Source organism: Hydra vulgaris, chromosome 10 (assembly GCF_038396675.1).
Source record: "Hydra vulgaris chromosome 10, alternate assembly HydraT2T_AEP".
NCBI classification, from domain to species: domain Eukaryota; kingdom Metazoa; phylum Cnidaria; class Hydrozoa; order Anthoathecata; family Hydridae; genus Hydra; species Hydra vulgaris.
This window is the reverse complement of record NC_088929.1, coordinates 25,955,085-26,087,500: the sequence shown is the minus strand read 5'-3', so window position 1 is coordinate 26,087,500 and position 132,416 is coordinate 25,955,085. Positions and strand designations below refer to the sequence as shown.

General features: G+C 27.7%; 5 protein-coding genes across 13 annotated transcripts; 1 reads left to right on the top strand and 4 right to left on the bottom strand.

Annotated features, from left to right (window-relative positions):
- The first annotated feature begins 18,137 nt into the window (after nt 1-18,137).
- LOC100209593 (SWI/SNF-related matrix-associated actin-dependent regulator of chromatin subfamily B member 1) lies at nt 18,138-20,922 on the top strand. Of its 2 annotated transcripts, none has more exons than XM_065807634.1 (5): nt 18,138-19,578; nt 19,717-19,844; nt 19,962-20,131; nt 20,224-20,546; nt 20,620-20,922. In XM_065807634.1, exons 1-5 carry the CDS (start codon nt 19,112-19,114, stop codon nt 20,666-20,668), a joined length of 1,137 nt encoding a protein of 378 aa, XP_065663706.1. In that variant the 5' UTR covers nt 18,138-19,111; the 3' UTR covers nt 20,669-20,922. The 2 variants fall into 2 exon arrangements, with proteins under 2 accessions (XP_065663706.1, XP_065663705.1); XM_065807633.1 differs by having other exon boundaries at nt 18,139-18,775.
- Nucleotides 20,923-28,237: 7,315 nt separating this feature from the next.
- On the bottom strand, nt 28,238-74,384 carry LOC101241489 (hemicentin-1). Of its 4 annotated transcripts, XM_065807629.1 has the most exons (20): nt 74,110-74,384; nt 71,783-72,133; nt 63,276-63,563; nt 62,426-62,722; nt 61,977-62,288; nt 61,592-61,876; nt 50,130-50,441; nt 49,623-49,901; nt 49,174-49,425; nt 45,944-46,255; nt 45,252-45,557; nt 42,578-42,886; nt 41,148-41,318; nt 38,743-38,788; nt 38,559-38,662; nt 38,404-38,481; nt 37,866-37,976; nt 37,511-37,615; nt 35,152-35,264; nt 28,238-29,041 (listed from the first exon to the last, which is right to left on the bottom strand). In XM_065807629.1, exons 1-20 carry the CDS (start codon nt 74,159-74,161, stop codon nt 28,895-28,897), a joined length of 4,230 nt encoding a protein of 1,409 aa, XP_065663701.1. In that variant the 5' UTR covers nt 74,162-74,384; the 3' UTR covers nt 28,238-28,894. The 4 variants fall into 4 exon arrangements, with proteins under 4 accessions (XP_065663701.1, XP_065663703.1, XP_065663702.1 ...); XM_065807631.1 differs by lacking the exon at nt 37,866-37,976 and having other exon boundaries at nt 74,110-74,383; XM_065807630.1 differs by lacking the exon at nt 37,511-37,615 and having other exon boundaries at nt 74,110-74,371.
- Nucleotides 74,385-78,447: 4,063 nt separating this feature from the next.
- On the bottom strand, nt 78,448-79,963 carry LOC105844298 (beta-1,3-galactosyltransferase 1). The gene has a single exon (XM_065807628.1). It carries the CDS (start codon nt 79,910-79,912, stop codon nt 78,758-78,760), a length of 1,155 nt encoding a protein of 384 aa, XP_065663700.1. The 5' UTR covers nt 79,913-79,963; the 3' UTR covers nt 78,448-78,757.
- Nucleotides 79,964-85,167: 5,204 nt separating this feature from the next.
- Nucleotides 85,168-97,555, bottom strand: LOC136085869 (uncharacterized). Of its 5 annotated transcripts, none has more exons than XM_065807624.1 (5): nt 97,252-97,554; nt 96,787-96,961; nt 93,285-93,360; nt 92,888-92,930; nt 85,168-85,544 (listed from the first exon to the last, which is right to left on the bottom strand). In XM_065807624.1, exons 2-5 carry the CDS (start codon nt 96,959-96,961, stop codon nt 85,452-85,454), a joined length of 387 nt encoding a protein of 128 aa, XP_065663696.1. In that variant the 5' UTR covers nt 97,252-97,554; the 3' UTR covers nt 85,168-85,451. The 5 variants fall into 5 exon arrangements, with proteins under 5 accessions (XP_065663696.1, XP_065663698.1, XP_065663695.1 ...); XM_065807626.1 differs by having other exon boundaries at nt 85,168-85,565; nt 97,245-97,552; XM_065807623.1 differs by having other exon boundaries at nt 97,245-97,548.
- A 25,374-nt stretch (nt 97,556-122,929) lies between these two features.
- LOC136086231 (zinc finger MYM-type protein 1-like) lies at nt 122,930-124,156 on the bottom strand. The gene has a single exon (XM_065808518.1). It carries the CDS (start codon nt 124,154-124,156, stop codon nt 122,930-122,932), a length of 1,227 nt encoding a protein of 408 aa, XP_065664590.1.
- Nucleotides 124,157-132,416: the final 8,260 nt, after the last annotated feature.

The following is a 132,416-nucleotide window of genomic DNA, read 5'->3' as shown; positions in this document are numbered from 1 at the left end:
ATTGTTAGAGATTGATATTTTTCCCTCTGGACAATATTATTAGTTCGTATAATTCCTCATGGATTGGTTCACAAATAACTCCATTTAGAAATTTTTTTTGAAGGAAAAAATTTCTAAATGGAATTATTTGTGCACGAAGGAATTCTAATTTGTGCACGAAGAAATTCTCGTGTAAACGGTTATAAAAGCCGTAACGGTAAACTTAGATAAAATATTATACGAGAGGGAATAACGACTTCATAGATTTTTGATGCAAGTGTAACATTTAGTATAAATTTAGTTAAAAAACTGATTATTTCGAAATTCATATAAAAGTGGGTAGAACAGCTAAAAAAAAGAAGATGATAGGACAGAATATGATAAAACGGAAAAATACAGAAAGATTGAGGTATATTTACCTATTGAAGTACCCACTGAGGGAGTTACCTCAGAGACAGCTTTCATCTAATGGTGATATTCTTAGATACTATCAATTTATCCTTCGCGAGTCACAAGATAAATACAAACCCACTTCTACTAATGTTGGTTGCAAATTGAAATCGAAATCCAAGGATCTTGTTTGTGAAAATGGTGTTTGTACAGATCCTGATAGTTCTTGCTTGGTATCTAGGATTAAAAAAATTTGGGATAATGCTGGGTTTGGCAAGAAATTTGTGATTTGTGGGTACAATATAAAGACTAAAATCATTTAACTTAATTTAAAATACAAGAAATTGATTAAATTGTCTTCTCTAAACTGGAACAGCAGTCTTGATAAGCAATCAAAGTTAGAGAAAGATTTTCTCACAGAATCCTATCAGCTTTTTGACATCTCGACTAAGAATTTTAAAAAAAGATATTCTTGCTGATAGATTGAGAACAGATGATGCCAAGCTGAAAGATATAAAGTAAGTTCATTTAATAACACTTTTTTTAGTAGTGAGATTTTTTTTCCAATTAAAAGTAACTTAAGTAATAGCATATTATTTCCTTTAAAATATTTACGTTTAACTCTTTACATGGTTTGGTCATCTTCCAAGAAAAACTAGAACAATTATTAATTTATTTATAAATGGCTTAATAGATTTAAGTATTTCTTAGTTTTTAGCATATTATTTCCTTTAAAATATTTACGTTTAACTCTTTACATGGTTTGGTCTTCTTCCAAGAAAAACTAGAACAATTATTAATTTATTTATAAATGGCTTAATAGATTTAAATATTTCTTAGTTTTTAGCATATTATTTCCTTTAAAATATTTACGTTTAACTCTTTACATGGTTTGGTCATCTTCCAAAAAAAACTAGAACAATTATTAATTTATTTATAAATGGCTTAATAGATTTAAATATTTCTTAGTTTTTAGCATATTATTTCCTTTAAAATATTTACGTTTAACTCTTTACATGGTTTGGTCATCTTCCAAGAAAAACTAGAACAATTATTAATTTATTTATAAATGGCTTAATAGATTTAAATATTTCTTAATTTTTATGAAGACCAGAAGTTACATTGGAAAGGATATATGGAAACAAAAGTCGATGAGACTACAGTAGAAGAGTACTGGATACAAACAGGAGAAAGAACAAGCTAGATAAGTTGAGAGAGAAAGAATTAGAGACAGAAAAACTTTAAAGATATCAAAGATGTATTGTTGTCACATGACTCCATGACAGAAGAGATTCAATTCAGCAGTGAGGAAGAAAATTCAAACGAGGACTGTGAAATCAGCGAGGAAGATGATTTCCTGGGTAACGGTCGGAAACGCAGGTATAGTATTATTTTAATAACATAGTTGTAATTTTCACAAGCTAAAGCTGTTTTATTGAAAAGTATATAATTATAAATAGGTAGAAAAATATTATAAAATGATACCTAGGTACAATTCTGGAGATACGATAAATCTAGCAGTGAATGTTGAAAAGCTCATTGAATGTACTGCTGTTCCAGCAACAAGGTTCAATGTTGGTGTACGACCTCATCTGGCAATTTTAAGTGAAGTATTTAAAGCTGGAGGTATAGAAATTAATGATATACCGCTTTCAAGAAGCACACTTCATAGAAAAAAGTTCAAATATGTAGAACTTGAAGGAGACTCGGAGTGGATTTCAATATCTAATCATCTTAAAGGCTGACGGCTTATTCTTCATTTTGATACCAAACTGTTGGAACAAATTACCACTGGGCTTAACATTATCCAAAAAATTGAGCGACTTGCAATCTCAGTGAGAGTTTTTTTGTTTTACTTTTGTTTAATACTTTAATATATACTTTTATACATTACTATTTTTTTGCTTGATGTGCTATATCTAGGATCACAACATTTTGTTGCATTTAGTAAACTAATCAATAGTTATAGTTATACTAGGCTCTTCAGTCACGTGACAAATTCCGTAGACAAAATTTGCGAAGTTTTATAAATATAAAGAAGACTTTTTCAGATTAAATTTAGACCGATTTTTTTAATCTATTACGTCATAGTAAAACGTTTTACGAAAAGTAAAATGTTTAATCTTTCATAAAATATCTGCTAGAATTTTCAATATCAGTTTGTCTGACTGTAGGAGCGGTTTTAATTAAGTTTTTGTAATTATTTTAGCTTAAAGTTATTTTATTTGCGTTCTAGCAACCTTTAAAATAATATTTAACTATTTTTCTTTGTTTCTTTTTGATTTGTTCTTTGGTTTTGTGATGAATAAAGTTGGTCTAAAACATCTTTAAAAAAAGTTTTTGCTAATATTCGGGTATTCAGCTTAATTTTTAAATTTAAGTTAAAACCTGCTAAACCCCGTCCTCTTCTTTCTTTCAGTCCTTCTTAATATTGTTTTCAAAAATTATTTCGGTAACTAATTTGCAAAAACAATATAATTTAATTGTATAGTACAGTATTTGTATAAAATTAGCCTTATCATAATGAATAATAAAGAATTATATGATTGGTATCTATGCTTTAGTGATAAGTTTTTGAAAATGATGTGCTCGAATTTCAGAAGCCGATTCTCCAATTTGTTTTCGGTAACTGAAAATAGTTTGAGCTTGTACAACAAAATTAAAATTGTTGTAGATAAATTTAAATCGTTAAAAAAAAACAATAAAAGAAGAGATATATATAAGCTGATGCTCTTTAAACCGCCTATTTCGGAAACTAGTTGTGAATTATGCATATCAAGTGAAAAAAATAAAACGAAGGGTAAAAAAAGAAAATTGAACCAACAAACCTCGAAAAACTGTTAAAAAAATTGAAACTTGCATCATCTGGTTGTATAAATAAGTTCAAATATGCTAATGTTCGTATTTGTAATATGACAAAAAATTTACATTTAACGACCTTAGAAAAACATATAAACTAATACATGCAAGTAATAAAGCAAAGGTTCATTAATTAAAAAAAGAAACAAAATAATGAAATAAAAGAATTATAAGATTTTTATAACAAAGTCATTAAAAATCTTAATAAAAGAGTTAAACTTTTGTTAGTTAAGCTTGAAAAAAGTGACAATAAAGATGCACTCCTTCATGAGAAAAAAAGAATTACATGCAAAAAATTGTATCATGCAAACAAGAAGTTTAGCATGGTAGCAAATAAACGTGAAAGTTAGTCTTCTAACAGTTTAAATATCCTGAAAAGAATACCGACTCTCCTAACACTAGAGTATTAAGCAAAGAAAATAAAGATTTTCATTTAAGTTCTCTTCTCCATGATCGCAGAATAATAATATTTCAAAGCGGAAGGTTTTCTAATGATATAAGAGAAGTTATTATGGAGTTAGTTTCTTTGAATGTCAGCATGAACAAAGTTAATAAAGTTATCACAAGTGTTTTGAAAAAACTAGCAAAAATAGATATAGTGAAGCTTCCCTTAATTGGTACAAAATCTCGTTTTATGACTGAGGCTTTAGCACTTGCTCAACTTCAAGTTGCAGAAGAAATGATAAACACTGTTGAAATTATTTCGGGCAATTGTCTTCACAGTGACGGTACCACTAAACATCATAGACATTTTCAAAATTTCCAAGTTACTACCACAAGTGGAAGTACTTTATCTTTTGGATTATGTGAAATGGCTGGCAGTGATTCAGATTGTACTATTAATGCGTTAACTAAAACATTAGATGATATATGTAACATTTTTGAAAGTAGCAGCAAGGAAAACGATTTTTCTAACCTTGTATGTTCTTTTAAAACTACCATGTCTGATCTTGGGCCAGTTAATCCACTGTTTAATTTAAAGCTTAAAGATATGAGGAAAAAGTTACTGCCTAAAGTTATAAAGAACTGGGAAGGTTTAAAAAAAGGCGAGCAAGCAGATTTCATTGAAATGTGTAATTTTTTTTGTAAATTGCATTTATTATCTAACTTTGCAACAGAAACTGATAAAACAATTAACTCATTCGAAAAGTTAGTTTTAAGTAGTATTTATGAAAACATTTTTGCATTCAATACTGCTAAATCAGGTGCCACTAGATTAATAAGAACTGAATGTAAAGCTTTTTATGTAAGGGGAAGTGATGAAGCAAGAGTTGCTGGGAATTTTAATGCATTTCTTGCTGGTAAAGGACAAAGTAAGTGTATGCTTGCAACCTTTGTTGCTAACAGATTTAATTTATTATATTATAATGCTGCAGCTTTGTATTTCATTCAAAAGATATTTTAGAGTTTCTTCAAAATTGGCCGAATCAAAATAATTTTTTACTTGCAGTTATTAGCAACAAATTATATTTAGCAGAAGTGCGGGCTCTTGGAATAGTTGATAAAATAATTACAGGTCCACTTTGGCGGATAATTGAATTACAAAAGAGTATTCTTGATATGAATCCATTTTCGTTAACCCTAAAAATGAAACTTTCAGATTTGTGTAAAAATGCATCATCAATTGTGATCTTGAAAACACCTATATTCATTCCAAGTGATGTTAATATTCATAAAGATATTTTGTATGGTTATTTAAAAAGACTAATGACGCTGATTTAAATATTTTAACAGAGCAGACATTAGAAGTAATTTGTCATTCTTTGTTAGATGTTCTGGAAAGACAATCTGCTAATCAACTTCCTGGAGGTAAATATTGGTATCCTCTTGATAATATAAGTAAAGCTGCAGAAAATGTTCCAACAACAAACAAAACGTCAGAAAGTGACTTTGTGGTATTGGATCTTTTAATTCGTACAAAGCCAAATGCCAAAATACAACTTACTAACTATACAAGCTTATACTATGCGGTATAAAAACAAAACACTAGACCTGTTGGATAAAAAGACTTTAGATGAGCGTCACTCATTGCTAAAAAAAGCTTCAACAAACATTAATAAAATTTTAATTTTTTAATTTTTTTTTAAACATATTCGCTTCCAACAAGGCTGCAAGCAGCCACTAATTAAAGTTAGAAGTTACTGAAAGAGAAATTCTTCAAAGGTAACGATTGACGGACGAGTTAAAGGATTGCAAATTATATGAATCAGGAAAGCAAGATGAAGGAAGCGTATTCCAAAGAGCTGATGTTCGAGTAAAAAAACTAGACAAATAAGTGTTTTGGGAGCACTTAAGAACAGTCGCAGAAAAAGGATGAGACTTAATTGAATGACGAGTAACACGAGAATGAATTTTAGTTGATGGCACAAGAGACGCTAGCTCTTTAGAGCAGTGCCCATTATAGTATTTGTAGAAAAGAGAAAGAGAAGCAACATTACGACGATGTGAAAATGGTTGGAGATTGGATACAAGAGCAGATCCAACTATGTTTACAATGCGTTTTTTACCTTGTCTAAAAGAGAAAGGGCATCGTTAAAAGATCCGCCCCAGATATGGCAACAGTATTCCATACAAGGCCGAATTTGAGATTTATAGAGATAGAAAATAGAATCCGAAGTAAGAAAGTGACGAGTTCGATAAAGAGATGCAACCTTTGCAGATGCTAATTTTGCAACTGATTTGATATATGGTTTCCAAGAAAGTTCGGAAGTAAGAGTTAACCCTAGATGATGAAGAGTAGATGACTCATCGAGTGCATTACCGTTCATAAATATAGAAAGATCTAAACTATTGGTTTACGATCGGCTGAAAAAAATTGAGTTTTATCTGTATTGAAGTTCACCAGCCGCTGTGAGCCCCAAGCTGTAGCAGAAGTAAGATCCTTTTCAAGCTCAAATGCCCCCTCCAAGCAATCTGAGAGTGTTGGCTTCTTATCATGACAAGAATAAGTGGTAGTATCATCAGCAAACAATGCCACCTTAGATGTGAGAATATCTGGAAGATGGTTAATGTAAATTAAAAGGAGTAAAGGGCCAAGGATGAAACCCTGAGAAACCCATGAAGTTACAGAATAAGAAGAAGAGTGCTGTCCATCGAGGACAACTTTTATACTACTGATTGGAAAGGAAGAATTCAATAATCTTAAAGATGTTGCCAGATACACCATAAGAAGAAAGCTTATGAAGATGACCAGCATGCCAAACTTTATCAAAAGCTTTTGAAATGTCAAGAGCGATGGCCTTGACCTCTCCACCTTTATCTAATGCACGATAAAACTGTTAGCAAATCAGCTGTAGAACGAGAAGATCGAAATCCATATTATCGGTTAGAAAGTAAGTTATTAGATTCCAGATGAGAAATTAAGTGTTTGTTAATTAAAGATTCAAAAACCTTGATTATGATAGGAAGAAGACTAATGGGACGATAGTTAGACGAACCAGATTGCTCTCCAGAATTTTTGAAAATAGGGATAACAGATGCCGCTTTCCAGCAGGCTGGAAAACAAGACTCTGATAAGCACTTGTTTAATTGTTTTGAGAGTATAGACGACAGCTCCGGAGATCACTTCTGCAAGACAATATCAGATATGTTGTCCGGGCTACAAGCTGTAGAAGAATCTAGGCAGGAAATCACTTTAGATACAGAAGCTGGAGTGATATGAATGTCAAGCAATGGATCAACATCTTTTTTGGCAATATCAGGTAGAACTCAACTAGTGGAATTAGGAGATGATATTGATGAAAAGTTTTTAGCAAACAATTCAGCTTTGTCTTTAGGTGAGGTGACAAAGTCTGAACCATACAAGAGAGGTAGAATTATAGACTTGCCCTTATCATTGATATTATTAAAGATTCTCCAGAAGTCACCTGAGCCTAATTTTTGAGATGAGATACGAGATTTCATGACCTGAGAATAGCGGGCTTTGGCGTTAGACAAAACCTTTTTACAATGGTTTCTAGCAGTAATAAACAGACGTCTGTTTCCTGGAGAATTGTTTTGCTGATAAATATGGAAATAACTGCTTCGATTGGCAATCGCAGCAGCACAGTGTGAGGAAAACCATGGAGGAAAGTGAGGCTTGACCTGGAATCGTCGAAAGAGAACAAAAGATTCCATGCCAGCCTGAATCCACGAAGTTATGTAAGATGCGCATTTGTCGACAGGAAGACAAAAGATTTCTACCCAAGGGCCATCACGAAGAAAATCACGGAAAGAATCCCAATCAGCTTTATTGTAGTTGTAAGAGGTACAATAATAGGGGGATTCAGGTGATGAAGAAGACTGAGATATTAGTTTTAGAGAGATCAAACTGTGATCAGAAGCACCTAAGGGTGAATGTGGAGAAACTGAGCACTGACTAGGATCAGAAACAAGACATAAGTTGAGTAGAGAAGGTAAATGATTCGGGTTGTCAGGAAAGCCAGTTGGAAAGTTGACTATTTGAGTTAGGGATTGTGAAAGACAAAAGTTGTAGGCTTTAATTCCTGCAGAATTGCTGACACTAGAGCCAAACCATTCAGAGTGGTGAGCATTAAAGTCACCGACAACAACTGTAATGGCTGATGGATAAAGAGAGAGGGCTTGGTCAATATGATCTGAAATAGCATCAAAAAGAGTGCAGTCTTGAGATGAAGGAGAGAGATATACAACAAATAGAAAGACAATAGAGTAAAGTGGTGCTAAACGAAAGCACATGAAGGAATAGTTTGTGGATTCAAACCTAGTTTCACGACATATGAGTTAATTCTCACGAATGTAAATGCCCAGGCCAAACATGTGACTATTGGAGTCTTTAGATCACAAGATAAGATAGCTGAACTCAATTTAGTCTCACAAAGAGCAAGTAGGTTTGGTGAACTTTGCATGAGATAAGACACAACAGAAGAAAAGTTACTTCGAAGACCACGAATATTAGTGAATGAGAGGATTAGAAAACTTGGTGATGATGATGGTTTTTTGTATTTTAAAGTTTTTGGTACTTTATTCATTTTAAAGTTAGATTGAAGAACTTGACTAAAAGCATAGATAGTACTCAGAACACCGTTTAATAGCCCAAGCAATTGCCTCATTACTACTAATAAACCCTAAGCCGTAACAAAGGGCTCCAAATGTGGCCTCCGCAATGCACACCAAAAGTACAAACAGGGACACCATCCATGCGCAACATGGCACTGTTAATACTTTGATTTTTTTCAGCTGTTGATGGAATCAGCCTTTCTGAGAGCTACCACAGAGTTTGGGAAACCTGACTACCTACCGGCCTCAGAACCATAAAACTGAGTTTTAGAGCTGTACCCTCATTAGGAGATAATAGAATGAGTTGCCTAGTCATAAAAACAGAGACACAAGTAAAACCCATGTATTGAGTGAAGACAATCCAGCATTCAACATCCTAAACTGGAAACAATGTTTTAAAAATACATCTGCGCCAGCCTAATAGATGAAGAAGGGGTGCGAGGCTGGTCAACAGATAGAATCTGTTTACCCCTTAAGTCTTTAACTAGGAGGCTGATGTTAAATGCATCCGGCTACAAGACAGTAGCTGGATGCATTTAACATCAGCCCAAGATGAGTATTTTTATCGAGACACCGTCTCTAGCCTTTACTCAACCAAGAGCCTCAAGGCAGTGGGTGTTTTAAGTCGGAGTTGGCATCTCCTAGCCTTTGCCTAAAAAGGCGTATCCTACAAGGCAGCAGGACATGAAGCAGATTGTACTGCGTTACATGTTACCAGTAGCAGGATAACCTGGCCTGACCAATGACCTTGCCATATCTGGGGCGGATCCATTTCCTGACCTTGCCATATCTGGGGCGGATCTTCTAATGAAAGGTGTATTTATTTGTCGCATAATGGATTGCAACATTACAGAATGAGTTTTTGATTTTTATTTATCTCTTCAAGGGTTGTTATCAATCTTTCGAAAAGAACAGATGAGTTGATCGAACTGAAAGATAAATACAAACAACAGATGAAGATCAACAGATGAAGATCAACAGATGAGTTGATCGAAATGAAAGATAAATACAAACAACATCATTTAGAATTAAAGTTTGAAATGAGTGAAAGGTTGTCTGAAAAGCATAAAGCTAAAAAAACAGCTGAAGATAAAGCCTTCTTAAAAAAAGCTGAATCGGTTAATGAGTTGTTAAAATTGAGGACGAAGGTGTGGTTGACCTCAAAAGAAGCAGATGATGAATATGTTTTGTTAGTTGACACATTTAAAAGCAAAAAAATATTAAGAGCACAGTTGGATATTTATAGGTATGTTATGGAAGTTAAATGTATACATATATGATATATATCTATACATATATGATATATGATATATATATATATATACATATATATATATATATATATATATATATATATATATATATATATATATATATATATATATATATATATATATATATATATATATATATATATATATATATATATATCATATATGTTTAAATATATATCGATCTATATTATTTATAATATCGTATCTATAATATTTAAGAAAATTTAAAATTGGGCAACTTTGTGTTTTATTTTTTCACAACTTAATGTTGTAATAGAGTTATGACTATATTAATGTGTAATGTGTCTATGACTATATTAATGTGTATATATTTTTCTGCTATATATATTTTTTCTAAAGATTAGTTGTGAACTGAAAGTTGTTTTATTTGTATATTGTTTAATGATCGCAAATAGATTATTGCCTAAAGTCGTTGCGTAAAATTTTTACGCAGTTATGATGGTAAAAAAAAATGGTAAAAAAAAACTTAAATAAAAAACGCATTTTTTTGTCTAAAAAAATGTCAAATTAGGTAGTATAAAAATAGAAATTTCTTGACAACCAGAAGTGCTACAAAATTGGTTAAACCCATTTTAAAACAAGATTAATATTTTGAATGCAATAAAATTAAAATTAACATTTTAGCTTAATTATATTACAAGATCAATTGACTGAAGTGCCTAGTTATACTTCAGTTAAAAAAAAATTTTATTTTTTTGTTTATAGCTAATAAAGTGAAATTATTAATTAATATAATTTATTTTAATTTCCTTAATAAAGAATAAAACGTTAGATGTGCTAATTCTTTTTTTTCCTGCTTTGTATTTTAGTGAGGATATATATATATATATATATATATATATATATATATATATATATATATATATATATATATATATATATATATATATATATATATATATATATATATATATATATATATGTATGTATATATATATAATTAATTAGTAAAAAACACTTATCTAACTTTTATCTTCGACTTGAAGTTTCACCATTGCTGGATCATCAGGAAGAGAACTCTTCCTGATGATCCAGCAATGTATTTGTAAAATACATTGCTGGATCATCAGGAAGAGTTCTCTTCCTGATGATCCAGCAATCTATTTGTAAAATACACTAACATAATTTACATATATATATATATCTACATACATACATACATACATACATTCATACATACATACATACATACATACATACATACATACATACATACATACATACATACATACATACATACGTACATACGTACATACGTACATACGTACATACGTACATACGTACATACGTACATACGTACATACGTACATACGTACATACGTACATACGTACATACGTACATACGTACATACGTACATACGTACATACGTACATACGTACATACGTACATACGTACATACATACATACATACATACATACATACATACATACATACATACATACAAATATTTTTAGTTATCCTTAAAAAAAAATAAGTAAATAAACAATTTATTAATGAAAATTTGTAACAAATACCTTAATCAAATTGCAATATTAAAGACCTATCTTCTATTTTAAATAACAACCGTTTGTATGCTGTGTTTATCGTCTGTTAGTAGTAAAATTGTTTTCATGCCAAAAAATTTTTCTTAACTGTACACAAATTTTAAAGTTGTATGTCTTCAACCTTTTCTATTAACAATAAAATATCATATAGCTGACTATCATATTGATCTATAATGATCTAGCTTGAACTAGCTGGCTATTATGAACTTTATCATTTGAATAGCTGTCTCGCTTAAAATTAAAGTTCTTTCTACCTTGAAGATTGCACGTTTCTCGTGAGATGTAGCAAAACGTTTTACTGAAAATTGGAATATTCAAGTAAGTAGACAATACTTTAGGACTTTTAACCAAAGCAATTTTTGAATAAAGAAGACGAAAATATTACTATTTGCATGTTTGAATGGGTAGCGTTAGCTTTTAAATAAAATTATTATGAATTTTTTGCTTCTCAAAGATATATTAGAAGTTAAAAATGTCAATTTGTTGAAGAAAAATACTTTTAATGTTTTTTTAAGGAAAATATTGACACATGTTCTGCTTGATCATTTTCGTCTTTTATATATAGGACTAAATTTAATTGTTAATATTGTTATTTAATATGAAGTAAACATCTTTTTAATGAGCACAATTATAGGTTTGAACACAAATATAGTTTTGAATACAGCTATTTTTTTCGCAAAATTCAGTGTATTATTAGTATACCATTCATAATAATACTTATTTGATGGCAATAAATAGATGCTTGGTGTCGATTAAATGGTGAATTTTAAATTTAGATGAAGCTTTGAAAAACTTTACATATATTGTCTGCAAAAACTTGATTAACCCATGCTGCAGACGATTTGTAACCTTTACTCTTTTTCAATTTAACTCCATGGTGGTGACAATTGGGTTGTAGGGCAATTGCCACATTAACTAATAAAAAGTAACAGACAAATTGAAATGAGGTTTTCACAACAGAATTTTATGTGAGCTAGGTGTGTCATTAAATGATAGCCTCACTCAATTTATGGGATGACGTAAATCTGGGTCATGTATGGCTGTGGTATTTATATTACATAGATGGTAGTCACATATGACTCACATGTGGTCATAATACTTATATCACTTAAGTATTATAGACACTATAAACATACAAAGCCCAATCTACGCCCAGGTCCTTCTTTAACCATATTCAGCATAGGCAGCCGCTGCAGGGCTAGAACGATTGAAGAGGCCAATGAGCATGGAATCACTTTTTTTTTTAATTAATTAAAAAAACGTTTTTTAAATAAGTTATAAAAATTAAAAAGGTCACAATATACTTATTTTATTCTATTCTTATATATTGAATTTTTTTTGAAATGTTCAGATTTTTATATCTTACAAAAAAAAACACTAATGTTTTTGTAGGCATATTGAAGAAACAAAATTCTGGGCCACTTCATAATGTAACTGAATACGATTTGTTTCTAGCTAAACATACAAACACTTAAGTAAATCAAGGTAAAGGTAAAGCACTTCCTAGATATCAGCTATCATGTGCGAAGAGTTCAGCCAGCTACTTGTCAATTTATTTTTACAAATAATTGGTTATTTATAGTTGGTAATTATATATAGTTATATAATAATTGGTTATATAGCTTATATATTTTATATATAAGCTATTTATTGTTATATAGCTTTTATATTTATAGTTTTATGTTTAATATCCTTTGTAATTGCTATAAAAACGTTTAATAGCCTTTGTAATTGCTATAAAAACGTTTAATATCCTTTGTAATTGCTATAAAAACGTTTAATATCCTTTGTAATTGCTATAAAAACGTTTAATATCCTTTGTAATTGCTATAAAAACGTTTAATATCCTTTTTAATTGCTATAAAAACGTTTAAAATAACATTTTTTTTATTGGTAAATTTTTTATAGTCAGTGAACTTAAAGCTGTGAAATAGTATTCAATCATTGTTTATTCAAGCATCGCACTTAGATCAACTCACTTTTATTGTCTTGAATGTACATCAACTCGATTTTATTGCTTGGTATGTATTTTTTGAAGAAAAACCAGTGGAACTTTTTTCAGCAATTATTATAAAGTCACTTGGTAGCTGATATGCTTAATCTTGTCAAAATGACATTAGAAATGCATGGCATCAACATTTGATTGCTGTGAGCAGTTGTATGATAATGTATCACATATGTCTGGAGTCTAACTAGGTTGCAGGCCCGGTTTAAGTAGCTAAATCTACAAGTTGAATATTTTCCATGAACCGGTTATTGTTTGAGTCTGGTTGATATTGCAGCAGCTGAGTCTCGTGTGACAGGGGCGTTTTTCTTTGGCTTATATCAACAGCTATATAAATTTTTTTCTACTATAACGCATTGCTTGGAAGTCTTGAAATTAAAAATGGAATAAGGTGTAAACGTTAAAAAAAGTCTCTTATAGGCTAGATGATCTGCATGCACAGATGTGTGTTCTGCTTTTAAAAAGTGCAGTTTCAATAATATGACATAATTATTAGAACTATCAAAATTCTTTTTTAAAATTGCAATGCCGGATTCACCCGGACGCACGAGTGCAGGTGCGCCCAGAACAATTCATTGGCATTGTGAGAACTAGAGTCCAAGTAGGAGCCTCCAGTTTTTAAATATGTATGCCACAGCAGTTGTGGGTTTGTTGGGACTTCTATATCATTACTGCAAGGGCTTAAAAATGGATAAAGTGTTCAGCTTTTTAATACCTAAACTAGTATGACTGAGCGGGATAAGATGTTTCGCATGCTGATCTGTTTTTGCAGTTGGCTTTATGTTTCAGATGTAACAGATTATGTAAAAAATTTGTTTTTGTTGTTAAATTTCTGGCATCCAGTTTGTTCTTGTCATATTTATACTTTTACTTTTAACTTTTTATTGTAACATACATTTTTTTTTCAAATCGATAAAAAGACTGCTTATGCTATGAGCATAACTCATAACTCATATTACGTTATAGGTTTAAAATTAAAAACTTTTGCTGCATAAGTAACTTTTTAATAAAAAACTAAAACAAATAACAATTATTTTTTCGATTTAGTTCAGTTTTTCAATAAGTCTATCTAACGCAAAGTTACTGGATTTCTATAAAAAAAAAGAAATTCCGGATCAAAATGTTACAAAATATACTTGTCAAAATGTTAAAAAATATACTCAAGGTACTGTTCGCTGAGCTATTTTTCTTTCAAGTTAAAAAATGGTGAAATTCAAAAGAGGTTTATTTATTCACCATCCTATGAAAAAATATTTTGTTTCTTCTGCTGCATTTGCAAGATTCAGATAATAATTTCAGAACTGAATTCGATGACTGCATTCTATACAGAGGCATTAACAGAGCAAACAGCTCACAGATTCAGTTTAGTGCTGTTTTATAAAAATCACAGCAAAAAAAAAACTTATTGCTTATTAGAAACAGCAGTTGAAAAGATGATAAACGTTACTCAAGGGATGTTGTGAGAAGAGTTGTTGAAGTTTTTGTGCGGTTGAGGTCTCAGAGATGACTCATCAGAAATAGACGCCTACAGTACTGGAAACTTAATCAAGGCTTTCAAGTTTTTTTCAAAACTTAACCCATTCCTTGCTAAACACTAAGAAATCTGGAAACACCAGACCAAATAAAATGTTTCATACATTTTATTGACAATTTATGAGTAAATCGTCTTCTTAACGGCAAAAAATATTATGCAATCCATTGGTAGCGAAGCCTCCTAAGTTAAATACTTTTCACTGATTGTTAGCTCATAACCTGACACTTCACACTTTGACTCACTTGCAATAATTATTGAATATGTGCGTGAGGAAGCTGCTGTGGAAGAAAGATTTATTGGGCTTGAGTCTTCTTGTAGACATAATGGAAAGGCTATGAAAGATGCAGTCAAGAATAGATTAAAAGAGCTGAAACATGAACGGTGCTCGTGGTCCCAGTAAAACGAGCTTAGCTTAAACATTAAAGATACTTGCGGTGAGTCATATGACAATGCATCTAACAGGTCTACAAAATACAACAACCTGCAAGCACAAATGAAAAATGAGAACCCAAACATTGCTCTTATTTCTCTTATTTACATTCTTAAAATTTAGTTAAATGCTGTTGACAGCTGTGAGACAGTATTTGGTTTTCTTAGGTTTCTTCAATGTCTGTATAATTTCTGTACTTCTGTACTTACAGATAGCAGATAATTTGTTTTGGTATTCTAATTGTTGCAGTAAAAGGCAGAAAAGTCACCATCAAAAACCTGAGTCGGAGAAAATGGTCAGCAGGAGTTATTTCTATTCAAATTTTACATTCAAATTAGAGTCATATTCTTGAGACCCTAGATTCAATTGTTCTGGATAAAGATAAAAAACGTCAGACACAAAATAAAGTCACTACACTTTTAAAGAAAATGAAAATTTTGTATATTGCTTTTATAAAGTAGCTTTGGTACAAAATCATGTTACAATTTTAATTAGAATTAAACACTTATTCCCTATCATAAACAAGTTTAAAATGTGCTAAAAACAAAAGTTTTCTACTTTAAGTTTGCAGAGAGAAAGTTTGGTTTTCTAATTAGTTTTCTGACCATGACTGTTTCATTACATAATAAAAATGTCCAGTTTTCCGAGTTCATGGCAAATGAGATGAATAAATCAAATCTTAGGATGTTTACAGAACTCTGTTACAAAATATAAATTTTGAAGATGAAGAAATCTGCTTGCCAGAAACAAAAAAAAAATTTTTTAATAAAAGTCTGGGTTTTAAGAGCTTCGTTTCCACTTTGATTGAAATTGGAACTGGTGAAACCATAAAACCAAGTTATCTGGATTTACTTCTGTTTATTTGATCAAAGAAATTTGAATCCATATTCCCCCAAATCAATGTTGATCTAAGGATGTAAAAATAAAAATTTATTTCACTATTTTGTAAAATTATTCCAAGTTTCACCAGGTAACTCGTTAACACCTTCGATTTTTTAGATTGTTTCTTCGTGATCGATTTTCGAGGTCAATCAATTTATTATTTATATTTTTATTCGTACTTGTATCTTTGATCATTTCAACACGTTTCTGTTCGTAGTGATATTTTATTTTATTTTCTGTTCGTTTTTTTATTTCTGCAATCTTTACCTCATCATCTCTTTTTGGAAGTTTAAACTTTCTTTAAATCCTTTTAAATCTTTCTCGATATTGTATTCTTTTGTTCTGTTTGTGGTTAAGTCATATTCCAATTTATGCAATCTTTCAATTATAATTTATATATTTGCACTTATAATCTTTAAATTTGTTTCCTGCACTTTAAGAAGTCTCTCAGTCTCCTTTAAGATAAGGTTTTCTGTTCATCCAACATTTAAAAAATTATTTCTTCGTTATTTTTATTTATTACATCCATAATAAATTATATATACTTATATTTGAAATTAAAAATACAAAGTCGTTTTACCAAGATAAATAAAATTTTAAAAACTTTTTATTCCTCCCCCCCCTCCTTACTCTTAGAAAATCTCTTCGAGACGGCCCATATTGTACTCATGCTGTACACTCAAAAGTTGACATTGAAAAAAGTTTTACAACACAATGACTTTCTTATAATTTCGGAATAAAATTACGTCTAAAAGCTAGTGATCTTTTATTAAGAAACTTATAATTGCTTTTAAGATAATAATAATAAGATAATTGCTTTTTTAACATTATTATGGTTTATTTTGTACCAGTTTTATTATTAAATTATTTTGCGTCTGAAAACGATCAAGTCTATTTACATCCTGGGGCCGTATTCTCATCTCTCCGTTAAGCTTAAAGGAGCGTTAGTCAAAAAAAATTTTTAAATTACATTTATAAAAAATTTATTTAAAATTATCCTTTTTAAGCATAAATGTTTTATTTTGGTATAAGTTTTATTTTAACAAATTTATATAAATTTTTGTCATTTCTTTACTTAGAAATATTGTAATGAAATTTCAGACAAAAGCTCCGTTAAGCTTAATTGAGAGATGAGAATACGGCCCCTAAATACAACGAAAAAGTATAGAAATTAAGCTACGTTTATTAAGTCATGTTATTAAATTGACGTAAAAAAATATTAATAATAAAAATGTTAAAAAAAAATTAAAAAAAAAAAGTTTATGCATATGTATATACAATGGGTATATACAAGATTATATCTAAATTTGTAACAACGGGATTGGATGATAAGAACTTGTCTTCTGCCTGCTCCATTCGGAATTTTTCAAAACTTTATATTGTTATGTTGTAAAACATTGTAAAGATTATTTCAAAGGAAGAAATAAATAAAATAAATAAAAATAAATTAATAAATAAGGGACCGAATGAAACAGTTTGGGATGACAATAGTTCGATTTTCCGGCGTTCGACTTACCGGGATCTAACTGTAGCTGCGGAATCGAGGTTCTACCATTTTGGGTTGGTTGTCAAAATATTTTGTCAGACATTGTTTGTAACAAATGTAATCGAGCATCAGAGAGAATAAAAAACTTGGCGTTTTACAGTGGCATAACCGAGGTCGAGCTGTTATTGTCCCTCTTTTTACGTAGGAAAGCGCAGTGCAAAATCAATTAAATTTAAGATTTTTACTTTATTCTTCAGTTCAAATCCCGTGAGAGGGGACCCTATAAGTGGTAATAGCTGTCCCCCTTTTATGAGAAATATAAAAAAATTAGAAAAAAGTTTTTGAGAAAAAACGCGTGTTTTTTGTTTGCTTGTAGTTTTTTTTGTTTGTTTGTTTTTTACACGAATGCTTTGATATTCCGCAAATAGATTTTTTAATAGAGTTTTTAATTTTCAAAATAAAGAAAAAAAAAATACAGTAAAAAGAAAAAAAAACCACCCCAAAAAAGGTTACATCTCCTCACCCCAAAGAAAATTGTAACTAACAAGGTTTTTATTTCTGGCTACACGGCTTATACTTTTTTTTAATTTGTCTTTTAAAAGGTTTCTAAAAAGTTGGTATATAGAAATTTTCTTCATTTATTTGTAACGAAATTTCGAATTTTTTCGTTCTTTTTTAAAAAGGAAATATTTAGCGTAATTTTTTTTTTTTAAACGTCTAAATATCATCAAATTCAAAAATGGCTAGAGTTGTATCACATGGTAATAATAGAACTCCAGCTGTTTATCAACTTGAGGAAAATGGAGAACATTGGATGCTTGGATCTGAAGTTGGTTCTGCAATGCAGTTTTACAAAGGAGCCTTATATAAAAGATTTCCTTCGCTATACCGACGTGTTTTAACGTTAGAAGAACGACAAATATTATGCAATTTAAACGTAGATATGCGAACATTGACGAATTTAGGAACTATGGTTGTAAAGGCGTCAGAAGCAAGAAAAGTATTAAGTGGTGATGGAGACATTTATAGACAAAAAAATACTCAAGTTGCAAAAGAAAACAACAAAAATAAGATTGCAATAAACATAGCGTTCTGTCGTCAAAAAACAAATATAAAAGATCAAGAAAATTGTACATATATTCCTACGGCTTGTGGAAAAGAACTCAAAGGTATTACTTCTAAACTTAATATTAAATCAGTGTTCGCAAAAGTAAAAAACAATTGTATAGACTCGACGAATGTAGAAGTGAGATATTTAGAACCCGAATTTGTAAGTGTGACGACTCTTCCGACTTTGTACGAAAAAAAAAAAAGTCGATCAAGAGAATTTTTAAAGCAATCATTTAAAGTCAAGTAAGTATGAAATCTGGATCATTATTTGATATTACTATTTTGAGTTAACTGCTTTTAAGTTAGACTTTCTTTTATTTATCGTTACTTCATTAATATTTTTTACGTGTTGGTCTATATTTTGGCTAATCGAGTCATAAGTTCCGATAAGCGAGTTACTAACAAAAAGAAAGGCCATAATGAAATAATTGTCCAAAATCAATGAATATGTTGTATCAAAAATTTATTTTCATAAAATAATGTTAAATTTAAATTATAAATTTTTCAAAAAAAGTGGATGATTTTTTTTGTAAGCTTGGTATGAAATTATTGTTCTGGTTTTAAACACTGTGAAAAAGAATGCCATTACAAACCTTTGGAGAAAAACCAAAGTCTTTTCAATTAAATGACAATAGTGATGAGTTATTTATGATTGGAAGTGAAGTTGGAAGCTACTTGCATATGATGAGAGGCTCAGTTTACAAGCGTTATCCTTGTTTATGGAAACGGCTTGCAACATCTGATGAGCGTAAAAAAATGTCAAAGTATGCAATGCATCAACTTCCAGCTCATGTAATGATAGTAAAAGCTGCTGAGGTTGAAGAACTTATAGAAGGAAAAGAAAGTAAATACAAAAATGAAGGGGGTTCAACTGTTGCAAAAGATTCTCCGCAATTACTTCCTAAACCACGACAGAGAGGAAAGCCTGATATTTGGGTACCAAATATTTTACCAAATAACTCACATCATTTAGATGCTGTGCCTGCTGGTACTCCAATCAGCAGACATAGGGTTGGTTCTAAAAGAGTCAAGACATTCCCAACTTGGTACCTATATATATTTATGTAGTCTGTTCCTGTTTAAAAATGTCTTTGATGTAAAAAATAGGGATAAGATTTTGTAGACTATATTTTCAAATCCATTCAAATTCCATGAAATAACTATTATTATAAATACTATTTCAGTTATGATGATCATGACATGGCAGCAATTCATGATGCAGCGAATGAAGTTGAAGAGCTTATTCCTATTCGCTTAGATATTGAGCTTGATGGACAAAAACTGAGAGATACTTTTACTTGGAATAAAAATGGTTTCTATTAGTTTAAATTAATTTGTTTTACTTTCTCATTTATTTCATTTCATTTACACACTTGTCCATGCACACCTATTTTTTATTCACATCAATATTACTGTTTTTATTTTTTAGAAAAACTAATTTCACCAGAATCATTTGCAGAAGTGTTATGTGATGATTTGGATCTACCTACATTAGTATTTGTACCAGCTATTGTGCAAGCAATGCATACACAAATTCGGCAATATAATGCACAGCCAGAAATTTTAAGTGAAATGTCGGATCAACGTGTTATAATTAAGGTAGTACAGTACATTATAATGCACACAAAAAAATGATTCTTTATATGTAAATTGTGATTTGTTATTTGTAATTTGATGATATATATGTGTAGTTAAATTTGCATGTGGGCAATGTTTCTCTGCAAGACCAGTTTGAGTGGGACATTTCTGAAAAGCTAAATAATCCAGAACAATTTGCCTTATCTCTTTGCACAGAGTTAGGTCTTGGTGGTGAGTTTGTGACAGCTATTGCTTACAGTATACGTGGTCAGTTAAATTGGAACAGGAAAACTTATGCATTTAGCGAAAATCCACTGCCTGTAGTTGAAAATGCAGTACGCACTGGAATGGATATTGATAAGTGGTGCCCATATTTAGAAACTCTTACAGATGCTGAGATGGAAAAGAAATTAAGAGATCAAGACAGAAATACAAGGTAAAAATAAATATTTTTCGAATTAGTTTTTATGTTGTCTTTTTGTTATTGACCTATTTTAACCTTACTTTAGGCGGATGCGTCGGCTTGCCAATACAATACCTTATTCTATGCAAATTTAATTGGTTAAAAAAGGTGTATCAAAAATGTTGAAGAATGGTCTTGTCTGGGTAGTTTTTTAAAACTGATTCTTAGATTGAGGTATGCCCAAGTAAAAATACATATGCTGTGCACAAACATTGTAAAAAGTATGATGGTTTAAGAATCAAGTCAAGCAGTATTATCGTAATTATTTAGCAATCATGAAAAAACTACATTTAAAGATTGTGTAATCATTAGAAGTTGTTAAAAACTTTAAAAAAAGATTTTTCATTGATTCTACTTTTTTTAAAAGCTTAAGTTTTATTTAATTTCATATATCAATATTCAATATTAAAAATATTATCAATCAGATTCATTTACTATTATCAATGAGATCTATATTATGTGGTGTTGCTTTTTTCATGTCGAGGATTATTATTACTCTATTGCAACATGTAAACTCACTTTTAGTTAGTCAATCAGAGAGGGCTTTTATAAAGTACGTTCTATAACAATTGAGGAGGAGGAAGGGGGAGCGGGGTAGAAGAGTTAACCAAAAGTGTCAAAGTACATAGGGAAAAGACACATACAATTACCTTAATATTTTCAAAAAATACGCTATTTTTAAGTAAAAATCATTAAACATAACAAGTAATAAAAATAACGTGTGGTAATCTTATTTTAAAATCTTTTACTTAAATCTTTTACTAATTCGTAAATATTAAAATTGTTTCAAAATTTAATATTAACTTTTTAAAAACAATTTTCACTGCGAGTGTATAATAATTTAAATACATTAAGTTAACATAAGTAAATTTGAAAAATCGATTAAAGAAGCCTTGTAAATTCAATACCAAAAAGCTGGCCTACAAGATCCATTTGCTGAATAGCTCAATGGAATCCGTCATTACAAAAAAGGACACAAGTGTTAATTTGTCAATTAAAACTTTTCAAGGTCAACTAATGAATTTTTAAAATAAACAACTCTTTGTAACACATACAAGTCCATAGAATATCAGAAGTGTTGGTAAAATTTTTATTTCTTGATATTCATTGTTTTTTGTCGAATTACCGTGATGTGACGTAAGAGAGTCCTAGTTTTCGATATCTCAATTTATAAGAGCGAATTAATACTAATAAATAATGAATTCGAATTCTTGATTTTTGATAATACTGTAGAATAATAAATAAATTTTCAGTTTTACCTTATTTTAGGCGTGAATACTTTCAAAAAAGTCTTAATTTATGCTGTAATGTAGTTCGAGGTGATGACAAAACAAAAATACTATGATTTTGTTTGGAATAAAAGAAAGTCCTAATAAGTAAAAAAGAAAGTCCTAATGTTTAGTATTATATATTTCTTGAATATTAAAATGACTAATACACTAAAGACATTTTTCTGACAGATTTACTAATTCTACACATAATATAAAATTGAAATTCCTTTCCATTATTCTACGTATAATTTTACTAAGTTTTAGACTTTTTAGCTGCTTTCTCTTTGAGATCCCTTTGAATTTCATTTTCTTGTACACTTAACGGAACTTGTAAGATCCAAATTTTCTAGTAAAAAAGGACACAAACCGCAGTATTTAAATCCATTTGGTATTAATGTTGGATTGTCCTGTGTTTTAACAATTGCCTTTTTGGTAGAGCAACTCTAAGGGGTGCATTCTCCATTCAGTGACTATGTCGGTCCAAATATTTTTTGCAACTTCAAAGTAAACTCGGTCCAATGGTGGGGCAAAATGGGTGCAATTAGGTGGCAAACAAATGATGACAATACCATTTTCTCTGCAAAATTGTCCCAAATCTAAGGTCAAATGTGATTTGTGGCCTTCTAAAAAAAGATTTATTAGCAATAGGACATTATTTTTCTTTAAAAATTTAATGAAAGGTCTAGATATATAATCGTAAAATGTTTGGGACATCTGGTAACCTTTGGCTGATTTACCCATAACCCAATTTTTAGGAAAGTTAACTGCAATTTCTGGTGGAATTCACCGTTCATATGGATACAAAACCAATGGTGGCGCAAATAAATTACTAGCATTTACTGTTATCATAATTGAGAAACTTTCTTTATCACTATTTGCAGTGATGTTATACAATCGTTTGTTTTTTTGTCCAATTGCATTTTTAATAGATGGGCACATATTAAAAGATAACTCATCAAGGTTCCAAATTCGATTAGGATCCTTAAACACAGACAACAAATCATTTTTATTCATATACTCTGTTATTTTTTGGAACCACGTTCTAATATCTTGTTTGGAAACTAGTGTTCTGTGTTTTGGAAGTGTCTGAACCTTTCGAATCGAAAGTGTTGAATGTCTCTTGAAAAAATTGCGTGCCCAACGAGTACCAATTACTTTTTGGTCAAGACTCATTTTATGTGCTAAAACAGATGCACCCTTAAGAAGAAATTTCTTTGTGACTGGCATATCAACATTGGCCATACCAATTAGCCAATTTTTAATTAAAAAAAAAAAAGAAAAAAGAAATTCACATCAAATTTTTCGTAAAAATATTGGTTTTTACGTGTAAACCGATCGCTTTAACATGCAAATTCCAATCTTACCACGTTCGTGTGCCATTATTAATCAAAATAGTTTTTTAACAACAAGATTTTTACAATAAAAAATCTAACTCTTCACCATACAATTTTTGACGCAACGTTCAATATGGCACCAGATTATATTGACTATTTACATCTCAGGTCACATCACGGTAGTTAGCTATGCAAAAAACTTCGAATCAAAATTTTGATATTCTATTATTGAATATTGAATATATTTTTCTAGTTTTTTCAAATTTAAAAGCTGGAAATCGTTTTTTGCAAACTCTCATTATTTGACATAAGTATAAACATATAAATATTTGGAGTTAGCTCCATTTCTGGAAGTTAGCTATCTCAAAGATCAAAAAATGCTGGATCCGCCACTGATCAGATGATCTTGTCATCAAGAACCGCTTACAATCGTTACGTGTTAAAACAATTTTATAATGCGTATAAAATAAATAAGGCAGTCAAATAAAGTTTATAAAACGAGAGTTGGAAGTAAAAATTAACGTTTTATATAAATACTTAAAATATAAGACTTGATAGGTATAAAATGTATGAATTAAATTAACATGATACTCAATAACAAAATTAATAAAACAAAATTTAAATATACAAGTATATAGTCAAATAAATATTTTTTATATAAGAATTTGTAAATGCATTATAAATAAATCAAAACAACTAAATTTAAAAATATATAAGTATGTTTTCAATAGAGAGAATGATATTTTTTAATTTCCTTTTAAATGCGATAAAGTTTCAGTCGTCAGAAAAATTAAAATGTTTCAAAACTATATTGTTCCATAAAAACGCTCCTCAAAAAGAAATAGAAAACTTGCCTTAATTGGTTTTGAAAACTGGTTGAAGAAGGAAATTATCATTTCTTAAATTATATATATATATATATATATATATATATATATATATATATATATATATATATATATATATATTTTTTTTTTTTTTTTTTTTTTTTTAAGGAATATAAATTGTGAAAAGAAACCGGAGCTGTACTAGTTTTATATTTAAACATAAAACACACTACATTAAAAATATTTAATTAAAATATGTTTAAAATATTTATTTCAATAAAAAGAGGCTTTGCATGTGAAAAATGGTCTTTAAAATTAATAAGACGTGCAGCATGTTTCTGTTGGCGATGAAGAGGTTCTAATTTACTTTTATTAACACTACCCCAAGCCGCATTCGCATAGTTTATGTGGCAATGAATGTGTGGTATAGTTGAGTTAAAATATGTTTGTTTAACATGCTTTTTGCTTTATATAATATACCTATACTTTTCGAAATGTTGCAGGTAATGTTTTCGATATGTTTTTTCCATGTGAGATTTTCATCAATTGAAACCCCTAAAAAGTTTGTAAATGTTGCTCACTTAATTAGAACGCCATCAATAAGAAGAGGAGGAAGCTCGGTTGGAAGTAGACATTTTTTAAAGTTAGAATGAAAAAGAGACCATTTTGTTTTTTCAATATTCAGAGAAAGTTTGTTTGATTTAAACCATTGAGAAACTTTCATTAATTCATTGTCCATACAAGAAAATAGTGTCGTTATGTCGCTATGAGATTTAAAAAAATAATAAAAAAATTGTATCATCAGCAAACATAATTGTCATCAAATTGGATGCTTCATAGAGGTAAATGAGAAAAAGAAGAGGTCCTAGTACAGATCCTTGAGGAACTCCGCAAGTTATTTCTAATAATTGAGATCGCGATGATTGGTCAAAATGAACAAATTGCTTTCTATTGAGTAAATAACTTTTTATTAGCTTAAGAAAAATTCCTGTGATTCCATAATATTTAAGTTTTTTGAAAAGGATTTTATGGTCAGTTATATCAAACGCTTTTGATAAGTCAACAAAAATGCCTAGAGTAAATTTGGTCTTTTTAAATGAATCTGTAATATATTGAGTTATTTTTAGTATTGCGTGCTCAGTAGAGTTTTTTTTCTTAAACCCATATTGATTTTTATATAATATATTATTTTGAGATAGATGTTGGAAAATTTTGTTATAAAGAATTCTCTCTAAAATTTTAGAAAAAACAGAGAGAACAGAGGTAGGACGGTAATTACTGACATTTAACAACTCTCCTCCTTTAAATATTGGTGTAACTTGCTATTTTCAACTGATCATGAAATATTCCTTGATCAGTTAAACATTTAAATACTTTATATAGAACATTTTTTATGGTTTCATATGAGTTAATTATTAATTTAATATTATTAATTTTTTTTGTTTCGGTTTGAATATTTTTAGCTAAATTTTTTCCAACTGAAATAAAAAATGTGTCCATTTTATCAGCTATCACTCTCGGATCATAAAAAATTTCATCATTAATTTTGATGGCATTTGGTAAAGAGTCTGTTTTAGATTTCTTACTGCCTAATTTCTCTTAAAAGTTCCCATGTGTGTTTTGAATTTTGTTTATGTTTTTCTAATAAATTTATGTAATAATTTTTTTTTAACATTTTTCTTTGGACTTCAAATTTTTTAACTTAAGTCTTGTAAATTTTTCGAATGATTTTGTTTTTAAATATTTGATATACAATTTTTGCTTGTTTTTAGAACATTTTTTGAAATCTTTCGTAATCCATGGCGACGTTATATCTTTCTTTTTTTTTTAATATTTTATATTTCGGAAAATTAATATCATATTCTTCAAAATATGTTTTTAAAAACGAATTATAGAATAAATTAGCGTCATCAGAATCAATAATGTGATTCCAATGAAGTAAAGATAATTGTTGCTTGAATGCGATACACTTTGTTTCTGTAAAAAATCGTTTAACAAGAAGTTTATTTTGATGGAGCGGTTTTAAGTTTTCTACGTTTATAGAAAAAAAAAATTGGAAAGTGATCTGAGACGTCACATTTTATTATGCTTTTTTTATATAAAAAAATAATAATTAAAAGTGACGTCTCAGTTAAACAAAGCTGTAGTAATTATATTGTCTAATAATGAGGCTGATGATGATGTAATTCTAGTAGGTTTGTTTATTAACGGTATTGCTTTATTTTTAAAAATATCATTATAAAATTTTTTAATGTTGTTGTTAGCGTGGTAATCGTAGCAATTTAAATTAAAATCACCAATTATGTAGTTGAATTTCTTTTCATGTATACCTTTTTTAATCATATCATTTTGCAAAAATTCATTAAAATTTTCTATTACGCCAGATGGTGAGCGATAACAACAACTTAAAATTATATTTTTAGAATTTTGGGTTATAATTTCAATAGTCACAGCCTCAAAATTTCAATAGTCAATATATATATATATATATATATATATATATATATATATATATATATATATATATATATATATATATATATATATATATATATATATATATATAATATATGTATAATATATATATAATATATATATATATATATATATATATATATATATATATATATATATATATATATATATATATATATATATATATATATATATATATGCACACACACACACACACAACACACACACACACACACACAAACACACACACAAACACACACACACACACACAAATATATATATATTATTTATTTTTATTATTTATATTGTTTATATATTTTACTGTTACATCCAGTATTAGGAATTAGCTAAATTATTAATATTAATAAATTAAAAAGTATCAGATATACCAGGTTATAATAATATAGGTTATTATAACCAGATATATAAGATATATCAGTTTATATAAAATATATCAGGTTATAATAACCTATATTATAATAACCTGGTATATCTGATACTTTTTAATTTATTAATATTAATAATTTAGCTAATTCCTAATACTGGATGTAACAGTAAAATATATAAACAATATAAATGATACAAATCATAAACAATATATATATATATATATATATATATATATATATATATATATATATATATATATATATATATATTGTTTATGTAATTGTATTATTTATATTGTTTATATATTTTACTGTTACATCCAGTATTAGGAATTAGCTAAATTATTAATATTAATAAATTAAAAAGTATCAGATATACCAGGTTATAATAATATAGGTTATGTTAATCTGATATATAAGATATATCAGGTTATAATAATTTGATTCAAGTTATTCGATTATTATAAACCTTGATGTTTGGGTTAAGGTTATCTAAGTAAAGCCATGATCCAAGGTACTACAAGCGTTGTTATTGCAAAGCTGCTCTGTTGTATGGGTTTATTAAAAAAATTTGTGCTGGCCAATATCAAAAAGAATGTATAATCAACAAATTTTTTGGTGATGATGATATATTCATTTTATTTCTGAAAATCCTTTTGCATTTTAATTATATCTCAATTTAAAAAAAAAAATTTTATTCGTAATATTTAATATATTTTATTAGAAACCTTCTTAATATGCTTTTTATTTATTTTGAATAAATTAAGGTTTAGATGTATAAAATAGTTCTAATGGTGTAAGGTTAAGTTACTATTGGTTTAAATCATTCTATTAGTTTAAGATTAATTATTTAATTTATTAGCTTACGGGTAATTATTTAATCCACACATTTCTAAAGCTAGGATCTCAAAAGCTATGTTGAACAGCCTAGTTTTTACAGCGTGTATAGATTCATGAATTAGAATTTACAAATTGAATGAAACATGTATGATAAATTGATAGGACAGTAGTAATTTTTTGTTTTTTAGGTATTGGCAGGCTGCACTTGACAACTTACCTTCCTGCAATGAGGTTAAAACACCCTCCAACTACAAGCCAATATAAAATATTTTTCATAATAGCATGTTCTAAGAAGAATTTCTTTAAATTATTTTTGGAGAATGTTTAACGCGCTAACTGGCAATCGGGAGATTTTTGAACAAAATTTAACGCTGTGTCCTAAATAGTGGCTATGCAACTCTTTCTGTTATCTCTTAATGAGGGTACAGCTCTAAAACTTAGTTTAACAGTTATGAGACCATTATTCTCATTTGTATTATACACCACTAAAGGTACGTCGGAAACTATTGAACAAAAAAAAGATGCTTATTAAAAAAAACAACCTTTTTTTACAATATAAAAATATGTCTCAATCTACTTGGATAATGTACATTAAACAAAAATATCAAATCACTAAAGTAATAAGAAACGTAACCTACTGAGTATATACTATTTATCACAGTTACATTACTTTTATAAATTAATAAAATAATTTACAAACCGTTATAAATACATTTGTTAATAAAAGCGAGATGCATTAAAAAAAGAAACGCAAGTTTAAATATTTTATTAGTAACTATAATCAGAGAAAACAAGAAAAAACCGAATATAAAAAAAACGAAATCATAAAAAATAGACCCCCCAAAAATATAATATTATTTATGAAACTACAAAGTACACAAGTAAAGAAAATATGAAAACAAATCAAAAACACGCAAAACAAAAATTAAAAATCTGAAGAAAAAAACTTTGACTATTTGAAAGATGAAGCTTCTTGAACTTTCATATTTTTATTTTAGTCTTTTTGTCAACAGAACAAGTAACACACACATAAAGTTAAACACAAAGAATCTGATGCTGCCATTTTGATTGTTTGGTCCAATAAGAATAGGAATATATATTTTTTCATGCTTTATATTAAGGGCCGTATGTAACGACAGAATACAGCTATACTGAAATTCTGAAAACATTTTACATTTTACAACGCTATACTAAATACCCAACATAATTATCTTCAGCTTCGTCAATGTATTCGTTTTCACTATGATATGGCTTTGAACTTGCAATAGAAGACGGAGGAGACGAATGACTACTAGTAACATAGTTAGGTAAAGGTGGAGGTGGTTCGCCATACTTAAATAAAATAAATTAATTAATCAGCTATTTTTGATCGAATAATTAAATTATAGTAATACTTTAAAAAACTTATTGCTGAAAAACAAAAAAATTAAAAGACTAAACGTATTATAAATTGCTTTAATATTTTTATTATTTACTAATATTAAAGCAGAACTTTCAATAACTGGATATTAAACGTAAATAATTATAAAATTACTGAGATTTTAAAAATTTATTGCGTTTAAACTAAAGTTAAAACGCACTAAATTTTTTTGCATTAATATTATTATATTATATTATATTATTAATATTATTATATATTATCTTGGAACCAGTCGACCACTTTTCCGTTTATTTAACAATAGGAACTGAGTCAAAAATTTTTGACTGTTCTCATGGTAATTACGTGCTCATGATTAATTTCATAGATAATCATGTTTTCGTTGCTAATCTCACTTAGGGTATTCACAGATTTGTTAAAACAGCTAAATTTAGGAAACCATATTTATGAAAGCTAAATCAGGAGTCAAAGAGTAACTTATCAAGTCTAGTAGGTTTGTTTTCATTAAACTCACTATTGATGCAAACATTTATATCATTTGGTATCTCTGTTAACACTTCTGATACAAATATGTTCACCCAATAAATTAAAAAAAATTCCATTATTCTCAGATTAATAAACCAAAGATTTTATCTCAGAAGTTATGTTCTAAACACTTTTGGAAAACCTTTAACAGTATCTTTCAGAAAGGCAAGTCCAACATTCCACCTATCAAACATAGTTCTGATATATATATATATATATATATATATATATATATATATATATATATATATATATATATATATATATATATATATATATATATATATATATATATATATATATATTCACATCCCCAAGGCTTCAGAGCTTCATTAGGAGTCAAGAAGGCTATTCATTTTTTGATTTTATAAATTTTTGTTTTATTTCATTTGCAACTCTTTCAACCCTAAAATCCAAAACACAAGCTTTGTTAAACATGATCTTTGTTAGCTAAACACGATCCTTGTTAGTTGAAAATTATCATTGTTAGTTAAACATGATCACTGCACAGAAAAATAGGTTGAGCAAGGTACTTCCAGAGATTTAGGGTGAATTTAAACCACTTGATTGTGAGCCACATGTTCTACAACTAGTCTATTACCGTGTTTTTTATCTCATTACCTCTCTGTAGTGATTTCAATTTGCGTCATTAAATTAGCTTTGCTACTTAATAACAAAGTCACACATTGCATTTTTATTGTTATGCTTTTTATAACGATCATTAATGACATTGATGACACGAGTCACAAGTTGTAATTTTAAATGCAATATATAGTAAACAATTTTTGTAACGAGACAAAATTGTTTATAAGTAATAAACATTAAAAACAAAATAACTTTTAAATGTGTTTAAACAAGCTAACCGGGCGTTTTTATTACCTCTGCAGTATGAAGATGGACAGCCAAAACGATTTATTCAACAGATGACCTCTTTCTTTGTAATAAACAATATAGCTGCATTCCAACACGTGGCTTTCTTGCTTGCTGTTCTGCCATTGAAAACTTACAAGACCATGGAATAATTAACAGCACCAAAAGTTCCAGAAAACACCTTGTACAAAAACTGGTGATAAAATCAAGAACATTAGAAATAAGAAAATCATCATTGATTTCACGATATGGATTTGGTAAAACTTATTGTGGCAATTAAGAACCCATACAAATATTCTCACATCAAGTGATTCAAGCAGTCCAATATTGCAAGTTCTTGCCATCAGAGAAAAAGCTAACTTTGTGAACAATTCATTATTGGAATCAATAATAATGCTACTTTGTGTAGCATTCTTTGGGAAGAAGATGTGTTGAGGTTAGATGACTATGTCAAGGCTGCAAGAAAGACAAGTGATGTTACAACTGTAAATTATTGACTCACTTTGCACATGAATGTACTTCTTCATGTTAAGAACGCTTGCGGAAACATGCTGTGAAAGACTGGTACAAATGTCAACAAAACAAAGAAAATTTAAATGAGACGAGTTTTGCATTTGGTATTTGTCCTGAAATAATATTATCTACTATAAAAGAACTAGTCTATGAAGCAATATTATCTACGATCGACTTGATAAAGGAAGAAAAGCTAAAGCAATTGCAGATAATGGTTGCTCTCAATCAACCATTACCAAAAAGTTACTACCATCTGACTAAAAAGTGATTCCTGTAGTAGATGTTGCAACAAGAAGTGGATTAATTCAGCGTAAAGAAGTAAGTGCTAAAACAAACCACTCAACAAATAGGTGCATATGTTGGTTTTAAGTGTGCATGAAGTAATGAATAGATATGATATGATGGGTTAATAAAGACAGGATAGACTAAAAATTGGAAATAAAGTTTGAGTGAAACATTATGGCACCATGTACACAATGGTGATTGAAAGGAAGTATAGTGGCACTGCATAATGGTCCAAGGACTGTAGTTTAAGTCAAAGGGTTTGTATAAGCTCTTGTTAATCTGGAAAAAATATGGTCAAAATATGGTCAAAAATATTTCAGTTTGCATCATTAATTAGCTTTGCTAATGATTAACCAAATTTCCATGTTGCATTTTTCTTATTGTTAAGTTTTATATAATGATCTGACATATAGTAAACAATTTCTGTAACAAGACAAAATTATAAATATATATAAAAGTAATAAACAAACATTATTAAAAATAAGATGGCTTTTAAATGCGTTGAACAACACTCTCAAGGTGAAAGCAGAATTCTGGAGATTGCTCAGACTTATGTAACTATTGCCCAATAAGTCTACTTATAATATTAAAAAAGACTTTGAATCCTAAATTAAAAAATTTCTAATATCTCTTGATATTAGAAAAACAATTTGTTCTCTAAAAATTTTCGATGCTCTTGTTCTACTGCTGACTTGTTAAGACAGAAAAAAAAAAAAAGCAGAAAAAAGAAAAAACAGAAAGGTCCGATCATGCATTAGATTGAAAAGATATGGCAAGAGTTATAGCTCTTGATATTTCAAAGACTTTTCATAAACTCTGGCATGCTGGTGTGCTCCATAAGCTCACTTCATATGGTGTATTTGGGAAAGTTTTTTGGGAAGGTCTCTAAATTAATTTAGATACTTAACATCTGAATATCTAAATTAATTTTAAATTGAAAGCATTATCTATTTAAATTCTATTTTATTATAGGTGATAAATGGTCTGTATGTGGTCTGGTCAGTAGTCACCCCTCCACCCCCTACTAAGGTGGGGGTGAGGAAGGAGGGGGAGGGGTTTGGGGTAGCAACTATCAAAAGGTGGGGTGGGGGACCAACTTTTAGTAATTTAATTAATTTTTGTTATTGCCCTTTCAAGACCATGACATTTTATATTTGCTGGAAAATCTGGCACACATAGTCAATGTTAGTCACTATCAAAATTCAAATCTTTTCGAATTTTGGTAGTGACTAACATTGTGTGATGATTACTGACCAGTAATTATCACACAATGTTAGTCACTATCAAATTAGTGGGATGATTACTGACCAGACCAAATACAGACCACTTGTCACCTATAAAATACAATTTAAAGAAATAACACTTTCAATTTAAAACTAATTTAGATATTTAGATATTAATTATCTAAATATCTAAATTAATTTAGAGACTTTCATTTGAACCATAATAAAGGTCTCTAAAAAGTTACTTCCCCCTTTATTTGTGTCCCTATCTACTATAAAGACCAGATCAAGGAGCGGGCAACCAACCATATCTTTCTTTTTATTAAGAAATGACATATAATTAGCTGCACTCTTCACATAGGTCAGTAGGCAGCTTAGAAGGGCACTGGTTTCTAGTAACGCATTCAACCGTTGATAATTGAAAAATAGAGTTATTTAAAAATGCTGGCATTTTTGGTGCGAATTTGAAAAGTTTCAAATGTTTGCATTTTCAGATAGTTGGGTCTAATGGTCTTATATGCTGTTAATCTTAGATCGAAACAAAGAAAAATTTACAAGAATCTCAAAATGGCTGAAAATTAGGCGAGTGGACATTTTGCTTTTATATATATTTGAGTTCTAAATTGCAACAAGCTACCTATATTTTACCTATTTATAGTAGACAGCAGTAGCTAATCAGAAAAATGCTACAGTTAGTTTCATTTTAGCATATTTTAGAAATTTTAGGATTTTTTCCAAAGTTGAGGAGGTCATAATTTTTCTCTAATTTAATACAAATTAATAAAAACCACTTTTTTTAAAGAGAGAACTATCCAGAAAATAGTTCTAGAAAAAATGACACTTGTTAAAAGTGAGAAAAAAGTTATACAGTGCTAAAGTAGTCTATTTTGACCATTTGTAAATTGAGGTGGGGTACTGTGTCATGTTTCTAAGGCTGTAATTTCTGAACCACTGTACTTGGAAGTCTAAAATTTCAAATTTAACCCATCTACATAATGCACATAACAATATGTAAAAATCAGGAAAATCAGAGATGGTGACCCACAAAGTTTTCTCAAATTAGTTGAAATATAATGATTTGACTCAGTATTAAAGTTGGCCTTGATGGACAACACTCTCCTTCGTTTCCAGTAATTTTTGGAGTACCTCAAGGTTCCATCCTTGGTCCTGTGTTGTTCCTAATTTATATTAACAGCTTACCAATAATCTCTTTTCTGTGACAGCATGTAATAACTAGTGAATTTTAACTCAAACAAAACTTAACTGCTAATAAATATCACACATTTGTTGATATTTTTATATCGATGAATAGCAACACTGAGTTTTTTCATATCCTCAGATTATCTCTCACTACTCTCTAATGAAAAACAAACATTCCATTGCAAAGTTATTGGAACTGCTAAGCTTGAACCACTATTGTTGTAAGGTTCCATCTCTTTCTCTTTTCCACAAATACTACTTACTAAATTATTTTAATTGTATATTTATAACCTGGATTAACTGTTGCTCATACAAACAATAAGTTATACATGTTACGAGTGAAAGTAACATGAATTTTTATTTTTAGTTATGAATTTCATAAATTTTATTTTAGGCTATGAACTTTTATATTAAGTTATGAAACTTATATACTAAGTTATGAACTTTTATCCTATACTTCTGAACTTTTATCTTGATTGGTTCTTTTTGAAAAATTTTTTCTCTCTAGAAAACAAGACAAGAATTAGAATAGAACTTAAAGAGCACAACTAACACTAAGTTAATAAAAAAATTTTATACATTGTGACCAAGAAGTAAATTGTGGAAACAGACAGCATGGGATATGAAAAATAATCAAAGCAAGCTCAATAGTATGTTTTGAGATGTAGTGGTATGTCTCAATAGTATGTGCTGTTTTGAGATGTAGTGGTAAAGCAGCTTATAGATCATTAAATTTGTATAGCGCTTTGTTAAAAAAAAGTGAAAAGAAGCAGAAAAAAAAAGGAGAAAAGAAAACTAAGAAAAAAGTAGAAGATAGAATGCTTAGATGTGTTTTATTATTAGAGAGTCATGATTGAATCAGAAAAAGAGAGAAAAAGAAAAAGATGATTTATATTTATGGATCTCCTCATTTATCAGCAAAAGGTGTATTATTAAAAGTAACAATTTTTTTTTACAGTTCATGTGCCCAGAGAATTAACAATACAGTTGCAAAATATAGGCAATGTATGGGGATAAAATGCACAGTATGTGAAAGAACAAAGAATTTAAATCAGGCGAGTGCATCTAACATGTAATGCAACATATTCTTTATGCAAAATGTTAATTTTTGATTGTTTTTATTATACAAAATTTGAATCAGCAAAGACAATAATATGTTATCAACATTATAGTAGTTTTAAACAAAAAAGTTAGAACTGCAACAAAATGACATTGAATGACCTTTGTTTTAGGTAATATTAAATATTAGGAAAAAGCAATATATTGTTAATAAAAAAAATGACAGTATCTGTAATTTTTTGTAAGTAAAGCAATGGTAATAACAAGGATGTTAAAAAATAATTAAAATAATCAATAATAATAAAAATAATTAAAATAATTAACAATAAATCAAGAAATTGATAAAAACAATAAACTTTTTAAATTTGAACAACAAATATGAAATGTACCTTTGTATTTCCTGCATTATTTAAACGTTTATCACCAAATGCTCCAGGAACTCGGTTATTCAGTTTTTTATCATCTAAAGAAGGATTTATAGTTGGTGGTTCTGGAAGATCGTCTAAAATGCAAAGTAATAAATATGATAGCAGAGGTGTACACTGGATTTTTAGATGTTTGAATTTTGACATTTACAGACATCGTGCAAGCTCCAAACTTTTGTATGTTTATGCTTATGTCAAATGAGAATGTTTTTGAAAGAATTGCAGGGATTGGAGCTTAGGAACAAAAAAACTCTAATTTTTTAATGTGGGAGCAATGAGTTTATAAAATATTTTCTCTACATCTCTATATTATCAAAATTTATATTCATTAACAAATTTCGAATTTCATGCAATAATCTCTTATTTTTTTGAAAACTATGACCATAGTTTTAACCCCCTCAATTTGAGGGAGCTGTAAACTTTGCAGGGCCATAAAAACTAAACACAAAGAGATTTTTGCATGAAATTTGTTGATGAATATAAATTTAAATAAAAATACTAAAGAGAATATTTTATAAACTTGTTGCTCACACGTTAAGGACTGGGTGGGCCCAAAAATTAGAGTTTTTTTGTCCACAAGCTCCAATCACTGCAATTCTTTGCAAAATATTCTCATTTGACATTACCATACAAAACTTTGGAGTTTGCACAATGCCTGTAAGTGTCAAATCCAAACATCTTAAAAATCCAGTGTACACCTCTGGATAGATTTTTAACAAATTTAAAAAAGTAAAAATTAAAAGTCATATTTTAAAAACAAAAATAGTATTTAAATAAAAGCTAAAGTTATAACTATAATTAGAAACTATTGATTATTATCAATAGTTTCTAATGATGTATAGTAATAATAGTAACTATCATCGTTAATTAATATAATCATTAGTAATTTTAATATTAGTAATAACTATTATCATTAGTAACTATAATCATAAGTAATTATCATTAGTAATTATTATCATTAGTAACTTTAATCATAAGTAATTATCATTAGTAATTATTATCATTAGTAACTTTAATCATAAGTAATTATCATTAGTAATTATTATCATTAGTAACTTTAATCATAAGTAATTATCATTAGTAATTATTATCATTAGTAACTTTAATCATAAGTAATTATCATTAGTAATTATTATCATTAGTAACTTTAATCATAAGTAATTATCATTAGTAATTATTATCATTAGTAACTTTAATCATAAGTAATTATCATTAGTAATTATTATCATTAGTAACTTTAATCATAAGTAATTATCATTAGTAATTATTATCATTAGTAACTTTAATCATAAGTAATTATCATTAGTAATTATTATCATTAGTAACTTTAATCATAAGTAATTATCATTAGTAATTATTATCATTAGTAACTTTAATCATAAGTAATTATCATTAGTAATTATTATTATTAGTAACTTTAATCATAAGTAATTATCATTAGTAATTATTATCATTAGTAACTTTAATCATAAGTAATTATCATTAGTAATTATTATCATTAGTAACTTTAATCATAAGTAATTATCATTAGTAATTATTATCATTAGTAACTTTAATCATAAGTAATTATTTTTATTAGTAACTTTATAACCATTAGGAATTTTTATTATAAGTAAATATTATTGTTAGTTACTATAATCATTGTTAATTATTATCATTAGTAACATTGTTAATTATTATCATTAGTAACTATAGTCATTAACAATTATAATCAGGGCCATTTTAAAGAAGGTGCTGCAGCCCTTGGCCCTTAATTCTCTTTTTTGTTATTAACTCAGGTTTAATGGCTGCATGAGTTCTGTGTCAAACACGCACTTATAAGTAACAACAACAGCGGCAGCATTAAGTTATATTAAAATATTATAACATTTATAATATTTTAATACAACTTAAATATAAATCTATTTTAATATTATAAGATTATAATATAAAGATTATAATCTTTATATTATAATCTTATAATTAACAAAAAAAAAAAAAAACTATAATTATTAGTATCTGTTATCATTAGTATTGTTACTTAATATAACCATTTGTAATTGTTATTATTAGTAATTATTGTGATTAGTAACTATAATCAATGGTAAATGATATTATTAATAATTATTATCATTATTAATATTATTAGTAATTATTATCATTATTAGTTAACATTATTAGTAATTATGATTAGTAACTGTTATCATTTAAATTATGTGCTCAGAAGACAAAATCTCTATAAAATTAAGCACAAGATGATAAAATAATAACAATTTGTTAGTTTAGAAATACAATTACAAAAAACTACTATAAACACTAAAAAACTGGATGAGGGGACATTTACCTGTTAAAGGTGGCCCTCTACTATTTCTTAGGTTTGTTTTCTTTCCAGGTGGGTGGTAACTGTCATCAAGTTCATTTTTAGAGTGACGAAGGAGAGGATCATTCTCTGTGGTGGAGTGAAAAAAATGTAAACATTAAGGAGAAGTATAGCAAGGAGGGATTGGGATATTATAAAAATGAAGAATCACAATTTAAATTATTTAACAAAGTTACAACTTATATTAACTAAATAAAATTTAATATATGCTCATTAATCTCATATTGTAAGATTTTATGGACACATTAAGGTTTTGTCTTCTGTCACAAAAAAACAACAACAGAGTGACTAAAGAACAAAAACGTGTAGTCTTCAATACCATATTTTTCTGGATATTCTTCTAAATTATTCATAGAATATCTTCCACGGATAATCTCAGTAGGACGACCAGGAAGTTGAACCATAGATTTTGATACTGGGTCATATTTGCCTAAGTATAATACAAGTTTTTTCTTCCCTTCATTTATACTACTTTTAAATTAAATGCAATTCCTGCTTAATTATTTTTATAAACTTCATTTTTAAAAAAAATCTTACTGATTAAATTAAAAAATATATTAAATCATTCTATATAAACTCTTACTGATTAAACTAAAAAATATATTAAATCCTTCTATATAAAATCTAACTGATTAAATCTAAAAAAATATTAAATATTTCTATATAAAGTCTTAGTGATTAAATTTAAAAATATATAAATCCTTCTTTAAAAAATCTTAGTGATTAAATTTAAAAATATATTAAATCCTTCTATATTAATTCTTACTGATTAAATTTAAAAATATATCAAATCCTTCTATGAAAAATCTTAGTGATTAAATTTAAAAAAATATTTAACCCTTCTCTATAAAATATACCTGGTTGCTTTACTCCTTTAGGAAGTCTACCAAAAGAAGTATAGCTAGGAGTCACAACTTCAGTTTCAGCATTGTATCCTTAATAATGAATTAATATATAAAAAACAAATTATTATGTAAAATACTTTTAAATAAAGAGTTTCTCAATTACTTACTATCCTGGTAATCAGGTGGAGGTGATTTATCGTCATCAAGAAAAGAACTATCATTAGCAAAAGGATCTTCATCTTCTCTAGCAAAACTTGCACGAACAACATCACTAATTTAATTTTTAAAGTTAACAATAAAAAGAGATCTTTTTTAACATTTATGTAAAATAAAATTAAAAAAAACTCCAACCTTTTTATTGCAGAGGTTGGAAGATCAACTTTAACACGGCCATTATCTAGAATGTTATAAAGTATTTTAGTTTTTATCACATCATATACATATGAATATGTATTTTTTAAGATGATTATTGTGTATTATTTTTAAGAGTTCAAATTTGGAGACAGTATAAAAAATAATGCTATTAAGTTGAACAATAAAAAAAAAAAAAAAAAAAAAAATTTTTTTTTTTACAATATTGCTACATAAAATAGCAATTTCTACAATATCTATTTAAAAATAAGTTATTATACAGACACCAGCTGCATAAAGCACATTATTGGCTTCTAAAAATTGTCACCTGCTAATTAGTTTTCTAAATGGATTTCTAAACAGGTTTAAAAAATGGTACATTTCACCTGCAGTGGTAGTAAAGCTGTGGAGATCCAATACCATGCAACAGGACCATACAAAGCAATGAGTAAAATTTTAGATTAGAATATAAAATTTCAATTTTTAGAAAAAATTAGTATTTAGATATTATATAAACATGTATATTTCTTATATATTCATACAAGATGTCTTAAAAAGCATGGCATGTATAAATATTGTATGCAACAATAATTTGAATTTGTAGGGGAGACTTTCAAAAAAAGTTAAAATTTTATTTCAAAAAATTTGGTTATCTTGACAAAAATTTAGTTATCTTGAAAACAATTGAATTTTTCCTGATTAATCCTTTGAGTATTACTATCTTAATCTTAATATATATAAAGGGCAATGTGTGTGTGTTTGTTTGTTTTTTCTCTATAGAAATCCAAACCGCCGGACCGATCTCGATGAAATTTGGCATGGGGGTAGTCCTCGAGGGGGAGAAGTTTCTTAGCTGGGTTTTGACCCCGTACCCCGACCCCCGGGGTCAGGGGGGCCCAAAAATGGGATCCAGTGTGGCTCTGCAGCCTCAGCCGTGCAATTTGGCAAAACCTAAAAGCTTCCTACCTGTGGAGGAGTGTCAGAACACTTCATTTGACAACAAACATGAGGGTAAAGTTGTCTGGTGATCTGTCAGCCTTTTCCAATCAGCTCCTTGCCTTGGGCAATGGTGAGGCACCAGTTGATGTGCAGACAGGGCTCATTAAATTCCCTGCCAACTTTTGCACACTGGTGGATTCTGCAGAGGAACTCATTGTCAAGGTGTTTCCCAACATCCAGCAGAGTTTCACCAGACATGGATCTGTTAGAGAGCTATTCTGGCTCCCAAAAATGAGTCTGTCACCAAGATCAATATGCAGATCCAGAAAATGCTCCCAGGCAATGAAAAGTTCTACAACTCCATTGACATAGTTATGGACCCCAGTGAAGCTGTCAACTATCCAACAGAATTTCTGAACTCTTTAGAACCATCTGGATGTCCTCCTCACATTCTTCACCTGAAAGTTGGAGCACCAATCATTCTCCTTTGCAACCTCGACAGTCCCAAGCTCTGCAATGGAACTCGACTCATCATCAAAGCTATCCTTTCAAACTTGATTGAAGCAACTATACTGACTGGATGTGGCAAAGGTGAGAATGTCTTCATTCCAAGGATTCCAATGATTCCCAATGACCTCCCATTCAGTTTCAAGCGCCTCCAGTTTCCAGTCAGGCTGGCTTTTGCCATGACCATTAACAAAGCGCAGGGACAGTCACTCAAAGTGGCTGGCATCAATTTGGAACAGCCCTGCTTTTCTCACGGCCAGCTCTATGTTGCATGCTCCAGAGTTGGATCTCCACGAAATCTTTTCATTTTGACTCCAGAAGAAAAAACCAAGAACATTGTCTATCAGAAGGCTCTTTAGTGAAAGAAATCCTCTTTAAAGAAGTTCTATTAAAAGAAAACAATAACAATCCAATGTGAAGAAATTACCCATGATTTAACTTTTGTAACATGTTCAACTTTTTTTTCCAGTGTGAGAGAACAATTTAATTGAAAAATTTGAGTAAATGTTCTTTTGGAAATTCTTAATTTGTTGTTTTTAAGTGGAAAATAAACAAAATGTCTTTTTCTTCCTTAATGTCTTTCAGTTATTTCATAGCTTCAACCAACAGGGTCACATTTTGTGGGATTCTTGTGCAACACTAAAAAATATTGCACAATCTTACTGTGCATAGCCCAAAATTAGTATAACAAAGTTCCAGATGCTCATTTACTTTTAAATATTGGCCCGGGCAACGCCGGGTAACTCCAGCTAGTTGGATAAAAAACAAAGACAGTAGTTGCAAAACAAAAGTCAATTCAATTTAATTCTAAAATTTTTTTATAGTTTTTAGAAATGAAAATAATAAATTTTTTTTTATAGTTTATAATAAAACTATAATATAGTTAAAAACTATAATTTTTTTCAAAACTTCTACTAATACAAAAACAAAAATAATAATAATAATAAAAAAAATCTCACTGTAGCTTGATGTATATGTTATCTTGCTACTTCGTTTTTTGTATATCATAATAAATAATACAATAACTAACACCAACAATATTGTTCCTCCAACACCTACTGCAATTGCAATAATATCATTTTTAGACATAGCTTTTCTTTCTTCTGCTCTCGGACCAGCTTTTGGATAAACTAAAAAAAAAGAGATATTTTATGTTCAAACTAACAAATCAAACAAAAAATTTGTGCTAAATAAAAATTCATCGAAACATTTCCTTTTATAAAACTATTCATTATAATAATATAGAAGATAAAATGCGTTTTGATAAATTGTTACTTTTATTTTGATTGGTAATCAATTTATTAGGTTATATATTTTTTCAGGAAGTTCAAAGATTGTGTAGGAAATTATGCCAGTAATGTTTAAAGTTTACATGACAAAATTCTGTTTTAAATTTATCATGCAATCATGAATTGTATTCAAAATATTTATGACACAATACTATTTTATGTTTAAATTTTACATTATTTAACATTCTTTATATATTTTTAAATTCTTTAATTTGATATGTATAAATTGTAGCTTCCTCTAGAAAATGTTGTAAAAATGTAATTAACACAAAATTCAAATGAAATTGTTATAACAATGTAAAACTTTTATAATACAAACTAAACTTCTATGAATACGCAATTGTTAGAATTTTTGTAAGAATTGATACTACATTGTTTCAATGAATGAAATAATTGAGCAGCTTCACTTAATGTATATTGCACCCTTTTTCTTCTGCACCTTAAATGTACTTATTGCATCCTACATTTACTTATTGCACTCTTCTCTTTTAGTTGAAATAGCTTGCACTAATAACATTTAGTTGCAGACACTAACTTTTTGCAAAGCAGGGAGTTACAACTGCTGATAAGAACTTAATTAGCAATTGTAACTAGACTAGATGGTTACAGTGAGAGTATCCCTGACAAAATAAGGTTAAAAACTTATTTTAATTTGCTAAAAGCTATTATAATATGTAAATTTTACAAATAATTAAATAAAAAGCGTTTTATGTTATTTAAGGTTTATTTAAATTATTTATTTTAAGTGTTATGAACCATTTATATTTGCTTTTAAATCTGCCTTTTGCTCCATAAGTTATTGTTATAAAACTTGTATTTACCCTATCACCCAGTTATGAAGCTTCAAAAATCAATAGTATTATATATAACAAAGTAGGCATAGCAAAGATTTTAAGCCCAGATAGTTCCGCACTTGTGCTAATTTTTTATACCTTTGGACCCATTTGTGTACATAATAGTAAAAATATCTAATTTACTATATGTTGTTTAATCAAAATTAGTAAACCAGTTTACCAAGCGCTTTGTATTTAATAAACCATTAGAAAGCATTAAAATTATTAAAACCACCATTTGAAAAAGAAAACTAAACAAATACTTACGCTTGCCCACATCAACTGGAAGACCAAACTCTCCACTGTTTGTAAACAAAACAAAATGAAACTCATAATACTCTTCACCATTCAAGTCTGACACCTTATATGAACCATTGGTTCCTATTTCTACAATTTTGTTCACTGTCCAATCTTTTTGCTTATCTACTATGCGATACTGTATCAATCCATAGTCCCAGTTTGATATTTCTCCAGGTTTTCTCTGAGAAGGAAGTTGAGTAATTGTCCAAAAAATAACAACAGCAGTACCACTTGGATCAGGTTCCATACGCACTGTTGCAACAGGAGGTGGGGCATCTGATTTTACAAAAAAAAAAAAAAAACTATTAACAATCAATTAAAAACTACATTGTATAGAATTTGTTTCCTTAAAAAATAACTTTACAGAAACAGATCTTATGCTTTAAAAGTTAAAAGAACATTTACCAATATTCTAAATACTTACATTATTTAAAATATTTTTTAAGTTTTTTAAATGGCTGAGAATGTTATATCATTTAAAATTCTTATTAAAATATAACTATTTTGATTAAGGTGCATTATCAAAACAAATAATATGAAATGGTCTATTCCACATTATGTAATATAATATGAAATGGTCTATTCCCCATTATATAATATAACATGAATAAATCTAAAGTTTTCACAAGTTGTTCATCGGATAGCTGGAAAGTTAGTATGTTGATATGCTGATAAAAAAAATTATCAGTTAAAATACCTGTAAATTTATATTCAATTCCATTATTTGAAATTGCATCAACACAGGCTACACAGTTAACAAAACAGCCAGGCCTAAAAAATCAATTTGGCCTGTAGATATATCCAAGTAGATACTTGCCATTACCAAAACAAACAACTGCCCAGTTGTTCTATTTTACAGAGATATAGACCAGCATCATTTAGTTCATAGGTTTTAAGTGAGTTGTCTATATACAAACAGAAACCATAATCTTTTAGACCGTCTGATTTGTCACTTTTATACAGATGGAAACCTTCAATGTTTACCACTGAATCGCTTTTAAATCATTTCTCAGTCAAAGAAATTTGTATTAAAAGTTTGTATCATTCAATTACCACTTTGATCTCATTTAATTTATTATCAAGAGTGCATTTAAGTATAAACATGACAGCATTTTAATTTCATAGCCATCTGACACTGAATTATGTAAAACTTTATTGATTTAATTATTTTTTAATTTGACAACCTTATAGTCATGGATGTCATACCAAAAGAGATTATTGTTTGTTCTTGCTTGATTCATTTTAGTCATACCAAAAGAGATCATTGTCTGCTCTTGCTTGATTCATTTTATTTCTTTCAGTTCTGAGATTGAAGTCTTGGAGTTTATGAGCTGGAGTCAAATCTATAAATATCTTTATGTATCTATAAATAAAGCAAGCTTTATCTAACTCTAACTCAAGCTTTATCTAACTCAATTTTTATTAAGCTCAAGTTATGCAAATTTATCATTAAAAAACAAACTGCATATATTCATTATGATGATTCTACATTAAAAAACAAACTGCATATATTCATTATGATGATTCTACATTAAAAGAAAAACTGCATATATTTATTATGATTCTACATAGCAAATAATAATCTATAAAAAATCTATAAATATCTTTATATGCAACATTACCTCTCAATTTTTTATGTGCAACATTACTTCTCAATTTTTTAGCTGAATCTAAGAATGTGTTGCAAAGAATATCTTTAGCTAATTCAACAAGAATTGGGCCTGGTTTATTAGTTTTAGATTTCAGCCATCTAACAAAATTTTGGTATTACATTCTCTGATCTATGAGCTTAAAAATTTTATTTACTTTTGACTTGTCTTCTTTTGATTTCATTTCTTTCTCTTAATTTTAATCCCATTGCTATACAGTCTTATGCATTTAGTATTTTTCATTTTCATTTAGCATATTTTTCTATACTGTTAAGATCTTTCTGTTCAAAACTTTGTATATTATTTTGTATTCTGTATATCTTCACAATCATTCCCACTTCAAATCTTTTATTTATCTATTTTATTATTATATTTATATCTGTTAAAAACTCTTTTAAATTTTTTGTTTTTATCCTAAACAACTAACTAACTCAAAAATATATTTTAAGAAACTCGGTTTTAGACTACCACAAGTCTAAAACCGAGTTTCTTAAAATATATTTTTATCAACTGAGAGTTTTTAAAGTATATCCTTATTAATCCTTGTATCTCAATACCACAAACAAATTTGTATAAATATGAATTTCTTTTACCTGACAAAACCAGAAAATTGTTTAGAAAATGAATGATGACTAATGAAAGGGCTCAAGAAATTGTTTTTTAAATTTTGATTTTAAGCGAAGAAGTTCATAAAATTTAACTTATATAAATTAAATGTAAAATAATAACAATAAAAATAATAATAAATTGAAACAAGCAATAATAAAACAAACAAACACTTAATAATTGACCATTGTTAATTAAACATTTTTTAAAAATCTACAAAATTTTTCTAAACTGTTTAACAAAATTATTAAGGAATCATTTAGCATAATTATCAAGGCTTTTGCTTTCTATTTAACTTTTGCTTTCTAAGGCTTTGCTTTCTATTTAACTTTATCATTTTATTATTATTATTTTTTAAGTAATTGAGTTTAAAGTATTAATACTACCTTTTGTTTGAAATTTTAACAGAGGGCTGTATTGATCACTGATACCTCTTTCATTTTTTGAGAGCATAGAAAAGACATACTCTGTTGATGTTTTACGATTTGTAAATACAAACACATTACCCACCGCTGCACCTATATATTGTTGACGAAAGTTTGCATCATTGCTCTCTTTATAAAGTAAAATAAACTCAACAGGAAAACCTCCACCATAACCAGGAATCCACTTTAGTGTAATGTTCACTGTAACTGGAACTGTTGGTTGAATAACGTCTTCTGCTGTCAATTGATAAATCATATCAGGTTTTCCTAAATTTTAAAATTGATAACAAACTTTTTTACTATAATAAACTTTTACTAATATAAAAAAACATAAAATAAATATCTTCATGTAAGTGCACATATAAAAATATAAAATATAAAAAATATAAAATATAATATATTTATATAAAAAATATAATAAAACATATAAAAAAACATAAAATAAACATCTTCATGTAAGTGCACATAAAAATTTGTGTACAAAAAATGGCACTATACACACTCTCATCAAATATGAAATTGATAAAACTCTCATCAAATATGAAATTGATAAAAAAATGTAGAACCTCTAAGAACTTTGTTCATAACCTATATTATCTCTCTTTCTAAACATTATTTAAAGCTTTTAGATGTTAGTGTAATATAAAAAAAACCTTTTGCCAATATGGAGAAAACTTGTTCATCAGAACCATAGTCATTAGTAGCCTGACACAAATACTCTTTTCCCAGAAGTTCATTAGTAGCGCTCACTGAAAGTGTGCTCTTTTGTGAAAATTCATTTCCAACTGGAGCAGTAATGGAATACCCATTGATCCCATCCCTAATTAAAGTTGCAGAAGATTTGTCTTTCCACACAATAGTTCCTATGGGATAAGAACTCACAGAGCATATAAGATTTACCATCATGCCAATTGTAGCACCAAACTTTGTTTCACTTGGATTTTTAGTGAGTATCATAGGCTTGTCTAAACATAAAACAATTTCTGAAAAATTAAAATATGTAAAAGTGTTAAATACAACATAAAGTTATATTTAACTCTTTTGAATATGGCTATTTTAATAAGACAAACTAGTTCCTAATTGAAAAATAACAAACTAGTTCCCAATTGAAAAATAACAAACTAATTTACAATTGAAAAACAACAAACTAGTTCCCAATTGAAAAGTCTCTATAACTAGTTTAAAAAATAAAGTAAAAAATTGATTTCATTTTTACTTTCTTTTCGCATTATCACAATTTTATAATTGTTGACATCCAACACCATTTCTTCTGGCAAAACTGTTTTTTTGTGTTTTTGCATAGAATCTCTAAATTAAGGTTTATCAACATAATGATATTTATTTTTATTTGAAATTTATATTAATTTTTTGTTTAATAAATTTTCTTAATCCAAAATAGTTATTATTTCAAATTTGAAAAAACAGGAATATGCTACTATTTCTATTTTACTTTTTTGCAATATTCTTTTCTAATTTTAATTTGAGTTCAAATTTTTTAAAGCTATTATTTAAAAGGCATCCTCATAAATGCATTTAGAGAAGTTGAATTTATTCTCATTTCAATTTGGGAGTAAATGTTTTTAAAATTTTTTTGTTTTTTAAAGCTACCTAAGTTTTTCAACACATTAAACTTTTACTATAGCAGCCCTCAGGATTAGGAAAAATGAGGTTGGCAATAAATTGCCGACCTCAAACTGTTAAAGATCGGCGTCAGGTCGGTGAAAAAAAAATTGACACAAAGGGTTATCATATAACATAGAAACGAGGTTGGCGATTTTTTGCAGACCTTGAACTCAAACACTTTTAGGTCAGCATTGCCGAATGCCAATCCTATTTCCGAGGGCCTAATTCTGAGGTGATGACATAAATCATAAATTAGATAGAGAATTTAAACCTATGAACTTACAAATTTCTGTTTTATCATAACTGCCCATCAAAATATCTTAACTTTATCATTATCAAAAATTTAAATTCATTTAAAATATTTTAATGTCTTAAACAATCCTCATGTTTATTGAGAATCAATGTGTGTGTGTTATATATATTTATATATATATATATATATATATATATATATATATATATATATATATATATATATATATATATATATATATATATATATATGTATATATATATATATATATATATATATATATATATATATATATATATATATATATATATATATATTTAAACAATTTTAAAATGTATTCTACAAAATAGAGTGCTCAATGTTCTTAAAAGAACAGAGCAATTATAAAGAAGTAGAAAATTTTTTTTTCATTCAACACTGTGTTTCATCAATAAAGACTCATCAGAAATGAATGATCAAATTAATAAAACTTCAATTTATACCAAAAATTAAATTACAGGAAGTCGCAAATATCTTAACAACTGTAAATTTTCACACATTTGTGGAATATGCTGATACTATTATAAAAAGAATTCTTTTGAATTGATTACTTTTGCTTTTTTTTAAAAAATATTTTTTATTAAGGTGGGGGGGGGGGGTGTTCATATAAATATTATTTGAGCTCATTTATTTTTATAGTTTTTTAGGAGAAACTTATTTTCATGCCTGCACTTAGAAATCCATTCCAATTTTTTGTTTAACAAACATTCTTGGTTTGCATGCGTAATAATTTCAAATTTTTCTAGTAGCCATAGTATGCATTTTTTGGAGATATTGTTATATGCAGGTGCTGTTTTAAGGATGGACTAATTCAGTATAAAATCATCAATATTTTTATCTTTTTATTCCCATATATATTTTGACAGCATGGTGTCTTTTGAATACTTTTTATTATTAAAGGATTGCTTATGATTGGCAAAACATTTTTTCCATTCAACCTCTGTGATGAAAATATATTGTTTATCAGGTACATTCTTAGAGGAAACAACACATTTATATACCACATTTTTGGATAAACAACTTCCACTCATTGGAAAATTGTTTTTTTGTTTACAAATACAATTTTCTGTAGTTTTTTCATTTAGAAAAAAAAATCAGCATATTCCACAAATGTGTGAAAATTTACAGTAGGTAAGACATTTGCAACTTTCTGTAATTTAATTATTGGTATAAAGTGAAGTTTTATTAATTTGATCATTCATTTCTGACGAGTCTTTATCGATAAAACACAGCGTTAAATGAAAAAAAATTTTGTTAAGTGATCTTCAACTACTACTGCGCAACAAATCATGGTTGGGGTGCAAGAAATATATTGTTTTAAATTCATATCTCTATTTCATGCTTGAAAAGCATATTTTTCATAATAAAACACTTTTCAAATTTTTTTTTCTTCACATCTTCAAAATTTGCTAATTTCAAACAATATGAAATAGGTTTTTTCTGTAATGAAATGGGTTTTCTCTGTAGATTTGGTCTTTTGTAGATAACTGAAGATAACATTAGATTTAAATTTAATAACATCCATTAATTTTACTTATTGAGAGAATACCTAAAAAAAGTTTGTTTGAAAACTTTTTTTAGGTATTTTAAACTTTTTTTAAACTTTTGATTTTTTATTGTAACAAAAGTTTGCGCTGACTTTTTAAAAATCTGCTGAAAATATTTTTTAACATTTTACTAATTTAAGAAGCACTTTTTTTAATGTTTTACTAACTTATTACTATTATTTTCATTAAGAATATTAGACATTAATAATATTTGGACAACCATAAAACTGTTGATTGTTGGTCAATGATCAGAAGACATTAAACAAATATTATTATTAGACATTTTTGTATTTATATAACTTGTATTTATATAAAAACGAAACAAATCTAAATAAATATATTATATAATATGTAAAAGCTTTCCTTGAAAATTATTCTATATAATTAAATCAATGAACAACTGCATTTCAACAATACTTACCATTCACAAGTAATTTCACTTTTTTTGAATCCACACCAACACTATTAACTGCATTGCATGTGTATTCATCTTTGTCCACTGCTTTCACATTATTAATATTCAAGATTGAGACAAATTTTTCAAACTTGTTATCGCTTGCCCTACTCCATGATATTTGAGGCTGCGGAATACCATCAGCTTTACAGGAAAATACTATGTTAGCTGATTCATTAACAACTTGATTTTTAGGAAACTCAGTTATTGAAGGTGGGTCTTGTGAATAAAAATATAAATATATACATTTTATTTTTTTATCATAATTGTTTATATAATTTTTTTTTAATCAAGCCTAAAAAAAAATACAGAAAAAAATAAATTAAGTATTACTAATGTAAATAAAATTTTAAATATTAAAATAAGTGTAAATGTAAATAAAATATTAAATAAAATTAGTGTTCATGCAAAATTACATTGAACTACGAGGTAACCGATTGCACTTTCTCCAGTTCCTATTTCATTTCGTGCTTCACATCTATATGCTCCATTATCAATTCTTTTTGGAAAAGTCCGGATAAATGTGGAAGTGCTTTGCTGAGTTATAGAAGATGAAGATGATTGTTCTACTTCATTGAAAAACCAACTCCATGAGATACTTGATGGATTCGCAATAGCTTCGCAAACAAATTTTACATCTTCTCCATCTTCGAGTCGTGTGAAATTACCAGGTCTAACAGTTATCTTTGGTTTGTCTGTTTATAAAATAATTTATTTTATATTACAAAATAATATAAAAATAATTTGAAAATAAAGATTCAGATGTAAAAGGCTTGTACAATCAGGAAACACATTTTTCATCACAAATATATAAGTTTGCAAGGTCTCTTAAATACCTTAAGTTATTTTTTATAAAAAATTTAATTGTAAGCTTTTGTGGATTTATTTCTTTAATAAACTTTACAACAATAAAGAAAACTTACAAGATACAGATACTTTAGTTGTTTGATTATAAAAACCACCAGAGTTGTAAACAATGCATGAGTAAGATGCAGAATCAGTATACCGAATGTTATTAAACTTTAGTTCACCCTGAATTGTGGTCAAGTAGCCAGTAACAAAAACTTTATCATTGTAAATTTGTTGTATAACAGAATCATCAGTAATGTTTGCACCATACCTCTGCCAGTAAATTTTAGGAGAAGGTTTTCCAGTTGCATGACATTTTATTGATACTGTGCTATATTCACTTGACTCTAGATCTCCTGGAACAGGATCAATTTGTTTTGGTTTGACTAAAATAAGAGCAAATTAATAATGGATAAAGTTACAAGAATTTAATGCTTAAAAAAATTTTAATGATTAGTTTTGAATATACAAAAAACTATATTCAAAAAATATAAAATTTAAATAAAGTTTCTTATATCAAGTAATTTTATCTATATAGAGGATTCTAAACTAACTTAAAAAATCTAACTGAGAAATAATTTTGTATAATTTTCAAACATCCCTCAGAAAAAAAAAGTATGATTTATACAGCAACAACTGTTTTTAACTTTAACACATCTATTTTAAATAACATCTACTTTATAACGTGAATTATATTTCCATTTAGCTGTTTTACAATTAAATAATCAAATATTGTGTAAAAGTAAAAAACCAATCAATAAATATAAATTTTATGAAAAAAACTTTCACAACCCAAATTTTACAGACAGTTTGAAATAAACAAATCATAATAAATCATGGATGACATTTTGATCTATTTATTAAGTGCCAGTTAAAATACTAGTTTATTGAATTTGTTTTTATAATCAAATAATGTGAAAGAAATTAATTTGGTTTAATGTTAGTGTCTTTAATATTAGTAAAATGCTTAAAATTCAGATTACATTTGAATAAAAAATACTTGAAACTGAATTAGAAAAATTTAATTTTATATTTATTTCAGTCACTTATTGCAATAATTTTTTGCACAACAAAGAGAGAATTAATCAATCGCGAATCACAAAATGTGATGGGGCAAAGCCATTTAGCAGACTTGAAAAAATGTTATTTGAAGCAATCATGATTGCTGACTTTAATATTTTTGAGCAAAAGTTTTTAAGAAAACAAGTTTTTTCATAAAAACTTGAAATCATATTCTACAACAATGATACAAAATGACCCAATAATATATAAGGGCGTAGCAATAGGATAGACAGGGGTAAACAAAATAGAAATGGTCACCAAATCTACAATAGGATTGAGAGCTAGCGAGTTTATTATAGGGTTGAAGAAATTGTGGAAAAATCACTAAAGGACACAACACCATTGATGATATTTATTTTAATAATATATATCAACTAAATAACCTGGTCAGACAAATACTACCTTATTTACTCATATATTATGCTTATTTTTGTGTCAGGTTTGGAGAAGCCTATTAACGAGTGACTTGTCGTCACCATGAGTACCAACAAGAAATGATTTTTTTTTAAATTTATTTATTTGTATACTGTTTTTTTTAATATGTTTATTTGTATGTTTGTTTGTTTTTTTGCTTGCATATTGTTTGTTTGTTTGCATATTGTTTGTTTGTATATTGTATATTTGCTTTTTTAGTTGATTAAAGTTGATTCGGCCTATAAAAATAAGTATTTTTATTCTGTATTTGTATTACCTGAACTAACATTTTATACAAGTAATATTTAAAAACTTTTGTTACTTATGAGAGTCTTAGTGAAATTTACTATTTTTGCTGTTGCTGTAAACTTGTAGTTTTCTCTGCAAAAATTTTTGCGATCTGGTAAGTTTGAATTAATTTGCTCCTTGCATAACAAACTGGTTAAACTGGTTACAAAATTTAGGAAAATTTGTTTGCAGTTTTAATGAATGAATAATTAAATTTACTTATTGAAACTTTGATCTATTTTCATTGCATACATCGCTTTTAAATATAGTTTTTTTGATAGGTTTAAGCGATTAGTTCTGAAGAAATATATTTGAATATATAAGTATTTAAACACTTTAGTATTTTAAAACTGAAAATTTTAAAATACTTCAAAAAAAATTTTAAACTTTTTTACAATATTCGTATTACTGTTCATCATATTTTATATTATAATTTTTATCATTAGATAAATTTAATAGTTAAAAATTTAAATTGATTGCTTTTAAATGAAAGTTAAATGAAAGTTTTCGAAATCCTAATAACTTTTAATTGAAAAACTTGGTTGGCTCGCTGATTTCCATCAGTTATAATAATTGTTAAAAGAACTTTTGTTGCAATATGCTACTTTAATTTAAATAAGTAACAAAGACATTTAAGGAGCAGAGCGAGATTCTTTCACCGCACGAGGGCAGCAACTAAATTTAATCAGAATATATTAAATATCTAGTAAATTAGGAATTTAAATAAAAAATGTATTTAAATACAAAATTATTATTATTTTTTTTTTTCAATTTACAAATTTACATTAAATATCTAAGTAAATTTTGTATTTGTAAATTTAAAAAAAGAATTTTGTATATATAAATATTGGTTAATAATTAATAATATTATAATATTATTTAATGTTTTATGCTTTATGCAAATTTTTTACTTTTCTTATTTTATGTTTTACGCAAATATAACATAGATAATGTTTCATTGCAAGTTTTATTTTTCAATTTATTTATTTTATATATTGAAAAATCTTAACTAGAGAATAACTGACATCAATAAAAATTAAAAAAAAAAGTTTTTTCAACTTTTAAATGAATGATTTTGTTAACGTTAATGACACTTGCTAATGACGATACGTTTTTACTCATTAAAAAAAGCGATCAATTTTATTCATTTTCTCATCATACATACTAATTGCATTTTTACTTGTCTAGCGCTACACTTTACATCTGAGACTGATTTAATTTTTTTTTTTTTTACTATGATCTTATGAACCTTTTGGGAATTTTAAACCAATTAGGAATACATAGTTATACGCGGTGCCATCAGGCTGGCTAACACCCTGTATATATATATATATATATATATATATATATATATATATATATATATATATATATATATATATATATATATATATATAATATGTATATATATACATATATATGTGTATATATATATGTATATATGTATATATATATATATATATATATATATATATATATATATATATATATATATATATATATACACACATATATACCAGGTCTATAAGCATGAAGTGAGCGTCGAGTTACAAATGTATTGATAGAGAACATTTGTTGTGAACGGGCCTTAATTTTTTTTTAATTTTGTTGCTATGACATCTGTCAAACATATTTAGTAAACATCAAGTCATTGTATAAACAACATCATATTTTTTAATTGTGTTAAAAATATTGAATTTTGTACCAGAAAATGACTATTTGCGGAAAGCACTAATTTTTTGTTTTCATTTGAAGAAAAGTGCTGCAGAATCGCATAGAATGCTTGTTGAAGCTTATGGCGATCGTGCTCTATCGGAAGCAACATGCAAAAGATGGTTTCAATGGTTCAGAGATAATGATTTTGATGTGCGAAATGAAGAACGTGGAAGACCACCAAAAAAGTTTGAAGACACAGAATTGCAAGTAATACTGGAGAAAGATGACACTTCAAGTCAAAAACAAATGGCAGAAATGTTGAATGTTTCATAACCAGCAATTTCTGACTGTTTAAAAGCTATGGGAAGGATCCAAAAGTGCGGGAAATAGGTGCCACATGAATTGAATGACAGGCAGATGGAAAAGCGAAAAACCACATGTGAAATGTTGCTGTTATGACACAAAAGGAAGTCAGTATTGCATCGAATTGTGACTGGTGATGAAAAAAGGATTTATTTTAAGAATCCCAAACGCAAAAGATCATGGGTAAATCCAGGAGAAGCATCAACATCGACTGCAAAGCCTGATCGGTTTGGAAAAAAGACAATGCTCTGTGTTTGGTGGGACCAGAAGGAGTGGTGTATCATGAACTTCTAAAACCTGGTGAAACTGTTGATACTCAACGCTACTGACAACAAATGATCAATTTGAACCATGCATTGATCGAAAAATGACCAGAATGGGCCAGAAGACAGGGAAAGGTAATTTTGTTGCATGATAATGCTCCTCGATACAGCAAAAGCGGTCAAGGAAACGATAACATCACTTGGGTGGGAAGAGTTACCTAACCCGCCGTATTTACCAGACTTGGCTCCTTCCGACTACCATTTGTTTTCTTCGATAGGACACGCATTGAATGAGCATTGAAAAAACTATCTGTTTTATTTGCGTGGTATCCACAAATTGCTTACTTTTTTTGCTTATCTAAATCGATACGGCTTTTTTAGAAAAAGAAACCAAAAACCGAAGAACAACGAATAAAAAGATTGCTGCCCCATGCCAAACCCTCAGTCGATGTAGCAGCACTGCGAGTCAGGCTATTTTTCAGTCCATGTATGTACTGAAGCCCCTGGCAGCAGGTTATTTCAGTATGACGTATATATATATATATATACGACGTATATATATATATATATACGACGTATATATATATATATATATATCAATTATATATATATATATATATATATATATATATATATATATATATATGTAAATATACTCTTAGTCGACGTTTACGGGGACATGTTTTTTTATTCCCGTTATTTTTTTTTTTTACTTTTTTTATACTACTTTTATCATATTTATATATATTTTTTAATTTTTATTTTATTTCAATTTTTATTTAAACCTGACCCTAATCAAACCCTCAGTCAATAGAGCAGCACTCTGTTGCGAGCCAGGCTATTTGATAGTTGATGTATGTACTTTTTGCTCTCTATAAAAGTTGCTTATAGGGAAATTTTTTTTACAAAAAAACAATGCTTACAGGGACAAAAAATTAACAGGAACACAATGTCCCTGTTAATTTTAATAATGCTAATGTCCCCAAAAGTATTTGTTTTTTTGTAAAATCTGTCACTGTAAGTGATACTATAAGTGTGTATATATATAAAGCCTTCCCGGAAAGCGTGTGCGGTCGCATGTCTTGTTTGTCCACGCTTTAAGTAACTTTTTTAGACAACTTGACCACATTTTTATATATTAAGCGTTTTAAGAATTTGTGGCATAATAAAGCTATTAGAAATTAGAGAATAAAATATCAATACTCGAAGAAAAGAACCAAAGACTATACAAAATAGAAAATCTAAACTAAATAAGCTAAAAAAGAACTGAATACTGAAAAAAAAATTTTCATCGAAAAAATAATATACCTAAATAATTTGCTCTTTTTAATTTCTTTATAATTTTCACTTGAAACACGGATAATTTTAAAATTTATTTTTCAAAAGTCTTTGCTGTTTTATTCAATGCACAGGAAAGCAAGAAAACTAATTGCTATTTATTTTTATAAAATTAAAAATTTTTTTAAACAATTTTTTCATTTAAAAAAATTAAACGATGCTCCAAAATCATGTGGGGTAGTGCATTGTTAATTTACTGAACTTTTTTAACCAATTTTTAAAGCCTATTTAAAACTTTTTTTTAAGTTTTTAAATACATTTTTTAAACAGATCAATCGTTATGTTTATTATCCCTAATAATTCGTATTAAAATTGGAAATTGGGCAATATAAAAAAAACAATTTCAGACATGTACCAAATACGTTAAATATATTTATTAAAGAAACTATGTTATTCTTTTATTTAACTTATACCATCATTAACAAAATTTATTAATCAAATAATATTTTTTACAAATAACAATTTATTTTGTTATTTTCCTATTATATAACTATTGAGAAAATATAAATATAGCAAATATAGCAAAAACTTTTTTAAAAGCAAAAAGACATTAAAACAAATAGATTAATAAACATAATAAACGTAAGAAAAAAATTAACAAAATTTCTTATAGTTCCAGTGTACATAGCAAATTAGTTTTTTCATTATATGGACTGATAAAAATTGTGAATAAATTGCATATCAAAACTTTCAATTGTTGTTAGATTGTTATAAAAGATAATGTTTCAATATAATTTTTTTTTTTTAATTTACTTTTTTTTAATTATCAAATTTTCTAGTTTATTTATTTAAACTTGTTATTTTGTTACAATTTTAATTCCCTTTTTAAGGATTTTTTTTTTCTAAATAAGTTTAGCTTTTTTTTGCAAACTATTGAAACGCTTTATAAGCTAAAAGATGCGAACTGCCGTGGTTAGTTAGTCTTAAAAAATTAATTTAAATGTGGATGAACAAGGCATGCAAATGCACGAGCTTCCCGGGAAGGTTGATATATATATATACATATACATATACCTCCATAATGCTGAGGGGACCACTGCAGTCAAGAAGCTAATTATTTTTTTATTTAACACTTGTTACTCTCTCTTAAACCTAACTCTAAATTAACAACCTTAAAGAACAAGGTCACTGGGTAGAAAAACAAATTAAGCATGGGACTAACAGGTATTATAAGTATAAAATTTCACCTATATATTATTGAAGACTGCGGAACAACAAAACATGTATATAATCAATGTATATAATATAAAGAACTATGCATAAAAATAAATTAAAACTTCAAAAAATTTCAATTATAAATAACATATGCTATCCTGTGGCATTATTATTATACCAACAACCTCTAATTAGAGTTCCCACTAGATATAAAAAATAAAAATCATGGACTTTACAGAATTTTCCCCGCACAATTTTGGTAATTTTCTAGGGCGTTTGCTTCACGACTAATAATAGGACTTTTCAAGGACTTATTAAAAAAAAAGTTTAAGTTCAAGAACTTTCTCTTTAATGATAGCCCAAAAAACCCAAAATGTCTAAACATCGTCTACATAACTATATAAATTAAAATTAAAAAATTATCTGCATTTTATTTTTAAATTCTGATTTAATGCAACCAACCACAATTAAGTTGCAAGTTACTAGAAAAAAAGAGAATAGAGTTATAGAGCAAGGAAACGGTAGACAAAAGACTTGAAAAGTTATAGGTTGTATGAGTCAGGAAAATATGAAGATAGGAGAGTTCTAAACGGATGAAGTGCGGGGGAAAGAACTTGAAAAATAAAAGTTTTTAGAGTAATTAGGGACAGATACAGTAAACAAGGAAGGTTGTCAGGAAGATCATTAATGTAGATAAAAAACAAAACAGGACCAAGAATAGAACTTTGATGTCCCCAGAAGTTACTGGAAATGAAGAAGAGTGCTGGCCTTTGAGGATGACTTAGCAGTTAGAAACAAACAAATAAAGTGGTTAGAAAGAAACAATTTGATAATCTTAAACACTTTCCCAGATACACCACATGAGGCAAGCTTATGGAAAAGACCAGCATGGCAAACTTTGTCGAAAGTTTTAGATATGTCAAGAGCAATAGCTGTAGCCTCTCTGCCTCTATTTAATGCACAATAAAATCTTATAGTCACAGCAGTTAGCAAGTCAGTCATAGAGAGAGTGAGAGTCAAAAGCTGTATTAATTGTCTGACAGTAAGTTATTTGACTCAAGATGAGATGTGAGAAATTTGTTGATCAAAGACTCAAAGACCATGCTAATAACAGATAGAAGACTGATCAGACATATAGTAGCCATGACCAGGGCCAGGTTTATGATCAGGGCTGAATTAATATTGATAGATCCTATAAAAATGTTATTTTTAATTAAAATTTATGATATGAATTTTATTTGAAAACAATATTTTATAGGATCTATCAATTTTAATGCAGCCCCGGCCGGGTTTATGACCGGGGTTGCATTTATATTGATAGATCCTATAAAAGTATTGTTTTAAATTACAATTCATATCATAAATTTTAATTAAAAATAACATTTTTATAGGATCTATCAATATTAATGCATAAACTCATCCCCGGTCGCGGCTATGTGTTATCAAACTTGGCCCCAGCCATAGCCCCGGTCGCTTACTACAGACATACATGATAGTTGGAGGGGTCAGAATGATCTCGAGAGTTTTTTAAAATTGTAATCACAGACGCCATTTTTCAGCAGGCAGGAAAACAAGACAAACACTTATTAAGTAGTAGACAGAATTAAAAAGAGTCCTGGAGAACACTTTGTAAGACTATGACAGGAATATTGTCTGGACCACAAGTCCTAAAAGAGCTTAAAGCTTAAGAGCTTATCTAAAATTTGTTCCAAACTGTGAACCTTTTTTTTTTTGTCTTTTTGTGATTGCAAATATTCTTCATATTGAGGAATTACTCTTTTTACATGTTGCAGCATTTCTTTATTAATATCAAGGGATTCTTTAAAGGAAGATCAGAGATTTTTATTAAAAGGTAAATAAGCAGTCGTCTTTTTAAATTTTCTACAAGAAGTTGTTCATTAAAACTTAAGTCACACTCAATGAAAAATTTTCTACAAGAAGTTGTTCATTAAAACTTAAGTCACACTCAATGAAAAATTGCCCAAGTAAAATATCTAATAGTGAAACATGATACATTAGATAGCGTAAATAATATTTATTTTGAAAATAAGGAGCAAGTCAAAATATTACAAAATAATTTAGTGGGTCCACATATAAATAACTTGTCACAATCTGAAAATACTTTACTAAATACTTTTCCAGAATCAGTTAAAAAATTGAATATTTATAATCCACATTATTAATCACCCAACAAATTTCAGCTTCAAGTGTGCATGTGTTTATCAGCATTTTATCTACTGTTTTTTGGTGTTCTGCTTGATTTTAGAACTTACTAGAAAGAAAACTCTGCGTGTTTCTGACATAAGTGTTAAAGCAGCTTGTCCCATAATAGCAATATAAATATCTTTAGAACAATAACTGCAAGTCACAAAAGTGACCTTTTTTTTTTTCTTAACCAATATTTTAACTGTTCTTCATCAAGCCATTTTACTTGAACAAATATAAAAAGTTTAGAAGCCAAAAATTTTCAACCTCAAATATTTTTTATTTATAACTCATTTCTTAAAAAAATTTTATTCTTAACTCTTCTTTTTTTATGTATTTAATGTAATATATTTAATTGATTATAAACAACTTATAGAGAGGTTTTAGTTACCAATAAGATATTCATAAACAAAATTTTTAAAAATATGCAAAATTACCTCAAAAGAACATTACACGGTATTGAATTAATAAAAAACAAAAATTTTTAAATAGATTTGTGAATAGAATTCTTTTAAATAAAAAAACTTCTTTTTAAAAAAAAAAAAAAAAATTTTTAATTTGCTTTTACATATTTAAATCTATGATAAAGAGATATTTTACATAATGAATTAGTTAGCAAAAAAAAATTACTTCCTTAATAAATATTTTCAAAATTATTTACATTCCTTTGAAACTAAACTTTGCATTCAAAGTTTTACTAAATATTTTACATTCCTTCAAAAATTAATTTAAATTTTCAAAATTATATTTAATAGTCTTTAAAATAATCGCAGTGGCAGTTCAACGCTCTTTATAAGACTTAATACTTTCTGAATAAACGTCATTGAAACGATAACAAAATATAACTAGCTGTCCGTAAAATACTTTGCAAGCCTATTTATTTCTATACTTATTCCTTACTTCAATACTTCAATATTTATTAGTAAACAGTAGAAAAACTATACAGTTGACCTTTTAAAGTTATGAATAAAAAAATAATTAATAACATGATTAACTTTAAAATTTTTTTAACGCTTTGGTATTTATTGCGCGATCGGCAATTTATTAGCAGTTCAGATATTATAGCTGAAGTAGGTATTCTAAATAATGTTTAAAATGCCTGCGTAAAATGTGTTGATTAATTACAATCGGTATAAAAAGTTTAAAAAACACTTTAAATTAGCAATATGATTTTTTTAAAGAACAATTACAATAAAAATATTTTTATCATATTTTTACTGAATAAATCAAATATATTTTTATCATTTTTTTTTTTGCAAGTTAATGTCGCAATATTTTGAAGAACATAAAATAGTTTTTAAAACACTATACTCTAGCTAGAAATATTTGATGACTGCCATTTCTTCTCAAAAATATATTAAATATGAGTTGCAGAAATAAAATATTTCACTTGAAATACTTTTCATAAAAATAACTACATGAAATCAACAAATTCACATTCATCATTTAAATGCAGTTCATCATTCATGAACTGCATTTAAACAATAAGTGTGACTAGATGAAACATAATGCAATCCCATAACTTTCTTTTACAAAATATTTAGAATTAAATGAGATTAAATTAGAGTTTGGCAAAAAATCGCCTGTTTTCTTTTTATGAAATTAATAGATAAAACATATACGAGTTTCCATGTGTGATTTTTTGGAAATGCTCAATTAAGACACTAATCTGCCAATTTTTAACACTATTTAATAAACAAAAGACAGAATAACTTCATTTAGAACTAAAAATTGCAATGCCGAAATATTTTTCCAAAATGCAATTTTAAAAAAAAATTAAAATTTTATAAAGTAAAAATATCTATATCTATAAAATATCTATAGAACTTATATCTATACAAATATCTATACAAATGTTTTATTTTGTATTTCAAAAATTTGAAAAAGATTAAAAAAAAAAAAAAAGAGTGGAAGAGCAAGGATTTGAACCACATTATTTCACTTCAGAATGCTGTGACCTAAATATTTCGGTCACCAAGGCCTATTGTTCGATGAAAGTTTTAATACTTTTTAATAAACGAGGCTTTATAAAACGAAAATTAAATGCTTTAAATCAAAATCAAGAAAAGTTTGTTGAAATGCAATTTTAAAGTAAAAGTAAAACTGTAAACTAGATATATGTTTTAACATTACATAATTTAAAGTTTACATAAGTTAAATATTTGCATACACTTTCATTTGCATTTTCTTATACAAAAAGTGCATGTGACTCTTTCTTTCAATTAACTTGGGTGTGAGTTCTTTGCTAACATGCACGAATGAGTAACGGCAGCAGCAACATTAAATTCAGTACTAAAATATTATAGGATCTATATATTCCCAAATAAAAATTTTTTTATATAATGTAAACCTGCTGAATGTGTACGCAAATCACTATTTTGTACTTAATGCTGCATAACACTTCTAAAAAAGGCCTGTTATATATAAAGTAAAATAAATGTGCAAGCAACATTAAAAAAAAAATTAAACAACAGCAATGATATTAACCTGATTTAAACAAAAATAGTATAACAAGAAATACAAAGCAATAAACAAGAAATAGCAAACATATAATAATGAAACATTAGTTAAAAAAAATTATTAAAAAAAAAGAACTTTTCTTCAAATTACACTCATATTATAGGATGTATATGTTTTGTTTAAACTGCACCCTGCAAAAAATGTTCATAAATAGTTAATAAAATCACCATTATGTTTTTCTAAATCAATTCAATCCCTGCATATTATAATGCTTAAAATATTTACAAATTTATTATCAAAATTTACTAAAATATAAAGCATATCCAACTTACTCGTAACAACAATTTGAACTTGTCTTTTTTCATTATTGTTCATGACACTATTAATTGAAATACACTCATAGGTGCCTTCATTCTCCACTTTTATTGTACTAAAAGTAATGGAATTTTCTCCGTTAGCATTTAGCTGAATTTTGTTTGGAATTTTTTGAATGTTATATATTGCTGGTGGATTGCTGTCACTAATACACTTGATGATAACTTTGGAGTCTTCGATAACTTCAACAGGAATTAAAGACAAAACATCGTTTACTGTTATGTTAGTTTGCTGAGGCCCATCTATTTAAAATTAAAAAAACAACTTAAGCAAGATTTTACTAATACAAAATAATATAATATAACTAATACAAATTAATATAACTGTTAAAAAATCTCTTACATCGAACATTGAGTGAAATCTTTTTTTCTGTTTTGTATTCTTTGTATCGATCTAAAGTATCTGGATAGTTTATTGCAAAACATTTATAATCGGCAGAATCATTTGTAGTTAAATAATATAAATTCAAATCTCCAGAGAAGCTGCTCTGCAAAAGCCTTTTTTGAACAATACCAAGCAGATCTTTTTCATATTTGAACCATTGATACAATGCAGGAGGGTTGGCATCACTTTGACATGTTATTGTGATATTTGAGCCTTTGTTGCTATTTATAACACCATTCTCAGTTTTTATATATATCTCTCCAGGAACATCTTTGTTAAAAATTTTGGAAAAAAAGTCGAAATATAATTAAAACTAATAAATAAAAAATTTAAAAAAATTAAATTATTATAATTAGGAGATTATAAAAACATTATCATTATTAAAAGCAATGCATTCTAACACTTACAGGTTACATTCAAATATGCTCCTTTTGCTTCGCCAATCCCTAAGTCATTTTTTCCTGCACAATAATAATTTGTTGCTATAGAACGTGGAGGTTTGACAAACTTTAGTCGCTTACCATCATTTTCTTGTAAAATATATGGAGTTGGAAACAAAATTTCATTTTCAGGTGTTGGTTTATCCCTATACCACTTATAAATAGTTGTTCCAGAATTACCATCTGCATCACAATTAAACTCTTCTGTTCCTACTTGTTCAAATATAGACCGATTTAATGGAGGTGATACTACAACTGGCCTGTCTATGAAAAAAATACACAACATTCAAGCAAATCTTAAGTTGTAGAAATCGACAGAAAAATAAGAAAATACTATCTTTTTTTTTAAACTCATCTCTTTTTTTTTAACATGCTATGACCAAAAAAGTTTTATAAAAATTATTTAGAACTAAACAATCATTTTAAACATATTAAAAAAGAAAAAAAAGAATATATATTTATATAAATATATACAGAGGCAGAAATAGATGCTGTTAGTTGCTGCCCTTTGGACCATTCTTAAGACCCACTAAAGAAGGGCAACCAAATATTGCTCATTTGCTCAAGTCCAGCACTTATTTTAACCCCTGTTTATTAATATATATATATATATATATATATATATATATATATATATATATATATATATATATATATATATATATATATATATATATATATATATATATACATATATATATATATATATATATATATATATATATATATATATATATATATATATATATATATATATATATATATATATATATATATATATATATGTATATATATATATAAATAAAATAAAACTTACATCTAACATCAAGAATTTTTGTCAGACTGTCTTGCATTCCTCTAATATTTTTAACTCTACATATGTAACTGCCTCGACTTTCTCTGTTCACTTGCGAAATATTGTAATCAAAATTATTATTTGCTTGTACTTCAATTGTAATCGGCTGTTCAACATTGTTTGAATCAAGTTTAAACCATTGGAATAAAAGTGGACGAGGATTACCAGCAATTACACTACATTTGAGATAAGCATTGTCACCTTCAGTAAGAAAGAGCTTGGGTTGATCAACACTTATTGTTGGAGCAACTAAAATGCCAAAAATAACTTTAATAATTTATAAGGTTAATCATCATCATCAATATCATCATCATCATCATCATCATCATCATCATCATCATCATCATCATCATCATCATCATCATCATCATCATCATCATCATCATCATCATCATTATCATCATCATCATCATCATCATCATCATCATCATCATCATCATCATCATCATCATCATCATAACCTAAAAGTTGATTTTTAATAATTCATGTTTAGTTGATGATAATGTTGAAGAAGTTGCAAGTGTTTTTAAAAAGCTTTTTTTAATTCTTTACAAATATTTATGTCAGTAGAATGTTTAGGTTTTATTATTGTAAAAGAGATTTCATTTGTTAGTCTGTCTAGCCTAGTGTGTTTGCCTAGTGTGACATTTAGTAATTGATTTTTTTTTTATATAAAAATCTATATATTTAAGTCATCAATTATTTTAATGAAAGAGATTTTAACATTGCTTATACATATCATTGAAAAGAATTGTTCAATATTTTTTGCTATTAGATATTTGTTGGTTAAATATCATTTATTTGTACTCCAACTAGAATTTCTTTAATTTAAGTACTTTAGTTATAGAACTTTACTTAACTTAAAAAATTAAAGTAAAAGCTAAGTATGAATTTTATTATGATTAGTCAACCCTCGGAATTAGGGTCGGCATTCGGCAATGCCGACCTAACTGCTGACCTGAAAGTGTTTGAGGTCGTCAATTCTTTGCCGACCTCGTTTCTAAGTTTGATGGTAAGACATATTTACTAAATTTTTCTTGCCGACCTATAAAAGATTGTGGTCGGCAAATTATTGCCAACCTCATTTCCCCTAATTCCGAGGGTTGGGGTATAGTTAATAAATCCAACATAGTATTATCACTTTGGCTTAATATAAAAATGTTAGATATGCTTTGCTAATATTATTTTGTTGTTGTTGATTTACAAATTCATTTGAAAAAATTTCCAAGTATAATTTTTAGTTTCTTCTTGTCCTAGATAACTATCTTGTCCTAGATGGAGAAAATAAGGAACTGAGTAAAACAATTAAAATGTGATATCGATTACTATATTAATGTTAATATATGAATATATATATATATATATATATATATATATATATATATATATATATATATATATCAGGCCTTGTTAAGAAGCGTTACGCAGCTCGCATTTTGCTTGCGAAAAGGCCATTTGCCTACGCGTTCAGCAGTTTTGCGCTACGCAAAAACTTATATCTTTTAGAATATTTAAATTATCTTTTGATTGTCGTTAACGTGACGTTAATTCAGAAGAAATAAAGTCGTAAGTAAAAGCATTTAACCGCAATTGTAAACTAATAGATTTTTTGTTAAAGAAACAGTTTGTTAAATAATTTTTTTGTTGTTGTTAAAAATTAGTTAAAAAAAATTAAGTGTTTTAAGTTTTATCTTAAGGAATTAAATATATTAATTTTTTTAAATATAAAATTTATTTTTAGTCATAATAGTTTAAAAAATGCACGATTCATTTTGATGTAAATATTTTATTAATAAGATATTTTGTTTATTGTTAATTCAATAACGTAAAGTTTTAACGACGTTCGTTTAATTTAAGAAAATAAATTATGATCACGAATATGTTATCGGTAACTGATAAACAACAAAAAAAAACTCTTTCTTGTTTAAAAACATTAAAATGAGTTCACATATTAAATAAGAAAAAATTTATTAACAATTAATAAAATAACCAAAAACCAAAATCATAAGAAAATAAACATAAAAATTATAAACAAACATTATTTTACGTTTCATGAAAAAAATATTTTTTTCAAAATAAAATTTAGGTTATATTTGAAAAAAATAATAAAAATGATTTTTTAAATAAGCACTTAGATTTTATTTGTAACTTTTGTTATAGTGAGAAAAAAACAAACTGTATGATTTTTAACGCGTTAATAAAATAACTTTAATTACAATGCGGTACTTGAAAAGACGCGAGTGACGCAATATAACTTCTAACGACGCAAAATATATTTGATGAGTTGAGTAACTTAGAAATGCGTTGCGCGTTTTCGCTACGCAGCGAAATCTCGTAACAAGGCCTGATATATATCAGCGTGGAAAGTAATGACCAGTCAAAGGTCATCGACTGCCTGAAATGACTAAAATTGCTATTTTGACTTCCCAAAATGAAATAGTTTTAAAATCAAATATAAATAAAAAATCAGAGTTTTGAAAAACAAGGATTTACAAATAATCATGATTTAATTTGGAAAATGCATATACTAAAATTTCATAAACCATTTAGATTTCAAAATGAATCAGAGTTTTTAAAAGGACAGATTTGCTTAAAAAAATTTGACCTTTTAAAAAACACTAATTAAAATTAGCGTTTCAAATAGTTTTATTGTTTACTACTTTAATTTCCCTTGTTGAGGTAAACAATATACATATATATATATATATATATATATATATATAAATTAGTAAAAAACACTAACTAAAACATCTAACTTTTTTCTTCAACTTGAAGTTTATTAACAAAAAAAATTAATAACTAACATTAAACTACTTGTTTTTTTGGACTTTTCATTTTCACTTTCAAATCAAATTATTTCAACTTTTGGAAAATCTTGTAACTATTAATAGTTTCCAAACATGTACAAGGTAATATGCATGTTACACAACAATTTGCAAAAATTTTATAAGTTTTCAGGATAAGTAGTATATATATTAGAGATAGGCCAATTCCGATTCTCCCGATTCCACCGATTCTCAAAGAATCGTAAGAATCGCGATTCTCAACTTTTTTTAACGATTCTGATTCTTTTTTAAAAGACTTTTTAACGACTTCACTTCTTTTATTATTACTCCCTTGATAATTTAAGTTAATATATACACTCTTTGCCGTTGAGATTTTTTTTGTTTAATTTACGTTAAATCTTCACTTTTGCATTTAATATCATCGTTAAAGTTAAGTAACTGTGAAGGAACAACAGTAAATGTTGAAAATAAAAGTAAAAGTTTATACTCTGAATTTCAATTGATTTATTTTTTTCAATTTTAATCAATTTACTGACGGTAAGTATTATTATAAAAATCTTATTTGCTTGTTTTATTATAATAATAATTATTGTTAGTATTATTATTTTGTATTATTATAAATGCTGTTTTAATTTCAGAATATAAACATATATATATATATAGTGTCATTACATACATGCCGAAACGTAAAAAAAGCAAGGAAAAAAGCAGAAAATACTTCTCGACTATTGAAATTCCTAGCATTTATCAGAAGGTATCAAGTAAAATTCAGTTCTTGGCAAAAAAAGCTAATCATGTTAGTATAACTACCGACATGTGGAGCTCAACAGCCAATGTTGATTACATGAGCCTAACAGCACATGTCCTCACAGAAGATATGAAACAAATTCACATTTGTCTTGACGTGGTACCTTTTCCTTGAGTCCCACACCGCAACCAATCTTGTTAACTTTATGAATGAATCACTTGAGCGTTGGGGATTACTTGAAAAACTCAATGTTGTAGTAAGAGATAATGCCAGAAATACTGTTTCTGCTATAGAAGTCGGGAAGTTTACAAATATTCCTTGTCTTGCCCATACACTTCAGTTGGTTGTGAAAGACAACTGCCTCGACAATGAACGCATATCTTTACTAACTGCTACCTGTAGAAGAATAGTAGGACACTTTAAACATTCGGTTAAGTCATACAAACTTTTGAGACAATCTCAGGAGATTCTGGGACTGCCTAAACACAGCATTATTCAAGATGAGCCAACTAGATGGAATAGCACCTTCCACATGCTGAACCATTTAATTGAACAAAAAGATGCGATTCTGTTGGTAACGCCACATTTCCCAAAAGCTACTCGACAAAACAAGGAGTTGTCAACCGGAGAATGGGATAGTTTGGTTCCTCTCGTTGCTGCTTTAAAAGTGTTTGAAGAGGTCACGCTTACTGCAAGTTCATCGTAAGTGACCACATCAGAAGTTATCCCAATAATAAATGCAGTTAACATGTCAATTGATCACATCAAGGACTACAGAAATTTTAAAGAATCTCTGTGTCAATCTTTGCATCGATGTTACAGAGACTGCGAGAACGAACCTATATATACTTTTGCAACAATACTAGATCCCAGATTTAAAAACAAGATTTTTAGGAGCAGGACGATGGCTGAGAAAGCTGTTACTTTATTAATTAGCGAGTTAAATGCATTGGACATAGACGAGGGTCATGAAATAAAGCTGCTGAAAATCAAGAACCTACCACACCTGCTCCAGGTGCTGTCTGGTCATTATATAACCAATTAATCAACACAAATTCTGTAGTAAGTATTGTGCTTCTATATTAGTATTGTACTTTAAATATTGCAAGCCTATAAATTGTTTTAATGTTTTAGATTTATACTGCGCATTGCACAATGTCAGACGAAGTAGCACTGTACTTGAAAGAACCTCTACTTGCAAGTCACGAGGACGTCTTTGAATACTGGAGGAAATCCAAATTTCTTAACATGAAAAAACTAGCACAGAAATATTTAGGGACGCCTCTATGTACAGTGTTTTCGGAGCGGTTGTTTAGTACTGCGGGTCTTATCTGTGACCAGAAAAGAAGCCGATTAACTCCGGAACGAGTGCAAGTGCTTGTGTTTTTTAACAAGAACCTCCCGTTTCTTAACTATCAGTACTAACGGTACTAATATTATATGTAAAAGCTGATTGAAAAGACAACATTCTGTGTATCTGATCATTTTTACCATTACTTATGACTATATTATTTGTTTCTTAATAATAATAAGTTCCATACAAATATATATATTGTTTAATATTATGTTACTTGTTTAGTTGCTATTATTTCACAGGGCCGACGACACGGTTTTCAAAATAGAGGGGGAACACTCCCTTATTTCGAAAAAAAAGTCTAGTTATAGGTCAATTTTTTTAAAAAGGGGCATGCCCCTGGGCCTTGGTGTCTTTGGTCCTGTTTCACCTGTACCAATATAACTAATTATGGTGTTTTCACTTTTAAAATCTGCATAAGTATTAAATTAACATGATATAACTGTTAAATTATTAATTTAACTACCAGTTTTAATTAAAATAATAAGAATCGCAAAAGAATCGGAATCGATAAAGAATCGGAATCGCAACAGAGAATCGGAATCGGTATTTTTCGGAATCGGCCCATCTCTAATATATATATATATAATAAGAAAATAAAACATACCCTCTGTCACATAATTTTTTTGCAATCAAAAAAGATTTTTTCTTCGACTTCAGAGATGTTTATATAATTTGAGGTACCTCCTCAACCTCTTGCAGAACTTTTATTCATTCTTATAGAGGTTCATTTAGCTATTTCTCATAAATTGTAAATTTCCTTTTAGTCAAGCTACTTTATTAAATTTTCTAATATTTTAATAAACTTTTAAATTCATCTAATTATGCACCAAAATTCAACTTTTACTTCTCATTACTAATTTAACTTACATACTTTTTTGAATATTATTACTTTAAAAATTTGTTATTCACTTTTCAATATTTTTTTTTTAAATAAGTATTTAAAACTGTCTTTGTTCTTCATATGAAAATTTAGACTAGTGAATTTTTCTGAATATTATTTATTTGATTATTTATGAACCTGAGAAATAGAAAATGTATTTCATAAACTTTTCTATGAATAAAATTTTTAAAACATCCTGAGGATAAAGAAAGCTTCATTAACCTTTTTTCTTCATGTTTGAACTTACCCCAGAGCAGTCTTCTTCGTTTAGCCGGCGCTTTTGCACTCAAGCTTTTTTGCACTCGCCCACATGCCCGCAAAAACTTTGGTAAGCGCATAAAAAAGCGCTTACCAATAAAATAAAAGCATTTTATTTTAAATCGCAACAAAAACTTTTGTTCATTTGTTCAACTTTTATGAAAAATAGCTTTTTTTTAACCGATTTTTTTTTAATTATTTTATCTAGTATTTATTTAAAGCGTTCTTTTTTTTATTTTTATTAAAATTTAAATTGCAGCAAAAAAAAGAACTTTTTAAATGCCATTAAATTTCATTTGAAATTTAATGTTTTTTATTAAAAACTTTGGTAATTTGTCTCGTTTGTAACTAAATTTGTATGTGTTTATCCTTTATGCTTGATAAAAATATCCTCAAAATTTGGTATCTATGACATTAGTAGGATTCAGAATTAAAAAAAAATCTGATCATCATTTATTGTTTCTAAAATTCTCATAACATATAACTTCATGCCAAGTTAATTTGAAATATAAAACAAAGCTTTTCCTTGTATTTACAACATGGTCATAAACTGAGCATTATTTGATTGAATAAAAGACATTAAAAGTTTATTTTTCTCACTTAGAAACTTTCTTTAATTAAACTATTATTTAATTTGGAGAAAATTTTTGATTTACATTTTATACAGCATGTCAGAGTCTGAATTTTGGAAACAACCTCTTCTTTTATTGTACATGAACCTTTGAACTATTTTATGTTATAGAAATGCAAGCGGATAGCTACAACAACTTTTATGTTACAGAAATGCAAGTAGATAGCTGCAACAACTTTTCTACTTTTTTCATAATTTACCGCTTGAGTTAGCTTAACTCTAAAGAAACAAGTGTTTTATTTAAGCCTTGAACTTTCACAGGAGATTTTGGATCAAGATTACAGTCTTAGACCAAAATCCTTGTTGATTTATTCTTATTTAAATATAATTTTGTTGAGATAAGTTTAAGTAATTTACTTTTTAAAAGATTGTGGAAAAAATGAAGTTATTGAATAAAATTGAAAAATATCGTCAAAATACTTGAATTAACTTAATTCAATAATGGAATTTAGACTTTGTTACTCACAGTAATTATTCAAAAAAGAATGACTTTTTCTCACAAATATCAGTATAACAATATTTATTTATACCAAAGTTGAAACTTTTTTTAAACTTTGACATTTAAATTTGCCAATTGCTCACACACGAGCAGTGAATGCCAAATAGAAAAAAAATGAAGTACATTAGAATAGAGGAGAACTATTTTTCGAACAGAGCATATATCGAAAGTCATAAAAACAAAAATAAAGATTAATAGAAGAAAAAAATTTAAAAAATAATATGATAAAAAAATTAGACAACCAATGCACACAAACAATACTTACAATAATAAACAATTTTTTTTTACTAACACCTAAAATAAACAAAGATATACAACAAATATATCATCAAACAAAAATTTACAAAACAAAACATTGACTACAAAATAAAAAGTATGCATACAACAATGTAAAGCTTAAGAATGAAAAAAAAAACATTAAACAATGCAAATGTACTAATAATATGAAAAGCAGTGAATAAATATTATAGTAAAAAATCAATACTATAAGAAGGTCAGACAATTTTTAGCATCAATTGAATAATAAAAAATTGTGTATAATCAACAAATCACAAAAATAATGTAAAGAGCGGGAAAAATATTTGGGGTTTTGGCTATTTATAGTGAGTCCTTTTTACTGTGGTATGGAATAGGTGTAGGCTGTGGGGTAAAGCTTAAGTGACGATGACTATTATCTGATGGCTAACTGGTTTCTAGTGCTGAACCTCATTGAAACGCCATTAATAATAGATGCGACTCTGAGGAGATGTTTATTACTTAACCACTACACAAATTATGTTTACACATTAGCATAAATTTTTTTTTCCATTCTTAGGCCTTACATTGTTGTATGCATACTTTTTATTTTTGTTAATTTTAAGTGTTTGTAAAAAAAATAAATTATTAATGTTAGTATTGTTTGAAAATAAGAACTGCCTGTCTTATTTTTGTCATCATATTAGTATATTTTTATACACCATATTAGTATATAACATCATATTTGTATATTCTTCTATTAATCTTTATTTTTGTCTTGACAACTATCAAAATATGCTTTGTTCGAAAAATAATTCTCCTCTATTCTAATGTACTTCATTTTTTCCTCAGGCATTCACTGCTTGTAAATGACCTTTCGGCAAATTTATATGCCTAAGTTTTTAAATAAAATTGATAAATATGATAAACTTATTTGAATTAATTCAATTCGATAATGGAACTTAAACTCTACTTTCTTACTCACAGCTAATACTCAAGAAAGAATAACTTGTTCTCACAAATATTAGTATAACAATATTTATACTACAGTCAAAATTTTATCAAAATATCATACCTACTACAATTAAACGAGTTTTGTTAACAACATCAGCTGATTGGTCAAGAAAAATAACTTTGCAAAAAAACAAATTTTCATCTGTGATTCCAATGGTATTGATATCAACAATAATACCATTCATACCAGCTGGCCTACTAACTTGAGTGCGTGAGGCGTATACAGAATTTTTACTATTCACAGATATAGGACTATTTGGTGCTTTTCGCACAATATCTGGAAGTGTTGAACTTTCTGTATTAACGCTCAATAAAAGAATGTCACTATCCTGAAAGTTGAACACCCATTTAAATGATGCTGTCGCTCCATTATTAACATACAAAACATCAGAACCGGTAATTTGATTGGCGCCTAAATAAAAAAGTTATTATTAAAACAATTTTTTCACATTAAATAGCATTTTAAAAAAATGAAGCAATATGCATACTATTATGATTATCTTAAAGAACAATTATAACAAAAAAAATCTTTATTATATTTTAGGCTTCCTGAATGATTAAATACATATTATTTCTAAGCATAAAACATCATTATGTTATACTGAAAATAGGGAGCTGCAGGGTTTTTAGTACACATAAATCCAAATTTTATGGAACCATTTATCTTGCCCAAATTCAGACATGCTTTTTTAAGTTTGTTGAAAAGTTGTATGGTATGAACTAAGTTATTTTTTAGAAATACTCATCAAACAGACTAAAAACCCTTTTTCTCACTAGCTGCAAAATTTCATTGAAAAAAAATCAAAGGAATGTTAACTCTTTTTTCTAATATATTCTCTCACCTGTAAAACACTTTTGCCAAGATACCTTATTAACTTACCCTCATTTGGGGTAAGTTAGTAAGGGTGAGGAGGCAGCTACAGCTTTAGAGGGTGCGCCCAAAGGACTCCTAAAAGCGGTAGTGGTGTAGTGGTAGAGCGCTCGCTTCATAAGCAAGAGGTTCGGAGTTCGATCCCCACCACATCCCTGGTAGTACCGCACTCAACTTGTTTCTCCGCGCAGCGGCCTTGGTTGTCAAGGTTCGTGTTTCGGAGTTATAGAGTTGAGAGAGGGTTATAACCACAATTAAGTAGCCTCCTTATCTGTAGTGGCCTTCTGGGCCTTGGGGAGGTGAAATAACAAAAAAAAAAAAAAAAAAAAAAACTTCTAGCAAAAATTCAACATTTTTCAACATATTAGAGGGTTTTGCAGATGCCTCTCTAGCACCCTATGTATGCTTTTTATATATACATATTGTTTTTCATAAAACCTTTTGATACTAATCTATATATTAAAACTTCGGTAATTAAAACGCCATTACTTTTTGTAGAACTGTTCAATTTTTCACCTTTAAAATACTAAATTGAAGACCTTTTCAATGATGTATAACAACCTAGTATTTGGTCAATTGAAAATTTTATGTCACATACCTATACATACATCGACTGAGAGTTTGCATATGTTTCTTTTAGATATTAAAAGACTTTTATAAAAAAAAAATATTTGTTTTCTTTCATTATAATTTATTTTTTTCAACTTTTTCTGAAAAACCTGCTTGCATTTATGTCATTTTAAATTTTAGGTGTGCAGATTATAAGGACAAAGCTACAGTTAGATAGCCTAAAAGTTTTTTTTTTTTCTTGTTGCACTCTCATCAGTGGAGACTTTTTAAACATAAGTTTTATTGGCTTCAGTATATACATTGACAATATTATAGCCTACTGCTTCAAGGAAGTGCGCTGCTACACTGACTGTTTGGCATGGGGCAGCAATCTTCTTTTTTAATTATTATTCTAATAAACTTTATCTTTCAAAAGTCTCTACTGACAAGAGCGAAACAAGCAAAAAAATAAAATTATTTTAGGCCGCTTAACTGTAGGATTATCATCTAACGTTATTAAATACACTTAATTTTTACATCCTTATTATACTTCAGAAAGGATTGTCTATTTGGTAAATATAACACATAAATACAACTTCATGATATTTATCTAACTATTTCTATAATTGAACTACGCTGCTACATCAACTTTAAAAAAAAACTTGATCCTTTAACTAAGTTTTAGCATTAACATATAAGCTATTTTAAAAGTTTTAGTATTAACATAAAAGCTATTTTATCCTTTATCTAAAATACTAAAAGTTTTAGTATTAAAATAAAAAAAAGTAGTATTAGTATTAAAATAAAAAAAAGCTATTTTACACTTTAGTGTAACTTTTTTAACTTAATCAACTCGTTTTAATATATTTATTTTAGAAGTTTTTTAAAAATATTGTAGCAATACAATAGATAATCATAAATCCTTTAAAACAAAAAACAAAAAAATACATCAATTCAAAGTATATTACCATAAACAGACACTGTTGCTCGTAAAATAGCGATCAAAACGAACTTTTCCATTTTTCGTCAATTTAAGATATCTTTAATGTGTATAAATATAAGTTTATTATTTACTAGAACATGGAAAAAATTACTATATTCGTTTCAAAATGGATTCAATGGTAAGAAAAGTCCATCAATAATTTGTTCTCTCCGATAATAGATACATTTTTAAAAAATTGTCACGGCTTTTTATTGACGGTTACTATCTTTTCACTAAGCGTTAAATTTAAATTCGTAAGTGGTCGTCCATAAAGTACATACGCTTTTTTTCACCTAATTCCCCCCCCCATCCCCCTGCGTTTTACCATATGCTTTTTTGAGTAGCCTCTACCACTCTAAAAGTACCTACGCTTTTAACCTACCAAACCAACGTTTTATGATATTTTTTTAATTTAGTGTCTCCATATTTTTATAATTGACCTACTGCCCCCCCCCCATCTCATCATATTCGCCATTTGCAGACCCCTCTTCCTCTCCGAGCGTACGTACTTTATGAACGATCCCTAAGGAGATTGCTTACGAGCGATTTTTTGCCAATTTTTTCAAATAATACTAACAGAGAACATTCTTTTTCAATAACATTTCTGTTTTTAAAATTTTTTTTATTGTTCTTTACATGCATGTATAAAGCCAAAGAGTTTTTGAAAAAAAATTAATAGTCTTAAACTAACTCCATTCTTAAATGATACACCTTTTCTAAAATGATGTACCCTTAAAAAACCCTAAAAAAAATTTTTTTTTAAATCTTATTGTACTAGTTTAGAATTTAACGATGAATATAAAATCTGGAGTTTAAAATTTATCGATGAAAATAAATTTAGTTAAGAATAATAAAAAAAATTTTTTTATCAACTTGATGCTCTTACGATTAGGGCAGGTAGGTGGGGCTTTTTTCTTCCAAGGCTCCAATTTTTAGATTTATTTTTTGAGTCTAACTTTTTAATACAAAATTATCAAAATTGTTTTAAATCAGAAGAACGAAGTATTTTTTTTTTTAAAGCTTGCAAAAGTAATCAATAAATCAAAATAAGGTAAAACAATCTCATTCCAGAGACATGAAGCGCAATATAAGTTACAAAATTAAATATTTTTTGTTTTACAAAGCGGTAAATGAACCGCTTCAACAATTATTTCTTAAGATTTCATATTTTATGAGTTAAAAAAGTATATGTATAATATATATTAATTTTTTAACTTATAAAATATGAAATCTTAAGAAATAATTATTAAGCGGTTCATTTACTGCTTTGTAAAACAAAAAATTATTTAATTTTGTAATTTATATTGCGCTCCATGTCTCTGGAATGAGATTGTTTTACCTAATTTTGATTTATTGATTGCTTTTGCAGTCTTTAGAAAAAAAAACTTCATTCTTCTGATATAAAACAGTTTTGATTATTTTGTATAAACTAAATTTGTATTTCATGTTTCATATCTTCGTTTTATATTTGAAACAAGAATTAGTTAATTAGTTTTTAAAGGTATAACATACCCTTAAAAACTAATAAACTAACTCTTTTTTCAAATATAAAATGAAGATATGAAACATAAAATACAAATTTAGTTCATATACATTGAATATTTTCATTTCTCTAGAAAGAATTTTTTCAATAAATTTCAAGGTGAAAATTTTTCACATTATACTTGCACCAAAGTTTTCAAAATTTTTGGAAGTTTTGGTGCAAATGAGATTAATGCGTTAGTTCCAATAATCTTTTTTCTATGTAAATTTTGTTTTTAGAATCTATATTTAAAAAAAGAAAAAAAAAAACCTTGTAAATCAGGGCCACCTCAATTGTCTACTTTAATCATGTCGTCGATATGAAAAGCAAGTCAAAAGTAATTTTTTTATTGGTGAAGCTCCAAACTTAGTCGGGTTTCTGTGCTATGGCACAACGCTCCAATGCCTATTTCAGCGCCTGTAGCCAGTAAAAATAACCTTTTTAGTTTAGAATGGAAGAAATTAAATAGGAATTCAGAGCGGGTTCTGTGCATCATGAGAGGAGAACGACTTGAAAATTTTGAGTTTCAATACAACAAGTTTCAAGAAGTGTTTGTTTTTCATTCGGGTGTTTTAATACAACAGATTTCAATTCCCTGAAGATAAAGCATTTTAATCCAGAGTTAACGTAGTTTGAATAACAGCAAAATTAAACTGATTTTTCAAGTAAAAAAAAAAATTCTGTCAACATAGAATTATAAGAAAAATATTTTGTTATTTATGACATATGTAACTAAACTAAGTTTTTTTTTTATTAGTTGACAGAACAATGTTTAAACAAATGTTTAAAGCACTTTAATTAGTTATAGAAAACTATTTACGTACATGTTGAAGATAAAACATGTTTTATTTTTAAAGAATTTTTTTATACAATGACAGAAGAAATTTTTTTTACTTGGATTTTTACTTTTTTAATGTTTTTTGCTGTATTCCTAATTAGCGGATTCAGCCTTTCTAAGAATTGTTCGATTGGAATGCTTTGACATAAAAGCCAGACAGTTTTACAACAAAAATTTATGAAAACGTTTCATTTGCTTAATTCCTAACTTATAGCAAAATGGGGTTTTATTTTTACGGCCATTATTAAGTTATCTTTCTTTATCAACATTTAAATGTGGTAGAAGGACTAGTTTTGTTACTTTAAACATTTTTAGTTTCTTCGAAAGAAAAAGATGCGGAAAACAAATATCATAATGTAGAAAATAATTGAAACAACAACGATGAAGTTGTAAAAGCGTCATGTTCTTGCCAGTCCAAATGGCAAATATATTGTTATGTTGTATATTCAGGTATAAAGGGGAGACCAGGGCTTGTTGGCAGCAAAAGTAAGTTGAAAAACTGCGTTTATCTTTAGAGCCTTTCATTAGAAAATGCCAAAAATTAATAAAACCTTCAAATTGACCATTTCATTTTTCACTGTAGTATTGTTAGGATTCACGCATGCGCATGGGAGATATTGATTTATGTGTTTTTTGGACTTTTTGAACATCACTTCCTTTTTACTTTACCGAGAAAATAGTCGAATGAAAAAAAAAAATCACATTTGATTTATTATTTCCATTCAATTTCTTTTTCAATAGTTTTTCAGGATTTATTAACTGTTTATTAAAAAAAAGATTTTTGGGGTAAGTTGGCAAAATTTTTACGGGATTAGTAGACTTATAACATTTATTATGGAAAAAATATTTTCATATATTAATTTTTTTTCTTTTTTAATTTTTAATAATATTGAAAAAATTTATTTTTTACAAAATAATAAAAATTAAAATTTTTAGGATTTTAATTTTAACAGATAAAAAAAGAGTTTCTGTTTTGGATTGTTGTCCGAACTAATATTTGATACCATGTTAATTTTTGGCTCAAAATTGTTGCCAAAATAAATAGAAAAAAAATTCTATAAATTTTGCACTTAATAATCACTTTTGTAGTAAGCGCTCACTTATCTTAGGGTGAGGTAAGTTAGGGAGTTTTTTTTAGGCCCCAGAAAAGCTGAAAGAAAAATTTTTTTATATGACAATGCTTATTTATATCAGATGTGTAAGTGAAAACTTTAATGTCATGCAAGATTTCCTTGGATTTGTCAGCTTCAGACCAAAACAACCGGATCAGATATTTTTAAAACATTAAAAAATATGTAAAAAAATTCATAAACAAGCACGTACAATCTGAATTGGAATAAACTTGACAGTATTTGCAATGATTGGGCACCGGCAATGGTTGAAATGAATAATGGTTATAAAAATGAAACCAATGAGTATGAAGAACTTTTGTTGCATTCTTCAGTTTGTTGGTTATCAAAGGGCAAAATTGTATCTAGATTTATTTTACTCAAAACCCAAGTGCTTTAGTTTTTGGAGGAAAAAGAGTTATCATCAACTGTTGAAAAGTTTTTCTTGATTAAGTGACTTGGCTTTTTAGTCGACAATACTATCTTAACAAATTGAACGCAGGTCTTCAACGTGAAATAGCCAGTTCCCAATCAGATTAATTAAATATTTTCTAACTCTTGTTAAATTTTTGAAGGATTGGGAAAAGTCTTGATCTTTTCCCAGCCCTAAAAATAAAAATAAATTGGATTAAAACTATTGGAGTCCTTCGATTCTTGTTTTCATGACTTTGATAAATAAGGGTTGGCGTAATGGAGTGTACATATATATAGACTTGAAGGTTTGCTTTGAGCAGACAGTTTATTTCAAGTTTTTTTTTCAACTTTACTTTTTCTGATTTCTTAAAACATTTTCAGCAATTTTTTTCAAAATTGTTACAGTTATTGTAGTTATTTTTTTATATATTCGAAAAATACTTAAACTTAACTCCTTTTTATATTTATTTTTGTAACCAATTAAATCTAATAGTTATTGAACCCTAATTGAAACCGGTTTTGTTTTTACACAATCAAACGACAATTAGTTTCAGTTAAGTTAGACATTAGTTTCCGCTCTAACGTTTTTCGCACGAAAGCTACAGAACCGGTAATATATTCCTTGAGTTAACGCATTTAATAGAAAGACATAACTGTAGTTAAATGTATTGCAAAAAATGTCTTGCCATTTGATTTCTTATCATGTGTGAGTAGCTTATTTATTTTAACATTTATTGAATATTTAATAACATTAAACTGAGTTATCAGTTGGACAATAGAGGGGTGGTTTTAAATACTGCCTGAATTTGTTCACTAAGGAACATATACCTTTTATGTTTTGCAATACTAATGTATGATAGTGTAGCCATACTTGCGAGTAGTTCTCTACGCCATGAATAACATACTGGTCAACAAAATCACAAGTTGGTCGATTCCATATAGAATCGTTGCAGTAAATAAATGGTAGTATATGAATGTTTTCTCTCGGTAAAACACCTATATTATTCATCAGTATACCTAAGTTTGCATCTTCATTTGGTATTATTTTTTTTTGTTGACTAGCACTCACAAGACGCGGAATCAGGTCTCCTGATAACAAAATTCCGCCTCCAGATACATATGGTGGTAAAAGAAATGCATTATAGTCATTAACTGAAATATAAAACTTGCTGGTATTATCACGATTTGGTGGCATAAACCATTGAACCCTTCCTGTATACAATGGCAAGAGAGGTTCGGATTTCAAAAAGTTTAATATATTAACAACATTTACGTAACAATCGTCATCCGTTTTTAATAAGAAGTTAGGTCGACAGTAATTTGACGACCATATTAACGAGTTTAAAGTTTTGTACGATAAATTTCTGTATGTGTCAAGTATATCAATAAATAAAATATCACTGTATAAGCTTGCTTCTTGAGCGATCATTTTGTTAACTGCAGTAGACAAACTTCTTCCAACTGCAAATACGGTACTATAAGTTAAATTACTTGTTAATTGCTTATTAAATCTATTTTGGGGCGAACCCCAGCTGTATCTAATAGCAAGTCTTCTTTTAATATTTTCTGCAGAAGAATGAACTAAAATTAAAAAACTTAATGGTGTTCTGCACTTTGGTTGGATTGTTTTAAGTTTGTTATTCTGAAACTCATTCTTATTATTTATGGACTGAGCAATTGGTTTAAATTGTTTTTTATAAACATGATAATACTCTCGTTGTGCCTCAAAATACATACTCTCCAGTTCAGCTACGTAACTTTGAAAAGGCAGTAACGGTCTTGTATAACTAAATTTTATTATTTCTTTATTGCAATATTGTTTTAGTAAAACGCATATCAATAAAAACAGAAATAAAAAAACGAATTTCTTCCTTTTAAAACTCTTCTCTAAAATATTTCTAAACATTAAAGCGCAATAATACTCGTACTTTATATATTAAACGGCAAAATTGAGATCTTTTGTAAATCTCCAAATCACGAAAAATTAATGTTCAAATAATGCAATTTTGGGTATAATGCAAAATTTTGGGTATAATGCAAAATTTTGGGTATAATGCAAAAGCTTATTTAAGTAAACTAAAAGCTCAATAACGTTTAAAGCGTTTACAGTGATGGGCATACTTAGATTAAAACGCCCAGATGCCTCAAAGCAAATGAGGCCAAGAGTTTATTTTTTGTTTTGCTTTTGATGTGTAAGTAAAAAAAAAAAAAAATAGTTTTTTTTTTGCGCCTAAACACTTCTAATCGCGGCTTGGTAATGAGTACTTTAATGTAATTGTAAAGTAGACCGGGGCAAGTGGAACAAATATGGCTGGATTTGATGGAGGAAAAGGTGCATTGAGCAAAAGTTGTGACCTGCAACCTTAACTTCGTACCATTTTTAGGTAGATTCAAAAAAATAATGCTAAAACTTAAAGTATGTTACTATACTATAATATTTTATATTTGTATAGTTTTAAACTTATATATTTACATAGTTTCATGTTACATATTTATGTTACATTTACATATTTACCACATATATTATATTAATATATGTGGTAAATATGTATATTTCTCTTTATGGTTGTAATTATTTATTTTTAAATTACGCTTGAACTATTCTTTCAACCCTTTGATTTTATCACTGATTAAGAAAGGAAAACTTAATAGTTCCAATCAAGGATACTTTGGAATTTTTTGATATATCGCTGCAACATCATACTTGCAGAAAATTGTAAGATAAGTTCACAAGCACTTCCCTCAGAAACAAAGGATCCGTGGTTATAACCCCACCTCTGGGCAAGTTTTGCGACATTGGTTAGGAAGGAGGCGTGAACTTTCAATTAAATGCTTATCCGCGTTGCTCTGTGATAAGGCCGTAAGGACTTAAAAAAAATAATAATTTTGTTTTATCATTGTTATATCAGTTTTTGTTATAAAAATGCTAAAAGTTGTAAAAAAAAGTTTTCTTAAGAGTATTTTCATCAATATATACTTATTTGATTTATAAATTAGACTTTTTTAAACATTTTTAATTAAAAAGATCATTTATTTAATAATAAGTTTAATTATATTTTGTTCACAAATTTAAAAATTTTAATCTTTTTCATTTCTTTTCTTTTTTTTTTGTTTTATATTCCTATAATTTTACCTTTATTATCTAAAGATTTTCTTTCATGTTTAACTGCAAAAATAATGTATTAGAAACATGTCTACATTTTTTGTTGTTATTTTGTTTTTTTAGTTCTTCTTTGACGTTCTACCAACTATTATTAGTTTACTCTGTCTACTGTTAAAATTGGTTTTAATTTAACCGATTTCAATGATTTGAAATTCACTGATCATTAGCTTATAGTTTAAAAAAATTAATTTGTTGCATTTAAGGTAAGATTAACTTTATCTTCTGGTCACATTTTGTTAAGCTTCAAATGTGTTTATATATGTATATATATACATATATATATATAAATTTGCAAGTGCGCTGAAAATAGCAAAAAATGACAAATTTGCGTTCCCACTACCCGTGTTTATAAAAGGAAGTTTTAAAGTAAAAAACATTTGTCGTTAACCCAAAGCCTAGATATTTAAACAAATTATTTTCTACCGTTAATTTAAAAAAACATTGAAGTAAAGAGATCATCGAAGTAAAGAGATCATTGAAGTAAATCATTTAAAGAATAAGTATAGAAATGATCGGTGTAGAACCAAAACCTTTTACGTGTCCAGACAGCTAATAATGATAATGATAATAACGCTTCCTGAAAAGCTACGGTGTGTATACATCAGGGGTGTGGAATCGTAAAAAAAAAGTACCGACTCCGACTCCAGTCGTTGAAATTATTAGAGTATGACTCCAACTCCGACTCCAACTCCGACTCCGACTCCGACTCCAAAGCAAAATTTTTTAAAAATTCTTTGAATTCTTTAAAAATATTACGCGATAAGTTAAAAAATTTTTTTTTGCCAAATTTATGAAAAGTTCTTTGTAGGTTTAATATGAATATAAGGTTAGTTGAATATTTCGTAAATGCACGTGCAATACCGTAAATGCACGTCCAAGCTAGTTTTAAAATCTCTAACTAAAAATCTATGATATATATACATAATTAATTATTATACTAACAATATACTAGATTCATCCTAGTTAGGAACCGTCATTTACCGGGACCTTATGAGAGATCAAACGTACTGCAAATGCAAACGCTCTAGTTTAACGCTAATGATAAGCTGTGATAAAAAAAAACTGAAAAATTACAGTTGTATTGATATAAAAGCCATAAAAGGCGAAAAATTCTACAAGGAATGCATAAATTTAAACAAAAAGAGTTATTATATTTAATAATCATGAAATTTTTGATATAAACATATGTTAATATCAAAAATATATTAACATGTTTATAAATTTATATTAATATGTCACTAAGCTTCTTATTGGGTTTGAAATAAAAAAAACCAACAAACTTTTATAAATAGATTTATTATTAGCCATCATTTTATACTTAAGACAAAGTAAAAGTAATATAAAATAAAATAATAAATATAAAAACTTTAAGTAGCTACTTTTTATGAAATTGTTGCAATAACGCTGTTTATGTTTATTAATGAAGTTATTTTTATCATTACGTAGTCAAATAAATCAATTTGAGTTAATGGAATTGACGCTAGGATTACGCATTGCTCTGCATAATATGAATTTTTTTTTTAAATGCCCCATTACTCCTAAAAACAGTGAACCAAAAAGTTTTTCTGGAACACATTTTAGCCATTGTAGTTTTCTGTATAATCACTTTGTACAACTCGTTGCAAAAGTCACACTCGTAGCACAACTCGTTAGCACAACTCGTTGCAAAGTCCCAATTTTCTTTTAATGATAGTGAATTTGGAAAAAAAAAAAAGTTTTTGTTTATATTTAAATTCGAGATTAATCAATCATGCGTGATTGATTAATCTCAAATAACGAAATGTGTGGATATTGTGATTATGTGGTTAATTTGATTATATATATAGAGATTATCTAGAGAAAAACTCGCTTTAAAACAAACTTTATTTTTTTTATTTTACTCAAGATTTTTTTTTTCTGAAAGTTTGTTAAAAGTTCCAAACTTTTTTCAAGGATTCTTTAATTTTAGGTTTGCAGCTATCTTTCGCTATTAAGAAAATAATTTTAAAATGCTTAAATATATTAAAAATATTAATAGGACTTTTAAAAAAGTTCATTTAAAATATTAAATTTTTATTTAATTTTTTCAAATGCCCTTTTTGTTTGTCCTCACTTAGATACAGTTTTAAAATTTTTTTTATGAATTTGCTCATGATTACAAATTGTAAAACTTTTTTTTGTTGTTGCACTTATTGAGCCCTTTTGTTTGTATTAGAGGAAATGTGTCAATTACATCAGCAGAAGCCAGGTAATGAAACCAGGTCATGTACACTTGAAATAATGAAGTTCTTTTTTTGTAAGATTTGTTTTGAGCAAATTTAAACGAATAAATCTAATAGATTTTTCGAGTAACTTTTTTTGAGTGACTTTTTACATTAAATTCAAATTACTGTAGTTTATTTTAGTGAATCTATTAGAACGCATTTCTCGAAATTACTCGAAAATACATTAAAAACGTCCGGCAATCGTAAATAAATGTTTAAATAACTATGGAGTAACTTTTCCTAAGCCTAACAAGTGCCCTTAAAATAATTATTTAACTTAAAAATCCAAAAAATATATATATATATTAATATATATATATATATTAATATATATATATATATATATATATATATATATATATATATATATATATATATATATATATATATATATATATATATATATATATATATATATATATATTGTCCAGTTTTAAAGCTACTCTGCCCCACTGCGCTGCGTTGACAAGTTCTATAAACGAATGTTTTTATTACACGGTTTTTACGTGTATTATGAATACCTACATTGTGCTATTTTAATAAAGCTTTTTGGGGCAGCAACCACACAATGCTGCTCAAAATAAGAAAATTATTGCAAAGTTTTGCATTTCAGAAGAGTACGAACCAGTCTTAATTAGAGAATAAACAACATTTTTAAGATTTAAAAAACAATCTGTATTTTATTTTAAAACAACTGTCTGTATTTTATTTTATTTGTGAACAAAAAAATTATAATTGATTTTCTGAGCCATTTTTGTTAATCAATATTAACCAATATTGACAAAAACCTATTTCACTGATAAAAAATATTTATTTCATAAATGAAAATCATTTAAAGATCCCTAAAACATTTGAATTTGATACTTAGTTGCTTACAACGCACAGTGCCTCAAAGAGGTCGGAAAACGATACTTTTTTAATACTTTTTTTTAGAGTTTTTCTGGGTCAAGGAGTCCATTTTTGAGGTTAAAAATTAAATTTGACCACTCTAAATGGCGTGCTACTAGCTGGTTGATACATATTTGAATATGTGTCATTTTTTTTCTTTTTTAATTTTAAAAACAAAGAGGTTGTAAACTTTAATGAAGAAATTTATGGGGATTCCGAATCTGCAAAATTAAAAAAAATTTGATGATGTCTTGGAGGTCCCTCTTGATTTTAACGTAAAAATGACAAAAGTATGACTAATTAAAGGGGGAAAATTATAATTAAAAAAAGACGCTTTTTTGTAAAATTTTTAATAAAATCATTATTTATTATGTTGAATTTTAAGAAAATTTTAGATATAGCTAAAAAATAAAAATAAATGACTACAAAAATTAAGTTTTTGCGAAGGTTGTTTTCAGAAAAGTTTTTCTTACTTTAGACAGGGAATGTGACAGTAGGTGTTTAACGGTTTTACATGTGTTTAAAATAAAGTGAGTTTAGTTTTGCAAAGAACTTTATGAGGATTTCGAATCCAAAAATTTTGAAAAAAAAAAGATCCAAAAATGTCTTGCTTTGAGAGTCCGCCTTTTTATAAATAGGAATTTACCAAAATACAACTTAGAATACGAAACAATTATAATTTAAAAAATCATTTATTTGATTAATTTTTCTATAACTTAAATATTTAGTATGCTGAATTTTAATAAAATCTAGCTAAAAAAATTACCGCTCCAAATATCAATTAATAGGATTAGAGGTTAGAAAATTAAAATATCAAAATAAGGTCTTAAGAAATAATTGATATTAGAAAAGCTTTTCTTACTTCACCAAACACTTTCTGAACACAAAATTATTTTCAAAATGAATAAGACATTAGTTTTCAAGCAAAAAAAATATATTTATGAAATAATTTGTAACAAGCAAACCAAGAACTTCAGCCGTTAATTGTTCGCCATTTTCTGACTTAGTCTTCTTGAAGTTCGCAGGAGAGTCCGACCTAATGAGAAGATAGTTTTTAGTCCTTGTATTTTTTAAATGGCCAATCTGCCTGCTTTTCTCTATGATATCTTTCTAAGTAGATTATTCTTACTTTCACTTTTCTTCATACTCAGTTACTCTCGTCCATAGAGGCGGAATCGATTCTGTATATAGATTTGAAGCTGTCCTTTGAGGATCTTGGTATTCGGTCTCCGTGTGGCAACTAACTTTAATTAGAGGAGAATAAACTACAATACAAAAGTTACTTCATATAAACAATTAATTTAGATCTTCAAATATAGTAGTATATAACAGAAGTTACATCATGCACATAAAAATTAAAAGTCACGAACAATTTTATTTACTTTACTTCTGTTTACTTTATATTTCTAGCTCAAGATTTATATTTAATAGAATAAGAAATGTAAATACTTATACATGAAAACAAATAATTTTGGCTTACTAGCCCCAACACACACAAGACAAAATCTAGATCTTTAAAAATTAGAACGTGTTTGATCTTGATTTCAAATAAATAAAAATTTAGCCTTTGATACATTAAGATTCATGACAAACTTTATAACCTAACTCAATAAGGTACAAATATGTGCAGCTAAAATTTTGCATATTTATTTTCTATACTATTAGTGGTGTTGATACAAAAATTAGGGTGGTACCTGATGGAACATTTTGTGTAAGCTTCTTTTTGTAAATATAATTTTTTTAATTTTTCAAAATCCACTAATAAAAAATTAGTTTCTAGTTTTAAAAGTATTTATTGTGAGGATATTTGTGTTTTAAAAGTAATTTCCATATTTTAAGAGATAGAATAACATGACTAAATAACTTTAATAATTTTAATCTAATAATTTATGTCAAAAACACGTCAAATTGTCCGCAAAGCTCGCTTCTATATTATTTGCTGAAAAAAGAGTTAAATAAGTGGAAAATGCTTAATTTAAAAAAATTTTTTTTTTATCAAAACAATAAACCTTATGATTCTTATAATTATTATTATCTTTGTTGAGTTTAATTATGTATATGCTAAAACTAACCTTTTTGTATATTTTAGAATAACGTATTATTAATTGAAGAATAAAGCCTTCTATGTTGGCTTAGAATTAATTATAGACTATTAAATATACTACACTAAAATTTATTATTCATATTTGAATGGATAAATATCTAAGACCGGAACAATTTGACTGCAATCCCAATTCTGCATCAGCTTCTAAAGAATGGTCAAACTGGTTTAGAACTTTTACAAACTTTTATCAACTCACTCAACTCTATCGTTTATATCTTTATTGCTAGGGCCAAGGTAAGAGCTTTTCTTGACACTGGAAGCTCTGACACATTTATAAGCAAATCATTATGTGACTCTTTAAAACTTAATATCCTTCTTTCCCTTAATATACCCAACTTGCAAACAAATCATACTTGGTAGAGATTTCCTACAGTTGCACAAAAGTCTTTATATCAATTATGGCGGTAAAAAGAAATTCTTTAAAAATCTGTTCTCTAAATATTATTACAATGAAAGCTAGCACACTTCCTATTTCTATCTCCAGAATGAGAATCAATTGCTTCACCTTCTAGACAATATAACTCAGAGGACAAAGCATTCATTGAGCAAGAAACTAAAAAACTTTTGGAACTAGATTTAATTGAACCCAGTAACTCTCCATGGCGATCACAAATAGTTGTTACCAGGAATGAGAGACATGAACGCATGGTCCTTGATTACTCACAAACAATAAATCGCTTTACACTACTTGATGCTTCTCCTTTACCTAACATCAATGAATTAGATCACTTTGTTGCAAAATATTCATTATTTAGCACATTTGATTTAAAAAGTGCTTATTACCAAATACAACTCTCCTAGGAAGTGACAAGTATTATACTGCCATTGAGTCCAATGGACATCTTTTCCAATTTACAAGAATTTCTTTCGGCCTTACTAATGCTGTTGCACAATTTCAAAGAATCATAGATAAGTTTATTCAAGAAAACAAATAGGAAGACACCTTTGTATACCTAGATAACTTGCTTGTATGTGGTGCATCTAAAAATAAACATGATTTCAATTTAGAAAAATTTCTTCACGCTTCTAAGAAAGTAATGTTTACGTTCAGTGAAGATAAGTCTATATTGTCTACTTCGTGTATAACCTTCATAGGTTTCATTATAAAAGTGGCTCTTTTTCTAGTGATTCAGATCGCTTAAAGTCATTAATTGAAATGCCTGCTCTCACTGATAGTGCTTCTCTCCGTCGAGTCCTTGGTATGTTTTCATACTACTCCCAATATGTCAAACATTTTTCTGACAAAATTCATCCTTTATCTCTAACGTCTACCTTTCCACTGTCAACTGAAGCTATTAAATGTTTCAATGAAATGAAAGTAGTAATCTCTCCATCAGCTCTACAAGCTGTTGAGGAAAGTTTACCATTTGAGGTGGAAACAAATGCCTCCAATTTTGCCATAGTTGCTTCCCTTAATCAGGCTGGAAGACCAATTGCATTCTTTTCTCGCAAACTTTCACCTACTGAAAAAAAAACATTCTTCTGTTGAGAAGGAAGCTATTGTCGAATCACTTCGAAAATGGAAATACTACCTTGTTGGTCGGCATTTTACTCTAGTCACCTACCAGCGCTCTGTCTCTTTCATGTTTGACAATAACAAGAACGGAAAAATTAATAATGACAAGTTTCTGAGATGGAGGATAGAACTTTCTTCGTACAGCTATGATATAGTGTATCGCCGTGGACGTAACAATTTTGTTGCTCTATGACTTTGCCCTCTCTAGATCTTGTTGCTCTATGACTAAAGTCCGTTTATAGTTCCTCTCTTAAGGAACTACATGAATCTCTTTGCGACCCTGGAATCACCAGAATGTATCATTTTATAAAATCGAAAAATCTGCCTTTTTTCAATTGATGATGTAAAAAAAACCCATTTCTTCGTGCCAAATTTGTGCTGAATTGAAACCTAAATACAATGTAAGCAATTTTAACCACATCTATACAAAATCTACTCAACCTTTTGAGCGAATAAGCATGGATTTTAAAGGACCTATTCCGTCTTCATCTAGCAACAAATATTTTTTAACAGTTGCTGATGAGTTTTTAAGATTTCCCTTTGTATTTCCTTGTTGTGATATTTCTACTTCAACCATAATTAAATGTTTAACTCAACGTTTCACTTTATTTGGTATGCCAGCTTATATACATTCAGATCGAGGCACTTGCTTCATGTCTTCAGAGCTCCGCAATTTTCTTAAATCTCGAGGTATCAACCTGAGTAGAACTCCTTATAATCTTCAGGGCAATGGTCAGTGTGAAAGATACAATAGCATAATTTGGAAAGGAATTTCGCTTGCTCTAAAATCAAAGAATTTACCTAAACTGGGGACACGTTTTACCCGATGTCCTTACTTTGTACTTCTACTAACGCTACACCTCACGAACCATTATTTGGATTCAGTCAACGTTCTTCTAATGGACACTCTGTTCCTACATGGTTAACTAATTCGGATCCTGTATTGCTTAAAAGGCATGTTCGACACAGCAAATATGAACCTCTGGTTGAATGAGCTTTTAGAGGCTAATAGTAAATATTCTCATGTAAGAATGCCTGATGGACGCGAGACCACTGTTGCCACAAGACATCTCGCACCAATGACTGATATAACCAGTGATAAAGCGTGTACACGAAATAAACGTGAAAGTAGAAAAACTAAAAATTTTTTAATACAATAGTATAAGAAGATCAAATTTAAAAAAAAAAAATTATTCCTGAGGGAATCTAATAAAATTTTGAGCTTTAGTGGTACCCATAAGCTTGCGCACAGAATAAGAATCAAAACTACTTGATGCTTTTTTAAATGATATTTTAATATCTTTAATGTTTCTGCAAAGCTTTTTTGTTTTTTTCATTTTTCTTTTAATAATAGCCCAGTACTTTTCAATAACTCTCAATTCTGAGGAGTTTGAAGGATTTTCTGTTTTAGGCACAAATTTCACATTATTCTTTTTATACCATTCTATAGCTAGTTTACATTAATGAATTGAAGCTAAATCAGGCCAGAACACAAGTCTGTTATTGTGTGATTTAATGAGAGGTAAAAGGCATTTTTGTAAACATTTCTTAACATATATTTGACCAGAAAGTGTGGACTGAGAAATATAAGGTGCTGATTTTTTGCCATAACTGCAAATAGTTTCAATCAAAGCTTTTTTAGCGAACTTGTCATGTTTTGTGTATTTAAATTTTATTATCTGCTTTTCCTCTATATTTGGCAATATAATAAACAGCACCAGGAATTTGTTGATGATCGTACTTAATATAAGTTTCATTGTCTTCAATAATACAGACATTTTTTGAAATAAAATTGTCATACAACTTTCTGCCGCAGGTTCTTACACTTTTTTGTTGAGTTTCAGAACGGTTGGGCACTTTTAGTGCTTTGAAAGAATGAAAACCATGCTTATTTCTATAATAATTTGTTTTTTAATAAATTTTTGTTTCTGTAACAATAATAATAAAAATAATAAGAATATCTATAATATTATAAATAATAAAATCAAATATAATTATTTAGAATAAAAATAAATAATTGATTGAAGATTGAAGTAGCCACTCATGCAGAATCATGATCAAAGGAGTGACACCAAATATTTTTATTAACAATATTAATTTAAAAAATAATATTAGTAACAATAATAACTTTATTCATTAATAGAGAAAAAGTAACAGCAAATATAATAGTATTTATAATAAATATAATAATAATAGTAATAACATAATTAGCAGTTATTAAAGTAATAAATATTAATGGCAAAAACAATAAAGTTTCTATAAAAATAGTAAGGAAAAAAAAACGAAAACTAAAGGAGTTAATAATGATAAAAAATTAAAATTAAATTTTTTTAGAATTTATTTAAATTCATTTTGTTTTAAATAAAGAAATGAAGATAAATTATTTTGAAATTTTAACTTTTCAAACTCATTCACAATGCACACAAGACTTTGGTTTCATTCACTGATGCACTGATGTGTAATTGAATACTTACCACACCTCAAAGTTTTATTGTAAGCATAAGTTTTATTGAAAGCATGCAATTAGCTCGATTAAGTTTTTTACGGAGTGCATCTATATGAAAATTCTATGAGAGGTTCGAATCTATAAAAATACCAAGATATTTAACAACGTGTGTTGAATATAAATGTCTATCATTAATTTTAATTTTAGTTATATGATTTTCGTTTAAGTTTTTGTCTTTGAGATGAAAAAAACATTTGTTCAGTTTTTTCCAATTTTAGAGAAATTAAGTTTGCATTTAGCCAATGAACTAAACCTTTTAGATCTAAGTTTATATTCTTACACAAGGAATGATTAGACTTATTAATATGCAAGATATTAGTATCATCAGCAAACAAATGGACTGATAAGAAGTGGACAGATTTATTTAGACTATTAATAAAAATCAAAAACAGCAAAGGGCTAAGAACAGAACCCTGGGGAACACCACATTAGTGCTAACAAACTGCTTTCGATTTGAAAGATAAGATTGAAACCAGTTACAAGCAACTCCTCGGATTCTGTAATGTTCAAGGTTAGAAATTAAAATGGTATGATTAACGGTATTGAACACTTTTTGTAAGTCGATAAAAACACCACCTACGAAATGACCAGTGTCCAGTGCCTTTTTTATTTGTTTGGTAATACTTATTAAAGCTTGGCAAGTAGAGTGTTATGATCGAAATCCAAAGTGAAATTCATTTAAATTCAAAAATAATTTTAATCTAGTGTACATTAGTTTTTCAAAGAGCTTGGTAATGTTAGAAAGAATTGAACTTGGTCTATAGTAAGTAAATAAGAGCTTTGAGCCATTTTTATAAACTGGAATGACACAAGATGATTTCAAAATGTCAGGACAAATTCCATTTAAGAAAGAGATATTAAATAGCTTAGAGAGAATATGAGAAAATTCAAAATTAAAATCAATAAGAATGTTTGTGGGGATGCTGTTAGGACCTATTAATTTTCTAGGTTTTAATTTAGATATAAGTGATGAGATTTCAAAATAGTTTGTTGGAGATATCAGAAAACTATGAAGATTTGGATGTTTAAGATACTTTGTATAGCTAATGTAAGATGAGTGAATTTTAGAATTAAGTTTATGAGCTACATTTGTGAAAAAAATGTTGAATTCTTCGCAGGTTAGAGTTGGTTCAGTTATGTATGTTTCGTTAACTTGTAAGCAATTTGGAGGTACATTATTGACATTTATTAGACTTTTAATGCCATTCCAGGTCTCACGAAGATTTTTTGAAATGTATTTTATTTTACTCAGTTTTATTAGATCAATTATGGTATGTAATATATAGCGTTTAAAGATTTAACTATATTTTTTGGATCTTTTATCCCTTAACATTTTCCCTTGAATAAGATTTCGAATTTGAATTGATTTTATTATTCATTTAGTAATCCATGGCTTGAATTGACGCTTGTAGCTCTTAATACTAATTTTTTTTGAGTGGCACATGACAATCTAACAACAATATTGTTTGAGAAATAAATGCTTCAAAACTGGAGTTAACATCGTTTTTATTGGTAATGTCGTTCCAATCAACTTTTAATAATTCAGATTTCATTCTTTATTATATTTTTTAAAGCTCCTGCAATATAAATTATGATTATGTGGTATAAATAACTTGTTGGAATTAGGAAAAACAAGAAATTGAGGTAGATGGTTAGAAATATAAGTTGTTAGATTTCCTGAAATAATTTGTTAGTGGTTACATTTGAAAAAATATTGTCAATGATTGTAGCAGAATGGGCAGTAACTCTCGTTGGTAGCGTAATAAATGGGCGAATATTAAAAGAAGTAAGTTTAAAATCAGTCCTCCGTTATAAAGGAAGATCCCGGAATCCTCCGAAATATTTAAATGACTATATTTTAACAATTTGAGCTTATTTAGTATAGTAGAATGTGCTAATTCTTATAATTATTATTATCCTTGTTGAGTTTAATTGTGTTTATACTAAAACTAACCTGTTTGTATATTTTAGTTTACATATTATTATATGAAGAATAAAGTCTTTTATGTTGGCTTGGAATTAATTATAAACTATTAAATTTACTACACTACATCTTATGTTTTTAAAAGATAGATTTTAAAATTTTTAGACAAAAAAATTATTATTTATTAAATGTATTTATGGCCTCTTTTTAAGGCACTGTGCAACGCCACAAAGTTGCAAACTTCAATCATTCTGGAGATAAGTTTATTCAGTAGAAATAATAAAAACGCCAAAAAAATATGTTTTGTATTTCCTTTAAAATAATTTCATATATATAGCAAAGTTGCAACAAATTTACACTTAAGAGGATACTTCATTAAACTTCCAATGATTTAAGTATTTCTCAAGAATCAAATACCCTTAAATGCCTGATTAATGGTTTCGAAAAATGCATTCTGCAAAAATAAAGAAATTTTTAAATAGTAAAAAAAAAAAAGCAAATAATAAATAGGGTGACACCATAAAATAATTAAACTACCTTTTTCGTGTTCACTCTCTTTGCTCGTGGACCACCGGAAGCACTTTAAAAGGAATGGTAAAGTACAGTAATGAAATTAAAGAAATGGTAAGGCAAAAAATGTATGTTTTTTAAATATATATCATAGCAACACCACAATTAGAAACACTTTCAATTTAAAAAAATCAGCAATCTAATTCCCACAACTATGCCAGTTTACGTATTATATCCATTTAACTCATTATAACTGTTACAAACATTTCATCCCATTCCATTTCATTCATTCTAAACTATTAAATAAATCCCAATAAAATTTACTTTAAACGCAATCAACCATAAGTCAAGATAATTAGTTTCTATTAAACCCTATTAAATGTCAGTTTAATCAGACTCAAAAACAATTTTTAAAAAGACTTACTTATCGGTGTTTTTCAACTTTACAACTAATGATGCAGCCTTTTTTTTCCTTTCTTCATGCATTTTTTTCTGTGTTTCTAAACAACCACATAATTACCATATAAACTGTCATATATTATGCATAGCTTTTATATAATAATGTAAAACATCAAAAGCAATGTAAAAATATAGTTGGACCTGCTCTTGCAGCCAACCTCCAACCATTATCATATCGTTGTAATGTTGCTTCTCTTTCTCTTTTCTACAAATTTTATAATGGGCACTGCTCTAAAGAGCTAGCGTCTCTTGTGCCATCTATTCTTCACTCTTGTGAAGAATAGATGGCACATTCCATCTAAAATTCACTCATGTGTTACTCGTCATTCAATTAAGTCTCATCCTTTTTCTGTGACTGTTCCTAAGTGCTCCAAAAACTCTAATTCGCCTAGTTTTTTTCCTTGAACATCAGTTCTTTGGAATTCGCTTCCTTTATCTTACTTTCCTGATTCATATAATTTGCAATCCTTTAAGTCGTCTGTCAATCTTTATCTGGCTCTACAATATTATTCTTGTATCTTTTACTCTAATTAGTGGTTGCTTGCAGCCTTGTTGAATGCAAATGTGTTTAAAAAAAAAATTAAAAAAAAAAAAATATATATATATACAGGGGCTATTCTGGGAAAAAAATTTTGGGTAGCGATGCAAAAAAAAAAAAATCTTTTTTTAATTAGGCTGCATTGAAAAACAAAAATTTTCTCAATCTCTAAATGCGTTCTATACAAAAAAAATTTTTAAAAAACAGATATCAGGCTGTTTCAGTGTGACAATAGAGATGTTATCTAAACACACATTTATAGTTAGGAAGCTTTTTAAAATAAATGATTTATCTGAACTGATGACCCCTAGGTGAATTTTGATACTTTAAGTAGTAAAACAATGAAAAGAAGATGAGCGTTTCGTCTTTTTTATCTAGTTTCTGCCAAATGGTAAAGAAAAAGAAGTTAAAGTTGTTTTACAATTATCAGAATACATGAGTTTTGATTTAAAAAATAATTTTAAACCAAAACCTTTATATTAATATATACACAAAAAGGTTTTTAGGTTTTGTGTATATATCAAATTTTAGGTTCATTTTTATATGGACTATGTTTCATGAAATATATAATAGAGTCCTCAATCTGCATAAAAATATCTACAATTAGTAATTGGGTATCTGTCCAATTTTTTAAATGCATAAAATAAATTTCAATCAGACTGCCCCATCAATATTAGTCTAGTTTATAACTTTGATGTTTTAAGAAACTTAAGCTAGTAACTATGCAAAATGAAACGTTGCTAGCTACTTCAGGGGTCATTAACAACCAAATAAAAAATCCATAGTATTACTACATTTGTAGTATAGCAATATTTAATGTGGCAATTATGGGAGTAATCTAATTAAGTTATTACTTTCATCCATATTTTATATTTATTATGGGTAATAAAATATTATTACTTTTGTCCATAGTTTATAGTTATTATGGGTAATAAAATAAGTAGTTGCTAAGTAATTTAGGTACCCATAGCAACCCAAAATTAAAACTAATGTCACCATTAAAACTGCAATTCTAAAATTAGTGAACAGTGCAAAAATGGTCCTTGCATCTTTTTTATATGGCGAGTTTTTAGTTTTGTCCAGTAAAAGTGAATTCTGGCCTTCTGGATGAAAAAAATTTTTTGAGCGCAAAAATGCTGTACTATATGCTTCACATTTTCCAGAAATTAACTCTGGAATAAATATAGTTGAGAAATTCATCAATATATTAGAAAGGGGTAAACCAAGAAGACATGTTTTAGTTAAAGATGACGCTACCAATGACTCTAGACAGTAAACTTAGTTAGGTAAGGTCAGTCCGTTGCACAATTCATCTATTGCAGCTTGTAATTAAGGATGCAGCTTTATACCAAATATTAGTGATTTATCACTTTAAGTACGTAAAGTAGTAGGCCATTTTAATCATTTATCAAAAACATTTACCGAATTTGAGTTATTGCAACAACAGCAAAATAAAACACTTTTACTTTTAGTGCAAGATGTCTCCACTCGTTGGAATAGTGCATACTTAATGTTAGAACGACTTCAAAAACTTAAAAGAGCTGTTCAAATATACTTAGCTGATCATAATGAGCTGCCAACACTCATATTAATTACAAAGTTTTGGAAAATCAACTTTCGTTTTATGATTTTTGGTGCTAAATGAAGCTAAAAACGTTCAGTGTTAAATGAAGCTGAAGATTTTCGGCATTAAATTGGAGCTAGTAGAAATATTGTTAACTTCTGGTGAAAGTTTATTTTTATTTCTTTAATCTTTTACTAAAGTCTCTAATAGCATTGATCTTGCTTGCTCTCTCTTATCGGTAGGAAGAAATTTGAGCTTAAAGCAAGGATCACATAATGGTAGGTAAAATGTATATATATATATATATATATATATATATATATATATATATATATATATATATATATATATATATATATCATATATATATACTTATATAAATGCAGCAATAACATAAATAAACAGGAAGTTGCAGAAGCTTTAGTACATACATTGATTGACAAATAGCCTAACCCAAGTAAGTACTCCAGCAACAGAGTGCTACTACAGTAACTGAGGGTTTGGCATGAGGCAGCAATCTTTCATTATTTTTCGTTCATTTCTTCTTTTTTTGAAAAATTGCGCACTTTTTTACCTTTAGAGCGCAAAAATGAATTAAGTATATTATATATATATATACATATATATCAATATATATATCAAATATATATCAAGATATATATATATATATATATATATATATATATATATATATATAAATATATATATTTGTATATATATATATATACATATGTATAGTATATATATATGTATGCATATACATATGTATAATATATATACATATGTATGCCAGGAATGCATCTTTTATGTCTTTATTACATTTTACCTCCTTTTCAAATAACCTTTTTTAAAACAGTTAAACAATTTATTGCTAATTTGGAATAATTTTTTTCTCGGTAGATTTTCTAATTTGAACATTTGATAAAAATAATAACTGATTTTTTCAATTTAATTTTCACGTGTTTAGTTTTACTAACATTTTATTTTGTATCATTCAACTTCAATCTACTAACAATTTATTTATTTTTAATAACATTATTTAAGTACATTATTTAAGTACTAGGATGGCCAAGCTCACATTTTTAGAGAATCAGTACCTAAAAAAGAGCTTTTAAAAATTTATGATTTTTTGTTATAAAAAAAAATTGCATTGGAGACTTGCACTGTTTTTAACTAATTTGTACTGGAGAATGCATTGCTTTAAACAATTTAATAATTTATCAACACTCTGATCGTTAAACAAACATTTCCATATGGCTTGTGTTCATATAAATATTTGTACTTATGTAAAAAAAGTTTTACTTAACAAAATTAGTTAATACAACAAAATCAACAACTAAACAACAGCTTTTCAACAATACTTACCATTCACAAGTAGTTTCACTTTTTTTGAATCCATTCCAACACTATTAATTGCATTGCATGTGTATTCATCTTTTTCTACTGTTTTCACATTATCAATATTCAATATTGAGCCAAAAATTTTGAATTTTTGATCACTTGCTACTCCATGATATTTCAGGCTGTGGAATACCATCATCTTTACAAGAAAATAATATATTAGCTGACTTGTTAACAACTTAATCTTTAGGAAATTCAGTTATTGAAGGTGGGTCTTGTGCATAAAATTAAATACACAAACATTTTTTTTTTTAATCAAGTCGTTAAACTTTTTAACTTTTACTTAACTTAATTGTTAGTATAATTAATTTTTTTATCTTTAAGCAAAAATATTAAATATGCTAATACAAATTTTAAAAACATTAATCAATCAAACCTTCCAAGTTTATCTACTAATGTAAATAAAATAATAAAAAAACTACATTGAACTTCAAGATATCCATTTGCACTTTCTCCAGTTCCTATATCATTTTGTGCTTCACACCTATATGTTCCATTATCAATCCTTTTTGGAAAAGTCCAGATAAATGTGGAAGTACTTTGCTGAGTTATAAAAGATGAAGATAATTGTTCTACTCCATTAAAAAACCATCTCCATGAGATACATGAGATACATTTGCAATCACAACAAATTTTACTTTTTCTCCATCTTCAAGCCTGATGAAATTACCAGGTTTAACAGTAATCTTTGGTTTCTCTGTTTATAAAATTTTAAACATTAAAAAAATGCAAATAATACAGCAATTATTGCTCAAATTATTTAAAAACTAATTAATAAAAATTAAATAGAAAACAAAGATTCAGATGTAAATAGTTAACTAGAAAATCAAAATTTAGATGCAAATAATTAATTATAAATTAAATATTTAGATGTTAGATGCCTTGTGAAATTAGGCAACACATTTTTTTATATATCAGTTTATAAGTAGAGGCGTAAATTCAGTTTTGTGGCCCCTAATACTATTACTTAAAAAAGTAGAAAAGAAGAAAGCTTTCAATTTAAATTGATTTTAATTGAAAACTAATTACAGAACAAATAAACATTTTACATGAAAATAATTTAGTTGTAAAAAATATAGAGTTAACTTTTTCAAATTTGAGAAGGTGTACTAAAACAATGTAATAGTTATTTGAAATTATTAATTTCCTGCACAATTTCAAATTAGCAAATTTTTTTATAGCTACATCTAAATTTAGAGATTTTGCTGTTAAATTTTCAATAGATAAAAATGCTAAATTTTTTAGTCTTTGGTTCCACACTAATCCCTGGATCTTTAAATGCTATTAAATAAATTGGTTCCAAAAAGCTATAAAATTGTCTTTATTGTAGATTTAAAAATTTTCCCAATTTAAAATATAAGCAAATCAAAAACACTATGTTTGAAATTTTTATCTTTAAAGCTCCTTCTTGTTTTTTGACTTTTATCAATAAAACTTGAGATGGAAATCTATTGTCATCATATTCAATGTCAACATGTTTATATACTTAACTTAACATATCTTTTTTTGTTAAGTCGTTTGTTGTATTTGTTATGATATTAAAAAATTTTTTTTTTTTTCTTTAATTTCATCTTCAATAATACTTCCAAGGTATTTAATCATTTCATATTGTATGGTGCTATTCATACATTTAATAAATGTTTCATAGCGAATCATATTCTCCTAAAATAAAGGCAATTTCTTAAAAATTTCCATAATATGATTCTTCTCATAATTCATTCTGACTGCGAAGTGCCATGTAAAGGTTATTAGAAAAAATCCGAGAGCTTCTACTCAAAATCTTTTTTTTGTTTTATGAGGTTTTTATTCCGTGTTTCTTTGCTTCTGTGTTTTTATATTATACTATGTTATTGAGTGTTCAGATAAATTCCATGCTTCCGTGTTTTTCCATATACTGTAAGTTAAACAGATAAATGTTTTGGTGATGATTCATTTTTTGTAGATATATTTTTTTCAGTCTCTAATACCTTTACACCAATTTTTATGATCATTTTTGTTTTGTAATGCAAACATCCAACAATATTCAATCAACAAAGTACAACAATAATCAACAAGGTAACATCTAATTCTATTAGCTAAGCCAAGTTCTGATTGATTTTCTCATTGTGGATTGTTTAAAAAAAAAATACATCAATGAAAAGAATTGATTACCTTGATTTGGATCATGCAGAAATTTTTTTTGGATGCTTGGGCCCTAAATATGTAATAATTTTCTTTTCATTTTCAGTAACTTTTCAATATTGTCACACAAATCAAAATTCTAAAAATTTAGGTGTCAAGATGCTTACCAATAATTTGGTGATTGTACTAATTCATTTTTATTATTTAAAACGTCTTTTACAATATTTAATACACAAATATACACTGTGTTCTGGCTATATTCAAAACTTGTCTTTATGCCACAATTATTATTATTGTTGTTAATATTCATTTCTTTACTTATTGAAAATGTAAATGGCGCATCATTAATTACTTCACCGTTGTAAATCAAAGATATATTTTCCGTTTGAAAAAAATGGATCAAGTTATTTGCATCAATGTTTTTTATTAAAAGTTTTATTTGGTCCTTTATCTTTTTAAAGCTCCACTTTAAGATTATTTTTTTATAGACATTTTACTTACAATATCTGTAATATAAATATTATAAAAACTTTAGTTGAATTAAAAAACAATCATGTCTTTGTCCCCAAACACTTTTATTCATCAGTAACAATTCATAATTAACCTAAGTCATCCATCGAAGCCCCTTACATGTTGAGGCGCTAAGACAGTGCCTTCCTCTGCCTTCCCATAGTTACGCCTCTGTTTGTAAAGTCTATCAAATTAAGTACCTTGAGTTATTTTTAATAAAAAATTCAACTGAATGTTTTTATGGGTTTGTTTTTTGAATAAAATTTACACCAACAAAAAGACTTACAAGATACAGATATTCTAGTAGTCTGATTATAAAAACCTCCAGAGTTGTAAACAACGCATGAGTAAGAAGCAGAATCAGTATGTTGAATGTTATTAAATTTTAGCTCTCCCTGAATTGTGGTCAAGTATCCACTAACAAAGACATTATTGTTGTAAATTTGTTCTATAACTGAGTAATCAGTGATGTTTGCACCATACCTTTGCCAGTAAATTTTAGGAGAAGGTTTTCCAGTTGCAGAACATTTAATTGATTCTGTGTTATATTCACTCAACTCTAGATCTCCAGGATTAATTTGTTTTGGTTTGACTAAAATACAAGTAAACTAACAATGAATAAAGTCGCGAGAATTAAATCATTTTAAAGATTTGTTAATTTAAATAATTTAATTTAAATATGCAAAACTAATATATTTAATAAATATAAATAAATATATTTTTATAAATAAATATATATTTAAAAAATATAAATATTTAAATAAAGACTCTTAATCAAATTATGTTATCTATATAGAGCATTGAAATAACTTCAAAAATGTAATTGAAAACACTTTTTATAATTTTACATTTTTTATAATTAAAAACACCCATCTTCCGCTCAACACAAAAATGTTGGATTTAGACAGCATTGTTTTTTACTTTTACATAACATCTTTTATATTTCCATTTAGAAGTTTTAAAATAACTTATGGCATCAATCAATTAAATAATCAAACAGTTGTATTTTTGTCAACCAATCAAATATAAATTTACTAAAAAAAAGTTTCACAATTTTTATTTCAATAATATTTTAAGCTAGTTTAAACTAAACAAACTATATATTGTTGATATTATTTTGCTCTGTTTATTAAATACAAGTTAAAATACTAATTTAATCTAACTGTTTTTTAGATAAAATAATTTGATTTAAATTATATTGGCTTAATGTTTCTATATTTAAAACTGGTTATGGAACTTAATAATCTAACTGAAAAAGTACCTTTAAAAGGCAAAATATCCACAAAAATAACAAATATTTAAAACTATACAAACAAAATTTAAACTTTTAAATATTTAAAGTAATTTGCTTCCTTGCTAACTTCTAAATCTAATATTATTTTTATAACTAAATCAATGTTTGATTTTTCTATTTTCTCATTTATTTTACTATTTTCTCTTTTTTAATCAAAGTTTTCCATACCTTTTATGTAGAAATAACAATGGTATAAAATGTATTAAAAAAAACATTTTTTAAAATACATTTTGTTTTACTATTATGCTATTAGGTTCTCAATCATAAAACTAAACAAAAATAAATAAACTCAAGAGTCAGTACCCCCTTTTCACAAACTTTCTTGAAGCAACAAAATCTAGCAATTCTAAATTAATGTTTTCCTACCTAACACTACATAAGAATAATATTACCTACATACACTATATTAGATATATAAATATACCTAAAGATTAGTTACAAATTAAACCACATCACAGCGGGCCAGTCATCAGTAAAACTTTCAAAATAAATATTTTATATGTTTAAACAAAACTACATTTTTTGCTTTAGAATATCAAACTAGGATGACCATGGAACAAAAACAACTCTTTGTAAACCAATTAGTTATCTTTTAAGCTTCACAAGAGCCCTAGAACATTTGGTAAATAAAATTTTACTTATATCTGAAAAAAATGAGAAAAATGAAATAACTCTAAAAATGGCATTTGCGTCATTGGCATCTTCATTTTTAAATATAGTATCAAAAGTTGTATACAAAAATAAAATAACAAATTGTTGAATAAAATAAAACTTTCAAATTCTCATTATAACCAATTCTTGATTAATACCATTTAATTATTAAACTTAAATCCTGGAAATTAAATTCCTGAATTACTTATAAATTCCTGATTTAATTACTAAAAATGGTGAGTGAAATTTTATTCAAAAAGTGAAATCTAATGTTTACTTGGAAATGTTAGAAAATAATTTATTTCATAGATAGAAGAAATATAAGATAGATAGCTCTATTCTATAGATTGGTAGAAGCTCTATAAATCAATTTTAACTATTTTCTAAACATTTAAAGTTTGAAAAATGATATTTAATAATAACTACTTTCTAAAAAAATGAAAAATGTTGTTTTTAAAACCCTAAAATACTATGCACACTCTACAATTTTGTATTTCAAACTATATTTGTCACCAAAATATAATTTATTTGTTTTGGCTTCTTTAAACTTATCTAGATTAATATACTGCATGTTAATATGAAATACCAAGAAGCCATTGATCACTGAGATAAAAAATTTATAAACTTTCTAAAAACTAATTATCCTTTAAAAAATTTGATTATTGTCAAAGTCAAGAGCAATATTCATTTTATCAGGCTTAATATTAAGTTTGAAATTAGGTAATTTAAAATGTTTTCATGACATGTGGAAGTAAACAAATGATATCACTTATTTCAACAGATATGGTCCAAACATTTTACAAAGTTAGCTATTCTCAGAAATAGTTAAGCTGATTAATTAATCACTAAATCAAAAAATAAATTTAATCAAAAAACAAATAAGACTCCAGAAAAAAAAATCAAAACAAGTAAAAGTATATATTAATTTTTAGAAACAAACATTTAGATTAATTAAACCAACTTAAATACTTAAACCCAAACAAACTTAAGAGGGAAAAAAAATCATTTTCCCCCTCCCATCACAAAATATTTGTTAATATTTGTTAAATAATTTGCACCATCATGTTAGTTAAACCAAACTTTTTAAAATCTAAAGTTATAAGGCACCAGAAAATTCAAAAAAACTTTTTTTATAGTTTCAAAATATTCAAATTTGATTTTTCATTTTTACTCCTAAAACTAAAACCATTAAACTTTAGATGACTAATTTTTAGTATTATGAGCCAGTTTCTTTCAGAAGACTACCTTTTAGTATCGAATCATTTTACCTTTTCGTATTATGAGCCATTTTACCTTTTCGTATTATGTATTATGATTTTGTATATTTCGTATTCTGTAAGAATCAGGGAAAAATACAAATTTTATATAGTGACCTTCTAAAATTGTTTTTTTGATTTTTTAATTTTGTTACTGTTTGTATTTAAAACCTTCATTCCAAAATTTTAAAAAAGCACTCATTGGTTCTCTAGATATTGGACTTTAAAATTTGAGAAACTTTTAAGGAATAATAGTGACAAATAAGAACATTGTAAGTATTATCGAAAAAAAAAGGTTTTGTTTTTGAGCCCATTATTTTGTATGTTTTTGATAGCGTGGACAAAAGTCAAACAACAAAAGAGTTCTATCTGTAGTTAACCAAGGTTTTTCATTAAATATTAAAGTTAGATTTTTATCACATTTAATTGCTTTTGCTTTGCTATTTGACTTTCTTACTGATTTTAAACGAATTTGATCATACAAAAATTAGGAATTTATATGTTTACAGGTTTTCACAACATTTTCAAAAGAAATTTAGAACATTCAAATATATAATTTGTATTACAAGCTATCATAACATCTAAAATACTTTTTAAAAGAGAATTTATATCAATGGTTTTCCCAAAACAACAACTTCCTGATACAATAATATTTTGGTAACAAACTTTTGTAAAGAAACTTTTGGACAAATAAGTCCAATATTCCTTAAAAGTCGAAAGAATTTTCAAACATAAGAATAAAACAAACTATATACTTTTCAATGGTTATTTCACCTGATTATTGGTTTAAAACTTAAAATAATAAAATAATTAAAGTAAACATTTTAGCCTGTCTAAATATCATGCTTCAGAAGTATGCAAAAACTGATTTTTGGTCGTTTTTTATCTTCATTTTCACCTATAGCTGCAAGTATCCCATAATTTTTTTTATTATCATAAATCTTAATCTAGTATAGTACCTAAATGTACAAATATATTTATTATAAGTTAAAGCTCAGAATTTAACACAAAAAGGATTTATAATCAAGTACCGCAATTTTTGCGATCTCATAGTGGATAAAAAAATAGTAAAAGTTTATTTTCAAAAATGAATATTGGCTCTTAATCTACCATACTTATAAAATAAACTTATTGGGTATTGCAAAAGCAAACAAAAATAAAACGTAATAAATTTTTTTTTTGATTGAGAGTTGCCATCTTTAAAAACAAGGATAGCTCATCAATGATCTCTTTAAAATTGTTTTTTTGTAATGTGCTTTTATATTAGAAGATCAATGCTAAAATATTAATCAAAAAATTTTTTCTAGATATTGAATTTCAAAGTTTGAAAAATATCAAAGAACTATTGACTAAATATGTCAAATGCATTTTTAATCTTTTTTTTAAATCTTTTTTTTTCTAACATCTTCACTTCCAACAAGGTTGCACGCAACCACTAGTAGAGTTGGAAGTTACTGGAAGAGTAAAAGATTAAATTTATTAAGCAAGATAACAATTAACAGACAACTTAAAAGTTTTCAAATTATATGATCAGAAAACAAGAAGAAGGGAGTGAATTCCAAAAAACAGATGTTCGAGGAAAAAAACTAGACAAATAAGAATTTTTGGAGCACTTAGGAACAGTCATAGTAAAGGGATGAGACTTAATTGAATGACAAGAAATACAAGAATGAACTTTAGTAGATAGCACAAGAGACACTAGCTCCTTAGAGCAGTGCCCATTATAGTATTTATAGAAAAGAGAAAGAGAAGCAACTTTATGACGATGTGATAATAGTTAGAGGTTGGCTGCAAGAGCAGGTCCAACTATGTTTACAAGGCATTTTTGCATCTTACCTAAAAGAGAAAGGGCATCATTGGAAGATCCCCTCTAGATATGGCAACAGTATTCCATACAAGGATGGATTTAAGATTTATAGTGATAAGGAATAGAATCCGGAGTAAGAAAGTGGCTAGCACAATAAAGAGATGTAACCTTAGCAGATGCTAGTTTTGCAACGGATTGAATATATGGTTTCCAAGAAAGATTAGAAGTAAGAGTTAATTCTACAAGACAAAAGGTAGATGACTCATCGAGTACATTACCATTCATAAGTATAGGAAGATCTAGATTGTTGTAATAACGATTATACAAAAAAAACTGAGTTTTATCTGAGTTAAAGTTCACCAGCCACTGAGAGCCCTATTCTGTAGAAGAAGTGAGATCATCTGAAGAAGTGAGATCATCTTTAAGCTCAAATGTGTCCAACCAATCATAGAGGATTGGCTTCTTATCAAGACAAGAATAAATAATAGTATCATCAATGAACAATCTCACTTTAGATGTGAGAATTTCTGGAAGATTGATAATGTAAATTAAAAAGAGTATGGGCCAAGAATAGAACCTAGGACAACTTTAATACTATGATTGGTAAGAAAGGATTCAATAATCTCAAAGATGTTACCAAAGACACAGTATTTGGTAACGAGAAGATCAAAATTCATATTCATGATCAGAAAGTAAGTTATTAGATTCAAGCTTGAAATAAGAACAACACCTATACTTTCCAATGGTTAATTCATTACACAATTATATATTAGCTAATTGAGACCTTAAAAAAGATAAAAAATATATAGTAGGCAAATTGGTTGTCTTTAAAAGTACACAAAAATTGATTTTATTGTTTCTTCTGATTTTATTTCAATCTTCATTTTTAATCCACAGCCTTTGGTATTCTGTAATTTATTTTTATACTATAAATCTTTATCAAGTGAGTTTATCCACATTTTTTTGATTCATAGGCAAAAAAACTTTCACAGATTTAGTAACATCATAGTTATCTTTACATCCAGTGACATAACACTTTACATCCAGTGAACACTTAAAACCATCTTCTTTATATCTAATTATTTAGCTCTAAAAAGAAACCAAATTTGATATACGTAAAATTAAAACTCATTGGATATTAAATTAAAAAACCACATTCTTTTTATGTAATGAGCCATATTACAAACTATTAACTTAAAATGATGTTTGAAATTTATATCAAAAAAACTTGTCTACTGTTATTTTTTGTCTTACAATTACTGGGCCTGTCATGTAGACCATGCAGATGATCTACACTTGCTGACCCTGATGATAACTAATTGATAGCCCAACAAATGAAGAAAAGAAAAAAAATAGCAAAAACAACTACATGAAATTGAGCCTCTAATTGGTTGCCAAGAAAAAACAGCAGCAAAAATGTTTAACTGGAAGTATAAAATATTAAGAAAGTTTCTAAAATTCGTTATTTTTACCTTTAAAATGCTTTTTTTTTTAATAAAGTTTTATAGATACCAATTTTACACAAATAAAAAAAGTGTCTTTAGTATTTTTTTAATCTATTTGGACCAGTAAGATAGGAAAAAACAGGAATGCGGAGTCCCATAAGGACTCCAGATTTATATCTCTTTTTTTTCCTGGTCTAGGGTCTCCAGAAGCTTTAAACATGTTGATTGACCTGCTGTAAGAAAAAAAATTCATGAGATTATTAAGTTGAAACTTATTGTTTTTAAACTGGAGTTCTTGCTGCCATTATACCTAAGGGCTCCAGGTTCAAAAATTGATTGTTACTCTAACCTGAAAATCTTTATTTTTTTTCATAAGTTGTCTATAAGCTTTTTTATATTTTTAGAGCTCCTGAATACCAAAAATCAAAGATAAGTAGTACTTTTGTAGCTTGTACTGGGACTCCGTATTCCTGGGGAAAAGGTTTTTTTGTTTTGGTATACCCTAATATATACATACATATATATATATATATATATATATATATATATATATATATATATATATATATATATATATATATATATATATATACACATAAATATATATATATATATATAAATATATATATATCTGGCACAAATCTAATGGGCGGCCATTTTGGTCATGGCCACATAGTTTAAAGTCTGATTGATTTATTGAAAACTTTATTTAATGTTTATCAAAGATCTTTTAGAACTTTTGGAATTAAGTATGGAAATATTTTTGAATATATGTTATTGAAAACGAATATAAACAACTTGCATATCATTTTTTTGTCTAAGTGGTTATTGATAAACTACCTCGCACTAAATTTAAATTTGCAATAAATATCTCTATGTTATTTCAAAAATCTCTGCAAAAGAGAGTCAATAAAACTTATAAACTCTGCGTGACACTTTATGGATGACTCTTAATGGCTTAAATTTAACGACAGCCTAGCAAGCTTTGGATTTTTTTGCTAAAGAAATATCCCTCAAAATTAAATTTATTTTTTGTCACTGTTTCATTTAAATGCTCTGACAGTTTTTCAGCAATTAATGATAACATGGTTTCTGAACTTCTTTTAAAAGAAGAGTATTTAAACTGCTTTGATAAAACATTTTCATCTTTCATTCGCCTAATAGCATTATTAAGTTGCTTTTAAAGCAACCTAATGAATTTATCTAACCTGAAATTGGGTTTAAAAATATATCATAGTTTTTAAAAATTAAATTTTTCAATAAATATTTAGTTGTGCAATTTAGATAAAACGATAAACAAAAGTGTTTTATGTTTTAAGCCAAATCATTTTGTGACACTGGTTAAAGATCTTCCAATGACCAGCTATTATGAGCGATATAAGTTTACTTAGTTTCAAAAAAAAAAGTTTCTAAGTCTAGTTTTCCACCTAGAGATAACAAAATACAAAAACAAATTCAATCTAAATTATACTTTCCTACTGTTTTTAAGAATACTTCAGATATAGATAGGTCTGGTAATTGTAATAAAACAGTTAAAACTGAAGTAATTATCTTAAAAGACACCAAATGTCTACAAGTTTACCAAAAAAATATGCATTATGTAAATTGCTTAAAGAACCATTCAATACCTGGCACAATGTTGTAAAAATTTTCAACAATCATGAGAAAGTCGTTGACGGATTACACATCAAGTCCATGCATTGTTATAATATGATTTTATCTAGAGCTAAAAATAATACTTTTCCTATTGAAGTTTCTCTAGATATTTCTAGGAAGCAGCGTATAGAAGAAGCTCGTATCAATTGTTAAGACTATAATATTTTCAGGTATTGAAATGATATGCCTCAACTAGATCATAGAGACAATAGAAAACATCAAGGAGAAATTGGAGAATCTTTAAAAAATATAGGGCTAGTTAATTTTATTGAGCTTTTAAACTTTAGAGTTGATGCAGGTGATTCAATTCTTTCAAATAATTTCACATATATTTCAAAGACCATTCAAAATGAGTTAATTGAGTGTTGTGGAAATACAACTGAAGAAATTTTATTTAATGGTATTAAAAAAAGTAATTCTCCATTATTGCAGATAAGGCTTTAGATTGTGTAATGATAGAGCAACTTTCTACTGTTATACGTTATGTTGACTTGAACAGTAATATTAGGAAAGTTTTTAACACTTTTTGAATGCAAAACAGTAACAAGTGGTTAAAACATGGCTATCAACATTCTTGAAACTTTAAAAGAATTTGGTTTAGATAAAAGAAAATGTAGAGGCCAGTCTTATGATGAAGTTGGTTCAATGTAAGGTGAATATAAAGGTGTTTCATCTCTTATAAAAAATGTAATCCTAAGGCATTATTTGTCCACTGTGCTTCACATAAATTTAGTTTAGTTGTTGGGAAAAGTTACCAAATCCAGCAAGTAAAACATTTGCTTGAGCAAGTTAAAGACAAGTTAAAGATATTTTTGAATTTTTATAAATCAGATTTTCCTCATTTCTCGTCAATTAATGCAGAATTAGAGTTATGGGAGGAGTTTTGCAAAGATAAGACAGAATCTACTCTTTCAGATACATTAAAGTTTATGAATATGAGTGGCTTTCCAAACATTTTAGAGTCTTTTCACATACTAAAATACCAATCACAACTTGTGAGTGTGAAAGGTCAATATCTACTTATGAGAATAAAAACTTACACTAGGAGTACTCTGTCAGAAAATAGATTGAATGGAGTTGCTTTAATGTCTATTTGTCAGGAAATAGTTCCTGATATTAACAGAGGCCATATTTCATTTGCTATTTCTATTAACTCTTAATGTTGAAAATGTTTTCAGGTAAAAAAAAAATCTTTTTTTTTTTTAGTTATTACTTTATTTGTTGTATTAAAATTTATCTTGTATATTTATTTATTAAAAAAAGTAAAAAAAATTATTAAATGTTAAAAATATCTAGGAATGGAGGGCTAACCTTAGGCAACACAACAGTTTACTGATGGAGAGCAAAGTCCTATGGCTTACCTTCTCGTTGGTGCACTTCGTTAAGTGAGTTAGACAAGTATTATATCTAATTTATGAACTAAATAGCCAAGGCATCATTTTAAATAACTTTATTATTAAATGGATTACTATACAATAAAAATGGATAACTATAAATAAAACAATACAAAATAACCTTTGCCGAGATTGGCATTGATTCCTTATATAAAAATTTATCAGAGACAAATCATCACACATCTTTTGTCTCCAATGAATTAACGAGGTTTTTAGCCACATTTGTAAAAATTATTATACTTATTGAAATAATGGTGCTGTCAGCTTATTAAATCTAGAGTGATTAATTAAAAAAGAAAACTTATAAAAAACTAAAAAAAAAACCCTACTTATTAAAGTTAAAAAAATGATTGCAAACTTTTACTTCAATGGTCCTTCCCACAAAAAAAACTAAAAGTAAAGTAACTTATCTTAAATACGGAGGAGGGTGATGTTACCCCTTCTTTTCCCACTGGCTAATATTGAATTGTATTTGGCAATTTTAAAATATAGTCAGCAAATGTAAAAAATTGAGGACCTTTTTTTTTGTTGCTTATTGCACTTTACTAACTCCCCCCCCCACTCCCCCATCACCTCATCACTTATTAAAAAAATTAGCTTTTCGCACTGCCCGCAAACCCAAACTTGACCCACAGTTACAAATTCCTGGATCTGCGCCTGTATGTATATATATATCAGACCGTGTTTTAAAGCGTAAAGTGGCGCACCATTTATGTGTTAAGCCATTTAACGTATTCGGTAGCCATTTCAGTGAAGCCTTTTTATCAATTTTTAATATTTAAACAGGTATAAAGATATGGTTTAAGTGGTAAGATAAAAGAACTTACTTTATAAAAACCACTTATGAAGTTCGAATGACAATTATGTAAAAAAGTTTGAATTCCAATCACATTTGATATTACAGCTATTTACAAATGAATGTCAATCACATTTGATATTAGAGCTATTTACAAATACAAACAGATATTAGAGCTATTTTCAAATAATTTAAGAGAAAACAAAGATTATTATTTTTATTAACCAAACTTTTCCATCAAAAATGATCAGCAAAATAAAAATAAAAGATGTTATATGACGCATAAAAAAAAAATTATAAAAGAAACTTAATAAAAAAACTTTTCTTTATCATCTTTATCAAGCGCAAGAATATTTAATTAAACAAACAATAACAAACATTACCAAAAATAACTAAATTATTATTAAAAAAAAAAAAATTAAAAAGAAAAAAAATTTTTAGCTAAAAAGCAGTACACATTAAATTTCATTTTATATTAGTGCCAATTTGTATATTTTAATTTTTTGTTTGTTTGTTTGTTTTGTTATAATGATTGATTTTATCAAAAACATTATAAAACATTAATTAAACTTTAAATGACTTCTTTTATTTTTGTATAATTAAATAAAAAACGTCTCCTATGGATATAACTCTATTATTAATTTTTCAAAATAATATTTCGAAGATTTTAGATTATTTCAAGTATCAATGATTGAAGAAATATAACTCTTCAGTGTCTTCGTTTATATTCTTATAAATATAAGAAAAATAATAGTTTAGAAAAATAATATTTTATAATAGTCACATCAGCTTTAAATAATTAACAGATTGTACAAAATCAAAAAAGTAAAAACAGAAATTTCCTTATAATTCAGAAAAAATTTTGACTGAAAAAGGTTATTTAAATTTCTTGTAAACATGTTATAACACTGCATCAAGAAATGTTTAAAAACTGTATGTTCAACTTTTTTGTTGCAAGGCAAGTGTATATATTTTTATATACTGTAACGGTATAAATTTTTAATAAATAGTACTTGGAAACTTGAATCTGGGTTTGTCCCAAAAAAAGGGCTGCTAAAGTAACTAACTTGAGTTTTTTTTTTTTTTTTGCAACAAGTAATATTTTTTGTTTGTTATATTTTCTATTTTTGTTTAACATTTTAAAAGGAAAAAAATTTTATTATTTGCAAAGCCACAATTTTAAGCAATAGTTAAAAAAAAAATTAACATATTTTAATTTATTTATACAAATGTAGGAAAAAGAAATTATTTAATTTATGTTAAATGACAATAAAAAATATAATAATAAATTTATTTATTAAATATTAAAAAACAAAAAAATTACAGCCAAATAGACATTACACAACATGTACATTTACAAAATAACACTTCTAGATTTATTTTTATAAATAAGTAAATTAAACTTGTTTTGCAGTAATTTATTGTATAGTTTAAAAAAGTTAACGTCCATAAATAAAAAAATAAAATAAAAAAGTAAAGATAAGCCATTTTTATTTAAACAAAATAAATTAGGGTACATCATACTTTTAAAATTTTTGATTTCGTAATTTGTCTTATAATTTTTATGGTGCCACAATGTAATTGAATAACGACTTTGGGGAAAAAATTTGAAAAAATAACTTTTAACTCTAAAAATTAAATTTTGAAAATACGATGTACCCTAATAAATATATGCATATATATATATATATATATATATATATATATATATATATATATATATATATATATATATATATATATATATATATATATATATACACATATATATATATATACACACACACACACATATATATATATGTATATATATATACATATATATATACAATATATATACATATATGTATATATATACATATATATATATATATATATATATATATATATATATATATATATATATATATATATATATATATATATATATATATCTTTAAAGCTTAGGGGTCTTCTAGATACTTATTGTTTTATTTATTAGTTGTTTTAATAAATAAAACAATAAAAACCTCTCTTTTAACCCTATACCTCTGTAACACTAACCTTGAGGATCAAGGTCACTGTACTAAGAATCACCTAGACCGTGGTTCTACCTGTATATAAGTTACACCTGGATGTTATTGGAGATGGCGACAATACAAACTCATAGATCATCTCCAAAGAACAATTGCACATATAAAAACAAACTAAAACTTCGAAAGATTTCAATTTTGAAAAAATGCATTATCTTGTGGCATTAATGTTATATCAACAAATTTTTGTTGTTTTTTATTTAAATTACACCTTTCAATGTAGGGTGTATATGTTTTCTTTAGATTGCACCCTGCATTGCAAAAAATGGATTTTAAAAAATTTAAAAAGCCACCATATTTATAAGCAATGCATATTGTTATGCTTAAAACATTTCCAAGTTTGTTACCAAAATTAAAATAAATATAAAGTTTATCCATACTTACTCATAACAATAATTTCAAGTCTTTTTTCAAAACTATTCATGAAACTATTAATTGAAATACACTCATAGATGCCTTCATTCTCCACTTTTATTGTACTAAAAGTAATGACATTTTCTCCATTAGCATTTAGCTGAGTTTTTTTTGGAATTTTGTAAATGTTATATATTGCTGGTGGATTACTGTCACTAATAAACTTGATGACAACTTTGGTTTCTTCGATAACTTCAATAGGAGTTAAAGACAAAACATCCTTTACTATAATATTAGTTTGCTGAGGTCCATCTATTAAAAATTAAGAAACAACTTGAGCAAGATTTTACTAATTATAAATGATTAATTGCTAAAAAAATTCTTACATTGAACATTGATGGTAATGAATGTTGTTACAAAACTCAATTACTTGTTACAAAATTTGAACACAGTAGTATGTATGAAAAATTTGTTTTTTCGATTTTAAAATATCCATTTAGATTAAAATTAAGTTTTGTTTGTTGGCAATTAAGAGTTAATTATTTTGATAGTAATAGGAACAAAAGTAAAAATTTCAGTCTTAATAACAATTAATTGCGCAATTTTAATTTTTGAATGAAAGAAATCTTTATCTCGCTATTTTATTTTTCACAAAACGAAAAAATAAAACAAAAACTATTTCAGAAAGTTTTAATTATTTTTTATATTCTTTTTGATTTAACAGCAATAAAAACAATGATTACAATAAATGGTTTATTAAGGTTTAGTTATTTTTAAACATCAATTTCTTTAATGTTTAAAAAAACTATAGTAAATGTAACTTATTTATGAATCATATCTTTTCAAATTATACTTAATGATTAAAAGAATATAAAGTATTTTTTAAACAAAAAAATATAATTAATTTGTTAATCAAAGAAATATAATAAAAATTTTTAATCATTAAATTTACTTTAATTATCTTTTTACTTTAAAAGGCACCTTATTAACCTTTACTAAAAGATAAATAAACAAATTTGCTTATATTTAAATTGAAATTAAAATTAAAACAATAGTGAATATGTTTATTAAATAACAGGGCTGCCCAGAGTTGAGGGGGTGAATAGGATAGTTTGTCCCAGGCGTCAGATATTCAAAAAGCATCAAATGAAAAGAAGATACTTAAAAATAAAAATGTAAAAAAAAAAGATCCATCATCTAAAATATAAGGAAATTTCAATAAAAAAGGGTGCCAATCAGGGTTGCTGTTCCAGGCAGCATGAAGGCTCTCAACGGCCTTGTTAAATGCTTATGTTTTTTATTTGAATAGTTATTGTCTATATAGTATATTATATATAGACATTAACTATTCAAATACAAGATGTAAGCGTAATTACTATTATGGTAATTTTGCAATTATTACACAATTTGTAATGTTTGATTAAAATTTGCTTAAAGTATATAAAACATTTAATACTAAAACTACTAAAATATAGTTAAAAAAATGTTAAAATTACTTTAAACAATTTTTAATAAATATTTTTAATTAGTGTACATTTGCAACTTGAGCATTTATTATTTGGATAAAACTAAACAAGGTTTAGTTTTATCCATTTCATCTGATTATACTTAGAAAACTATTTAGAAAAAAACAATCTTCAACCTTAATTTCTTTACTTATTCAACTCACTTATTTTAATTTTTCCCTTTAAACAAATAATAAAAACTATTTTTTTTTATTATTAAACTATTATCCAAATCGAAGTTTCCAAAAAGTTTTTTCTATGGTCCAAATTAAATGTATTTTTGAGACCATAACAAAACAACAACAAAAAGACATACATCAAATATTCTTAATAAAATACAGAGTAACTTATTTCTGAATACTATTCGTTTGATTATCAATGAACATAAATAAGATGTGTTATTTATATATATTACACTTAAAATGAATTTTATTAAAATATCATACCTACTACAATTAAACAAGTTTTGTTAACAACATCTGATTGATCAACAAAAATAACTTGGCAAAAAAACAAATTTTCATCAGGGATTTTAATGTTACTGATATCAACAATAATATCATTTATACCAAGCGGTCTACTGACTTAAGTGCGTGAGGCATATACAGAATTTTTATTATTCATAGAAACAGGATTATAAAATGTTTTTTGTACAATATCTGGAGGTGTTAAACTTTCTGTATTAACTCTCAATAAAAGAATTTCACTATCCTGAAAGTTGAACACCCATTTAAATGATGCAGTAGCTCCATTATTAACATACAAAACATCAGATCCAGTGATTTGATTGGCACCTAAAAAAAATATTATTTTCAAAATTACTAATTACATCGAATGGGTTTTTAAAAAAACCTTTTAAAAAAATCTTTGTACGACTGTAAAGAATTAAAAAACTATCTATAAATCTCTCTTCATTGTATTTGCAATTTTTTACTCCTAATTTTTGTTATCATGTATATTTGGTCAGGTTTTTGTAATAGTGTCATTTTTATTTTAAAAAAACATCAAAAAACACAGCAAAAAAACTCTTTGGAAATGTAAGTGCAAGGCTTTAGTCTCTGTGTAATAGTCATAATGGTTGTTATTTCTACAAAAGCTACCATAATCATTGCTTAATTAAGCAATCCCTACCTATATATTGTTGTTTGCAGTTGGATATGAATTCATTCAAAAAATAATAATGATAATCTGAAAAATTCAACCTAATTCAACTAAGAATTTAAAAAAAAGTTTATTTCTTTGATTTTGTTTTGCCATTTAAAATCAATTAATGTGAAAAATAAATTTTAAATATAAAGTTACAACAACAATTGTAATAAGCAACGTATGACTATAAAAAAGTTAAATATTATTGAAATGCTTTTAAATAAAGTAACAAAAAATGATTTTTAATAGAATTTTGAGGTTTATTTTAGTTAAGTTCTTTAGATTTTTCTATCTTTTACCCTCTATTCATTTTTTAAATAAAGATTTTTTTTTTTCTGCGTTACGTTTCTAAAGTATTTAAATGTTAAAAACAATTTAACAGCCAGAATTAAATCTTTTTTTAAAAAACTTTTTTTAAATTCAAACAAATTTAAATATTTTTCGGGGTATTTTGCCGCTTGAGCCCAAGGTAAATATATATACATATATATACATATATATGTAATATATAGGATAATTTTTGATAATAATTGAGTATGATTAGCACGAGCTGGAATAATTATTTGTTGTTTGATCCAATTGTAATAAGCAATGTATGACTTTGAAAAAGTTACAATTATAAATAACTATGATCTTTAATAACATTTGACTAATTTTCTTGAGTTTGATTAGCACACTCTGGAATGATTATTTGTGGTTTGATCCATTGTATATTATTGATATTATGTGATAATTTATATTGTTGAATCATATCACCACGCTCACGTCTACAATCTTATGCAATGATGTTCAATTTTTTGCATCTAAGATCACAAGTAAAGTCTTTTTTTGCATGCTGTATTTGTGTCATCCTATGTTGAACTGATTCAAGAAGATTTATTTCTATTTGGAGGTTTGGATTCCATGCTTGTACTGCAAATTCAAGGTGTGGACTTACGTAGTAAGTATATAATTTCTTCCAGAGATTAACATCACAATTGAAAAAAGCTCATTTTAGTTGACCAATTATTTTCCCTGCTGATGAGACATCTTTACAAGCTCGTGCTGTGATTTAAGATTGTATGATATTAAAACACCAAGATCTTGTTCGCAGGTAGTTTACTAATATTAGTATTGTAATCAACATGAGCGATGAGCATGTTTGACATTTGAATTGTTTTTACCAACTTACATAACTTTACATTTATCTATATTTAGGCGCATCAGCCATGTATTAGTCGAGTTAGTAACATTGTCTAGATCAGTTTGAAGTATACTTATACTGTTCTTGATATCTTTAAAGTTTATTTTTGCAAGTATTTTAGTGTCGTCAGCATACATTTTAGGTGAGGCAGAGAGATTGTCAGGAAGGTCATTTATATAAACAACAAATAATATAGGATAAGAACTGGACCTTGTGGAACACCGCTCACACCATCAGCCTATTCCAAAATCGACTCACCAAGAACAACATGTTGTTTGCAGTTAGATAAAAAAAAGTTTAGCCATTTGTGAATTTTGCATTGAATTCCATTTTTTAATTCTTTATTGAAAAGGCCTTTGTAAGGCTAGCAAAAAAAATTGTGACTTTTTCAAAAGTTTTTTCAAAGTCAAGGAAGATTATATAGACAGGATGTTTGTTTGCAACTGATTCAGTTGCAAAATCAAGTGTTTCTAGGAGATTAGCTTCACAAGCTTTTTTGTTAACCAAACCATGTTGACTTGGATGTATTAAGTTATTTGCATATAGATGATTCATTATAGCACTTTTTATGATAGAGAGATTGGTCTGTAATTAGCTGAATCTGTTTTATTTCCTTTTTAAAAGAGTTGTGTAATCTTGGTACAAGATCATTCATTAGGAATAGTTGCAGAATAAAGTGAGAGTTGAAAGTACTCTTTTAGTACATGTAGATGAACTCTATCTGTTCTAATTAACTAGCTGGTGTCTAAATTAAATAAAATATTTTCAACAGTAGTTGGTATAATTATTAGATCTGAGAGAACAGCATTGGTGCAAAAATTAAAACTTGAAAGTGGATCATTTTGATTTTCTTGTACAAATACTGAACTAAATTGCTTGTTAAGAGTGTTTGCAATTTCAGTTTAAATAGTTATTCTTTGCTTTGTAGCATTATCTAATATCGTTGAGATGTCATTTTTGACATCATGAAACCATGTTTCAGTTATAAATATGGTTGGCAGCTTTCCAATTTTATTTAATTGTATTTTGGAGTGCATGACTGTTTAAGGAGGTGGAGTTGGCATGCATGCATTTAAACTTGCGTATAAATAAATTGGTATCATTTAGTTGAGACTGTAATTGCTGTTGGTTTAGAGAATTAAATGTTAGAGTTTAAAGTTAAGGCTTTTGTTAATTTTGCAATTTTGAATGTTTCCTTTGTTTCTTTATTGGCAAAGGGGTGTTTACTGTGGCCAATTAATGAGAAGTGTCTTGGTGACATCAACGCAGTGGGTAAAAGATTACTACATCTGTCCAACAACATCTGTGGAGTAGTCCAAGACTATCTGTACACTTTTGTCCAAGGTCTTCTGTACTTTTTTTTTACTCTAATAACATCTGTCAAATATCATTTGAAAATTCAACAAACCCTAACAATATCTTTAAAAAGATGTAACTACATCTGGTAATTTTTCTTCAAGTCCAATAACATCTGGAAGAATTTTCTCCAGATGTAGCATCTTCAGATGTAGCACCAGATGCTACATCTGAGAAGATTTCTATATGTAACTACATCTGGTTAAAATAATGCATAATTATTTCATATTTTTTTCCAGATATAATTACATTTGAAAAAAATCCTATATGTAACTACATCTGATTAAAATAATGTATAATTAGTTTATTATTTTTTCAGGTGTAGTTACATCTGAAAAAATTCCTATGTATAACTACATCTGGTTAAAATAATGCATTTTTAGTTAATTCATCTTAAAAATAACTTCATTTTACAGCTACAGATGTAGTTGCACAGATGTTATTACAGTTTGATGATCTAAAAGATGTAACTACATATGTAAAATCCAAAGATGTAGTTGCACAAATGTTATTACACTTTAATAATTTAAAAGATGTAACTACATCTGTAATATTCATTTAATTATTGCGCAGATGTTATTATGCACAGATATTTCAGATGTTGTTGGACAGATGCTATTAGACATCAATGAAATTTTAGATGTTGTAGGGCAGATGTTATTATACCTCATTATATTTACAGATATTGTTGGACAGATGTTATTAGACATGGAAAAACTGATATTGTTACCCTGACCCACGCAGCGGACCCTTTCATTATGGATGACATATGGAAGGGGTAAGTTAAGTTTGCCGATTTTTTCAAATTCATTGTTTGCTTCTTTTTGTTCTTTGAGTATGGTGTTGACGTATGTATGTTCAGCTAGTTTGTGGTCTGGTCTAATGAAAATGTTTTTGTGGCATATGTATTTGCAATATTTTTAGCTAATGATACGATATCATAAGACATAATTTCATTTTTTAATTGATCAACTAGATTAGCTGGATATATTTCGGCTATGTTTGACGAAAAGTCAGTTTTATGAAGAATAGATGATCTCAATTTTTGTGTGCACAATTTTAACATTTTTGCTAAATGACTCCATGATTATTTCTGCTTAAGCAGAATGGTCATCTACAATTTCATTGGGTTTTTTTTTTCTTTGATTTTGACTAATACAAAATCTTTTGCTTTGTTTTCGTGTAGTTAGCTATCTTTTTATATAGATACATATATATATATATATATATATATATATATATATATATATATATATATATATATATATATATATATATATATATATATATATATATATATATATTAAATATTGTTAAGTAATGTAGATTACTGACTTGTATGTCAATGATAATTTTGTTTACATTTTTGATTAACCTTTCCAGCTTGACTTAAACTTTATTCATCTAAAAATACTTTATTGTATTTTATACTAAAATAAAATAAAATTCAAAAACAAAAAATAAAAATAAACACATCCTTATAAACATACATGCACATACTGTGTCTTTTTTTACGTATTTAGATCGGCACTGTGCATTACATTTTGCAGACTTAAAGTTTAAAAATACTGGCTTAAATTTGTAATTATGTTTTGGAAAACTCTGAAACAGTTAGTGACGACTATGTGGTCTGCAATTAGCATTGTTTTTAATTTGTAATTATTTTCAATATGCTTATACAGTTTTTAATATGAATATTTGAGGTATAATATAAATTAATGATTGATTTTGTAAGAAGAGAAAACATCAGTATGTAATTATACACAAAAATGGCCCAAAACAAACGTTTGTTATTGATCATTTTTGTGCATAAAAGCATAAAGATTCATAAAAAATCTCTCACCAAGCAGCAGTACTTGATGTTCTATAATGTCTTAATAAATTTCTTTTCTCATTTTTTCCTTAATTCTGCATAGATTTCCAACATTATCTTCACCAAAACATCCCCAAGCAGTGACAGACCCACCCCTATATTTTACTATGAGCAGTATGCATTCTTCTAAATATCTTTCTCCTGCATATCTGCGCACTAAAACATAATTTTTTGAACTAAAAACTTTGGATCTGAACTTAGGCTCACGGTTTGAAAATTTTAGGGTGAGTCATCAACGAAAACACCAGAAAAACCCTTTGGAGGGGTGGTAGTACATACCCATAGGGTATCATAACAACTGATTTTATAATCAACGATTACCATCCGTGAGAGAAATTAGTATTTTTATTTTTCTCAATATTGGCTGAGTTTCAAAACTATCTTTTAGGACTAAAAAGTTATTAGTTCATCCAATTCTGAGTTGTTTTTTTTCAAAAATGTGTATTTTCTAACAAAACAACTGAAAAAGCAAGAACAACAAATTTCTGTATAATTTCACAATTTGATTCTCTTAATATTATAACGGATTTAATCATATGGCTAAGACATCTTAATTCTAATAAAATCATGTTTTCCACTCTTATATGTTTTGATTTTGACTTCTATACATGTTTGCTGTTGTAGTCTACAACACAATTAAGTAATTGCAGTCCATGTTCTGGGTGAAGTGCATGTCTCTTGAATTGTGAAACATATATGAGGCTTGAAGTTTGCATGAAGAGCTGCAGTTGCTTGTTCACTGTATATTCCAAGACTTTGATGACTCATGAACTGGGCCACGTGAAAAAACACAGTGTAAACCTTTGGAGTAATTGAGACTGGACGAGCAAGGTATCAAGCTTTGAAGTTCTCATAGGGAAATGCTGCACTTACACCTGCTGCTTCAACATTTGCTGAAGAATACTAATATTTTTCAACAGTCTTTGACAATGATTTCCATGAAAATGTCCTCCATGAAAGGGTTGGAGGGGAATGTTTAAAACCACAGGCCATTCTTTGACCTCTGGCCAAACTTTGCTCAGACTCTTGAAAAGGTGGTTGACCACACTCATCAGTAGTGAAATTTCATTGGTGATGTTGCTTTTAGAATAAGTGTTTCATCTGAAATATTGAGCAAGGGTACGTTGATGACATTTCCAAAGCATTTAACACCCTTTACATTACTTCCTTCAGAAACAAAAGCTTGGTGAGCCTTTCTGATGCTTCAAAAAGTTCTCAGTGCACCACATTTTTCTAGGTTTGAAGAGTCTGCATCACACCAACAGCAAGGATGTTTGCTAGCATGAGACTGAAGTCCACAAAAAATGTTAGCAACTTTTATGTCACAAGACAAGACAAAGGAAAAAGCACCAATATTGGTGAGTTTCAACAGGTTTTTAATGTTCTCATAGTTTTCTGGCATTCTTTCAGAGATTGCTATAATCAGCTGTTTCTTTACTCCAGAATCTTTGAAGGAAGAACTATAAAGCTTAGGAGTTTTCAGGACAGGACTGGTTGGTTCTGGGGATACCTTGATAATGCAGACTCATCTCAAGAAAGTCACCTCCACCATCAAGTCCAATTTTATTTAGATGTTCCTCGGAGACAGATCTTGCTGATACCATAAATTGAAAAAGACTGCCAATATCATTACAATGAACAACATCTCTAAGGTGGTCAATGTCAGAACATTTAATTTTAGTGACAGAAAAGTGATCTTTGAGCAACTTTCCTTGCTCTGCAAATTTCCAAGAAAAATATGGCTCAACAATTTTTTGTTGGCCTGCAGAGTTGAAGCAAGTTGTCTCATCTGGTTGTTGGACAAACCAGTGTTAAGTTGAACTGTCACAAGGCTTTCAGTTGGAAAAGGATCCTTAAACAGTTGTGTTGGTGTAGTTCTGCTTGAAATTTAAAACGGATTAGTAAAATAAAATGTACCTAATGAAAAGCAATATGTTGGGCAAAAAGCAGTGAAAAAACACTGACCAAGTTTCAGTGGTAATTTAAGTCTCCCACTTGATTTGCTCAGTGCCATCGCACTGTGCCATTTGGATATGTATCCTGGGTTACCAAAACAGAAGATGCAAGAATTTCTGCACTTTTTGCGTCTGTTTTTGCAAGTGCAATCAGGTTTGTACTTCTAGTTCCAGGGGTGTACTTATGGAATAAACCCAGTCCAATTACAGATAGGCGTTTTGTGCATCTTTTTTCAACTTTAGATGATTTCTCTTGAGTAGTACAGTACTACTGGACAAAGGAGATGAATCTTCACCCCTTGACTTACCAATTCGGCAAAAAATACAGTCACATGCAGGAGAATTTCTTATTGATGGCTTCACAGCTATTGAACTGAAATCATACACTTTGGGAAGTGGCTGTGATGATTTTCCCATATTAATTTTTTGCAGAATGAAGCGACAATTTGTGCACATTCCATTTGGAAGATGATCATCATTAAAGTCTAATGGTTTTGGAGAGTGTTTGCCAATCTGCTTATCAAGAAAGGTGTTATACTTCGATCACATTTTGACATGCAAAGAATACAAACTGTGTTTCGACACTCAGCATGAGTTTTAGCAGAATTGGGCATTTTAAATGTATTTTTTTAGTTCTTCTAACCAGTGGCGTACCAACATGTTTTGGAGCCTAGGGCGGCACTTGGTAAATGGGGCCTATAAATATATATATATATATATATATATATATATATATATATATATATATATAAATATATATATATATATACATATATATATATATAGATATATATATATATATATATATATATATATATATATATATATATATATATATATATATATATATATATATATATATATATATATACATATATATAGACTACATTAATGAATGTATGTATAACACATTATCTTTCTCCACTTTCTTGAAAACGTTTGTAATAAACAAAAATTAGCAAATACCATCTTTATCATTATCTATCAGTTTATATGTTTATATATATATATATATATCCATTAACGCCATTTTATCACTTATAGAAATTCATTTATGTACACAAATTACTAAAACATTAGTTTTGATTATTTATTTTAAATGATAATACAATGATGTACAATGTACAGTAAAAAAAACAGATTTATAGCAAAGAGTTACCTCTAGAAACACATTAAAATGCTTTCTTGCGAGCCTTGACTTCTGCAAATCGTTTGATTAACTCATCAAAATTCACATGTTTTGCAATTTCGTTTTCTACTAATATTATGGCCAAGCTCGTCAAACGAGACTGGCTCAGAGCGGAGATTAATTAATTTCAATTTTGAAAAACTCCTCTCACAAGAAGTCACGGACACACATATAGTTAGAAACAGTTTAAGAGCTTCAGTCACGTTTGGCAACGATTCACGAAAGTCTATTCTGATGATAAACTGAAGCATTTTCAAGGATGTCCATGCAGCTGCAATGTCTAATTTGATGCCAGAAGCCTTCAGATGCCTTCTCAGCTTCTTTACTTCAGGCAGCATTTCTTCCTCCTCTACATCATTGAAAGTTTCTGAAAACTGATGGGCAAAGGTTAAAATTTTTTCATCAGTTGCCTTCAAAAGATTACCTGTGTGTACAACAGCAAACTTTTCATACACAGTGTTCATCGAGGTCAAACTTTTTTCTAATTCTACATGAAAGTGGTCAATGCACTCGAACATAACACGCTTCAATTCTTCCTGTGGAGTTAAACTGCATCTTTAGCAATTTCTCCTGGCATCATCTTTTTCACTCGCTTGCGTTTTCTGCTTTCAATATCAGTGCCCATTTCAGCACAAGTCTGGGTCGCATATTCTACAGCATTATGGACCAGAACTTCTCGACTCTCTACTAAAAAGGTCTTCAAGCTTTTCAGCTTCACAACATTCTTTTCCAAGCTAATACCTTCGATTTGAAGATATTTTTGGGCATGATTCACCTTGAGTAGAATGTGGTACCACAAATGCAAGAAGCAAAGGAAATTGAAATTACAAATGTTTGTCATCAACACCTCCGCTGCTCCTCTCGTATCTAGGTTTTCAGAAGCATCACAAAGCTTTTCCACAGCCTTAACCAACTTTTCGAAATGTTTGAAGATTGGTTTCACGGTATCATGATGAGCACTCCACCTGGTATCATTAAGTCTCTTCACTGTCACTCCAACGGTTTCTTTTAGGACCTCCCATCTATGTGTTGAACATGAAAAAAACGTGTGCACACTTTCCAAAGTTCCAAAAAATGTGACACAAACAGAAACACTACCAAAAGCATGTACGCCGCATAAAGTAAGCGAATGGTTAGCACAAGGCACAAATATTGCTTTTGGATTAAATTCTTTAATTCTGGTTTGTACTCCTGTATGAATGCCAGACATTGTCGAAGCATAATCGTATCCTTGGCTTCGACAAAGCTTTAAATCCAAGCCGTCCTTTTCAAGAGATTGAACAATTTCCTGTGTTATGGAGTCTGCCTTTTTCCCACTTAGAGGAATAAAACCTAGAAATGATTCTTTCACTTCCACGTTCCTGTTGTCAATTTTCACATACCTTATGACCTGACTCATTTGTTCAGTGTGGGATATATCTGGCGTGCTGTCAAACAATATGCCATAGAATTTAGCTTTCTTGATTTCACAGATTAATTCTTGTTTTACAGCATCGCCTAAAAGAGATATAAATTCATTTTGCACTGCAGGCGATAAATAAGAAACTGGAATCAATCCTGATTCCAATGATTGCTGAAGCCGTATGCTGTGCTCCTTTAAAACATGGTCATAGTTTGAAAGGAGGCTGACAAGTTCCGAGAAATTACCACCGTTTTCAGAAACAAAGTCTTCCCTGTGGCCTCGAAAAGGCAAATTCTGCTTTGCCAAAAAAAGTGTTATATCTAAGAGACGATGCAAAATGTCTCTCCATTTTTTCTTCTCTCTTTCCATTACGTCTTAGTGAGCAGCGTCGATGGCTTTGTTTCGGAGAGGCCTTGCTTCAAGTGTTTTCCATTTTTCTAAATTGTTAATATGCAATTCAGAGTTTTCGTGATCTGATACTTTAGGATTCAATTTCCACCAACTATTGAATCCTGTAATGAAACTTGATTTGGTCGTTGGATTATCGTTCTTATCAAACAACTTGCAACAAAAGCAAAACAGTGATTTTTTTTCATGAGAATAGACCATCCATTTCCTCAAAATCTGTTCTCCACTTGGAAGCTTCTTGTAACATTAGCTTTTTGTCAGCTGTCTAGTTTGATCCTTTGAATTTTCTCCTGGTTCATGAACTGGATCAAATGGCCCCTCCAAGTTCTGGTAAATTTCACTGCCTTGTCTTATAACATCGGCTCTGAGATAATCTGGCATTGGAGTGGGCCAGTTTTCAACATCATATGTTAATGTTAAATCTTCTGATTCGTGTACTGAATTTGCGTCTGATTCAGAACGTATCGAATTGGTTATGTCTTCTTCTTCTTGCCTATTGTATTGCTCTTCTTCTCCTTTTTCTTGTTCTTCATTGCTTGTTTGTTTATTCCGTTGGCCATAGCTTGTACTTTGGCCTTTTAAAGATTCAGAGCCCTCCTCTGGCCCTGCTTCATTGTTTGCCTGGGATAGTGCCCTTTTAGTAAATTTAAGCATTGAACCCGACAACCGTTGTAGTTCTTGTTCTTTGGCTTTTTGTTTTTTCTTCTTTTCCCATCCACTGGGATAGTTTCGTTTCATGTTATCAACAGGTCTCTTGACTCTGAAAATAATTTTTCTATTTTAGACAATAAAGTATTTAGAAAATAAAACAAACCTTCGCGTTATGGGTTTGAAAACGAACCAAACCTAATAAATAAACACTGTAAGATAAAACTGTCAAATTTTGAATTACATTTTTCGGCTATTTTCTTAGAAAAATTTCAGTATAAGTAACAGTATAACGATGTTTTCACTTCGCTTGTTAGTAGATATCTATTTAAAGTGAAATGTGCGCACATGAAAATGTAAAATTTCTGGTTTTAAAATTCCATTTTTCTATCGTTGTAGGTTTTTAATGGCCTATTGTTCTATTTACGCATCAGAGCTTCGCATGTCTCCACGAATAAAGTTAGGTAATTCTTAAGGTGTGTTTAATAACGTTTTTCATTGGAATTATATTTTGTTATTATTCGTGGTTTTTCTTTAGAGACAGGTTGGCAGAGATGGGCTGTCTCCACGGGAGTTGTTTATTCTAGAATTTTCTTAAGGGAATTGTTTGATTGCCTATTATTGCTAATGCTTTAACGAGTATTTTCAGAGCAGCTGTTCAAAGGGGAGTTTAGATGTTCTCATTGTATGTTAATGTGCCTCTAATTTAGTTAGTTGTGTGTTTTCTGTTTTGACGTATATTATATTTAATATATTATTTATTATATATATTATATTTATTATATTTACAACTATTATTGTGTTTATTGTATTTGTTATATAAATTATATTAATTATATTAATTATATTTATTATATTCATTATATTAATTATATTAATTGTATTTGTTTATTAATTATATTAATTATATTTATTAAATTTATTATGATAATTATATTTATTATATTTATTATAATTATTATTTTTATTATATTAATTATATTTATTATATTCATTATATTTATTATATCTATTATATTTATTATATTCATTATATTAATTATATTAATTGTATTTGTTTATTAATTATATTAATTATATTTATTAAATTTATTATGATAATTATATTTATTATATTTATTATAATTATTATTTTTATTATATTAATTATATTTATTATATTCATTATATTTATTATATCTATTATATCTATTATATTTATTATATTTATTATATTCGTTATAATTATTATATTTGTCTTAATTATTATATTTATTAATGTTCACAAATAAGCTAGATATTAATTGGATTTATGAACCATAAGAATAATATGGGGAATTTAAAAAAAAATCGATTTTAATTTTAATGTTTTCGGAATCTGGGCCCCCCAAGATGAATGTTATCATGGTTTCGGGCTTAAATTTGTCATTGCCACCTATGGTAATAGCTCCTTTCATATGGGAAATTCGCTAGGACGAGTAAACAATATCAAAACTAAATGTTTTCGTACTACTGATAAAAATTATCGTTTACCAAAATAGGCTAGGCCTACTCATTTTTAAGGTCAAAATTAGTTAGAAAAAACCAAGTAATTAAATTGACAATACGGATAGTGTTTAAGGACAGGTCCCTTATGTGGCTTCGACATAAAACGACCTGTGATATAAAATTATAACCTGATAACTAAAATCTTCTCACGCAGCCTTGTTAGGCCTATATGCAGGAATAAAATTATAACTTACCATGTAACTTGGTAATGAAGAACTGAAGACGTGATTTGCTCTCGAATTATTGAGGTACTGAATGATAGAGTATATTAATCACATTAACGAAACAACATAAACATCCGTCAGTCTGCCTGAAGCATTACGAACCATAGACTCGTAGGTAGGGCGGGTGAATCTATTTATTAGTACTCCCGGGTGTGGGGTAGGAAGCTTCGCGGAGGGCCTCCAAAACAGTCACGGTGGTTGTTATTGGCTCAGATGTCATTTCAATTTCTTACATCTTGGTTTGTTTGCTGTGGATGTTTTTTATCTTAGCAAGCAGATACGATCATGTTTCAGGTTCATTTTTGTTGTAAGCAATTATGATTACAGAACAATAATGTTGACTATTACAAAATCCGGCTGAAGTAAAAAAAATATAAATTGTATTAACATTTAGGGGCCTACTCCCAGACGGGGCCTGGGGCGGACCGTCCCCCCAAGCCCCACCTTCGGTACGCCACTGCCTCTAACAAAATTTTATTAATTTTAGTTTGAATACTAAAACAAAAATAATGAAGTTATAAAAATGTTGTGGATAAACAAGAAATCAAAACAAAACTGATGTTCAACATTAGAGATGTGGTGGGTTCTAGTTTTGTAGAAGAAAAAGCAATTTTTTTGTTAGAGTTGGAATTTTTTAGAATATTTGTGGTTATTTATTCTATATTTACAATAAAATATTGATTATAAGCTTATAAAAACGTTTTTACTTTATAAAACCCTTTGAAAAAAATTCATAATATGAGCATTTTTATTACAAAAATATTAAAATTGAAATTTCTTTCTCGGATGGTAATGGTTGATTTTAAAACCATTTGCGATAGTATCCCAAGGGTCTATATTATCACCCCTCCAAAGGACTTTTTCGGGTGTTTTTGTTGATGACTCACCCCAAAATTTTCAAGCCGTAATCTCTTTAAATAATATTGTTTTTACATTCTTCAATTGACTTATGTGCATGTGTATAAGCTAATTTAGTCTTTTTGTTTTGAAAAAAGTTTGTGTCGTCGGGAAAAATTATAGTCTTTAAATTGGATGCTTTGTTAAAATCATTTATAAATATAATGAAAAGAAGTGGTCCAAGTATGGATCCTTGTGAGACGCCATATGTTCATTAATGTTTGAGGTCGGGAATCTTTTTTAAAAATGAACTGCTTTGATTGGAGAGATAGCTTTTGAACACACTTAGAGTTTCACCTACTATGCCATAACATTCAAGTTTTTTAAGCAAAATATTATGATCGACCGTGTCAAAAGCTTTAGACAAGTAAATGAAAATACCAAGTGTAAATTTTAGATTTTTTAACGATTCGTTAATACAACGTGTTAATTGAAGAATAACATGTTCGGTTGAGTTGTTTTTTTTAAAACCGAACTGATTTTCATAAAGAATTTATTGGTAATTAGGTATCCCAACAAGAAAGGTATATGTGGCCTACATGTGGCCATAGTGCTTACAAGTGGAATAAAAGTGTGAAACTATATTCCAGTTGATGATTGATATATATGCCGATAATCAGTGCGGCCCACATGAGGAACGCATAATACATCCATATAATTATTCCACTTAGTGTGGTATAATCCTTAAATAAATACACACATTTTGCTTTTGCCTTGCCTTTGCCTTTCCATTTGCATTGCCCAATTCACACTTTGCACATCTTGCCTCATTTTGAATTTTAAATTTTAACCAGTTGTAAATTAGGATTCCATTGCTATGCATTGTAGTAAACTCTAGAATATTCCATGATATCATGTGGTTTACAGTTTTGATAATTTTCAATTCATAGTTGAAGTATTCCATGAGAAAGTGGGACAGGCATGTAACCCACCATATCTGATTTTCTTCATACTTTGTAAAAAATGGTCACCTAAATAACATAGACCATACCTTGCAAAATTTTAGCACTGGTATCGTATAGGTTTTGGAGATACTGTTATTTTAAAATCAGCAGTTTTTAGCAATTTTTTATGTTCGGCGGCCATTTTGATTTTACTATAGTTTATGTTTTACAAGTTACTGTTCAACTAAACATGTAATTAAGCTAAAAATTAGCACCAGCATAGTTTTTAGGACGAGGAATCAGTATATGATATTTGCTTTTAATGAAAATATTAAGAACTATATCAAAATTGGGATTGTACTTCACCTACAGATATTTTTGAAATGTTAACTGAAAGGAAGTCTGGTAAACATAGTAGCATTAATTTTTTGTGAATTTTTTTGTTTTTATTAAAATAGATATTTTAATGAGTGTTTTAATGCAAAATTTGAGGTTACAAAATTTTTTGTAAAAATATATGAGTAAAAATTTTGTAAAAATATATGTGAAAAAATGAGTATTAAAGGTCAGTGTTTATAATCTTTTTTAAAATTAATTGACATTGACAATTTTCATTAGTCATCAAATATTATAAAAAAGAAAACCTTTTAACGTATTATTTAAAGAAACTTAAATAAATATTTCTTTTTAATATAATTTTTGCTTTCTAATTAATGTCATATAATGTCATCTTTCACTAAAACAGAAGAAACACTCAATATTAAAACGCTAAGGTATTAGTCTGATATTTTACCAGCTGTTGTTTGTTCTCTGTAGCTAATCATTAAAATAAAATAAAAATTATAAAATAAAAGTTAAAAATAAATAAATACATATTATCATATTTAAAAATACTAATGATAAAAGTTTTTTCCATTTTTAATAAATGTATATGTCTATGCATTTTGTGTTCATTTATAGCTAAATAAAAAATTGAAAAAAATAAAATGAATAAGATTTTGTGTACAGTTGGTATTTTATCAAATGATCAATGTCATAAAATGGTGCACACTAAATCAATTGGATTGAAAGATTTATCAAGCTGTTGAGAGAAAAATAGAAATTTATTATTATGGAAATCTGGGCTATCAATATTAAAAATTAATGTTAAAATCTGTTTACATCATGAGCAAATTTTACTTAACCGGTTTGCTAACTCCCAAAAAAGTTGCATCGACCCATTTAAAACTAATATAAAAGGTAAATTTATGTTTTTAAATTATTGTGCTGTCTTTTTACAAAAAATGCATCTTGTACACTTTCAATTAAAAAAATTAAAATTTGAAAAATTTTAATTTTTTTATTTTATTTCTAACATTATTATATTATCTAAACTATTATTTCCTAATTTTGGCGAATTTTATTCATTTATAATATATTTATAGGTGGTTTGCGAGAAATTGATATTCGACTGGCAAAAGATATGTGTTCAATTGGTATTGAAACAACACCTGGTTTTAAAATGTGTCCTTCATGTCGAAAAGAATTGGTAAAAAAATAGATGATTGGTCTACTTTACAGGACCACAATGGTAGAGATAATTTTCTGGAACAAACATTTTTTGATGAAGATATAGAAATTGCACAAGAAAAATAACTTATAAACACCAGTTTTGATAAATTAGATGCATCACCAGTAAAATTTCATGGGGTTCCACAACATGCTAAAATTTCTCTAGCGAAAAGAAAAGTAATGCAAGCTACTGATGTTATGTCAAAAAAGATATCCAATTATCCTCAATGTTAACGCAACAGACCTGAAAAATGATGTTACTGAGGAGCCCAATGTTGAGCATCAAAAGAAAGCTGAAGATCTAGATAAATTGATACTTTCAATGCAAGGAAAGCTGTAAACAGAAAATAGAAGAGAAAAGATTCAGATTTTAACATTGGTTCCAGATCATGGTCTTTAAGGAAAGCAGCTGAAGTATTAAATATATCAAAGTCAACCATAACCAAAACAAGAAAACTTAAATTTGAAAAAGGAATATTAACACTTTCAGAAAAAACTAACATCGTTAGAATTGAATTAGATATCATTGATATGGTGGAAAGCTTCTATTGTAATGATCGGTTTAGTTGGCAGTTGCCAGATGTAAAAGATTTTATAAGTGTATTCAAAAATAAACATGTATCAAAGCGATTACTTCTTTGCAATTTAAAGAAATTATTTATCGAATTCAAACTAGAGTACCCTCAATCCAAAGTAGGGTTTTCTAAATTTGCTGAGTTAAAGCCAAAATTGTGTATTTATACTGGTCAAAAAGGAACCCATGCTGTTTGTATATGTGTAATACATTAAAACCTAAAGCTTATGCTTAGCGCAGTTAAACTGGAGAAGAATTACCATGAACTTATTGAGAAGATTGTTTGTAGCAGAGAGTCAAAGGAATGCATGGTCTATAGATGTAACCGTTGCCCTGGAATTCAAAATACTATAAATTATATAGCTGCAAATCTATTGCAAAATGAAGGATCATTTGAAGTGAATGACAAAGTTGATGAAGATGAAATAATTGAATACAAACAGCGAAGTACAACAGATAGAGCAGAGCTTCTACAATAAGCGAATTCATTGAAAGTCTTTGTGAAAAACTTGATAGGATAACATCTCACTCTTATATTGCTAAAGCACAAAGTAAATATTTAAATACATTAAAGTCATCTATACCCATAAATGAAATTATTATTTTGGTTGATTTTGCAGAAAACTTTAAATTTGTCATACAAGACGAAATCCAGAGTTACCACTGGAACCAACAGCAATGCACACTACATTACGTAGTTATTTATACCAAAAACAATGAGGGTGCTACTAAAAGTCAACTAACGTCTTTATGTTTTATATCTGATGACTTAACACATTATGTTGGATTTATTTATTGTATAGTAAAAAGAACTGTCCAATTTGTACAAGAAATGTTTCCCAATACCACAAAAATTCTCTGTTTCTCTGATGGTTGTGCTGGCCAGTACAAAAATTGCAAACATTTTTTTAATTTATGCCATCATGTTGAAGATTTTGGGATGCAATCTGAATGGAATTTCTTTGCAATATCACATGGAAAGTCGCCATGTGATGGCATTGGTGGAACAGTTAAAAAACTTGTTTTTTCTAGTCTTCGATGTCCAATTGACTTACAAATTCAGAACGCTGAAGAAATGTTCAATTTTTCAAAAGATAACATATTTGGCATCCACTTCTTTTTTTAAAAGGCTAGGATATTTTATCAGTCCGTAAATCATTGACTCTCCGATTGAATAATGCAAAGACTTTTCCTGGTACAAGAAGTTTCCACCTATTAAATCTGCAGGATGCAACAAGCGTAAATGTCAAAAGAGTCTCTGAGCAGGAGGAATTTAATCTAACATTCAACCTTACTGACTCAATTTAATATCTTCAAGAAATCATTGCAGGAAAATTTTATATCTGCAAATATTATATGTTTAACTGGGTTGGTTTGGTATTTGAAGTTGATGAAAGAAATGAAGACGCCCTTGTAAAATTCATGCATCCTCATTTAACTAACACATCATTATACTGGCCAAGTAGAGATGATTGTTGTTGGTTTCCTAAGCCCCATATTTTAATTATGAAAAAAACCATTGCCTTCAAGAACAGGGTGCATATACCCGATAGACGCAGATGATTTGCCCAAAATCCAATCAGACGGTTCAGACGCAAAAAATTCAGACGCCAGTTCTGGTTTTTTATTGACTAGTTTTTTATATAAAAACATGTATTTGTTTGACTATTTTGACTCAATATTTTACATTTATTATGAACTTTTTATTTTAACTATTGTTAATGGTTTTTTTTTCTTATAATTGACGATTTCAAAATAAGCAATTTCTTAATAAGTAATATCCAAATGTGCTTTTTCATTATAATTTGTTTAATTATTTATAAAAATCCTCAAAAAACCCACCTTTCAATTTTGTACCAAAAAACTCTCTAATATATCTATTTTAATAAAAACATAAAAAAATTCTCAAAAAATTA

Excerpts from the sequence above, each read along its gene's own strand:
- LOC100209593 (XM_065807633.1), top strand. The coding sequence starts at position 18,162 with ATGGCTAGAGTTGTATCACATGGTAATAATAGAACTCCAGCTGTTTAT. Across the intron at positions 20,132-20,223 it reads ATCAACGTGTTATAATTAAG|TTAAATTTGCATGTGGGCAA; the intron begins GTAGTACAGTAC and ends ATATATGTGTAG. Across the intron at positions 20,547-20,619 it reads GATCAAGACAGAAATACAAG|GCGGATGCGTCGGCTTGCCA; the intron begins GTAAAAATAAAT and ends ACCTTACTTTAG.
- LOC101241489 (XM_065807629.1), bottom strand. The coding sequence starts at position 74,161 with ATGGAAAAGTTCGTTTTGATCGCTATTTTACGAGCAACAGTGTCTGTT. Across the intron at positions 72,134-74,109 it reads AGCAACAGTGTCTGTTTATG|GCGCCAATCAAATTACCGGT; the intron begins GTAATATACTTT and ends TTTTTTATTTAG. Across the intron at positions 42,887-45,251 it reads GTTAAAATTTCAAACAAAAG|ATGCCCCACCTCCTGTTGCA; the intron begins GTAGTATTAATA and ends TTGTAAAATCAG.
- LOC105844298 (XM_065807628.1), bottom strand. The coding sequence starts at position 79,912 with ATGTTTAGAAATATTTTAGAGAAGAGTTTTAAAAGGAAGAAATTCGTT.
- LOC136085869 (XM_065807623.1), bottom strand. The coding sequence starts at position 97,265 with ATGGATATCTTGAAGTTCAAT. Across the intron at positions 92,931-93,284 it reads AAGTTGAAAAACACCGATAA|TGCTTCCGGTGGTCCACGAG; the intron begins GTAAGTCTTTTT and ends TTCCTTTTAAAG. Across the intron at positions 85,545-92,887 it reads AGAGAGTGAACACGAAAAAG|TTAGTTGCCACACGGAGACC; the intron begins GTAGTTTAATTA and ends CTCTAATTAAAG.
- LOC136086231 (XM_065808518.1), bottom strand. The coding sequence starts at position 124,156 with ATGGAAAGAGAGAAGAAAAAATGGAGAGACATTTTGCATCGTCTCTTA.